The sequence below is a fragment of the Chelon labrosus genome, assembly GCF_963514085.1.
Source record: "Chelon labrosus genome assembly, chromosome: 23".
NCBI lineage: Eukaryota > Metazoa > Chordata > Actinopteri > Mugiliformes > Mugilidae > Chelon > Chelon labrosus.
In genome coordinates this window covers 17,274,260-17,413,913 of record NC_140356.1, presented here as the reverse complement: position 1 = coordinate 17,413,913, position 139,654 = coordinate 17,274,260, and the positions used below count along the sequence as shown (strand labels likewise).

The following is a 139,654-nucleotide window of genomic DNA, read 5'->3' as shown; positions in this document are numbered from 1 at the left end:
AAGCGCACGAGAAATAGGTTTACGTGCAGTTTAAACGGGTTTAAATATGAGATGATTTGACAGAGCTACTACCGCGGTGTGAAAAGACAAAAAGCTATAAAATTTGGAGTGTGGGGCCGGGAGATAAGGAGGCGAGAGGTCTGAGCACAGGGGCAGACTTTTAAAACCAGGCCAAGCGTGTCATTTCACAATAGTATAGAATGAGGCATTGTTGCGCGTCCCGAACAGGCTCTACATGAAAGGTGCGGATCAAGATCTTATCTGGAGAAAGGGTTACGGGAAAAACACTGGACGGTAGTGGAAGGGAGATATAGTTTTGTGTCTGTTAGTGTGATAAAGACTCATTTGAAGGCTCCACCTGTGTCACAGGAAGATGGTCTCTGTCATGACTCCTTGCAATAACTTAGCCAGAAAGATGACATTGGCCGCCAAGCAATCGCAGCTTGCACATCTTTCCGATCAGGAAAGGGGTGCCAAGGATGTCAGCAATCACTTGACACCAAAGTATGATATGTTAAAGCTTGGTCCCCACCAAAACAAGTTATTTTCGGATTGATATTATGCATGTTAGTTTGGATATCGCTGAAACCTTCAATGCTACCCAGGAAATGAACAAATGGACGTCATGCCACATAACATAGAAGCATCTGTGTGTGAATTTACACTATCTGTGAGCAAAGAGAGTTTAAATTCTGTCCAGTTGAATGCCGCCTCCCACATCTTGCAGACAGGTGAGCAGCGAACTGTCCACAAGTATTGTCTTCTTCAGGGCAGAGTTTGGCAACACGTGCTGGTTCCTCCTGAGTGGGTACGACAATGTAAAACAGGGTGACAGTATTTGGCAGCATTCTCCTGCAGGCAGTTGTTGTCGCTGCACGAACAACACAACTCCTCCCCCTCACTTTCTCCAAAAAAGAAAAAAAAAAGCAAGGAGTGTGGGTTTGTGCGTGTGCTGTTGGGTTGGGTGGGGTGGTGGGGGGGGGTTTAAAGCTCTGGTAGGAAAACAAACAAAGACACACGTAGCGGCCACACGTAGCGGCCACACTCTTTGGCTGCACGCCATCGGCCTCACCACAAACCACAACATACACACGCCTACGACCAATCGACTCCTGCCGCAGATCGTCCCTGATACGTCCCCTAGAGTCCAAATCATCTGCTTTGCTGCATACACACCAGATCCCTATAGAGATAACCCCACAAAGCAAAATCATCTGCTATTATTGCCCTGCCGCTCCTTGACATTGTGCCATTAATAAGGCCATTGTGGAGGGCGACTCTCTGTTTGGACATCGTATAATAGACTCTTTGACAGATTTACTTGCTCTCTCTCCCGCTACCTCTCTCCCCCCCTCTTTTTTTTCCCTTCTCTCTTGTGAATACAGCGGGCATATTTTGCGCTGCTGCTCATCAATAGGCGAGCTGTTTGTTTGCCCAGTCATTCTGGACTGGGTGGTAAATACATAGAGGTATTCCAGACTAAAAAGGCTGTGCAAACAGGGGTAACATAAAGGCACTGTACCTGAACACACACACACTAGGAACATCCCCCTGCACACACACTATTGCCATGACATGGACTGATCTTTCTTGTTCATTTCGTCAGCTCTATTTTCCTCTTTTAGATCATCCACTCTTTGGAGACAACAGTCCGACCTCCACCCATGATTAGTGGACAGTGTTATGAGTTGATGGTGGTGTTACTGGGTGGGGTCAAAAGGGAGGGCTGGCTCCGAGGCCCGGCAGGTGTTCCATGCCAACATTGATATTCATCAGAGACCACAGCCCACAGAGTCACTCGCAACACGCCAGTCAATGGCTGGTTAACAAGCACTCTTTGGCAACACAAAGGAAATCACAACTACCTGACAACCTGAACCTACAGCCTGGTTTACCCACTGCACTTAGAAATGAAAAGAAAGTTCATTTAGTGCAAACCGATTATGATATATATCATTATGGGACTTAAATATCTTTCAAGCTACTGCTAAATTCCCCCTAACCCTAACCACTAGAGGCTCCAAAAGCAAGTCAATCCTCGTAGACCTCCAGCTTTACATCTGAAATAAAAGTGTTTACAGCCCAGTACTAAGACACTACGGTCCTTTTCTCCATTCTTGACAACTGTACGGGGGTAGATTTTATATAACTTATAACGTTAAAGTGACGCCAATGCTTAAAGTCATGCAGAATTTAGGGTGTGGCTGCTTTGGCTAGGTGTCACCCGTTCGCCTTTTTTTTGACTACTTTCTAATTTAGCCTGGAGTTAGGCCGAGTCATGCAGTGCTAAGATGGCGATGGTCGGAAACGCCACGCTGAGCTTCAAAAACACATATTATCTACAGTTGGCTAAAAACCATAATTCCTTGGCTCTGCTAACCACTCTGTGAGGGTCAGTGGTGCTTTGGGCTAAACGCTAATGCACAATAAGAATATGAACATGTGAATGTTTAGCAGGTAGAATGTTAGCATGCTAACTAGCAGTGGACATCAGGCAAATTCATGTAATTATGTAGTAATATGATGAAATGAAAACATACCTGACATCTAATAATGACTTGTGACGTAATTTAGCTGGGAGTTAGGCCAAGTCCTGCAGTGCTAAGATGGCGACGGTCGAAAACGCTACACTGAGCTTCAAAAACACATATTATCTTTTGTCCATCTTTATTTACAGTCAGTGAAGGAATCATCTGTTGGCTAAGTGAGTAACCATAACTCCCCGGCCCTGCTAATCACTCTGTGAGGGACAGTGGTGCTTTGGGCTAAACGCTAATGCGCAATAAGGATGTGAACAAGCTAATGTTTAGCAGGTAGAATGTTTCGCTTGTTAGCATGCTAACTAGCAGTGGACTTCAGGTAAATTCATGTAATTATGTTGTAATATGATGGGATTAAAACAAAGCTGACATCTAATAATGACTTATGACATGATTTAGCTGGGAGTTAAGCTGAGTCATGCACTGCTAAGACGGTGACGGTCGGAAACGCCACACTGAGCTTCAAAAACACATATTATCTTTTGTCCATCTTTAGTTACAGTCAGTGAAGTAATCATCTGTTGGCTAAGTGAGTGAAACCATAACTCCCCAGCCCTGCTAACTACTCTGTGAGGGCTAAATGCTGATGTGCAATAAGAATGCGAACATGCTAATATTCAGCAGGTAGAATGTTGAGCTTGTTAGCATGCTAACTGACACCGGACATGAGGTAACGTTATCCAATTAAGTGGAAATATGATGGAATAAAAACATACCTGCCGCCTAATAATGACTTGTGACATCTACTGCAGCTTAATTGATTGGGAATGATATTATATATTTGATTAAAAACCAACAACGCTGCAGCTTGAGGCACTGCATGTCACCAGTAGTAGGAGAAAGTTCAGATTGTACACGACCCTCTGTAGCTATGATTAATTTAAAACACTGGAAGGGAATCTACCTATATGAGGATATAAAAATTAAAGAAGTAAGATTTAGTGTTAAATTGCCAACATGCAACATATCGTTTCAACACATTCAGTTTAATCTTCTCTATAATGCCACAAGGGGCCCAGAAGTTTAAAGACCAGCTCATTGATGCAGTCACCACTTTGTCATACGTCTACAACGGGAGCTGTTTTGACACGACTCATCTAGTCCTGAGCACATAATTACATCGGCTCTTTGTATTCTTTGCTTTTACTCGCCTCCGTAGAATGACTGTGGCAGCAGCCGCTGACTGACGACTACCACGAGTTGCGGTTGTATGGGTTGGAACAGAAGACGGGTGGCAGAGTACGGGAAGTTATAGGTGTGTAGCCGTGCAGGGGTGCGGAGCAGGATTTTTGGGAATCCTTTGGCAAGTGGTCAGTGTTGGACCAAACGGGAGCAATTATGCCCCGCTCGTCCTTTTCAGACACTAATGAGGGGCCACGGTTATAAGAGTCCGGACGAGAGGCAGTCGGCAGACAAACAAACACTTTTTGTGCAAACACAGATCAGAAAACAAAAGGATCCTGGCGCACATTCAGGAGCCAAAAAAATAAAAATTACACACTGTACCAGGACGATCTCTGCAAACACACCACACCTAACAGTATAAACACAATCACTGAGGGTCTTTGTCTTAGTAAATAACACACCAACAAATAACTGTACGTTCAGTACTATGAGGAATTTCATTGCTAAATCTTTCAACTCTGGCGAAAAAGTTTTATTTTATTAAATCTGAGTTTAAAAATATATTTTTTTAACAATAAATACATTAATTAGCTGTTTGAAATGGAAAAACGAACCAGATTTTGCAGATTTTAAGGAAATAAACCTTGTTTTTTTGAATATTTTGCCTCCAGTGGTCAATAGTAAGCTGTGAGAGCAGTAAACTTGTAAGCTGAAATCCACTATAAAGCTCTATAAAGCTGAGGGGGAGCTCCAGGTAGAACTTCCACGACCAAGACCGAGATTACATCACTTTGCAAAATCGTCCTCCCACAGTCGATGTAAAAGCTCACAAAACTAAAAGGAGACGCTCACATAAACCTCACTCCTGTAACAGCACAAAAGCCGCCTAATAACCTCGCTGCAGAATAGCGAGGCCAGCTGCAGGCTTTCTCCATCCTGCTTGATTACCGTCTGAAGTAACCTGTCCAATCAGTGCCATTCACTGGTGCCAGCACTCACGGGATAACTCTGACCCGACTGACCTGCGCAGAGGGCCGGCCTCTCAGCCTTGACCTTAGGTGTGGACGCCTATTGTCGGACCCGCCAGCCCCAGCGCTCTCACAAAGGCTCGGATGCCAGAAATTAGGCACTTGAGGGAAACTGGAGAACTCCTGGCTAGAACTCCTGTTTTCAGAAAAAGGCAATTCAACAAAAAAAAATAAAAAATCAAGTGCTGTAATTGAGGGTAAAATTTTTAGAGTCGAGAGGAGTGTTTGTAAATGTGTTTTTCCTGAATCACCTATTGTGTGAAAAGGAGGCAAAGAGAATTGGCAGGCGGACGCAGACGCAGCGTTTAAACATCTAACCGCTAAGAGTCAACACTTAACATTTTTAAACCAGGATGTGTTTGGTTTTTTAAGACTCTGCACAGTTCACATCTAGATGGACTGGCTTGGCCTGATGCAGTCTTAAAAAGGAGATGAAACAAACACGTTTTCATGCTGGTGCTGCAGAAACACCTTGGATAACAAGTGATATTAAAACGTTTCTTTTTAAACCAGAGATTTAAGAAGCTTGTTTTGAGTCATTTCCACCTGGCGAGCTATCCAGTTTGGAATGATGTCAAGGAAATTAACTCTAGCTTCAACATCGTTGGACCGCCCTTAGCTTTGATTACAGAATCCATTTGCAGTGGCATTGTTTCGATAGGCTTCTGCAATGTCACCAGATTTATTTCCATCCAGTGTTGCATTCATTTTTCACCAAGATCTTGTATTGATGATGGGAGAGTCTGACCACTGCACAAAGCCTTCTCCAGCACATCCCAAAGATTCTCAGTGGGGTTAAGGTCTGGACTCTGTGGTGGACAATCCATGATGTCTAATGCTCCCTGAACCACTCTTTCACAATCTGAGCCCCATGAATGGCATGGCATTGTCATCTTGGAATATGCCCGTGAACATCAGCGAAGAAAAAAAAATCCATTGATGGAATAACCTGGTCATTCAGTATATTCAGGTAGTCAGCTGACCTCATTCTTTGGACACATAATGTTGCTGAACCTAGACCTGAGCAACTGCAGCAACCCCAGATCATAGCACTGCCCCCACAGGCTTGTACAGTAGGCACTAGGCATGATGGGTGCATCACTTCATCTGCCTCTCTTCTTACCCTGATGGTTCTCCACTATCCTTCCAGTTTTTAATAACGTGTTGGACAGTTCTTAACCCAATTTTAGTAGTTTCCGCAATCTCCTTAGATGTTTTCTCTGCTTGATGCATGCCAATGATTTGACCCTTCTCAAACAGACTAACATCTTTTCCACGACCACAGGATGTGTCTTTAGACATGGTTGTTTAAGAAATGAGAAGCTACTCATTGCATCAGTTGGGGTTAAATAACTTGTTGCCAGCTGAAAGATAATCACCCATGCAGTAATTATCCAATAGGAGGCTCCTACCTATTAGATCAGTTAAATCCAGGTGGTGTCTTTATTTTTTGGCCAGGCAGTGTATATTGTTGTGCTGTTCATTTCTTTGAGTTTTCAGTGGTTGATGGTTACTCTTAACGTTTGGTTACTTGGTGTTGATGCTCAATGTATGATGCAAATTTGGGCGTTTTAACACGGAGGTCTGTGGGCATTTGAGGAACTGCACTTCGGCATTGCCATCATTTCCCAGCTCTGCAGGCTGCCGCCTCGTTCATGCTTGCTGCAGACGGTTAAATCAGCTGTTTGGTGAAAGTGTAATGCCTCAACTCACAGTCCTCGAAGTTGGAGCGGCCTTTGCTGCTTTTGCTCTGGCGAGGCGTGTCGTCCTGCAGTTTGGAGAGCACCTTCAGCACCTTCGTTTTCCTCTCCTCCATCCGTCTTTCCTCGTCTCCAGTTCTGCGTTCCACGCTCTCGTCGTTTCCCCCTCCGTCTCGGTCACTCCGTTCCGAATAAGTGTCTTCCTCCTCACCTGTGTGAGAACCTGGAGCAAAAGCATGAACATGACATAAAGAAATTAGGGTTGTTTTTTACATTTTAATTCCCCAACCATTATAATCCTGAAGAAGAGTAAACACATTTGTATTCATGATCATCTACGTGGAAGTAGCCACTTAGTAAAAAGCACTAAAATCCATTTCTAGTCCTTTTCTAAACACTAGTTCTCATCACATTGTTCTCTTAAATGCCACAGTCACATCTCCCTTCAGTCCTTTCAAAGCCTTACCAAAGAGCCGGACGCTGTTCCTCAAACTTAAACAGCCATCCATTTTACCACTGACCAGCCAATTAAGAGTCCCATTATCTCTGAATACAAAGCCCAAAGAATACACTTCTTGGCGTGGAAGCGCAGAGACAAAGAGGACCATCAATGCAGACTTGAGCTTAAAGAAGCCTCGGATTGTCTTTTGTAACAGTTTCTATTTGAGTCTTTCCTTCGCGCTACCTTTGCAAACACTTGTGTTTCTTGTGTTAGCGCATGAGCGATAATTCAAAGTGTGATACATCTGGAGATGGTTCCTATTCGTTAGGAGGCTTGACCGTCAGCCGCGGTGGCGCTCATTCATCTGTCTCGCCGGCGAACGCGCAGAGGTCAGCGTCCCAGATTGATGGAGCCACGTCTCATTTGACAGGGCCGTCTTCCGCCACGCTGCACACAATCACGCCGCCGCCTCCGCGTCCCGCCTGAATCGCCAATGTCACCGGAAAGGACGACAGGCTGAAAAATGGATCCGGCGGCAGAGCGCAAAATTCATCCGTTCTCAAAAAACTTCTACAGTGACACTGTGATGAATGAAATGCCTGTATAAGGGCTGTAGCCAAATAAAATTTCACAAATATTCAAAGAACGTAGAAAATTTCAAGTCTAATTTAAGTTTATTTAAAATAGAAGACAGTGAACTATTTGCTGATGTCTTTAGGCGTGGATGTGTTCAACTTTTCAACTTTTTAAAGTGTTTAAACGTTTCTTGATGACCCTGATGAAGCACTTAATATCTCTTACCCTAGAAGTAAAGCAAATTTTACCAGAAGTATATCTCCACGTATACAAGATATGTTCAACTCTGGGTTTATACCTGGTTTAGACCTGTTAAAGCTGTGTTCAGACTCTCTTTGCACTTCAAACGTCGGCAGCCGGGGCTGAACAGATCACATCGGAGCTAATAAACGTTGAACAGTCGTCACTTTTAATGAAGACGTCTGAGCCGATGGTTTGTAGGAGGCAGAAGGAGGGAGAATTTGCTGCGACTGTCCCGGCGCTGAGAGATGAAGGACCAATCGGACTGAACCCGGTTATTGTGGGCTGTTGCTTTCCTGGGGTTGGTGGGTTAGGGTAAGGGTTAGGGTAAGGTTTGGGGACAAAGAAGTAACCTTACTCCTAAAGAGAAAGTTACTTATGCACAGGCACAGGTTATATCTTCTATAAGTTAATAGGGTTAGGGTGTCAGGGTTAGGGTTAGGGTTCCAACGTCTAACTTAAAGCTAGATGTTGGAAGCTAGAAGAGAAAGTTACTTATGCACAGGCACAGTTTGTACCTTCTATAAGTTAATAGGGTTAGGGTTAGGGTGTCAAGGTTAGGTTTAGGGTTAGGATTATCGACTAACTTCAAGCTAGACGTTGGAAGCAAGACGCAGATATCCGGCTTTAGCTCTGATTTAGACCTTAAAGGAGAATATGGACAAAACTTTCTGCACAAAAGCAAAAGATGGACATGCAAGATGGACTCTTGAGGTGATGCAGACTCTCTCTTTGGGCCTCCTACTACTCAATGAGCATGGATATCAATGCAACTTCATCCCACACAAACTGTATTTACATACTGAGAAAAGCTGGAACTTTTTTCCTTGATATGCATCTTTTTTTATTTGCATAGATTAACTGAGAACGTCTAATGATTTCTGCGCAGGCTGGAATCTTCTGTCTCCTTTTACAACCTTTCAAATGTGCGCAAAGCTTGAAATTATTCAGGATTATTGGGTTTCCTTCCTTTTTCGCTCCTATCCTAACGTCCAGCGCGGCCTAATCCATGAATGCGCCGCGGTGATTACTGGTCAGTTCAGGCTGGAAACAAGAGCCCGTCTAAAACACACAGATAGGTTACCATACCAACCCCAGCATCTGAACGCAGCAGATAGCTGGATTTGGCAGCGAGCGGCCGAGTCAAATCCCCTCGCTGATCTCAAAAAAAGGCCACCGGAGACAAAAAAAAAAACACACAAACACACCGCCCACAACACACACTGCCTGCCCCTTAACATCCAGCGCACCAGGCAGTGGCAAGAAGGTTGGACTTGTATGTCTTTCTCTGCGTGTTTGAGAAAGGGATGAGCATCAGCGAGACAATCGGTGTGCCGAGGCTATTCAATGATGCCACCCAGAGCCTTCACTCCTCTATCTCCTGGAAGAATGGCAGAATGGGAGCGGGCCGGAGTAAAAAGGGAAAATCCTCGCCAAATTATTATTCATGGAGAGGGGATTTTCCTTTCAGGCCTCCTTTATCGAAGCCTTTCCCAACACGTCACCCTCTCTATCAGCCCTGACAAGTGCCAATCAAAGGGCTTGAGTCCAGGTTTTTTTCTTGGAAGGGGGAAACCCTGGAGGATTTCGGAAACAATAGCCGATGAGTCCACAGTGGTTGGTGGCTCGGAGACAATAGTGACATGGCTACACTGTCAGTGTGTGGTCCTCGGGGGGGGGGGGAACGATCCTTGCTTAGTACACAACTAATCTCTGCTTGCATCATCTGTGTCTTTCTGCAGCCTAATCTGTCCTGTAGCTTCCTCAGCTTCCCCTGAACAATCCACCGGGGTCAGTTCAGATTAGTGCTCTTTGTGGCCCCGCTACATCGCCACATTCACCCGGACACTAACATCTTTAGTTTGCAGCTGAATGCTAAACTCTGGAGTGACCAGGCGTAAGGGGAAACAGCCATGAAATAATTATGAGCGGAGGGATTATTCTACCTATGAATTCCCGATGAGCAAACGTGAACAAAGGTCTTATCGCGAGCCGCGCTGGCGATTTCTGGGTCTTTAAATCAAATGTTTTGAATCGATCCAAAGACGAGAATGATTCAACGATGATCAGAATGAAATAGCTGGTTTTGAAGAACTTTCTAAAGATTAAAACAAAGGTTGATTTGATTAAGAAATGTGGGATACAGTGGATTATAGAATCTTAGAGACCTGAAATACTGAATTTAAAGATTTGCAAATGAGGTTTTGGTCAATAAAGTTGTCAATTTCTGCAAATATAAGGACATTTATTCAGCATGTTACTGATTTTAAGTCACATTATATCTGCAGGTGAAGATTTGATCCAGTCAAGGCTCCTAGAAGAAGTCTAAACCCAAAATATCTCATCTGTAAACTTGACTTTTACGACTTTGCAAATGAAAAATGTGCTGATAAGAACGTTAAGACGACTGAACCAGCCAAGTTTCAGGCCAGAAAACTAAAACAATGCTAAAGGACGCTAAAGCCGCTGCAGGTGATCCCCTTCCCTTTCAATTTAGACATGTTATGCACTGTTAATATAAAATACTGTTTAAATCTGACTGGTTATTTCAACACTAACATCCCTCCCTTCATCTAAATGTAAATCAGCACGTCTGGTAATTTTAACTGAGCAGCAGAATCCTCTCATTTTCTCTACAGCCTCGTATCCACGGAGTCAGAGTGAGGTCATCCCCTCCATTACTTAGGAGCATTACTGAAAGGGTAACCAAATCTCACCTATCCACACAAAGACATGCCACACACTGGGCATCATTTAGAGACTGCGTGACCCCAGGAGCGACCTCTCCACGCCCTGCTGATGACCCCCCCCCCCCCCCCCCCACGGGGTGACCATGCCTTTGGCCTCTAAAAGGTCAAAGCACGGGATCCTCTGTGTGACATCTTCTTTTTCCACGTTTATCGGATTCTTGCAGGGCCGTCAAACGTGGAGAGCCTTGCTTTAAGATGCGTCGGGGGCTAAAAAAGCTGCACTTTACAGCTGAAGGGAATTTCACTCATTGTCTGGCCAGACAATACATGTACACTGGACACTTTTAACAAGCTAATAAATCCGAAATGGCCTTAAACTGTGTTAAAACGCCTCCCTGTCAGAAACACACAGAAGATATAGAAACGTGTTGCTCACTTTAGCAAAGATCCACGTAAAACTCATGTCTAGCAACCTGTGAACCCGTGCACCCGCCTGTCACTCAAAACTGGCCACTCCCTTAATTATGCATAACTTTAAGCCTTCAAATAATTTAACCAAGTGATATCAGTTCATTAATTTTCTGTAGCTGCTTGTCCTCTGGAGGGTCATAGGGGGCCTGGAGCCTAACCTAGCTATCATCATGGACAGTTTGCCAGTCTATTGCAGGGCTTACACATAGAATCACTAGTTAATCTAACCAGAATGTCTTTGGACGATGGAAGGAAGCCGGAGTACCCGGAGAGAACTCATGCAGACACAGGGAGAACATGCAAACTCCACACAGAAAGAAAGGCCCCAGTCGGTTAAAGGATTCAAACCCAGAACTTTGCTGCGATGCATTAGTGCTAACCACCACACCACTGTGCCGGCCCTCTCCTGTACATTTGTCATGAATTGAGAAATTAGCCACGGAGACCCAATCTGCTTTTGAACCAGGCTGTAAACATGGACGTCTATGGGGATTGACTCGCGTTTGGAGTCAGCATCTAGTGGACATTAACGGAACTGCAGTTTTGGGAGCTTTTCATTTTCTAAATTTGTTGCTTCTTTGTTGAAATGTTGTTCAAACTTGTTCTCTCAGTTCCCCGTTCTTTTAAATGATCAAAAGCAGAAACAGAAAAAAGTGATTTATGTGATTTAATCATTTATGCCGAGCAGCCGTGTCACACCGAGATCAGAAAGACATATCACTGCTTCCCTTGAGTTTATCGGTCAGCTGGAGACGCATCAATCTCAGGTGTGATGGACGCACTTCTAACATCCTCCGGGGAATACAGCACGCCACGGACCATTAGCGTTACAGCACAATGACTGATACCGGACAAGGGAGAAGAAACAGAACATGAAGGTGGGGGGAATAAAGAGCGAGCCATTAGCTTAAGGCCGGCCCTCCGTTTCCACTGCGTTGACTGCACAGCTTCCTTTTTTTTTTGTGCTGCGAGGGTTCCTTGTGCTTGCGGTCTGTACAGTAAGCGCCGCTGCTCCCTGAACCATCACTCATGAATGTACACAGCCGGCCCTACAGGTGAAGGTGATACTGCAAGCCAGCTGGCCCTAGCAAGGATTAACGGGCTTAAGTGTACCGGAGGCAAGAGAACGCCAAACACAGCGTTGACAGTGAGGAGACAATGGCTCCTAATAAACCAGAGCTGACAGGGACTGAGAGGGCTTTTACCGGATCAGACGCTAATGGTGAAGACGGGCTCTTGTATTGATTAAGTATTGTTGTTAAAGGCCCTTAGAAGAGAGCGCCAGTTTTAACACAGAGGTGGCATGTCATAGCAGCGCAGATAGGCCTTAACAGAAAACATTCAGTGGGTAGGTTTAAGGGACAACGTACCGCGGCTGGACGGGCAGGGAGACGGTCTGAACATGTCGAACGACGGACTCAAGTCTATGATCCACGAAGACGGCGACCCGGAACCTTCCTCAGACTGATCCTGCAAGAAAACAGATAAAGAGAAACACATTTAGCGGCCCCGCAAGGAAAGTTATCCCAAGTTTATTTTCAGTTGGAGCGTTTCCAAGGCTCAGGTGAGCGGTAGAGTGCCCTGGTTGAGTCATGAGCAGCTGTGTAAGATAATATCTGCCGGTCTGATTGCAAGTTTAAGATGGCCGTGTGAGATTTCCACCGTGTTTGGATACCTGCGGCGCGGCACAACCGTGGCAACAAACCTGTCACCTGCGCGCGTTAGCGTTTGGTCACTTCCTGCAGGTTTCCAGTAGTTTACAACTCAATCTCTTTGAATATGAAGCAGAGCGGAAAGCGTTCAGTTTGCATTGAACCAAGCAGCGACAATGCAAAAGGAAAATCCCTCTTTCTACTTTTGGTGTGTTGGATAGTATAGTATTAAAAGCAACAACAAAAAACAGCTGTGATTTATTTGCACATCTTGGTCCCAATCAAGTTTTTTCTTAATTTGGAGGATACGTAAAAGACATTTAAAGCTTTAAATTCAGTAAATTAAATTTAAATTCCAAGAATGCATGCAAAATGACATGCAAAGCAATAAATATCTACTTAAATATTTCAGAATGAACCTGTGCAGGATTGCCACTGTGCATACTGATAAAGTGCAAAGACATTTCCCTTAAGAACCTGATTTAAAGTTGAAATAATAATGGCCATGATGTAAACCTATACTATGTGCTTCTATGTTGAGGATAATTGAGGATCCTCCCACTTTACTGCTCAAAACACTGCTTTATATCTCCATTACAAATAATCCAGTGTGTGGATACTTGGTTCGATGAGGTGAATTATGCAAATGTCGGTATGAATCCTGCTCCGAGCTCTCTCCAGCTCCTCATTGTGGTTTGGAATAATTGCGGGGGGCTTATGAGTCTCATTCATGCCTTTCAGGGGCTCTCTCTCTCGTCCGCCATAAAGGGGAGATTAATCGAAGATCACGTGGAGCACCTGCATCCATTCCACTGCAGCCCAGCATGCACAAGCCCCGTTTACCCCCCTGACCCCTCAACCCCTCAACCCCTGGCTGATCCTAGCGGTGGTGCATCCTCCAAAAGAATCCTGCCGCGTCCGGCGTTTAACTGAGCGCCCCCCCCACTCCTCCCGCCTTGCGACAGAGCAATGAGCTGGTGTAAAAGCCTGCCATACAGTCTGGCCTCCCCCCTCCTGCAGCCCGTGACTGATTAACCACACACCTGCTGCACGCCGCGTGCCCTCTGTTATATTGTGTCTCAATTATCAACAACAATTTGGCTCGACTTACTGGAATGACAGTTATAAATGCATGCCAGTTCAAGTTTGTAAAAGGGGTCTTTGTGCGGGGGTGGGGGGGGACTATGTGTGCATGGTTTGGGTTTATTGTGCGATAGGAGTTGATTCCTGAAGGTTCTTGTGTTTGCTCACAACAAGGCGCAGCCCTGCTTTTGGTGGAAATCTGATAGATGAACGGAGGAGGGAGGAGGAGGAGGGGGAGTGAAAGGCGGTTCCACGAGGGGCAGCGGCACTCACCGATTTGTTTTCCTCGACTTTCCCTGCAGAGTCACACCTTTCAGAGATGCTGCCAGCTGTGAGGGGCCTCAAAACACCTGACAAAAAAAAAAAACCCACAGAAAACACGGCGTCAAGCTCAAAGGAGAGGAAGCAATTGTGTGTTCGCAGTTGCGCTGCAAGGCAGGCATGTGCGTCTGAGCATGTGTGTACATAAGTGTTGGCCTCTGGCACACACTTACATGCATTTGTCTTTTGTACTTGAGAGCGTGTGCACAGATATGAGCAATGCCGCGTAGTAGTTCCAATTATGGCTCTTAATCTCTGAGCAAATAATGACAGAAAATGGAGCAACAAACCCCCAGAGGAGCACCTGTCTGCAGAAGCGTGCCAGGTGCAAACATTGTTCTGGAGACACACAGAGAGGAAAGACAAGCTTCCAGCAAACTCGGGCAGATTTTGTCTTATTGTGGCAAAGACGCGTGAATAGCGAAAAATAAAACCACTGCGGTTAATGTGTTTCTCTTTTGGCCGGCCCAGGATTTGAGATTTCTGCAGCCGTGCCAGGTCAATGGAGGTGGAATTTGCAAAGTTATATTAAATGAATTGAGAATAAACTTGTTCACATAAAGGCCAGATGATATTTACCACCTTTTCAGAACAACTAAACTTTCAAAGGCTGAGCAGAAAGAGCTACGAGACGCGATGAATCATGCACAAGGTTCGCACTTTTGGATAATCATGACTGAAAAGCTGTGATGGAATAATCACGGTGCTTGTGTGCGAATGCAAAAGGTGACATGAGCAGCCGTGTGAGGACAATAAAAGAGAGCTTGATTGCAAAATGAACAAAATCCCCTTCATTGTTCTGGGGTAAGGTGAAATCTCAAATCCAAACTAAGAGACGAACTGAACCTTCAACCACCACAATGTTTATCTCCCGCTCTGCGTTATCAGCCTATAAACAACGGCCGCTAGACTAATTGAGTTTTCTGCACACTCTCCTCTCAGCTCCTTATCCGCCGTTGTGCTCGGATCCAAGTGTTTCCAGCTATCTTAGTCGGACTTTCCCAGTTAATGATCCACTCCAGCGGTTTGATCTTTATTAATATGGCACATCCTGATATCCCTATAAACCTTTCTTCTGAGTCGCCACACCTTCGGGTAGAGGTGGGGGGGTGAAGCAGTTAAGAGCCCGCGGCGGCATGCCTGGGAGCAGATGAGAGCCGGTATCGCAGCTCGTTAAAAGAAAAAGCCGCTTGGCGCCATAAAGGCATCGCTTGCGTCTCAAGGACCCGACGTGGACCGAGAGAACACGCCTTCGAGGGTCGTGTTTTTCCCCCCCTCATGTCTGGTCCACAAACACACACACATGCACGGACACACCTGCCTGACTGCTCCCTGTTATTAAAGTGACGGTTTTTTTCTGCTTATCAAACAATCTCATTCAAACGGTCGGAAAGGTTTGTCAGAGCAGGGGGTTCACACTCCGTTAACTGAGATTGTTTGACACACACAACGGAGATTTCACATTATCATAGATAAATCTCAGAGAGCTAAGATAAATGGTGAATGAATATATTTGTTTTTTGAGTCTGAACATCCTCCTTTTGCTCGGTTTCCACCAGTCCACCAAATTCCATCAGTTTTATTATAATATATCTACTACCACTGACTATTGGATATTGGTTTTGTTTGTTTTTAGCTTCATTTATTGAAAGATTTTATCCACAATCACAATCTATCTCCTAAAGACCTACATACCTGCTGATTCTGGATCGTACTGTGTAGTCAGATCAGGCCAGTCCCCCACCGGGGAGAACCCTTCCTCCGGATCGAACGGGCTCAGCAAAGACTCGGGCTCCTGCCGGTCCAGGAGGAGCAGCTGGACCCGGGACAGAGAGCCCAGATTTCCAGAGTCACAGCCCACGGTCAGCGCCGCGAGGCCAGGAGACAGCTCTGTAGGGGTGGGGGAAGACAACACAAGAAAAAAATATATATATATCCTGCAGCACATAGTAACGGGTTTGGTTTTGCACATGTGAAGTATTTCTCTGATGGCTCTGCTAATGATAAGCAAACAAGGAATTAACCTGGGGGGGGGGGGGCAGGGAATGATGTATATGTTTTATTCCCTTAGTCACGGTTCTACCTTTCTGCAGATTTGGAGCTACTGTATGCTGCTTGTAAATTCTTTGCAGGCATATATTTTACAAGTTTCCTTGTCCTAGATCATCTGTAGCTTGATCACCTGGTGGTTAAAACATAAATGATTTATTTTAACGTGAAGACGGTCTAAGACCAGGCCGCTGTTGTGGCACCATAAACTCACACTATCAAATAAAGGCCATAAATAGGCCATAAATAATTGCAGTTTATTTCAAACCCGGTAAAAGACTGAGGCAAAAACTGGTCCACCTTAACGACAAAACACCCAGGCAGAAACAGAGCAATGTGGTGTACGGTGTTCAGTGCAATGAGGAGAGTACAGATTTGTACATTGGGGAAACCAAACAACCCATCCACAAACGCATGTACCAACACAGGAGAGTCAGCTCATCAGGAAACGACTCAGCGGTCCACCTACACCTGAGGGACAAAGGAGACTCTTTTGAAGACAACAACATCCAGATCTTAGCCAGAGAAGACCGATGGTTTGAAAGAGGAGTAAAGGAAGACATCTATGTTAGACTGGAAAAACTGTGGACTGAGATTTAATCTGCCATCTATTTACAATACAGTTCCCCAAAAAGTTTCAACCCCATTCACACTTTGAGACTGGAGACTCTGACTGACAAAGGGTCGTTAGAGCACCATTTATAGGGAAGAGAACAGGGACAAAACAGTCCCCCCTCAACGACAGGCAAGTATCTAACTGTTAACGGAAATTAGCTGCACCAGTTTCTGTTTGTTTACACAAACAAGCAACTTTCCGATGGGTTAGACCCACAGAGTTTCCTATTTCTACCTCATACTTCCCACCAGTGCCCTAGAACTGAGGAAGCTCCTCAAATGAAATGTCTTCTCAAAAAAACTCTACAAGTCCAGTTGCCTTTTTAAACGCTTTTTGGATATAACATGACCTGGATGACTGAGAACCTTCACAGACATAAATAACTCAAAAACCAAATGGTTGCTTTCTCTGGAAACTTAATCATGTACGAAGAAGTTTTCTTTCTGATTTGCTTAAGAAAAAAGTAAAAATAACTCAATATGCACACGAGTCTATAGCCATGCTAGCTAAATGACAGACATTGTTAATTAGAACGTATGATGTGTTCAGGCATGCAAACATTTGTTAATCAAATGCTGGACAAACTCAAATTTTGTCTTGATTATGACGCTAGATAGAAAAGACCGGGAATCGCCAACGTTTCAAGGTTCGTTCCTGTAAGGTTACGTGAATATCTTCAAAATTCACAGAAGTCCATGCAAATGTCGTCCAATTATCCAATTATCTAGATAAGTCAGTCTGGATCAAATGTGGACAAACCAACTGACATTGACGTCGCTAGCATCCAATTTTAAATACGTCTAATCGCCAATGACGTGCTAAATTAACGACCCCAAATTAGAGTTGTTGAACTGGATTATGAAATTACAGTAAATTTCATGTCACACCACCCCCGTCACCCCTTCTCACACATGCACACCGACACCTACACCCTCAGGCTCCAAAGTTCTCATCGTCACACCCAATTAAAAGTGGATCAGTGTCGGATTGGCTCGGTGCCCATGCAAATCCCCGGCCCACGCTGGAAGGGCGTGGAGCCACCTTCCCCGTCCTAGGGGATTTCACACGACACGCTCTGCTCTCAGCGCCCCTGCCACGCACACCCAAACACACTCTCCCAGCAACATCCCAGAGCCGTAAGAAAAGCCTCCAAAGGTTTTCCTGGGCTGGGTTGTGCAACGTGTCCAGTCTGCTCACACATGCGCAAACATTCCTCGGGTTTTCGCTTGGGGAAGTCAAACTGGTAAAGTAATCCGTCCAGGCTGAGAAAAAGGAACTGTTGATAAATTAAGGAGTCGTTGAGAGGAAATCCCTGGGATAACCATGAGTGTAACATAACGTGGCGGGACACACTTTCAGTTAGGGCAGGTATTAGTCCATCATTAGCCAGAGGTAGCCACAAGATTGAGGGACACTTAGCAAACAGAGTGGCAGATAACAAATGACTAATCCTGTGATTAAGGTGCTGGACATGCTAGTTACCACCCACTCAGGGCCACGAAGACACACTACTGCTTCAAATACTTCTGAGTGACCAGAATTTATACCTTCCAACACCCGTGGCTGTCCTACTCTGTGTCCCAGAACTGTGTTTAAAAAGGAAATCTTCTTTTTGTTAGTTAGGACTCCATCTAAAAACATTTTTATCGTTAATTTAACTGCCAATTCATCAATTAATTGGGTGAAAGCTGAAATTTTACTTGTTTTGTCAAACTAACAGTTCAAAATCAATCATCTTAAACTAAAAAACCTTCCAGTCTTTGGACATTTTACTTGGAAACATGTCCGAATAATGTGCAGCGGAGTCTCTCAGTCGGACACAAAGTGGGGATGTACTGGCTTGTCCTTAGCAACCCTAGGACACTGCAAGGGTATCTGGTATCTTGGTATCTTGAGATCTTGAGATCTTGAGATCGGTCTCTTTTTTTATATTACGCCTGGGTATGACTTTAGTCCAAGAATATATATTGACCTCTCTGTGTTAGTCCTGCGACAAACTGGTGACCTGTCCAGGGTGTACCCCGCCTCTCGCCCAATGACAGCTGGGATAGGCCAATACGGTTTCATATCAAACACAGAAGACAGTCTTAATTGTGTAATGGCAGCTTCATCCTATACAGAGTGCCCTATTCTATGCTGAGTGGGTTGTGTCTTGTGGGATGCAACCCTAGGATGCAGCTATTGTATATAATTGTGGGTTTTTCATGAGTGGATATCTACTGTAAGTGTAACTCGAGTCTTAATTTTACAGGTCCTAGAGGTCATTGGCGTCACATCTGCAACAAAGCAGGTTTTAAAGTCTTGATGAATGTCCTCCTCATCCTCTGTGCGGAAGGTTTGATGTTTTAATATGGATGCACCTGTAAATCAATCAGGTAGCATCATGCTAGGTGGATGTGTTGCAGTGTTTCTCCTTGAGGCCCTTGAGGTCACTTTGGTTCATTTTGGAAGTTCGTCACACGTCGTGTTTGGGTTAATTTCCGTGTCTCAGACTGGCCTCGACAGTATGTGTGTGAAAATTGTCGCCATTTTGAGATTTAGCCTGATATGACGTCTGTATTTTTCAACCGATCCTGCTCGGTGATGCGTTAAATCAGCTCCGTCCTATACAAATGCAAATTGCGCTTCGTGTCAGCCTGATAAAAATCAGTCTGGAGCATTAGCTCACATTTGACAGAGCTTCTGGCTTGAGCCCTGCGTTGATTTTATCACGCTGGTTGCTGTGGCAGCGGCTGCCCTGATCCTTCCACATCCTCGGGGCAAAGGTCGCCGGGGTCAGACAGAGGTTCGGGTCAAGCAAGCAGGTTAAACACCTTGTCAGGGATTAGCGGGCTACGAGGGAGGTGGAGGAAGTCTTCATTGGCCAACGTCTCTCTCCGCAGAGTCACTGAACCACCTCCAGGACACCCACACACACATGCTGACTGCCACAGGCATGCACACACACATTTACTCTGCCTTTGTTGGCCAACATGGGCTGATACAAAGACCTGACACACAGCGAGTGCTCAGATAAGACCATCTCTGTCTGTAACAGGGCAGACGCCACGGAGGAAGGAGAGCATGTCTAATTGAGACATTATTCAAAGATGGAAACAACAACAAGCAGACATGACTTTTTGGGGGATTTTTAATCGTGCATGGAGCCAGAGTAAAGATATGGGAACACCAAAAGCTCTATGTGTATTTAAAGAAGTAAAATAGATAGCAGGATAACATGACTATAAATTCATTTTAAATTACAGATTAATAGCAAAGGAATTTGAGAGTTAATCAGTTAATTTATGGAGAGAAAATGCATGGCCCAGACCATTTGACTTGGAAGGTATGGCATGAGTCATTCCTGTTCCCAGAATAATCATTGCTAAAGCCCCGTCCACATATAAATATAGAGAAATTTGCTCATCGCCCATCACTTTGTTGGTCTCTGACTGTTGGTCTCAAGTGAACGTTCCAGGCTCTGGTTGCCTAGGTAACCTTATATATAACCTAAGCCTCAAATATAAAAATATTGCTGGTGTATGGATGCGGCTAGGTCTTTTGTCTCCACCGGTCTCAGGAACCAAAGTCAAAAATGGGGCTTTGTCTGCAGTAAATGTCAGCTCTGTTTTTCTTACTATGAAACTATCATACATTTTACAGGTTTCCAGTTGCAAACCCCAAATAATAGAGCATAAGAACCCAACAAGGGTAACATGATTCTCTTCATTCGGGAAAAAGATCAGATAAATTTTGAGACATTTAACCCAAAATCAAAAAATCCTCAAACTTCCCTCTCATGGCGGGGCCAGCTGAAGCTTCAGAGGATTATCAAAGTCAGTTAAGTTTATCATCTGGGTGTCACGAATGTCTGCACCAAAAAATCATGACAACACATCCTGTAAGTGCTTAGATATTTTATCCTGGTTCACATGTGCACAAAGTGGTAGACCAGCCAAGTGGTCTTTGCGCCATTAGCATGGCTAAAATGAGAATTACTACCTTTTAGTTGCAGCTCTTGGTGCATGTGAGCGTTACCTTTATCAGGTGAATTGCAGCCCGACGAATCCGATGCCTGGTCCAGAGACAAGCAGGAAGTCGACGGAGGGGCGACGGCCTCCAGTTCATCAAACGCCCAAGACTGACTGCAGCTGATCTCAGAGCAGTGTGAAGCTGCAGAGAATCCTGCAACAGCACAGAGTGGGAGTTTCGTGTTATGATGATAGTATTGATAATGATGATGAGGAGGATGAAATGTATTTTTAATGACACACGTGGGCAGAGTGCATGGTTGTTGCATTAGAAAATAATGGGAAACAGCAAAGACGTGTTTGGACGGCAGTAGACGAAATGTCATAACTGAATTAGCAACGAGGAAGTCATATTATCTGAAAATTAAATCTGATGCAATCTAACTCAAAACAAATATAACAAGTTTTTTTTTGAAGTAAGAGGTCTTGTTTTTTTTTCTTTAGTAACATATCTGACTTGAGCTGCTAGCAAACTGCAGCTAGCATGTATCAACTAGCTAGCATGGTAAAGAACTAGCCTTTAATCTGTGATGTTTTTACATTTCTTATTTTGGATTAAATAAGCTTAACATGTAAATTATTAACCTTTAGGGAAGCTAGTAGCCAAACTGTAAAGAGTCAAGCTAGCTGCTTCACCCAGTTCCCAGACTTTACGCTATGCTAACTAAGCTAGCATCTCCTAGCCCTAACGTCATACAGATTCCATACTTAACATTACAATATGGCAGATTTTTGTGCTTCTTTTGAATGTTTTCACAAAAGAAATTCCAATAACCAAGTATTATCTTATGTTAAGCTAACAAGCTAATCATGCTATGCTAAATTAAGCAAACTACGCTTGAAAACAACTCCAAAACAATGTGTATATAGCGAAGAGAGGCTTTAAGTCATATTTTCACATTTAAAAACAAAAATATATATATCATGGATGCAAAAGTAAAAAAAGAAAACAACATAAGTGCATAGGTACATCTTAAATATTATCTGCAGAAGCTAACGTAGTTTTGCAATTAATGGCAGTGGCCAATGAAGTATCTACATGTATATACATGTATAGGCAATATGCAGATATTGTAAAAACAAAATAGATGCTGTGTTATGGCCTTGTGAGTGTTTTTGCAGCAATTTATGTCTAAACAACTTGATGTAGTTATAGTCTGCCTAGTAAAAGCCTGTCCCCTCCAGGCGTTGCACTCAAGTGACAAGTGGACAGCTCCCGACAAGAACCCAGGATGTCCACCCACGAGTTAAGCCCCTCAGGTGAGGTATGACGGTGTGAGGACAGCATTACAGTCAGGCCTCGGGGCAAAATTAGCCTCATCTCACTGTCAATAAACACAGGGCAAGAAAATCTGCCCTTAAGCCTTCATCACCGCAAACCTCACATTTAGAGGAAGGGTAAAAAAAACTGTCAGGCTAATTACTTATCTACTCTCAGACCACCAAAACAAAACTGTTTCACTCTGCCTGGTTTGAAAATCAGAGGATTAGCGAGTGAAACAGTTTCACTGGGTGGTGTGTTTTGTTGTCGCCCTGAAAGAGGCTTGTCGAGGCTTTTCTCACATTAGTAATGCAGAACAGCTTGGCCCCGACAAAAGGATAATATATACAGAGGCTCCAAAAGGAAAAGGCAAACTCAGCTCCTTCGTGTCTGCCCACATGGACGAGTATAAATGTACACATGAAGCCACCCTCACACAGTCAAGTATCTGAACAACGACGCGCACACACCACCGCACTATTGTGCACTTGAGCGGCTCGGCGCTCTACTCACGGAGACAATGGAAGGACTTGACTTGACACTTCAAAGCATATTGCTGCTGTCAACTCAGCTGTCATTCTCAGCCGAAAAGGGCTGCACTGAGTCAGGGCGAGTTTTTTCGGGGAGGTTAAGGGTGGCGGTGGTTGGGGGGGGGTCGGTCAGCGGGTTTGATTTGACAGAGCGAGAGGAAGACAACGCCTCCTCTGTTTCGCCTGTGGACGTCTTTTCCTGGCCGCGGTGCCAGCCCTGAGCGAGAGAGGCCAGGCCAGGCCAGGACAGTGTCCCGCTTCTTTGTGAGGGACAGTTAAACTCTGGAGATGTTGCTCAACACAGGTCAGCTCGGGGTCGCTCCGTGGACCGTTGGGGATCTGAGAAAGCTACGCTGGGGGTCAGGGAGGGCTGAGTGAGGTGAGGAGGGTCTGCAGCCGTATGCAGAAGCATGCAGGGGAGAAAATCCCTGATACAAACCGCTTCATCGACTAACGGCAGTTTTCGTGAACTCAGATTCACAGCTTTAATTTTAGCATTCTTGGCACCAATACCACATGATCACCAAGGTTTTGCAGGTGCAGACACAACAAAATGTCACACTTGGCTCTTGAGATAACTTGTTGGTTCACACAAGGTTGTTGGGTTTTTTTTCTGCAGAGCTCCTAGCCAACTCAGAGTTAGGGCCGTGACACACCAGGCCAACAGTAAGGCTGCACCATTGGCACTAGTCGAAGGCTCCTCAGACAACTGAGCATTTTGAATTCCTTTTTTCTTCTTGTGCACCGGGAAGAGTTCAGAAAGTAAGCAATCAGACAGTCCAAAAGGCTTTTCTAAGCTTACATCTCATCTGAACTTTCATATGCACAACTATGCAGGTTTATCAGCTTCTTTTGGAGGAGAAATTGGGGGAACCCAAGGTGTCTGTTAGGTTGCACATTTGACATGCTGGGTTTAGCTCCAAACAAGGCTAAACTGCTAGCTTGTTCACAACCTGTCCAATACTAGCCATGTATCCCTGCAATTACTCTGAGAGCTGTGTGCATCTTAGGTGAAGGCAAGGACGTCTAAACCTGCACAAATGAGACCAGAGCTGTAAAAAGAAAACCCTGGAATTATCTTTTGGGCTTTACACGCCGCCACACTGAGGCCACATTGAACTTGAATTGCCTCCATCTGCGGTGAAATAAATGAACCAGTGACACTCGCTCTGTGTCTGCCGTGAAGAGAACAGCGTGCTGCGATACAGCAAAGCCCCCCCCCCCCCCCCCAACCCTCCTGCAGCACAGCGCCACACAGAGAACAGTAGATGTCTCTGATGGAAAGGAGAAAATCCCTACACAATTTCCACATTGTTTGCTTTCTTTCATAAAGTTCCTGGAGAAGTCAGATGTCAGTGGCCCCGTCCTTTATCCCCATTGGGAACGGTAAATTAGCGGCCGCAGGAAAGCCACGGAGGTATTCTATTGTGGCGGTCCTCCTCAGTGTTCTGCCGTCAGCGAGCGGTGGTCAGTGTGGATTTATGACCGTCAGCAACACGTCTCCCTCTCAGAGCCCAGAGAATAGCGAAGGCATGGGGTGAGCCGAGGCTGAGAGGCACGGCACACGAGGTAGGGACCCCGACTTCTATTGTTGGGGCCTCATGCCTTTGAACAAGGAATCAAACGGTACCAGCTTTTCATCAAAAGCCCTCCTTTCTATTCCTGATTTAGAGGAAAAAGAAAAGCTTTCTGCGTTATTTATTAGGTGGTGGGAGGAGGTGGGAGAAGAAAAAAAAAAACACACTGACAGCGATGCTTTCACAGTGTGTTGATGGGGGCAGGAGCATCTGAACGCCTCGCCGTGGTGGCAGGCTTTGATTTCTCTGTCTCCCTTAACCTCTTTGTCTCCGGGTGGATGTCCAGCCATGTTCAGGACAATCAGGCCCCCGAGAGAGTGGGCAGGAGCATAGCACGGGGCAGGGAGGAGGCTGTGAACGGCCCATATGTGGTCAGCAGGGCTCATTCCTCACCTCTGACTGGGGAGATGGGAGGCAGGACAGGCCAGCGGTGAGACTCCAGCCGAGACACCGGAGGAGAAGGGGTCAGCTTCGCTCCTGACCCGGAGCGAGGAGTGCTCGTCTGGGGACTCGGGCAGGAGGACCAAGTGGCGGAGGGAAACGCCAGCGTAGCGCGGCCTCGATCGGAGTCCAGGGAAGGGTTGAGAACAGGATCTATAGATGCATTTAGGTGGAGCTCTTCTTCTGTTTTTGTGCTTCTGCCGCTGCTCAGAGGTTTATCTGAATTAAGATGGACGCCCGACGTTGAGAGGGGTTTGGCTTGACCAAAGACCTGCTCATAGACGGGCGGTGTGGTGGCGGAGACGGTGGCTGTGGCGTTCTTGAAGGACTGATGATGGTTTGATCCTGCAGGAGGGTAAGAAGCCGGAGGCATCGACGGGGAAGGCTGTGACGGGGAGAAACAAACGCCGACCTCTGGATCTGAGTCCATGAAATCGGCTGCAGAAAGAGAGAGAAGATAGCTTCATTTGAATTGGGGCTAAATTGTAAAAGAGTTCAGGTTTTTTAAGACATTGTTTACAGAACTGCGTTGTTCCCGAATGTTTCTACGAAGAAGTTGCTTTCCCCTCTTCTCTCTTTTTACAAGTGTTTCTGTGTCATCAGTTCAGAAATTCACCAAATTAAACTATGAATTTGAGTCTGGCTGCTTATGTGCTTATGTTGCCATGGAGACACCATCCTGTCAATCAAATCTGATGGACCCACACCCTCCTGACGAAGCTGACGAGCTGAGCTGCTGAAAATAAATAATAAATATGAATATTTTACTTATACTGTTCAGTCTGTCTTTGTATCTACACTAATATAATAATAATAATGGGATTTTGCTGCAGTAGTGTGCGTGTTTGAGACGATTAAGAGGTATTTTTGACCTTTATGTGAATATATTTTGCATGAAATTCAACTCATTTTAACCCAGAATGCATTAAGGCTGAAAACAATGTGTTGATAATGTCAAACGAGAACAAGATTAATTAGTTTAAGTCATTAGTTGAGCAACAGGTGAAAGTTTTGCCTCTAAAATGATGCGTATTTGCAGCTTTACTCACTTTTATAACCATTTAAGAGTCAAACTATGAATTAGTCAATTGCAAACATCTTAAATCATTTTACCATAGGATCTACCAGACAGGACGGTGCTCCTGCCACTGGCCAGGTCAGTGCTCCTACTGAACAAACTGGAAGGTGGGCGACTTAAATCTGACAGAGACCCCCGCGAGAGGGAGGTGGGTGATGCCGATGGAGTTGATCCAGCAGCCCAGAGGTTCGTGTCCCGGTCCGGCTTTACCGCAACAGGTTGTGACACCTGTTCCCTCTCCGGATGTTTGTCCTGTGGAGGAGAGGAAGGAGGAGGAGGAGGAGGAGGATGGAGGCAGGGGGGAGGTGCTGGAACAGGGCTTTGCTTTTCTTCAGAGTCAGGGTGAAGTGCGCTGTGGTCAGGAGGCGTTGGATTAAAGGTGGATGCAGGTGGTGGAGTAGCTGGAAGCCGGGGACAGGGGACGACGACAGCCGGGCGCATTCCTGCAGTCAGTCCGATATTCTGCACGGCGCATGATCTTCTGATGGGGTTAAGATGGAAGTGTCCTTAAATAAAGACAAAGAATAAAACACTTTAAACTTTAAACACTGGTCTAATCAGAGATGAATTTTTCTATTTGTGCAGGTCATCTTTAAATCCCTCAGTCCTGGAGCACACACTCGTTTCCCTGCTGAGTGGGCCGGCCCACTAACAAAGGCAGCGAGAAATCTCCCCACTGGAGCAGCTGCCTGTTTCCCAACTCAACATTCACAATAGCAGTCGGACCTAAGGCCAGGCCTTTAGTGTTCACAGGAGCTGTTGGCTGCAGGCGTCCTAAAAACTACAACAAGTGTTTGGAGAATACCAGAAAACAAACCGGAGGTTGGTTGGGTTACTTTTGCACCACCACAGGAGAACTGCTTGATATGTCTATGTTTGCAGTTGTGGTTATGTTACTCAAAAACTATGAATCTTAAGACTATAATATTTCTTTCCCCCGTTAGATAGATCTATTAATGCCAGACCCCGTGCACTGACCACAATTCTCCACCAAATTGCAAAAATGTTCTAAATATCTACAAACTGAAGCCTCACATCAAGAAGGTTCTGGGTCCTCCAGCTTCCTCCCACCGTCCAAAGACATCCTCGTTAGACCATTCACAGGACAAGTGGTTGCAGAAGATGAATGAATGAATCCTTTTTACCCCCGTAACTGCCCTCTTTGCTGTTATGACTATGTCAGGTAGAGTGAAGGATTGGTACAAAGCCTTGCAACAATTTTGGAAATCTGTCCCCAACACTTTAAATGTGGCTTAAGGAATTAGGAAACGTCCCGCGTTGGGAGAAAATACAATACGGCGTTTCAGGAAAATCTGGCAAACACCCGCGGGCTTTGTTAATTTGACTTTTCTTGCGCTTTAATGTGAGTGAATTATTCTCTTAAAACGGTGCAAGAAGACAGAGAAGAGGAAATGAAAGACCTTCCAGCTTATGCAACAGCAGAGAGGGGGGGGGTTTTGGAGATGATCATAAAATGCATCGACTGTGATAAGTGTTAGAGATAGGAAGAAGCTGACCTAAAGATAACAAGCCCAGAGTTTCTGAACCGGTTTAAAGTCTGAATGACACTTTTTTCCAGAAGAAACCAAAACTAAATGCTCCTGCAAATGCTTTAACCGACCAAACATTTTCAATCCGGGCTCATTTTTGCTTAATAAAACACTTATTATCAAGCAAATGCTTCCACATCTTTCCACAATTTCCTTTTCATTCGTCTGCGGTTTGTTTCCACAAACTTCAAATCCATCCAGCGACGCCCATTTCCTCTCTCTCCTCCTTTTTTTTGTTTTGTTGTCCACTGTGAGGATGGGTGTGTGTGGTGGTGGTGGTGGTGGTGGTTGTGTAGCGGTGGAGGGTGTTGGACAATCTGCTCTTGTTTCCTGGGGGTCTGCCGCCAAGAGGAGTCAGCGCAGGGGGATAAAGAGAGCGCGCTGGAGAGCACATTTCAGCACTGCCTCCTCTCACAATGAATGCCCCGCCATTCCCATCTGTTGTACACACACACACACACACACACACACACACACACAAGTGTACGTGATCTGGTGCATATGAATGACATGAGTCAAAGTGCAAAGCAATGGCGTTGGGCGCAGCACGTTTCCTCAGGGAGGAGGGTAAAGGATGATTGTGAGGGGAGCGACCACCATATGGTAGAATAATTAGTATTAGACCCCGGTGCTGAGAATTGCCCCCCTCCCCTGCAACACACACACACACACACAAATAGCATGCTGAAAGCAGTGCCCTGCTGTGGAGCTGAGGTGTGTGCAGGGGAAAAATGCCTTCACATCAGAGGCCCGGGGTCTGAAAGGAGCGGCAGGTCTCCCGGCTGCAGGCCTTTCACTCCCACTGTAGGACCACCAGGAGGGCGGCGCTGTGGGCACTTCCTCACCAGAGAGGAGAGGCGAGATTTGGCCTTAACCAAACACAACCGCAGAGGGAGATTAAGAGCTAACGACGAGCTTGGTGGCCTCTACCTCCGCTGCCCGGGAGAGGAAGAAAGGACGAGAAAAAAATACTGATAATGAGCAGAGCTGTGGAGTTAAAGGAGTCAGCGCCCTCCCCCTGTTGGAGCAGAGATGGCGTTAAAGCAACAGGTGTTCCACCGACAGGCCTCACCCTCTAGCGTTTGGGTCTTTGGGGCGACGAGAGCGGGCGTGCTCTGCATCTTCCGCTGAGACGAAGGCAGCAGTCTGGATCTGGAGCTGAGGAAACAAGGGGGGCTGAAGTCTTCGGGATGAGCGTTCATGTGGGACAGGAAGCGGGGACACACGGGGGGACGGTGGATGGGACGATCACGGACCTGCAGGAGAAAACAAATACTTTCAATATGGTACCGGAGAATGACTATTTAATATTACTTCAAATGCTGAAATTATTTTTAAATATATAAAAAGTAATCGAGTAAAAGAAAAAAAAACATGAAAATATAATAAATAAATAAATAAATGTGCAAAAAATAATTAAAAACTAAGAACTTAAAAATAAAAAACGTAAAAAAAAAAATAAAAAAAAATGAGGCAGTAAAGCAAAATTAAGCAAAATTAAGAACGTAAAATACATTCAATAAATATTAAAATAAAAAAATAAAAAAATGGTATAGGTAAGAACATGAACAGGAATGTAAAAATTAAAAATAAAAAATAAAAATAAAAAATAATAGAAAAAAAAACAGAAAAGCACAAAATATTAATATGCTAATAAATAAAAAATAAATTAAAAAGCAAAATAAAACAAATAGCTCAGCCACATTTTAGCAAATAAAATATACAAATATTAAATAAGTGAAAAAACATTAAGCAAAAATATTAATTTTATGATTTTTTTTTTCAGTAAAATTAATGCAAACAGGAAACATTGCTCAGATAAACTGCTATTAGCTGCAGCACTAACAGAACGTAATCACAGTTACACAGTGAAACATCTGTGATGCATGCTACTACAAAATAAAAGCCTGAAGGACAACCTGCTCCTCTGTTTGTGCAGAATTCAAATGATGCATGAGACCACCACTGCCCCCTTGTGTTGACAAACCACATCACCACAAAAAGACGCTCCGGCTTTTTCCTCTTACACCAACAACCTCATCTTAGAGGTTGATTTAAATAAAAAATAACCTTTAGAGGACAGTGGCGGGACACGGCAGATAAAAGCTGGTCAATATTGAAAATGCAGAGGGACGGATGGCTGCCAAACCTGTCCAGCATACAGCCCTGAGTGACTCATTCGGTCCCTCTGCGGCCTCCAGAGAGCAAACATTAGTAATAAATGGCCCCACAGACGCAGGGCTTTTATTTGACTTGGATTTAGGCTTCATCTAAAGCAAAGTTCAGCTCCTCACGCTTTTACCACACAATAAAAACAAACAGAAAATGCACAGATACAACATCTGTCTGAACACAATACTTCAGACGGAGAGGGAGGGGGAGGAGGAGGAGGGAGTGAAAGGGGGAGGGGGGGGGGGGGGGGGTTGACTGTCTGTGACTCACACAGGGAGGATCAGCTTTTAAATCCCTGCACCATCTCCACTGATTCCCCTCTCTCAGATGTGGAGGCTTTAAAGATTTGCATTCTTGCGATGTAAAGAGGGAGAAGTGAGGTAGAAGCGGCAGAAGAAGAGGCGGCGGCGCCGACGACGGGGGCCCGCTCTTCTCCACGCCGCTTTCCCCTACGGCCTCAGTCGGGCCTCGGCCTAAAAGGCAGAGTCTGTGAGCCTGGGCTCGACTGGTGTCATCAAACTCCTGCAGAACAGGTCCGGGCATGAATGTTGATGTAGGTTTGCAGCCATTACAAGCCACACAAAAGCTCATTTGATACATTCAGGCATGGAAACACAGTCACAGACACACGGGCTGCATGTCCTTTAAAAACCCTGACCTTTGCACGTAACATTATTCATAAAAATATTATATTTTATTCTGCTTTTGAAAACTATATTTGCACAAAAATGAGCTTTGTTAGGTTTGCCTTCCTCTGCACAGCTGGATCAGTAAGTCACTCTGCATGAGCCATAATTCAGTTTTATCAGCGTAACAGCATCCTGATGACGCAGTGCGATGATGATCATAAGCTTCTCCAACGTCACCAGATTTATTTCCATCCAGTGTTGCATTCATTGTTCACCAAGATCTTGTATTGATGATGGGAGAGTCTGACCACTGCACAAAGCCTTCTCCAGCACATCCCAAAGATTCTCAATGGGGTTAAGGTCTGGACTCTGTGGTGGCCAATCCATGTGTGAAAATGATGTCTCATGCTCCCTGAACCACTCTTTCACAATCTGAGCCCCATGAATCCTGGCATTGTCATCTTGGAATATGATCCATTGATGGAATAACCTGGTCATTCAGTATATTCAGGTAGTCAGCTGACCTCATTCTTTGGACACATAATGTTGCTGAACCTAGACCTGAGCAACTGCAGCAACCCCAGATCATAGCACTGCCCCCACAGGCTTGTACAGTAGACACTAGGCATGATGGGTGCATCACTACATCTGCCTCGCTTCTTACCCTGATGCCCCCATCACTCTGGAACAGGGTAAATCTGGACTCATCAGACCACATGACCTTCTTCCATTGCTCCAGAGTCCAAATTGAGGCCTTTTTTTCCAGTTAGTCTCACTGATTAGTGGTTTTCTTAAGGCTACACAGCTGTTCAGTCCCAATCCCTTGAGTTCCCTTCACATTGTACGTGTGGAAATGCTCTTACTTTCACTATTAAACATAGCCCTGAGTTCTACTGTTGTTTTTCTTTGATTTGATTTCACCAAACGTTTTTCCGACCACATTTCTTCCTGGAAGACAATGGTTCTCCACTATCCTTCCAGTTTTTAATAATGCGTTGGACAGTTCTTAACCCAGTTTTAGTAGTTTCTTCAATCTCCTTAGATGTTTTCTCTGCTTGATGCATGCCAATGATTTGACCCTTCTCAAACAGACTAACATCTTTTCCACGACCACAGGATGTGTCTTTAGACATGGTTGTTTAAGAAATGAGAAACTACTCATTGCATCAGTTGGGGTTAAATAACTTGTTGCCAGCTAAATGATAATCACCCATGCAGTAATTATCCTACAGGAGGCTCCTACCTAAATTGGTGATCTCAGCAAATTAAAGGGTCCCACGTTATTAGCTGATTATATGGTTCTGTCCTCTGGATGGAAGCCATGACGACGTCTATTCCAATTCCTCATATTCCTAATTAATGGCGAGTTTAATCAAATTATCGCAAACTGAAACATGAAGTACTGGTTTAGCCCAGGAGATCTGGTGGAAAGACGTAAGGGAAACTTATTATTGGGCTGTTAGATTAATATAAAGGGAAACAGTTCATCCAACAATCAATCAGAAGTTGACATGGGTGGTTAAATCTCATATTTAAGTCAAAAGTTTTACAATACAAATGGAAATGGTTATTTACTGCCCTCAAACTGGCTGTAAAATTAAAGTTTACTGCAACATGTCACAGAGGAAGGCACTCCCAGCAGTGACAGTAGGTAGGGCTGTAGCTGCAGACACCCATAACACTCATGTGGGCTCCTCCGGGGCCCTGCAGGCCCCCAGGAAACTGGCTGACCTCCTGGCGTCAGGCAACCCACACGCTGTCCTCACACAGCCAGAGCTGGCTAATGTCATTACGGGCCTGTTTGTGGTCAACAGCTCCCTGATTGAGACGCACAAGTAGCGCTGCTCGATGAATGTAGGAAGTCTATTAGTTAGTCAGAGTCCCAGATGGCCTGCAGAGGACAGCCTTGCGTGCGCTCCTTCAAGCCCTCCCCCTCCTCCCCTAACCCTCACCTCTAACACACACACATGCACACAAGAATACATAGGCAGCGATACAGATACACACTTAATTACGCTGCCACCGAGTGAACCCTCTGACAGGCGGACGACTACGAGCAAAGACAGAAGTGTGTCTATGTCCCAGCGTCTGCAGGAACAGAGAATTCTTCACAGAGCTGATGCACAAGAAAGCCAGGCTTAGGCCCTAACAAGGTTAAACCCCTGAAAAAGAGTGACTTTCTAAATCATGGAGATTTGTGTTTCTGCGGGGTGTAATTAGCTTTGCTGTGGGGGAAGGAGGGGGGTCGGGGGTGCTGGCGAGAGGCGAAGTGGGGGACGACGACAGTGGGGCGCATTGTGGAGTCCGGCGGATTCAGGGGAGTAAATCTGATTATCAGCTCGTGTCAGAAGCCAGGCTCAGATGCAGCTTAGCATTCAGAGCAACTTTCTACTTTCGATGGTTAGACAATGACCCCGCTTTACAGGCCCACGCAGCCCCAGAGGGCCCGGCAGCTCTTCCCCCTGACGCCTCCACGTCCCGAAGCAACTCAACGCCACCACAACACAGCTTTGACATCCTTCGACGGTCTTTCAACGGGACACAGATCACTAGGAAGGTTTCTACGTTTGTTCTGGATGATTTTGGGGCTCCCGTACGTTCATGAACCAGGGTTAATGAAAGGCAGAAGCTTCTTCAATTCCGAAGGTGTGCTGTGAAGTCCGGCACCAAGACATTGGGGAGGGAGTACATGGTCTGCAACAAAGCTTAGGTAGGCGGTTCGTGTCGAAGAACATCCACATGAACAGCAGGACCCAAGTTCTTCCAGCAGAAAATTAAACAAAGCATCACACTGCCTACGTTGACTTGTCTTCTTCCCAGGTATTTAGCTAATACCTGCCAGTGTGCAAGCTTGGCGATTAAACATTTCTGACCGAAATGCACACGTTTTCACGGAGTACCACATATTTCCTGTTGTCTTAACTGGTAGAAACTTGTGGAACCTCTTGTGAAAAGGATTGGGACCTTTTCCAAAACTGTCTCAAGCTACTCATGCAAAAAAAGTCTCATATATTAAGGTTTAAATTAGTCTTGTTTGGGCACCTGTGCATTCTGACCTGCGTCCTCACATTGCAGCTCGTGTCCCGGGCGACAGCGCAGGAGCCTCAACGCCTGTATAAATCAGGACGCTGGGTCAACAGGCTCTTGTCGGGCCGCCCGTCTGTTTAGACGGCAACACCCCGATTGTAAAAAAAAGTTGTGTCACTGTATGACGGGAGCAGGTTTACCATCACAAAGCACCGAACGATTTATTAGATACGGCGGGAGCGGAGTGGAGAGGTGGCAGAGGCCGGTGCCAGGCCCGATGGACTCGCTGAATGCAGAAGTGCTGAAGGCAGTTGAGGATGTAAATGAGGCTGTAAGGACCAGCGGGCCTCTTTGTCCGCCGACTTTACTTGTTTGTTTAACCAGAGGCCAAGACAGGAAGCCGGGCCCACACAACTCTGCTGTCCCCATGGCAACGCTGCTGTTAATTGCGGCGCATCCACTTGCAGACTCCTTTCAGCGGGAGGGGAGAGGTGGGGACCCGTGAGTGTCGGAGGAGAGAAAGAAGAAGTGTGCGTTTGTGTCTTTTGTGACGGTTGTTAGAAGCAAGGCAAGACTATAGGAAGTTAAAATTTGAATTTGATAACGAAATAAGTTATTTATTCGCAGGTTTCATCTTCTTAAATGCTTTTTGCAATTGCTTGTCATTTTAAATATGAAACATGTTTCTCACATCACCCTTGGCTCTTAGAAACTTTGATGGACATCTCTGAAAAGTGACAGAAAGTTCTGACTATAATGTAGTAAACAGTTTTTTAAAATGTTAACATACTGTATATTGGATGATAAATCCAAAATGAACAGACCTCGTGCAAGAATCACTTTACACAAATGGAAAGAATGAGAGATTAGTTACCAAGGTTTAAAATTTACGACCCATTGCACGAGTCAAACAGAAACACTTACGGGGCGAGGAACCATGTTTGGTAACTTCATCACACATTTTAAATTGCGTCCCGGTGCATGTGGTTTTCACTCAGCCAATCAGAGAAGATCAAGGAAACGTTCTCAGGTCAAATGTGGTCTGGAAAGTCCACCTCTGCATGAACGCTGAGCGTAACTGTTTTATTAGGAACCACGAAGAAGAAGTGTCCTAATGTTGTCTAATGTGATAATATGTATGTTGATAAGTGCCTGAATCAGCACTTATGTTCTAATGGTCTAAATTACATGTTTACATTTGTATACCACTTAAGGGAAAGGAACTATATATGATAAATTCTCCATGAAAATTAAAAATTGTAGACAAAGGTCTTCTTATACCCTACAATAACACTTACGAATTTCCATGTATTTCAATGAGGGCCTATAAAGGGTTAACTAGCAACTGACATAAAATAAAATAAATGAATGACATCAAAGGAAACAAAACCTGGAGTAAAATTGATAATTTCAAAAGAAAACCACTTAAAACACACAATGACTTCCCAGTTTAGTGATATTATCTCCCTTCTGAGCTTCGATTTCCAAAAATAAAGCTTTCTATTTCCTAGGGAACATTTCTGTGAATGAAACTTGACCCCAAAAGGGCAGAACATTGTTTATGTTAGTCTAATTTATGCACGCCTACCGATGAACAAGTGGCATATATAAGGTTGAAATCAGCACTTTGGAAAGAGTCAGCCTGAATCTCTTAAAGTGAAAAAACATTGATATGTCTTAATAATTATACTTAATAGTTATGATTTAATTGCACAACTAAATGAACACCGGTCTGACATACTGTATGAATCCGTACTAATAAACAGGTGACTTTCATTGAAACTGAGGGCTTGTGCAGACACAAGGCTTGAAACACTTGCCTCACAGTGGAAAGTAAAACAGATTTAGGATAGGAATACAAAAATAAATAAATAAATAAATCTTGTAAAGAGCCCATTGTCTGTTAATATCTGGGCACTCACAGTGTCATGGCAGACTCCTCTATCCCACAAGATGGCCTTGCTGACGAAAGACACGTAAACGGGTCTCTGCAAGAAACAACAAAGAGAGGGCAAATATAAAAATACTGATCACAGAAAGATTGAGCATTTAAAAACAGATCTATCAGACTGCTTTCTCCTTCTCCATGGATGAGAACAATGACTGAAACCCAGTAAAACAAATATAAAGACACACAGTGAGAGGGCTCTGTGGAGACATTTAAACCCCCATCAGTGCATTAATAACCCTTCTGTCTTGATTATTGAGCTGCTGAGTAACACCTCCAGAGGTTTGAGCTCCTACACTAGCAGCTGAGGGCTCAATGATAAAGTCAGCTCGCCCACACAGCCACTTTCCAACATCTGCTCACTTTACAAGATGCCTGTTCCTCGTGTCTTTTAACACCAGGCTTCCTCGGGACAGTATGGCGGTCTGGTGGTCAGTTTGACCCGTGGAGCAAGAAGCGCTGTGCTAACTCATCAATCATCGGAGACGCGTCACCAGCCAATGCCCAGCAGCTCATCCATCTCTCTTTGCAGCTCCTGGCAGCTCCCAGAAGCACTGAGTCAGCCCCAGAGTCGATCCACTCCAGGGAGTAAGAGAGAAGATCCTCCCCGGATTCACCCCTCATTCATGGGCCGTAACCCCAGACCAGAGTGGGTGACAGGGGGCAAGAGGTGGCCCACAGGATGGGAAGACAATGGAGCCTGATGTGTGTACATGTGTGTGCTTCCCTTCCCTCTGGAGTGCACTGGTGTGGAGCGTTCTGCCAACTTTTGCCAGACTCTCAAACCTCTTCAGTGCCACTATGAGAGGCTAGAGGGCAGCGTCAGGTCTGGGCATCTCACCGCCTTTGTCTGCTGGCTTCATTTAAGCCGTACCTGTTGTACTTAACAAAGGACATCATGTATGATTATACACATTATGCCAGAAATACCTCACGAGCTCTCCATACTTAATAGAAGCCTTAATTGCAGCCAAATAATGAACCGACGGGGAACAACAACCAATTTCCCGGTGAATCGCGGGTGCTTGTGGCCCGGTGACCTTGTTGTCTCTAATTATGCTGAATGTGAAATCAAGTACATGTTCAGACGGCAGAGGATGAAGTGGCAGGGGGATGGGTTGGCCTGTGACTGAAATGTAGAGAAATTAAATTAACTGAAGCAGAAATGAATGAGAAAAACTTTTTCAAAAATTATACTATGTGCCAGCACCTCTAGAGCTCATGATAAGGATTTGTATAAAAAAGAAAAAACACTTAAAATTTAAATTGCCTGCATTTATCTCCACCATTAAATATTCACCATTAGGAAATGGAAAACTTAACTGTTCGCTAAACCAGTTTTAAAATGTTAACTGAAGATTTTTAGCATGCCTAGCTTAACAGAGTTTAAGCTAATGTTAACTGGGAGTGGAAACGCACCTCAAACTCTGTTAAACACATTTGGAGATCTTTACGCACTGAAGTGGTGCTAAAAGAAACTCAAAAACTTCAACATGCCCTGCTAACTAGCTAACACATAGCCTAAACAATAGACAACATTTATTAGCTAACTTCTGAAGATGCTGTGGGCCTACAAGTTAGATTTTTAAAAAATACCAATCGTGACAGCTCATCCAAATATTATGCCACTTCCAGCTAGCATTAGCTCTGTTAAATGCGTTTGGATGAAGCTGAAAAAATGTGAGCATGCCCTGCTAAATAGCTAACTAGCGACATGTAGCCTAGCATAAACCTAAAGACACATTATTATATTATTATATTAGTTAACTACTGTAGATGTTGTGGGTTTACAGCTTACATAAAAAATAAAAAAAGATAACCAATCATCATGGTGTATCCGTCGTTAAATAATTTTTTTTTTTCTCACTCCCATCTAATGTTAAATGTAAACTCCAGCAAGCCCAGCTAATGGTAGCTGGGAGAGGAAATGTTAGCTTAAACTCTTTTAAACCTGTTGGGATTTCTCTGATGCTAACAGAAGCTAAACAACGTTAACATGCCATGCTAACTAGTTAATTAGCGACATGTAGCCCAGCATGGAGCTAAACAACACATTGTTGATTAACTTCTGTAGATGTTGTGGGACTGATGAGTGATGAGTTCAACTCTGCTAAGCTAACATTAGATGGGAGTGGAAACATTAGCTCAAACTTCAAAATAACGACATGTAGCCTAGCATAAAGCTAAACAACCATAGACTGCATAACTGTAAATCTTTTCTTCGCTTGCTAAATGTTAGCATTGGTAGCTTTTAGATGCTGACAGTTGCCTAGCAGCCAAATTTAAACAGGAAATTGAAGATATAAAATGTTTAAAGGCAGCAATCGGTCTCTGTTTCTCAGTCCACATGAACAACATGAACGTCCTTAAAGTGCTTATAAGCTTTTTCCAACTAATTAACGTTCCCAGGAATTAACTCTCAATCTCAACAGCTACTACATTGTTGACCTACCCATAATTTATGACATAAAGAATGAATAAAGCATCAAAATGAAATGTAAACCCAGTCCCATAGGCTAGTATTCTATTAGCTCAGACAAAACGACATTAGCCGTGTCCTCGCTTTGCCTTTGATGTCATCGTTTGACCCATCATCACAAGTACAACACATAATCCCACTGAGGGTTTGTCTAAAGTGATTGCTGCTCCTCTTTTCCTTGTTCAATTCAGATGATGAGATTAGGGAGACTCCTGGCAGATGGGACTTCCACTGTGCTTGTGTCGACTGCGCTGTCCCCCCTTTTCCATGCATACTCCACCTCAAGGTACTTCCTGTCAGATCCATTGAGTGCAGAGTGGCGTGGGATGGAGGGACTCAAGTGGACAGGAAGTGCTGTGCTGTCGGTCGGCGGCAGCAGGGGGGAATATGGTCAAATATGGTCAGTCTTATCAATAATGAGTAGGTGGTACGGGCTAGATCAAATTACCAATTTGGAACTAATCACCAAAGTGGTGGCTGGTCTTTGCTGTATCCCCTCTCCCACTCTGCTTTGTCCTCTCTGGTGATTCCTGACGCCATCTGTCTGTCTTTCTCATGGGAGCCCTTCCTTCTCTCCCGAGCACCGCACTGGATGTTTTATTAATTCTGTTTCACCTGATTACACCCTGTCTGTGAGTCAGCGTACATTAATAGGCATTTAATCAACGGGTAATTGAGGGAGCAGGCATCGAACGGGGAACTGGAGTACGGAACTGCATCCTGGTGAGGTCAGCACCAAGGACAAACATTATGCAGACTAATCCAGGTAGTACACGGAAGTATTCAAGCTGCTATTACGGTGGTGGCTGTGGTCCAACTCTTCAAGGAACTATCTTTGGATGCTAAATGCTCCAATTTCGTCATCAGCTAATTGAACACAGGGTGGGTTTAACAGATCAGAGACTGAGCCTAAACTGATTTTTGGGTAGTTTTTAGATTGGATAGCTAAACCAGCTTTTAAAGAAATCACTATAAAACTCAACAACAACAAACCCCTTTCCACATTGCCCATGTACTGAACCACTTGCAGCCTCATATTTTTATTGTACCTTCGTATTGCGGTGCAAGAAATCATGATGTTTGGTGCACAAATGACTGTTTCTTGAAGAAACTCTACAAATCCTTCACAGACATGGTGTTTGATGATTTAAATAATGAGTCATAAGAAATATAAGACATAATTCCTGTGGTTGATCCAATCCAGGACCTAGAGTTTTGACAAAAATGTTGCTTTGGTCAAGTGTTTTGACACCAAATTACATCTTCACCCAAACTATCTTTGGAGACTGACAGCAAGGATTATCTCAAACATCTGTGCTTCCAATGTAAGCGCACCATATGCGTTCCACTCTCCCACCATAGTAATGCTGGGGGCAAAACAAATAAATCGGGCACCGGATTCGTCCATAAACCAACTACCATTGGGACAAAAGAGCTACAAAGTCTCCAAAGCTCGGGACAAAACTTTAAAAGCACACCACAGGAACTCGACAATGCAGCACAACACAACGGAAGAGAAGATCCAGTTCAGAAAAACAATCAAGTTAACGGCTGAGCTATCAATGGAAACAAAAGGCGCGGGTGACCACCTCAGCATGGCTTTGGCCAGGTTAGAGCCAGAGATAGAATAGGAGACAACCTGATTGAGAGAGAGAAAGCCCGGGGTCAGCTATAATGAGCCATGAATGTGAGCATCGGACCAATCCTGTTTAATGGAGTTCATCCCTGGAAAGGTTTCGGTCCTGCCTCGCACCGGTGTTTCTGTGTGTTCACGTTGGGGTCCGGGTCAGGGGGCTGCAAGGACTCTGTGACCCTGAAATGAGCTCAGGGAGTCAGTAGGGACCCCTGCCGGCAGGACAGAGCTTCTTTTATGCTTTAATCTGCAAGCAAGGAGGATCAATATGGCAACTATTGGTGCTGGGATTGTGTGCAGGAGAAAGCGGTCCAGCCATTTTAGACGTCTCACAGGGGGCTGGCGCACCCTGACAAAAGCACAGCCCCGCTGCCACCACTGGTCACAATGACCTGTGGGACACTGGCACACCAGCAGCTAACCTACTTAACATTCATTAGTGTCAGAGAGGTGGACAGATGCTCCTGGTCTTACGGATCCTCTCTCTCATGTTCTCTCTATGGGGCTCATTCAGCAGCGTTTGACGTGTCTTTCATTTGGGATATTGGGAATTGTGGGCGGTGGCGGCAGCAGGCCACTCAGCTGTGGATTTAGGAAGAGCTGGGTGGGCATGGATGGACTCACCCTGTGCGCGCGGTGTGACGAGTCGGAGCTGTCAGCCGGCCAGGTGCTCGTGCTGACTGGATGCCTGGGCCGAGCCAGAAGCCTCAGAGGTCGCTTGAAATCCCGATTTCTGGAAGGTCTGTTTTCCCAGCGAGGCTCTGGAGCTCCCCTTCTCTCGATGGCAGACATGTCCAAGAAGCCCTAATCTTTCAGTTTACCCATTTTCTCTCTCGAACTGAAGTAGTTTGCAAGCGTCGCCATTTGCCTAGGAAATGTTTTAGATACACCTTTACCCTTTGGAGTAGTAGTGGGAGCTGACAAGTTCCTCTCTGTGGGAGTCTACAAAAATGCAGCCTATTCAAATAGCTTATGGTTGTTAATAATTACCATCCAGCTCAACCAGTGCAACTCTCTCAAGCATGTTTCCTTGGCACAGACACAAAAGCAAAGAGCACAAAACATTTTTCGCTTTTGCTAAAATTGTGACACAAAACAAGAGATGCAAGAAAACAAAGCTTCCAATTAGGAAGTAAACAGCACTGCAGCCCCACAACACATAGTGACAGAGGCCAGAGCAGAAATCAGGACCAGCTGGACACGGAGAGCTTTTCGGCCCGACTCCAGACACAACATGGATCAGGTTCAGGGCCTCTATACAGCAGCACAAATCTCCTGGCCTTAATTACATTACAGGGCATATAGTGGTGAGCTCTGTGGAAACAATGGACCCTATCAATTCCACAAATCAGAGTTCATCCGAGTGTGTATGTGTGTGTGTGTGTGTGCACGATCTGAACAGCCCTCTATCTGTATCTGCAATCAAAGCTCATTATCTAGAGTGCGTCTTAGGCCTGAAGCTCTCCATCTTCAGACTTGTAGTGCAGGAAAATCCTCGCAAATATGTTCTTGGTGAAATATTAACAAGGGGGTGAGGGCAAGCAGGGAGCGGTGACTGATTTCCATGGTGACCAGACCAAACACAAGCAGCCAATTCCTAATTCTGAGACACTTGTCCTCTGCAGGGGACAAAAAAAAATGGTTTATTTAAATGCTTCAAAACTGATAAAGAAGAAGGGTTGGCGGTAACATAGGAGGGGTGAGGAGTTTCCCTCTGAGCACAACTTGTGACATGTACTAAAGCTTCTTGGGACCATCTGAGATCAAGACCTCTCCTTTACATTTCCTTTCAAAAAGCACACTCTGCCTGAGCTCTCTCTGTGTGTTGAACCCTGCAGGGGCTCTGCAGTGCACTTTGGGTAATCCAGATGCCACAATGCCAGTTGCTAAGACACTGTCGGAAAATGTATTGTGTGAGGAGAAGTTTGGATATTGCAGTATTTTTGCAGCGCCGCTGACTTGAGAGATTGCTACTCCCTAATTTCCCACTTTCCATTTTCCCACCTTCCTTTTCAGCTGTTTGGTTTGACATAATCTAACACAATACAAGGCTACCACTGGCTTTACATTTAAATGCGCAACATTGATAAGATTTTAAACAAATTTTCCCTTTCAGAAAATGCAAATGTGCCATAGCTGATTTTGTGGCCACTAGGGGGCAGCATAAACAAGAACTAAATGCAGCTCTTGCTAGCAAACAGTGACCTGAGCTCGTGAACTCATGGTTCCGCCACGGGAAGTCGTGTAAACAAAATGTTTACCGTTCAAATGGTGAGTTGTGACAATACCACTGCTAAGGAACAGTTTAGATAGCTAACGATCAGCCAGGTAATGTAGGAAATGAAAAATGCGCAATGAAATTAAAAATATCAACATTTTTTTCGTATTATCAAGAAAAAGCTACAGCCTAATGGCCAACTTTCCGTCCACACAAAATGTTTTTGTTTGATTGTTGAGAAAGAAAACCAAAAAAATAAAAGAAATGCAGGACAGAAAAAGTAAAAACAACTTGCTGAAAGATGCTAAAACTGCAGAGTTGGGCGCTAATGTGGTTCGTCACTTAGAAGTGTGCATGTCTTTCATGTAATAATATTGTTTTTTGCTGCATTAATGCTTATTATTTTCACCCGATTAGATTAAAGAAATAAATAAATGTTCATCATTAACCATTTAGCTAATTTAACTGCTAGCGTTAGACGTACAGTGATTTCATTGAACAACATAAATTAAACAAAACACTACTTAGATGACGAATTAATTTTCTCTCATATCTCTTCCAAAAACAATACCACTATTTTCATAACTGAACAGCTAATAGTAGGATCAAAGTGATGGAAAGTCAATGAGAAATCACAAATTTTGGCAAATTTACAATTTACAGTTTTCATTAAAAACCAAATTAAATTAAATTTCGCTCAAGAAGAACATAAAAGCAATTCAGTGACTTAAAGTTGAATCTTTTCCCTCTGTTAGATCAAAAAAAAAAGTTCAAATAAAACCTTGGATGGTGCACATATGCAAATGCACTCACACAAATAAACACATACATCAGCATACAAAAGCTGACAAAGCCTCTCACAAAACACATAAAAATACCATTACAAGGGCTTTCATGCTGTTCTAAGGAAAGCAGCCCTGCCCACAGCGTGCTGCCCTTTGTCGGCCGCGGGACCCAGAATCAAAGAGCGGTGACCTGCACCGGCTGTGGCCAAGAGGCCTGCGGGGAGTCCTGCACTGACTCCAAGCCCTGGCTGCCGTGCCATGCTGGGACCCTCCGCTCCCCTCCCTCCCTCTCTCCTCCCGGGCCCCCCCGGTTAGCGCCGTTATTTCCTCATCTCATCAATCTGTCAGATAAGCCCTTTGACACGCAGCACAATATGGTCCCAGTATTTTTCAGTTCATGCCCTCTCTTTCAATATGGTCTCAGCATTTCCAGATTAGTCAGCTCACCCACGAGGTCGGCTCCCCTGGTGCATCGGGACCCGGGGTGGGAGGTGGTGGCAGTGGGTGAGGCAGCAGTGATTATATTGAATCTACTCACCCGAATAACAGCCAGTAATGAAATTACAACCCTTGTAGGCGTGAGGGACACTTGCTCTCTCTTTTCACTAATCTCTAATAATTCCTGTCAGCAGTTTTAACATTGACTGTAAAGAAAAGACAGCAACATAAAGCAACCATTTATCTTAGTATCATAGTCGTACAAGTTTTTTGACCCCTTTTGTTGCTTGTCAATCCCCACAAGGAAAAATAATTGATCCGATCTCCTTAATGACATCCTGACGTCCAAAGTCTGAATGAGAATGTGACATTTACATTTTCTTTTAGTCCTGACATGCTAAATTGCCACCACATTACACAATAAAGTGCATGCAGCACGTTAGATATCAGAATAAACGTAGAAAATTAAATAGAGACATAATATGTTTTTTTTTGTAATCATTAGCATTGGTTCCAGGCAACAAGTCTACGCAGCTTTAAGAGCAGCAATCAGCTAAATTTGAGGGGATTATATAGAAATTAATCTTGGTTTTGATTATTTTGGCATCAATCAAAAGGTTAAAATGTTAAAATTAATTAAGATCCCCTCCAGATTTCATTTAGGCCAAATATGTGTCTTACACTAGTGTGTATGGTACTTTTAGGACCAGGATTGACTTCTAGATGAGTTGTCACGTTCACTGTCTGTGGATTAAACTGGAAACAACAGTTTTCTGTCTGCACAGGGACAGAAACGTGGAGGTAGAAAAACAACCACTTGAAAGCAAGCAAGTGTTTGAAAAGATGAACCAAGCTGGATTCACTGTGGGCAGCAACGTTGAAAAACTTGTTCATCTTCTTCTATTGAATGAATTAAATGTTGTTAGTAAAGTTAACAAAAACGTCTTCTTCTGTTATATTTCTGGCAGATTTGACGCTTCACAGCAGCAGAACCATTTTGTCAGTGAAGTTCTAGTGTGACTGATGTTTTGGGGGCATGTAACCACGTATATCTGATCGGATCATTTATGTAAACAGTTGAGTTGGAATATTTATTCATTCATTTTCTGTAACTGCTTGTCGTGTGGAGGGCTGCGGGGGTGCTGGAGCGTATCCTGGCAGATACAATAGGGTATGATACGATAAAGTACGAAAAGGATATGATACGGTAAGATATAGTATAGTATGGTAAGGTAAGGTAAGGTAAGATACGATACGATACGGTACGGTACGGTAAGGTACGATACGATACGATACGATACGATACGAAACAAAAAGGATGAGATACGATACGATAAGGTACAATAGCTTACGCAAATGATACGATACGGTACAGTAAGGTAAGGTAAGGTATGATACGATACGATACGATATGATAGAGTACAAAAAGGATATGATACGGTACGATACAGTATGGTAAGAAAAAGTAAGGTTAGGTACAAAACGATACGATACGATACGATATGATACGATACGAGAATATGATACGGTACGGTACACTAAGGAAGGTAAGTTACGATGCGGTGCGATGCGATGCGATACGATACAATACGATACGATACGATACGAAAAGGATGAGATACGACACGATACAATAGTTACTATTTATCCCACTGTGGGGAGATTTGCAGTGTTGCAGCAGCATACAGTTTGAACCACAGTGCACACAAGTGATGGAAAAGTAAACATTAAAATATAAAACATTTTGTGCGTGTAAACTTAGCCAGTGACTTAAAGCATGTAAAGTAAAAAGTGCCTTTCCATAACTGAAACATTTTAGTTAATGTCATAGACAAAGTGCAAATGAGTGTTAAAGTGTTTGCATTTTAAAACATGTCAACTCCAACATCACACATCTGCTTCCTTCATAATATAAATGGAATCAAACATTCAGCGTGTATTTTGCTAAAAGAATAATCTGATGTGGAAAACGTCCAAAAGATAATGATCACCTGTGGCTGTGGCTAACACTTTTAATGAAGTATCCCTGTTTTTTTTAAATCCCTGCCGCTGGACCGGACTCACTCGAGAACAGACCATTCAGTTTATTTTCAAGTAAGGATGAAAGGAAGACTCCAAACTATGCATGTCGTCTATTCACCGGTGACGCTCTTTAAAAGAAAGACAGCAAAAAAAAAAAGAGTTAGAAAAAGGGTGGAGGGGTAGAGAGCTGCATAAATTTTACATACACAAGGCAGCAGACAAAGTGATTGTTGCTTCCCTGAAACTTTTTTTTTTCCTCCTCCAGAAAACACTTTCCTTGCTGAATAGGCACCTATTAGTGACTCCATTATGGGCACAGGGCTCTTCAATGGCTCCTCACTGTGCGTCTTTATCATAGTCAGGCCGTGAATACAGCCAGCCCCCCCTCCTCCTCCTCCCGCAGCCCAGCCAAGCTCCTTACAGCCTGTATTGATAGGTGCTGCGGTGCCGGTGATGATGGGTGAGGCAGAGGGGAGGGGGGAGAGTGAGAGACGTGCCTCTCTCACCCCCTGTTGTGTGCTCCAGGTGTGGCGGGTTAAGCGTAGCGCTCCGCGGCCCTCTATCTATTGTGCCGCACACTTCTTTTTTTTTTTTTACTTCACCACTTGTTCAGATACAAATAAAAAAATGGATGCAGTGTTTTACATGTATTAGCTGATCTCCATAATGCCACCCCCCCTGCCCCCGTCCCAGCCCTCGCCGCTGCACCCCAAAACAAGTCAGGCCTCCCGGCGAATCGCTGCACACCGCCTCAGAGCCCTGCATTGTTGCTGGATTATTCAGGAGTTAGCTGAAAGAAAGAAGCAGGGCGAGTAGGGGTGTTTGTACTTTATCTCCAGGGGAGACAGGGGCTAAAAGAAGGAGCTTCTTTAGAGGAGTGAGTTACTGTCACGAAAAGCCCCGAAAACACCTGCAAGAAGACGAGCGCAGGGGCGATAACTTGTTTGTCTTTACTCTTTTCTTGCCTTCCATCCCAGATACTGTAAACTCCTCTGAATGGCTTCTTATTTATCCTGTCGCAACTTTTCTCACCTCGCTCAGTCTGCTCGAACTTTACCGACAGGACAGGATCTCCCCATCCCAAAAAATAAAAACAACGAGCGATGGAAAAAATGTGTGTCATTCAACTTATTGAAGTTATGCGCACAGTGGAGGGAGAGAGTTAGCAAGACTTTATGATGAATATGGAAGCATTGTTCAGCCATGCTTACCTCCACAGGGAACCATCTGCTCCCTGTCAATGCATCACCTGCTCGTCTGAGCCGTCTCCAGGGCAACGAGGGGCGGTGGATGGGTGGGTGGGGTGGGCGGTGGAGGGGGGGATTAGGAGAGGTTATGGCTTTGATGGGAGGGGCCGTCACTGGGGACAGAGAAGAGGAGGATGAGGAGGAGGAGGAGGAAGAGGAAGAGAAAGGAGAGGAAGCCGGATAAATGTCGCCCTCTACTGGAGGAGAGTGTTACAGCAAGGTTAGGATACTGTACATGTAGTGGAGACATCTGCAACTTGTTGGACACCGTTTTAAAGGCAAGGAAGTCACTTTTAAGAAGAAATTACAGCAAAAAAGCTCAGGAAGTGACTTAAAAGTTCAGTTCTCATCTAGTTTTGGTGCACTTTAATCACATAGCTGCTTAAAAATATTGTAAATATATTTATATTTGAGCTACTTCCTTTAAGTTTACATTTCAGGTTTACTGTCTATATTTTATAGACAGTAAACCTGCCTAAAAGACACTTTTCATTCAAAAAGTGCAGAATTATTATCGGCTAATATATTACTGTCAAAGGTACTCATGATGCAGAGACAACAACTTTTTACTAATGTATGTTTTGCATGTTAAACCTGAACATAAATGTAGTGGAGTAGAAGCATGAAGTCATATAATCGTGAAAATACATCACGCATGTCATTCATATCATTTATCAGATGGTAAATAAACACGGTGCATGAGGTGGAGAAATGTCTTGTCATACACGAGCGTGATGAGCAGCTGCAGAGTTACCTTCCCCTCCGTGCGTGCCTCCGTGCAGGTATCGTGTGACGAGCGCAGCATCAATGAGGATCAGTCACAGGCTCCTCATTAAGTCTCCTTGTTCCTCCACCTACAGCTCAGTGCAGTGACGGCTGGGTAAACACAGGCCTGAGGACGGCCTGAAAGGCAAACACGTAGGAGTTGAGATACAGCTGATGGGCACGCAAGCAAGCGGCACTGTTGGGGAAACATTTTGGGTCAGTGAGTTGAGCATTTGATCTGATAGATTAGCACCTTTTAAACTGTTTTTACAGCAGGAAAGGACGTTAATTAAATGTCATTTAAAGTCCAAAGTCTCAAGTCTCTGAGAGATCATTTATTTATTTAATCTCTATTGATTTAGGGACATTGGTGCTCCAGTCCACTGTGTCTTCTCATCGTTTTCATTTCAATTACAGCAAATTATAAATTCCACATACAGTATAAGGCAAATATAAAAGATCTTGTGTGACCTAAAGGGTGTAGGGTTGCTGTTTTCCACTACATTTTAACTTCTAGCTCGTAATATTTTACCAGATATCTGAAAAAGTTCTAAAATACAACAAATAATTAAGATTAAAGGACCAGTGTGCATGGTGTAGTGCCATCTAGTGGTGAGATTGCAGATTTCAAAAAACTGCATACACCTCCCCCAACTCTTTTCCTTTCCAAGCATTTAGAAAGATGAGATAGATAGGGGCTAAGACAAGTTAGACAAAAAATAGAATAAGGTAAGAGGGCAAAAACCATATAAAAGCAAATATATTAAAGCTAGAAAATATATTTATAGACTGTATCAAGTTCTAAGTCAGTAACTAGCTAACTACTACTATTACTAACTAACAGTTTGGTGTGAAACCAACCAAAGTTAAATAAAAGGCTGTAGAGGTGGAGGTTGAATATGCATAACTGACATTCATGAATATCATGAACAATGACAAACTCCAGTTACTGTGGTGATTCCTGCTTTAACATAAAGAAGGGGAAGATCCATCTCTCCTGGTGAATATACACAAATAAAAACATAAACTTGAATACTGTATTCTATTTCTGCAATTAGATCCCTAGTTTTGCACCGTATGTATGCAATTTTAATATAATTACACCTTTTCCTATTGTTTCTGTTTGTACCAAAACAGACTCATCAACCCTGGAACGCCACTATTTCGATATTTAGAAGTTTTACACGCGTCATTCATTGGTCCTCTTTGCCAGAGACACAGTGACGTTAGCTGGGTTTGTGCCCATGGTGATTCCTGGACAGTGGATGAGCCATTAGCCACGCTTGAACGCTCACCCGGAGACACCCGCCACCCGCTCAGAGAAAGTCTGAGTGACGGGTGAAAGTGACCACAGCTGAGGGAAGGAAACACCTTTTATGTTTGGTCAGAGAGAGACGAGGGAGGGCACTCCCCCCCCCCCCCCCCCCAGCTTCTGACAAGCTCATCAGCCTGAAGCCTGAAGCCAAGGAGGAAGAACTCCCTCTTCACATTATCAGTCAAGACACCTCAGACCTACTCCTATATCAACCTCAGTCTAATCTGGATCTATGTTTATAGGAAGCACCTGTAGGAAACACTACACCTCTCTGTTATCTGCTGCACGTTCAAACAATAACATCCTATCAACAATTCTACTGTTTGGTTTTCTACGTCTATTCTATTATTGATTTACGTCACTCACAAAGCAGAAATGTCAGTAATGAGAAGCAGATGAGTCGCAAATCTGATGCAAAAGAGTCATTTGTGCAGCAATACTCTTTAGATTGCAGGTAAAACCGGTCCGTGAGGAACGTCAGAACGCTAACCTGCTAATCATGACGAAGCAGGGGTGATGCTAACCACTGTAGCTAGGTGCGTTAGCACGTCAAACAAGACTAAAATAATACAAACTAAACTAAAAACAGTTATTTCACCTAAAGCACTAATCAAAATGTCACCAGAATTCATATTTTGCAGCGGTTGTTGAGTTTTTTACGTCTGGATAAAATACTTGTGAGCCAAAGAGCTCTCATGCTAGCATAGCTAAAGACGGGTGCCACCTGAGGTCCTTTAAATATTTTACCTCGGACTCTTTTGCTGGATGAGATGAAGATCCTGAGAGGATTTCTTTCAAGTAGAATTGGACCTGGTCAGGGTACGGGGTGACTTCTGTGGCTGTGAAATTAAATTCTTTGCACAATTCATCCTGAGGGGCGCATGAACATAGCTAAACCTGTTGATGTATATCATGTAAAGCCAACAATTACCAATCAAATGGCATAACAATCCATCTAATACAGTGGCTGATGGGTTTGGGCTTTTTAGGTCTGGACCAAAATGGTGGACTTGACAGAGCTACACGGCTAGCATAGCTAGAAACAATGTGAGGCACTGGATGCCTTTAAATACTTCCCTTCCCAACACTAATTCCCAAAATTAAATTATCAGAGAGCATGAATGTGTGAACAAAAGGCCTTAAAATTCACCTGAAACCATCAATCACCAATCAAAAACGTCATCTACTACTGCAATTAAGCTTTTATTTTCCAAGCCTGGACCAAAATGCTACACAGCTAGCATAGCACTGATTGACTGTCAGTATTTTCCTGCACCGAGTTGAGACTCGTTCCCTGGGTGAGATGTTGATCCTGGGAGAGTTCCTGTCAGGGCCACGTGTAGCAGGGGACCCGGCCAGGGTACGGGGTGACTTTCCTGGGTGTAAAATTCAATTATCCAGCGGGTGAGCGTGTCTGAGCGTGTCTGTTGTGAGCGGCTGCCCGTTCCCAGCGTGCGACAAGGGGGTTAAGAACCACAGAAAGGCTTCCATTATCCCGAGTGAGAACGGCCCATGTGGCTGGCTGCACGGCCCCCCGCTCTCATTCACTCCCCTTTTACAACAAGCACTGCCCGAAAGCCTCCAAGTTTCATTCTCCTTTCTCTGCTCCCACTTCTATTCTTCCTCCCCCTCCCTCCCTCCCTCCTTCTCCCTCTTTTTACTTGCTCGCCTGCTCTCAGAAAAGGAGCTCCACAATGCTGCTGGAAGGCTGAAGTGGATTCTTCAGCACCCCTGTGGACAGTGCACATGTGGACAACATTCACAGGATGTCCGTCAACTAGTCCATTAATCAACAGCGTCTCATGAAAGCACAATTAGGAACTTCACAACTCTATAACCGATTATCATCTCTAAGCACCCCTGCTACTTCTCCTCCTGCTCTGCAATGCTTGATTTTTTCCCCAACAGTTATGAAAAAATTAGTTGCATAATCGTGACTAAAAGCAAAAAAAGTGAGGACAGCTGCAGCGCATTAAAGAGCCCGTTCGTTTGGGAGTCTATCATTGAGTAAAACTGACTCGCATCTGGCTAATTATTAGTCTGAGAATGGATCTTCAGTGTGTGAATGAGACTGAGGGCCTCTGGAGAAGGCCTTTGTGGACGCAACACTGCACCACTTCTTGTGATAAATGAGCAATTGTGTCCGTCACCATTAATGACAGTAAATGACGCAGTGGGGAGCTCTCCGTCCACTGTACAATGTGAGTTTTACTTGACATCGGACGGGTTCATCGGCGAACCGCTGACCGGGCGGAGGCGCGCACACAGAGGTCCATTGTGAGTCGCTATTGGCAGAAATACGACGTGTTTGTGTGCAAAATTGGAAATTTGATACAGATACATACAAGAAATGAATAATTGACTGTAATAAAGAAAAATGTATGTGTGTGCAAGTCAGTGTTCAGCAGCTTCATCTCAGAAAACATATTTAACTGTTAAATAGCTAGCTAACCGCGGGACTTTCGTGCACACGACGAGTGGCTAACCTCATAAAAAAGTGTTCAGTAACCAAAGTGCAAAAGTGTTCGGTCAAAACAAACGCGTAATTCTTCAAATGTGAAATTAAATTTGATTTCTTATGACTTTCACAGAGCTTATAGTCGTCTTTACATCCCTGCACTGAAGAAAATTAAGAATTGTTTGCTTTGGCTTTTCATTTATAAAGTCATGAAGCATCACTAGTGACTACAGAGTAATATATGATTTATTATATTATTAGTAGTTATGACTTTAATATACAATATATAAATATTTTAATATCTATATTACAGTACCATACAGTAAACTAGTGTTTCAAATGATTTAAAAGCAGCTCATCCCACAGACGGCTCATTTCAAACCCTAAACCTCACGATGGCGCCAAAGGAAAAGTTTCAGTGGATGCAAAAATAAATAAATAAATAAACTATTTTAACATAACATCAAATTATAAACACACAAACTACAATTCCACAGATGCTTATTCTTATTATTATTATAACTAGAGGTGAAGGTGAGATACTGGGTTTTAAATGGTGTCACTGATGGTGTTCTCTGCACATTACCAAACCTACACTGCCCTCATGTGGCACCTGTGGGTCTCAACAGCTTCAGGTGTGGTGGTGAGATCAGTCACAGTTTACAATGTCTATTACTGCATTTGCTTTCAAATTTACTTACTACTGAAGTATTTCGCTTGTTTGTAAGACACAGAGAGTCTGCTGTCATATGCAATCAGAAAATTGTATCCAAAAAAGGTTCAAAAACGGCAACCAGACTTGTAGAGTTTTTTTTTTGAGAAGACGTTTCACCACTCATCCGAGTAGCATCTTCAGTTCTAGGGGACTAGTGGGAAGTCTGAGGTTTAAATAGGAACTCCTCCTGAAAAAACTTGCTTGTTATGAGGTGGTTCCTGTAGTCTGCAAGTTTCCTGCAGTGGTGAAACGTCTTCTCAAAAAACTCTACAAGTCCAGTTGCCTTTTGTGAACCTTTTTTGGATATACCATGACCTGGATGACTGAGAACCTTCACAGACATATTGCAGCGCACTTTGGGAACAGCACCCTTTGACTAGTACGGGAGTATGAGAGGACCTTGAGGAAACTTGCAGACTACAGGAACCACCTCATAACAAGCAAGTTTTTTCAGGAGGAGTTCCTATTTAAACCTCAGACTTCCCACTAGTCCCCTAGAACTGAAGAAGCTACTCGGATGAGTGGTGAAACGTCTTCTCAAAAAACTCTACAAGTCCAGTTGCCTTTTTTGAACCTTTTTTGGATATACCATGACCTGGATGACTGAGAACCTTCACAGACAATCAGATAATTGAATAGTTATATAGGAACCTTTTAAACTTTTTGTTTCCCATCATCTGGGGTCTTTTTAAATGTACCTGTTAGGCTACTAATCCCCTACTTCCTGAATTTTACTGTGTCATGTGCTACTTCGTCAGATTAAATCTGGTTAAAACTTAAAATCCTCGACAAGATTTAGACCCTTGTGTTATAGTCTCCGTTTTAAACATTTATCTCCGGCCAGCACGCACAGGGTGCATGTCTTAATTCAGCGATCAGCCATAACATTATGTCAGTTTAAGTGATTATCTGGTCATCCTGGCACCTGTCACTGGGTGGCATGTATCAGGCAACAAGAAAACATTTTGTCCTTAAAGCTGATGTTAGAAGCAGGAAAGAAAAATGGGCAAGTGGAAGGATTTGAGAGACTTTGACAAGACGACTGGGTTAGTGCATCTCCAGAACTGCAGCTCTTGTGGGGTGTTCCCAGTCTGAAATGGTGGGTACCTGTTAAAAAGTGGTTCAAGGAAGGAAAAGCTGTGAACCAGTGACAGGATCGTGGGCAACAAAGGCTCACTGATGCACATAGGGAGCGATCCAACAGACGCTGAAGTCAGGGCGTCCATGCTGACCCCTGTCTAGTGCCAAAGACTGATGCACATGAGCATCAGAACTAGACCACGAAGCTTTGGAAGAAGGCGCTCTGACGGGTTACACATGCTCAGCTGTGGAACACACGGCACCAGGATGCATTATGGGTAGAAGGCAAGCTAGTGGAGACAGTGTGATGTTTGGGTCAACGTCCTGCTGGGAGACCATTCATCTGGATGATACTTTGACAAGAAAGCGCCAACCCAAGCACTGCAGCAGGCAGAGCACCCTTTCACGGGAACAGCATTTCCGCAGTGGTTTGACATTGTCCTCAAAATTCTGCAGATTTAAATCCAAACGTGCAGGACTTGAAGGATCTGCTGCCAACGTCTTTGTGCCAGATACCACAGCACACCTTCAGAGGTCTAGTGGAGTCCATACCTTGACGTGTCCTGGCTGTGCAGGTGGTAAAAACGGTTCTCTCAAATGTCTTACTGGTGACAATTACTCCACACAGCTGGACGTCTCTCACTGGTTTCTACTGGTTTAAAAAGCCCTAAATGTGCAACACACGTAATTTTCCTTATTAAATCAGTCCCCTAGTTTTTATTAGACCTATTTAAGTGATTGGCAAATGTTTAAAATCCTATCTGAGAACACAAACCCAGTAAATATGAGATGCTTTCCCGTGCTGTCGTGATCTTTATCTCTTCAAGCAAGAATGAAACTGTCACTAATGTCTCCTTTGTGTGTCTGCATTCATTTAAGTAAGCGTGATGAGCTTTTATGAGTACCATGGTCAGTGTGTTGGCGTTTTTGCAATTAACAGATTACACGCAAATATGCACGGCACATTTTTGAAAACAAAAAAAAGGATCGTGTCATTTCACCGCCAGCATGCCTTTGCATTCAGACGATCATAGAGAACACTGGTGAAAGGCTACAAGCGTTTTCATTTCAAAGCTTCTGCATTCGTGTGCAAATGGAAAATAAATTTTTTTTAGATTTCCAAACTTCAAGGGAGATGTTTCCGACCACTTTGATAATATAAAGCTTATCAGCGCATGTTTAAATGACTGTACCAGAGAGATTTTGAAGAATGAAATGGGTGAAACTGAAACAGAAAAAGCTGCACGGGAGATTTGTATCTTTGATGAGTTTTGATGAGATTCTTAGATCTTGGTGACCTCCCTCAGGCCACCAAAGTAAACCGTGCATGTAATTTGGTGAAACATGCCACAGCTAGAGGTGACACCAGACCAAATCATGTGTTAACCAGTGCAGCCAATCAGTCTCTTGTCTGTCTGTTCCTCCGTCTGCCATCATTTAGCTAAAGACATTAATTGATTTGCTCAGGGACATCCACGTAGCAGGCCAACAATACCTCAACTACCACTACTGGGGCGTTCTCGTGTGTCCTCGTGAAAGGTCGCCAATCGATGCCCAAGTTCTGCTCCAATCTAAACCAAATGTTGATTTTCTGATGGCCTTTCTTGGATGTTCACGTCCTCACTCATTCTGAAGAGGGTGTGAATGTCCGCACCAAGTTGCAAGGGCTTCTGAGACACTTGAAGCAAAACCACAAATGTCAAACTCAAGGTGGCATTAGAGGAAAATGATCCAGGTTTTTGGGCCCTACTTGGGCCCTAGTCCAAACTACGAACTAAGTATGCAAGTCTGCCCTTAATTTTCCTCTAATGCCACCTTGAGTTTGACAGTTCTGCAGACATTCACACCTTCTTCAGGATGAGAGAGGATGTGAATGTCCAAGAAAGACCATCAGAAGATCAATGTTTTCTTCTTCTGGTCAAATATCTCAACATACTTGGGCGCTCTGTTCCAATCTGAATGTCTGCACCAAGTTGCAAGGGCTTCTGAGACACTTGAAGCAAAACCACAAATGTCAAACTCAAGGTGGCATTAAGAAAATGATCCGGGTTTCTGGGCCCTACTTAGGCCCTAGTCCGAACTACCAAGTATGCAAGTCTTCCCTTAATTTTCTTCTAATGCCACCTTGAGTTTGACACTCGTGGTTTTGTCTCACGTGTCTCAGAAGTCGCTGCAACTTGGCGTTGACATTCACATGCTGTTCATGCGCAGGACGAGGGAGGACATGAGTGTCAGCACAGAATTCCAAAACAATTAGAGAAAGACATGCTAAATTAGCACAAAGAAATGCAAATGTAGTTTTCAGTTCTTCTTCATTACCGTTTAACCTCTGGAGGGACGCAGGTCACCAGTCTGTGACGGGGCTAACACAGAGAGACAAACAACACACAGCAGTGTGGGTCGAACATGCTAACTCACTGTACCTGCGGGGAGGGGGGTGGGGGGTTCTCCGGGTGATTCACCTTCCTCCCACAGTCCAATGACATGCTTGTTAGGGTGAGGGTCAACTGGGGATTCTAAAGTGGGCCAAGGTGAGGATGTGAGTGGGAAAAGCACTGTGAGACAAAAAAAAGTTAAATCAAAATGACCAGAAAGAGATAAAAGTGATATTTTACCTGCATATAGAAATGGTGAGACGGAAAAAAGACTATTTGATTCAAAACAAGACATAAAAGAAATGCAAAACTACCAAAAAGTGACACAAAATGACCAGAAAGAGGTGCAAAATGACTCTTATGATGTATTTTACCATTAAATTATATTCCACTGTAACAGAAGGCGTCTTTGAAGGCCGGGGCCCATAATGGTAACAAGCAGTTCTTTGAAAAGACCAATTGTCTGAAAGTGTTTGCAAAATTTGTCTTGGTTTTATTCCCCAAACCAAAAATAATTTTATCATTCTGCTAAGAGATGACATTTTCTTTCATCCAGATGGTTATAAGGAGTCCTTCGTGATTCAGGTCATACATCCAGGTGTTTTTAAAAGTTTACTTATCATTTATCTTTAGCGACCTTTGTATGAGAATATGTTGAGAGAGAAATAAAAAGCTGTATATGCAAATGACTGCTTCAAAATTGTACCACAGAGACAAAAAATTACTTTTTGAGTCAAAACAAGGAACACAAAGATATAAAATAAACACAAAAGTACCTTAACGAGGTACAAAATGACTCATATTATGTATTTTTTCCATTAAAGTATTGTAACAGAAGGGGTGTGGGCCCATAACAGTATGTATGTTAATAATTAATTATTAATTACTTTAAAAAGTATTATTTTTATCATTATAGGAAGCCTTTAGAATACAGTAAATACCTCCAGGTGTTTTTTTGTTTGTTTGTTTTTAATTTAGAGTTCAAAATAGGCCCCATAAATGTCCCCGGACCAGAGTTTGGGAAACATGTTTTTAAACGTATGGATAAATCGGCTTATTAAAAAAATAACAGCGCATTTTGGCGCATATTCCTACCTGTTGTCAGGTCAGACTGACGCGCAAACAAACAAGAGTTTCAGTTCAAAGCCCGCAGAGCGCAGAGAGGGGGTCAGCCTCCGCCCAGCGGTGCGCCCACAACACAAACCAGATGCGCCATTGTAATTCGCTTTCACAACAACACGTCCCGTGACATACCGATGCAGAGGGGGTGTGGTGTCACGTGTCCCGGCGTTAAACCGGAGCGCTCTTATAGACGGGGGCCGCGCACGCAAAACCCCACTGAAGCCCACCAGCTCAGCATCTGCACACAAGCACACAACCGCTCACCTGAAGATCCGCAGGGATGGACGCTGCGTACAAGAAGGTCAATGGAACCTACCCAGCAGAGGAAGAGGAACCCAGGGTAAATCTGATTTATGATCTGCTTAAAAGTGCATCAACTTATTTATTTTCTTATGTCATAATTAAAGCAGACAAGCTGTCAAATAATTGATCTGCTAATTAAAAACAAATCTGTTTTGAATGCTGCACCAGTGACAGCTGGAATATTCCAGGTACATCTGCAGACAAAGAGTCTCTCAGTGAATAGAGGGCACCAAAAACAGCTGATGTAGGTGAAACATGGTTTTAACAATACACCTCGAAAGTTTGAAAAAATACAAATCACAAATGCATTTATATATGAAATGTGGCAGAAAGAAACTCAGCAACCATTCAGGTGATCAGTTTTTTTAAGCAAACATCTAAAATGTGAACAGATTCCAGTTAAATTAAAGACTTTTTTTGTCAAATGTGACAATAAATTGAAAAGTTTTGTGTCGACTTTAAATAAAAATGCAACCTTTGATGCTTTACCGGCATTTTACAGACAACCCAAATTGATCTGTAGTGAAAATAAACATTAGTTTGACCCTTTAAAAGATAAAGTAAATTCTCAGAATTTGAGTTAAATTTAATCAATAACAGCTTGAACTGTTCAGCCGGTACTTCTTGACTTTTAAGGTATTTGACTCATATTAGCATGACCGTCTCACTTTAACGCGGGGGTCAGCATGAAGGTTAAAGGTGTGAAGGCTTCCAGCGTTAAGATCAGATGTCTTGGATGTAGACCATCGAGGCTTTTAACCAGATTTCATGGTGTTTCTTGTTCATATGGCTGCGTTTAAAGGCAAACAGCAGTTTAACAATTAAAGAATCTGAAGTCAGCACATGATCTTGACCGTTTGTAAGCTTCACATGTGTTTTTTTTCCATTTGTCTGTCCGTGCAGAAGAGAAGGGGCTCCATGTACCTGGAGGAGGAGACCAGCAAGAAGTCCGAGGTCATATCCTGCATCTTCTCCCTGAAGGAGGAGGTCGGAGCGTTGGCCAAGGCCCTGCGACTCTTTGAGGTAAACCTTTTATCCCCTAATGACCGGGAGAATCAAAGTTAGTTAGCTTAGCTTAGCATTAGCAGGTAACATCACGTCTTGATCGTTTAATTGAAACAAAATCTACCGACCAAGAACTCATAAGTTCACTAATTAACATCTGATTTGTTTAGTCTTTATCCTCCAAATACAGTTGTCGTGCTAAGCTAAGCTAACTGACTCTGGAAATTAGCTCTGATTTGTTGCGGCATATATGTTCACGGCTCGACAACTATAACTGTATGTCACCTATTTCAGACAAACAAGTGAAGAGTCTCTGGCATTAAACTTGACGGCTAATTGCTGTTAGCTCAGGAATAGTTCAATATTATAGCTAGCATAGCTTAGCATCAGCAGGAAATAGCAAATCTGGGTTGTCTAACTCCAGCTGAACCATGAACTGTTATGCTCACCAGTTAATGTTATATGTTATTTGTTTAGCCCTTATCCCTAAATCCAGTCTTTGTGCTAAGCTAAGCTAACTCTGGAATTTAGCTTCATATATTCTCTGCTCAGCAAGAAATCAAAAATTTCTTTCGTCAGGAAGTATAAACAAACAAGTGAAGGGTGTAGGAAATTTTAGTCATTAAACATTATGGCTAGTTGTTGTTAGCTCAGGAATAGTTCAGTGTTTTAGTTAGTGTAGCTTAGCATTAGCAGGAACAAGCAAGTCTGACTCGTCTAACTGCAACTAAATCCACCTACCAAGAACTCATAAGCTCACTTATTTAATCTTTTTTTCCCCCAAATCCAGTCTTTGTGCTAAGATTAGCTAAAAGACTCTTGGATTTAGCTCTATTTCAGTGGAATATGTACTTTTAACTCAGCAGGAAAGCAAAGAATTTAAACTATTTTTCACCTGTTTCTTGGACTTGAAGTCTAAAAATACAAACCTCAGACTCCAGGAAGTTTCCAGTCCTAAACCTGATGGCTGATGGTTGTTTTTGGTTCTAGTTGTACACTAAACGCACAAACTGGGGAGATTTCTTCTGCAAAAACAGAAAGCAAGTCAAACAGTCGGACATGATTCATTCTCAGGACTTTTAATAAAGTCACTGATCAATAATAAACAAAAACAAGCGACATGAATAGAAACTATCCTGTAAACTCTGTAGAGTTTTAGTTCAGTTCTTTGGCTCCTGGACTTTTTTTTTTTTTTTGACCCTTTATAGAAGGAAACTAAACAAACTGAGCTTATCTCACATGTTTGTGCATCTGTCCTGCACAAAAGTGACTCTTTGATCCACCGACCCACCTCCTCTGGGGTTTTTATAGTCAAATACCTTTCCAACAATTACACCCACCGAAGAGTTAGTAATTACTGGAGCAAGTAAAGCATGTTCATTTTTTTACTCCATCACATTAGTTGGAAGTTCTTTAAAGCACAACAATTAATAGTATATTTAAAAGTTTGGATTTCATCATTCATATGAGTCCAGTATAATAAGAAGACACAATAATAAATTTAGTAACAGAAGTTAAAAGTTTGTTGACTCACAAGAGACTGATAGAAAAATAAATAAATAAATAAATGGATGTCAAGATGGACAAACCGTTCATGACGTCACCCACAGTTATCTTGAAGAGTGGTCTGACTCCACCTCATTGAGCTAATCCAAAAATGGCTAAACAGGTGATGGTAAAGCGACACCCACCTGTTACTTAAAGTGGCCACGCCCTTAATTATGTATAAATTAAAGCCTTGATGTTATATCAGGGTGTAAACATGTTCATTTCTGCTGTAAAGTGTAACATTTTAACATGGAGGTCTGTGGGGATTGAGTCATTTTTGGAGCTAGCCTCAAGTGGCCGTTTGAGGAACTGCAGTTTTTGGCACTTAAATTTGGCACTTAAATTTTTTTTTAATTGTTTGAGAAAAACCGTGCAACTGCAGGAAAAGTGGACACCATGACAACTCCACAATTGCAGTTTTTGGCACATGTCCGGTTTGGGTCATGTTTTCAAGCTTTAAGCAGGTCACGAAAAGAGGTTATACAACAGTTTTTATTGATTTCTGATGAGTACATGTCCACAATCAGTTGGGTAAATTTGTTTTTGATTGCACCAAATTTCTTCTCCAGTGGTTTTCATCCACACTATCTTTAATGCAGATGCACACATTTGAAATTTAGATTTTTGTGGAGTCTTTTGGAGTTCTTCTTGGGATTCCTGAACAACTGTCATACTATTTACTCAAAAACACATGATTTTTTTTTATTCTAATGGAGTGTTTTGACAGCAGTTCGGGTCAGTGCATCAATGTTCTGTTTTTTTTTTTTTTTTTACAGTCTTATCGATTCAAACTCTGTGTACGTGACTGCTCAAAGCAAACATGGACAGGCAGCACCTCTTCCGTTGTTAATCTTCAACGCTGATGTTCTATCAAGGTTCAAGCTTGCTCTTCTTTCAGTCAAAACACATGCCTTTCAGTTTTTTGGGGGAACACACATGCAAAGTTTTAGATTAAAGATATTTTTTTTGGTGTAGAAATTTTTTACCCCGGCCTTCTAATTTTTCCACATCTCCCGGGGGAGATGATCAATACCAAGCATGTGCCAAATGCTGCCCTCCAGATGCGGCTGTAGACATCAGGATCGAACCTATGAGCTCCCGCTTTGTGAATCCTCCCCCTGCTCCACCCCCATCCAGCCTCCCACTCCTCTCCCACTTGGAGTTCTTCAATAAAACAGGCCAAACCGCCAGCACGCCCCCCTCCTCTCCGACTGTCACATGGACAGATTCCCCTCACAATACATAACTGCCGGCCGGCCGGTCGTCTCCAAAGCCTCGAAGAGAACATACTTCCTCAAATGCCTCGCCGTGCCACGTGCTAACGTTTATCTGTGAAGCTGTGGCATCCACCGCATGCTCCTTCTCATGCCTAAGCTCCATATTTCATTATGGAAGTTGCATCGACGCCGACACTCTCCTAAACCCCGTAGGTCTTAGCACACATGTGACACGGCAGCGTGGTTTTCTTGTGACGAGTCATACCACGTCCAACTTTGATCTTGCACCTCGGTCAGGGCTGCGGCAGGGTTACGGTCACAGGTTTCACAGCGGAGGGGTGGCTCGGAGGGGTACGAACATCTGACAAACTGACCCCTGCGTCCTGCTGGGTTTAGGATTTAAGGCTGACTATGTTAAGCTGGAGCAGGCCGTCAGTAGCACACACGGTGCAGCATTTCTCTTTGTGCACATTAATGAACTTTTCAAGCTTAAGGACAGGGATGCACAGATCTTAAAGTGCACAAATTTAGATGCAGCTTCATTTAATCATCTCGACTAGACTAGATCTCTTCTGTTGCAGGGAATTAAATTGATGAGATTGGGTCCTGTACGCATGATATATATTTGTGCAAGCCATGCAAATGTTTATATTTATCATATTCTTTCATTTAAAGCAGGAAAAGGCAGTAATTAATGTGAATAATTTGGATTTTCTATTAGAAAATGTCGCTCTTAATCTGCTGAGAGTGAATAGATAAGTCATCAAGTTTTCTTTCAAATGCCAAGACTCATCCGTGGTCACGTTTCCAGTCACTCTTGAGGGATGCAGAACCACACGGGCCTTAAAAAGCTCCCATTAAAGGTGGAATAGGATCCAGATGGGAGAAAACGGGAGGCCCTGACGCTCACGCCTCCTCTTTACTTAGCCTATGGTAGCCAGAGAACAACATACTCCCTCTCCCTCCCTAAAAGTTACATAAACAAAAACACATTTTGGTGATTTTTTTTGAGAACTACCACATAAAGATAGTCACGCTCCAACACATGAGCCAGATCGTCTTTGCATGTTGGACATTGAGAAACACTTGCAGCCAGAGAAGTCAGGAAACTTGCCAAGGGTATTGAGTTTGTGCCGCAGAATAAGAAATGCCTCCAGGCCGGCATGCCAGCGCGATTTATTTACAATTTTGCACTAAACTACAACAACATGACCTGAAGGCCCTCACTGTGCCATGTCTAGTCCGTCTGGCTCAGAGTCAGTTTGCAGACAGAGAGTTCAAGGCAGCTGACCTGAGATTGTGACTCCACAAATTTAGTGACTATACATCGCCCTCTGGTGGTGGAAGAAAGGCGGTGCTGCAGCTCGCAACAGAACATTGTTTTATTTACCCTGTGCCTGTTTAAAATATCGATATACATACGAGTTTCCGTGTTTGTGCAGGAGAAGGGCATCAACCTGACGCACATCGAGTCCCGTCCGTCGCGGATGAACAAGGACAAGTACGAGTTCTTCATCAGCGTGGACTCCACCTGCTCTCAGGCCCTGGATGAGGTCATTGACGGCCTGCGCACACAAATCAGCGGCCACGTGCACGAGCTGACACGCAACAAACTGAAGGACACAGGTTAGTGAGTGTGCAATCGTTGGAAGAGGATGTCCACTGAAACAAGACAGGCGTGAATTCACAACAACGATTAAACATGCTGAAATGTCACCGCTCTGCAGTGTGGTGTGGTGAGGATTCAACTAGTGTTTACCTGTGGTTTCAAACGCATGTATGTATGAGTGTAAAGAAAAGCAGAGATCTGGATCAGAAAAATAATCAGTGAATGGAGCATTTCAATTTAAACATGTAATATTTTGAATTATTGTCTTGACAAGTCAATCTCGCAGCTCTGTGAGGTTGTATTTCAAACTATTTAAACTAGACGTACAGCTGAGACTGATTCACGTAATTCAAGTTTTGGCTCTTAAACAAGATCATTGGACAACTTAAAATCCTGGCAGCAATATATTTCAGTTCAAAACTGTCAACACCATCACCAAAGAATCAATAGGGATTATCCTCTGGGAATCATGAATAAATATCTTTATCAAAGTCTGTATTAATCTGTCCAGTGGATGCAGATATTTTTGCTTCGTTAATGAAACTTTTGACATGTTGATGGTGTGAGAGGGAAAGTTAGGGTGTATCCTCTGAGGACCAAATATCATGGTAACTCACCAAAGAATCACCAAGTCTACAGGGGTCATTCTCTGGGGATCATGAACAAATATCTTTGTATTCGACCATCCAGTGAATGTAGATATTTTATATTTTTAGATTCATAAAACATTTGTCATGTTAGGGTGTATCCTCTGGGGGAACATGTACACGTGCGGAAGCATTGAAAGTCAAAAATGTCAACCTCACCACCACAGAATCAGCAAAGTCTATAGGGATCATCCTCTGGGGATCATGAACGTCTTCCAAGGGTGTATCCTCTGGGGGAACATGGACATATGGACAACATTTCATGGCAATCCATTCAATAGTTGTTGAGGCACTGCAAATCAAAAATGTCAACCTCATTAGCATGTAATCAACAAAGTCTACATCAGAGGATCATCCTCTGGGGATCAACGATTGTCTTCCAATTAGTCCATCTGGCTGATGTAGATATAATAGTCTATATTACCTTTGACATGATTATGTTCTTAGAGGAAAAGTTAGGGAATTTCATGGCAATTCTTTCAGACTAAAAGTCTATAGGGATCATCATCTGGGGATTACGAATTGTATCCAGTAGGAGTTTTTTTGCTACATTGTTCAAAGTCTGGACATGATACAGAGGTGTATCTTCTGGGGAATATGGACACATGGGTAGCATTTCATGGCGGTGAATCCGGTAGTTTCTAAAAGTCTACAGGGATCTTACTCTGGGGATTATGAATTGTCCAGTGTCCAGTAGATCTAGAGTTTTTTTTTTTTTTTGTTTGCTACATAACATTTGACTCATAGCAATGCATCTGTTAGTTGTTGGGCCACTGAGAAGTCAACCTCGTGGTGACACTAGATGAAAGACGAAGGGAGTTTTCATCCTCTTGAAACCATCAACGTTTGGATTAAATTTATCTCCAGTATTCATTCAGTCAGTAGTCTAGTCTAGTATAAATACAGCTAGCATGGCTAAAAGGAATCATAAAGCTATAAAACGGCCCATTTATCAAGTGAACACAGTTGCTCGGTGTCGGCTTCATGAATCCCAGCCAGACTTGGTAATGGACAGCCAGCGTCGCCACTATGACTGATGGCCCATCGCCCACATCTAGTTCCTTTATTAGTTGTTTCCAGAATGACATTAGTTTAGCTACTGAGGACCAACAGGCCTGGGTGGAACAGACGAGCTCTGTGTCCTGGCCTCAGACTAACACAGGCGAGGAGAACATACCAAGGTCACGGCAGGCTGAGACAGACAGGGCCACCAAGGATCCCCCCCTTTTGACCTCGGCATAGACGCTGTGGCGTACCGGTCAGGGTCAAGTGGACGATGGGATATTTATGCCGTGTTTTGGAGACAGACTGTTTATAGAGGAGACTGGCAAGGGGTCTTACTGTCTGTCCTGGGGCCTCAGGCTGGACCACACGGCGCAAATGTAGATTAATGAGCGGGGCCTCAGTGTTTTTTGAGCGCCATAAATCCATATGAACAAGCAGATGCCCGTCGTGTACTGCTCTGCAGAGTGTCAACATGCCAGAGCACTGACAAGAGAAAAAAAAGAGAGAAGACACATCTACGAAATGATAATCAATTTATACCAGGCAAGAATTACACAATATTCATGGGTGATTATTTATTTGGATGAGATGATATTTGGTATTATTGCTTGAAAAGATTATAGATTAGTTGTCGTAGTGCAGAAAAATATGGTATAAAAAGCATAGAGATACCACTTTAAAGACTATATCTCTAAACTGCATGCTTAATTGATTTGACCTGAATAAATATGAGTTCAATCAATGTTTAATAGTCGTTGTTCTCTTCCAGTGCCATGGTTCCCCAACGACATCCAGGACTTGGACCGCTTCGCCAACCAGATCCTCAGTTACGGCTCCGAGCTGGACGCCGATCACCCGGTAAGGGCTGACTCACCCATCGCCGCCACATCCTGCCTCCGCATGTGTGTTTGTGTGAATACACTTCCACTCACGCCCACGCGCCTTATGAAAAGATGACAGGCCGCTCTCGGCCTCCGTCTATTCTAATGGAAACTATCTAGACACACAAATTGATGTCATTGCTTTAATTGAGCCCCTATAATTATAGATAATTGCTCCCTTTTGCCACCGCCATTAAAGCAGAATGGATTCATCATAAGCTGGAAAACACTCTACAAAGGCTTCATTTGAATTTGTATTTGCGTACTCTTATTAGAGACGGAGTGCATAATGCTGTCAAAGGCCACGGGGTTTAGTCTTAGCGGAGGATTTCCACTCTTTGATTTAGATGCGAGTGGCCAGGGCTGCGATCGTGAGATCTAACATGGCTTTCTTTTGTGTGTGTGTTCAGGGCTTCACAGATCCAGTGTACAGAGCACGCAGGAAGGAGTTTGCTGACATCGCCTACAACTACAGACAGTAAAAACTTACTTAAAAATATTTATGCTTAAAGTCTGAGAAGAAGTTATGGAGGGGAAAACATGCTCAGTTTTGCCTTGAAAATGATCATAAACGAATCGGGGGCAAATTGCAGGGAGGCACTGTTGGATTTAAAGGGTCTTTGTGTGGATAATTGAAGTATTATTCACAGGCACTACAAAGAGAAATCCCCACTGTGGGGCTGGCAAATAATCAACGTGCAGTCCTTCATGATATTTGGGAAAACAGAAGAGGAAACAGGAAATTAAAATTCTGTAGCATTTGCAGCATTTGCAGCCAAGTAAACAATGACCCAGTACACTTTATTTATGGGAATAGTTTCCTAATAATTCTGAAAAACATAAATTCTTAGGACACTATCCATCATATGGTTCCAGTCATTCGTGCACAACTGGTCACTAATACAAGAGCTAGCTTAATTGAAGAGTTAGCTAACTAGCAAAATAGCCACAGCTAGCGTTCTTTGTGGCTAACAGTAGTTCAAATATCTTTGCAGTGCAGATATCCAACATTTTAAGGTCTTAAAGGGTTTTTATGCAATTATAGGATAAATTATTACTGTTATTTGTAGATTTTTTTTTAATGCTTTATATGCTACCTGAAGTAAATTGTACACACTGACGTTTAAAAAGCTTAATTAATTTACAGCAGCTTTAAAGATACGACTGTTTGCTAGTTATGTACAGTTTCTGACTACTGTTGTCCCTTTACCCTTGTGCCAGTGGCCAGATGATACCCAAGGTGGAGTACACAGAGGAGGAAAGGACCACATGGGGCGTCGTGTTCAAGGAGCTGAAGACTCTGTACCCGACTCATGCCTGCCGCGAACACAACCGCGTTTTCCCGCTGCTGGAGAAATACTGTGGCTACAGACAGGACAACATCCCACAGCTGGAGGACGTGTCCCGCTTCCTGCAGTGTAGGTCCAGCCCAGACGATGGCACTCTGAGGCCCCACGGATGAAATCTTTATCTGTTAGGTTTATTGCAGGCTTTAAATGCAGAAATTTAACCCAGAATGGTTATTTATTTATGTATTAGAAATCTATTTATTAGATAATGTACATGATTCTCTTCTGATAGTCAAAGGAAAAAAAAAACATACTTATGCATATGTTTAAAACTGAAATTAGACTATTTATTTATTATATAACAAATAATAATCTGTAAATAATTTTGTGAAAACACCATGCAAAATTTTACACTAAAAACCATACAAAACTGCATTCTAGACTGTTAGCTTAAATCAAATATTAGCTAACTAGCAAGATAGCCACAGCTAGCCTTAGCAAAAGCTAAAAATAGCTACTACACCTTATCTTTAATTGAAAAAGAGCATTTTTTTCACAAACTGTCATCGTAATAAACAGTTTTTTTGTTCCCTGCTACTAACTATCGCAGTATCTAAATTTATACATGTTAAAATAAAATTTTAAAAGAATCAGATAGCATTCGCTAACGGTAGCTAGTTTAGCAGTGGCGCTAACGGCCATTTACTTCAGCAACGCCTGTAGAGCTGACACCTTGGCAATTAGTTTATTTTTATTCCTTGTAAATAACTTTTACTAACACAATAAATTATTTATGAGTTTAAAAAAATACTGAAAAAATGGATAATGTTGGCTAACAGTAGCTAGCTTAACCGGCTTTAGCAGAATTCGATTTTTGTTTGGTTAATCTTCTTTTAAAGCACATAAATATTTAACGTAACATAACTATTTGAATTCTAAATGTTTAAAATACGGTTTAGTTTTCTAAAACTAGTCAAATTAAGTGAAAAATAACATTTTATTTCCTATTTGCATGGTAATTTATTGATTATTTTAAAAGTTGAAATGTACTGTATGATATTAAGATTTTCTTCTAAAGATTAACAAAACATTAAATATATTTCAGTTTTAACGTCACTCAGTACACGAAACATTATTTGGATCATTTTGGAAACTCTGGTGTTTAAATGTGGGAGGCGAGGCAGGGATCTGTTCAAACGCCCCACTTCCTATTCCTCCCTCTCTCCCTCCTCGGCTGCTCTTATCCAACACTCACCCTCTCTCCTCTTCCTTCTGCTCCCCGCAGCGTGCACGGGTTTCCGGCTTCGTCCGGTGGCCGGCCTGCTGTCGTCCCGGGACTTCCTGGCCGGGCTCGCCTTCCGTGTCTTCCATTCCACGCAGTACATCCGTCACAGCTCCAAGCCCACGTACACACCTGAGCCGTGAGTGTCCCCAGTTGATCTATGTCAGAGGGGAAAACCAAATTATTTATTTATTTATTATTAAACACTCATTTCTGTCCATAACTCAGGGATATCTGCCATGAGCTTCTGGGACACGTTCCCCTGTTTGCTGATCCTAGTTTTGCCCAGTTCTCACAGGTAATATTTCTCTAAAGATAATAATGTACTGCACAATTTCTATATGTTGTGCACAAATGAGATTTAATTATAAGAAAGCACATTTATTTAATATATAATCCCTTATGTTTTTACAGGAAATTGGTCTTGCATCCCTTGGTGCCCCTGATGAGTACATTGAGAAACTTGCTACTGTGAGTACAAGAGAACAGTTGACTCCTTTTGAAATGTTATTGCATATATGAAAGCCTTAAAGATATGGCTTTCTCAAAGATGAAATGAAACAAAACAAAATAAAGAATTACAGTCACGATAGTGCTAAATGCTAAAGCTAAAATGCAAAGCTGCAAAAGTGTGGCAAAGTCAGCAACCTAACCCCGCAACTTTCCATGTGCACATGTCGCTCCATTATTGAACTGTAATTTAAACTGTTCATTTCCCTGTCCCATTTAGATTAATCTTTTTTGATTGTATGTAAGAGTTTTGCATTTCCTTTATAAAATAGTCCCTTGACCGTAGGCCTTGATTCTTTAAATCTTCAGGATCTCTGGCTTTTTGTTGACAAACCCTAGATCAGCCTTCCTGCTTTTATTTGTGAATTCTTTCCTCCTTTTGTAATATAAGTCACATTTTTATGAATCTTTCCCATGTCCTCAGGTGTACTGGTTCACCGTGGAGTTTGGTCTGTGTAAGCAGGGCTCCGAGATCAAAGCTTACGGAGCTGGCTTGCTTTCATCGTTCGGAGAGCTGCAGGTAAGACAGCGCTTTGAGAAAACAACCTGAACGCCACATTTTACTTGTTACTGCGCATTCACCTTGTTGCACAACTATAGCGTCGCAGGCAGTGGGTTAGTGGTCCACTCGGGCTCGGGTTTAATGTGTCACTGGGGGAGTCGGCCTGTCTGCACAGCGGGTTGACGGCAAAGTGGTTCAGTGGGTAAGAGTGGGCAGAGGGAGACGATAGATTGAACCGATCGTTATAGAGGTCACAACGGTTACATCAGCTGTCTGCGGAGGATGTGCACTCTGACAAGTCAACAGCAAGACCTGAATCATGCTGCACTTCCTGTTTACTGATGGGAACGGAGGAGATGCTCATTGAGAAATTATAATGTTGTTTTTCTTTCAGTACTGCTTGACGGACGAACCCAGGCTGGAGCCCTTTAACCCCGACAAGACCAGCCTCCAGAAATACCCAATCACAGAGTTCCAGCCTGTTTACTTTGTTGCTGAGAGCTTTGAGGATGCCAAAGAGAAAGTCAGGTAAGAATTATAAAAAAAAAAAAAACCTTTGCAAGGTCTATGTACAATGTGCTAAATTTACATAATGTGTCCCCTGTGTACAGGAAATTTGCCGCCACTATCCCCAAGCCTTTCTCAGTGCGCTACAACCCCTACACCCAGAGTATTGAAGTGCTGGACAACACCCAGCAGCTCAGGAACCTAGCAGACAGCATCAACAGTAAGCTGTGTTATCCTTCTGCAGAAAACAGCCTTGTGTATTTTGGTTAAATTAATTTTATCTTAACCACCTTTTTCAAACTTAAACTCTAAAAATCGTACTAAGATGAATTCTGGAGTGCTAGCTTAAATAAAGAGTTAGCTAACTAGCTAAATAGCCTCAGTTAGCCTTAGCAAAGGCTTAAATTAGCCACTACACCTTAGGTTAAGGTTTTCCTCGTTAGCTGTAATTGAAAAATAGCAGAAAAAATAAAAATAGATTTTGGCTAGCACTGCCAAACAGTAGTAGCTTAGCAGTTGTGCTAACTGCTGTTTATTCTAGCAAAGTCTGTAAAGCTGACATCTTTAAAAAAAAAAAAAAAAAAAGAATAGTAGTAGCTAACAGTAGCTAGCCGCTGCTGCTATTCGGCTTTAACAGTTTGGCTAATCTTCATTTCAAATGCATATCTGAATTGTTGAATAAAAGAAAAATAACAAAGCTGGAAGCTAGCTATAGCTTTGTTATTTATCTGCACAAAACAGTCCCATAGACTTTGGTTAAATATTTAAAGCGGTAGTTCCAAACGACAAAACTGAGGCTGAGGCTATCTAGCCAGGTAGCTAACTTAAAGTGTTAGCTACCTGGCTAGATAGCCTCAGTTAGCCTTAGCAAAGGCTAAAATTAGCAACTACACCTTATTAAATTTTCCTAGTTGTCTCAAATTGAAAAGTAGCAGTTTATTAATGACTGTAAGTAACTGCTGATCAGAAAAATCCAACTTAATTGAATGCTAAATAAAGTTATTTTATAAGATAAGAGTTTACCCTAAAAGATCCATCGTAAAAGTTCTGTGGAACGTTGAATCTACTAGTATTAAGTAGCAGAAGAATAGAAGAAGATGACCAAGATGGAGACACTTGGGGGCAAACATGCTCAGAAAGAGTGGATTTATTCCAACCAGAGAGAAATTAGTTTTGATCAGGTGTTTACATGGTTATTAGAAGCTGATATTATCCTGTTGAACAGAGTATTAAAGATGCTCTTTTATGTACTGTCCCCAAATTCATCTTGCAAATTAAATATAATAAAAACACTACAATACCTCGAATGACCTCTGAAGATAACATGGATCAGTTCATCAGTCAGTAGGGAGCACAGTGGGTTATTAGCCTGCCCGCTGTGCAGGTCGTAACAGGGCTATTTCTGTCTAATCGCTTGCTTATGAAATTCTATTGACGAGTTTATCTTTTTTTGATAGAAGTGGAGCAAAAATAATTAAGAAGGGAGGCTTTAGGGGTTGCATGTTTGTAAAGATTGAGGTTATCTTTGGTTTTAAATTTGCTTTTTCTTTTGTTTCAGGTGAAATGGGGAAGCTGTGCGAAGCCCTGAGGAAACTGGAGTAACTCGCATAAACGGAGCTGAGAATTGAAATGTTGGTTCATTCATTAAGCTGCTGGCCTCTTGTTATGCTTACGGTGCATGCGAATGAGCTCTCTGTGTATTAAAACGAATATACAACCCAGCTAGAACAAAAATAAAAACAAGCAGTCTTTGTATTTTAGTTGAGTAAATGAAATGTAGCCTCTTAATAAAACATATATATACACGTCTGTAAGCGCTGAAAATGTTACCGAAAGAATTGCTTTTCAAAATAAGAGCATTGATGAACTCAAAATCAAATGTGAACTTTAAATATGATGCAACCTGTAATCTTTACTTTTTTTTTCTATGCATTATATAATGGCAGATTTTTTCTTTCATTTACTTTTATTTCATTTGGATAAATTAAATGTTTTGTATATGCATGAAACAAATAAATATTTCTCCTCTTGGACTATTTTTCCTGCATTCTTCCCCTCTATCCGTGAATAATGTTCCTAAACAACATCCTAGAAATGGAAATGGCACAAAAAATAAAACAACAAACTCCCTTTTAATAGGAAGAAACCTTGAGCAGAACCTCAAGCTCTTATGGGGGAGGACCCACCTGCTTGAGGCCGACCAGGTAGAGACAGAAAAATAGGAGAGAGGAGGAACAAGATGATCTTTTACACATACCTCTGATTAAAGCAGCGATTGGTAATGAATAAAAAAAAATGAATGGATAGAGTTTATTAAAAATGGATTTAATTAATTTGAGGCTATGATCTTGTACACCGATCAGGCATAACATTATAACCACCTTCCTAATACTGTGTAGTTCTCCCTTGTAACAGAGAATGGACATGGGCCTTCTGAGGGTGTCCTGTGGTGTCTGGCAACAGAATATTGTTGTTAGTGGGGGGGCCTTTGAGGGGAGGGGCCTCTGTGGATCATCCCACAGATACTTGATCAGTTTGGGATCTAGTGAATTTGGAGGCCAGGTCAACACCTTGTGCTGTTCTTCATGTTTGGTTTTTTTGTTTTTTTTAGTTGTTCCTAAAGTGTTTTTGTGTGTGTGTCTGTGTCAGGCTGCATCCTGCTGGGGATTGCTGCTGCCATCAAGGAGTGTCATTGCTATGGGGTGGGGGTGCCTGGTCTGGTCTAGGTGGGTGCTACATGTCTAAGTAACATCCACACCAATGAATGCCAGGTCTAAAAGTTTCCCAGCAGAACATTAAACTGTCACAAGATGGTCAATGCTATTTACTTCTCCTGTCACTGTTTTTAATGTTGTGGCTGATCGGTGTATATGTATAGAGGGTATGCCATTATTTGGATGACTGAGAATCTTCCAGACATATTGCCTTAAGTTGTTTACCAAAATTGGATTATTTAGTTTAAAAAACCTCCATTTTCTTTTTTTATATCTGAGACTATGTAATATTTATGAAACCCATAAAGTCGTGTCTTTGGCTGAATGGGTCAGTCCTCCTTCCTGATGGCACCATTTCTGCCCCATAAATAGATCTGACACCATGACGCACAACAGGTGCCAAAAAAGCCCAAAAAAAAAAAAAAAAAACGCACGAGCTGTACTTGCGCAACTCATCTCCATACATCCTTCTGATGTGGGGGGCTATTTAAACCTGAGCCACGGAGGCGACGGACACAGCACAACCTGTCTGCGTCCGGTGAGTCGGTGTGCAGCAGCCTCCCCCTCTATACCATACCCCACCGGCAGTAGACAGATGAAGACGGACGGCGTGGTGCAGACGTTCAGCGGGAGGAAGCAGAGCCTGATCGAGGATGCGCGCAGGGAGCGCAGCAGCGGCTCCGCGGGCTCCCCGGGGCCCTCCAGGTACGGAGACGGCTTCGTGTTCGAGGAGAAGGACGGGAGGGTGACTCTCAACGTCCTGTTCGCCCTGAGCAACGGGAAGAACGCGGGTTTTTTCAAAACGGGGAAGATATTTGAGGTAAATTATTGTTTAAAAAGTATCCTACGTGTCTGATAAATGATTTTACATTTATTTAACAGTATAAAGTCATGTTTTTGTTGCTGTAGTTGAATATTTTATCACATAATTTAATTTTTTTATTATATAATCACATTTTGTTTGTTTTAAATCTGAAAAATATCTAAATTAATCCAATTTTGGTCATTTAATCTAATTTAAACTGCTCCTATATGTTCATAAAATCCTATTGTTGGCTAAAGCTGTCTGATAAAAGCTTTATTTTCACCACTACACAAAGATCTATTTATAATATTCACATTTAATACAAGACTAGATTAGAATCAGAGCTAAACTGTTGAATTATTCACATTATTAAATATTCTTTAGCCACATATTTGAATATTTTGTCATATAAATAAATAATTACTTGTAATATAATGATTAAATTATAAATCTGCTTCATTAAACACTGATTTAATTGATGTTCTAGTCAATTTGAGGCTCCAGTCTTGTGTCTTGGGTTTTAGATTTGCAGCCCTTGCATTAAAAGACCCGTCAATGGCCCCTTTGAGGTCTACCCGGTGCCCCTTTAACTCATCCTCCTCTTCAAACCTTTGCAGACCTTCGAAGCCAAACTCCTCCACGTCGAGAGCCGACCGCGGAGGAAGTCGAAGAACGGCGCGGCCGACCTGGAGTTCTTCATGAAGTGTGAGGTGCACAGCTCGGACCTGGACGTGTTCATCAACTCCCTGAAGAGAGTGGCCGACGACGTCCGCACCATCCCGGAGGAAAAAGGCAAGCACCTGATTCATTCTTAATGAGTTTGACCTTTAACCCCTGAACGCTCCTTTTAAATTAAAACCTCTGTGTCCTCCACAGTCCCCTGGTTCCCCCGACAAATAAAAGACCTCGACAGATGCAACTTGCTAATAACGAAATTTGACCCAGACATGGATCAGGACCATCCAGTGAGTTTTATGCTTTAAAAGAAATGAAATAAAATAAAATAAAATAAAATAAAGCCTGCTTATGACTTAACATGTCGTCTTCCTGCAGGGATACAGCGACTCAGAATACAGAAAAAGACGAGCCGCCATCTCAGAGCTCGCCTTCAGATACAAACAGTGAGTCTCATCTAAAATGAACGTCCCCTCGTCTTTTTAAATATTCCTTTCATTAACTCGTTCTCTCCGCTGCAGGGGGGACCAGCTGCCCACGGTGGAGTACACGGCCGAGGAGATATCGACATGGTGAGAGCAGCCGGTGCACTCGTTCATGCAGATGTGTGTTTGTGGAAGGGGGGGGGGGGGGGGGGGGCGACCTGCCCCGAGAACAGTGTGCTGACGATGCGGTGTGTGTGACTGTTGCTTTGAAGGAGGGAGGTTTACCGGCAGCTGAGGAGCATTTACCCCGGCCTGGCCTGCAGGCAGTTCCTGGATGGCCTGCAGCAGCTGGAGAAGGAGTGCGGCTACGGGGAGGACAGCATCCCTCAGCTCAGGGAGATATCGGCCTTCCTGAAAGGTGACAAAACACAAAGTGGAATAAATGCACGTTCTGGCTGTTCTATAAACTCAGAATGAGATAGAAACTGAAGAATTGTGACATTTAAAAAGGAATTAATAAAGATTTTAGTCGATAAAATGTCCAACATGGCAAAAAGCCTCACTTGGAGCTCTTTACATTGACTTGTAGCTGCTCTGATAAAGGGAGTAAAAGGGAATTAATTATAGATATTGATGGAAAGAACTCAGAAATGACTAAAAAGCATATATTTTTTAATTTAATTGTCCAACGTTTGTGTCACTTTAGAGAAAACCGGTTTCCAGCTGCGTCCAGTCGCCGGCCTCCTGTCAGCCAGAGACTTCCTGGCCAGCCTGGCCTTCAGGGTGTTTCAGTGCACGCAGTACATCCGGCACGCGTCTGCGCCCATGCACTCGCCCGAGCCGTGAGTTCTCGTTTATCCTATTCATTTACACATTTTCGCTAATTCTTTTCCTTTTAACCGATTTGGTCCTATCTGCTCCAACAGAGACTGCTGCCACGAACTTCTCGGCCACATTCCCATGCTGGCTGATAAAGAGTTCGCCCAGTTTTCTCAGGTAATTTATTCACCATTTGCTCATCTGATTTGTGATGATACACGTGTGATGTATTAGCTTTAATTATTGCTCTATATGTCTGCAGGAGATTGGACTGGCCTCTCTTGGAGCTTCAGATGAGGACATTGAGAAGCTGTCAACGGTAGGATGTGTTTGCCTTCACTGCCATCTAGTGGCTAAAGCAGATAACTGCATCTGATGGTTAACCTTATTTGAGATTATTAAAAATATGTTAATCTGGATTATTTTTTACCCTGTGCTCTGCATCTACAGCTATACTGGTTTACTGTGGAGTTTGGCCTCTGCAAGCAGAACGGGACGGTGAAAGCGTACGGCGCCGGACTCCTCTCCTCTTACGGGGAGCTTGTTGTGAGTGTGTTCTTCAAGTTTCTCACATTGACGTGCATGTATCCGGTGAGTTAACAGTCAGCGTTTGACCCGTGTTTTCAGTACGCTCTGTCGAACGAGCCAGAGTACAAGCCGTTCAACCCGGAGGAGACGGCAGTGCAGCCGTACCAGGACCAAACATACCAGCCCGTTTACTTTGTGTCCGAGAGCTTCGAGGATGCAAAGATGAAGATGAGGTATTTAAAAGAAAGCTTTTTAAAATGCACCAAATGCACCAACAAAGGCAAGGAAGAAGAAGACTTCTAGCAAGGCTGTAAATGATGCAAGTTTCCAAAGATTTGCAAAAGTATGTGAGAAAAAAATTCATGCAACACATTTTATAGGCCTTAAAGTAGTAGTGTGAGTAAAACTGAATTAAACTAGCAACTATTTTTTGTAATAAAACTTGTACTTTTAAAATGTTTAGTTTGGTTCCTTTAAGTACTTATCCATAGGTAGTATATTACTGATAGTGGATGGGTGTCAAGCCACCAGACTCCATTGACAAAATCAGTCATTTTACCTTTTTAGTTGCTGGTCTACTGTGTGGCTTCGGTTTATATCAGATATGACACGTTAACTCTATAAACTCACAAAACAACACAAACTAACTAAACCGATTGCACCAGAGTTCTGCAAGCTCAGTTTTTTGTCAATTACATACCGAGTTGTTAAGTTACAGCTCAACAATGACCAGTTCCTACGTAAGTGTAGTTTGATTTTAAAAATTTCATGTTAAATGTCACAGCAGCAGTGTGTATTTTTAGCCACCTGGACTGAGTTTAACTGTGCACCAGAGTCCATTGACAAAAATGGCAATTTTACTTTGCAGAACACAGGAGTTGCTGGTCTATCTCTGCCTCGTTTAGTTTCGTTGTTCGTGTCAGTGTGTGGCTTTGGTTGGTGTTAACGTGTTCGTTCAGATCTTATTTAACATGTTAAAACACCAAAGTGAGACAGTGGTGGACCAGGTACTCCTGTGTTGTGAGGGGTTAAATTGCTGCTTTTGTCAATGGACTCTGGTAACTTTGAAAAGAGCAATGTAACAGCTTCAGTTTCCCAACACAAAAAATGATTTAAATCTTTTTTTGCCATTGACCTCATCCACAACAGGTCATTGCTTGGCTTCCGTATGTCTGTTTGCTTGTCCAAACAAACCCAACTATCCCTTTGAAGGTATAATGTGGGGTTTTATAACAAAAAAAGTTATATTTATATTTAGTTTTAGTCACAGTTACTTTAAGGGCTAACAAATGTGTACGTTAAATTTAAAGAATTCATCTAAAAACATTTTTTACACCCTTGTTAGAAGCAAAGTTCTTCTTCACTGTTGTTGGTACAATTCCGCCACCTTGTGGAAATATGGAACCATTGCTAGGACTACTGGTGACTCCACAGGTTGCATTTTTTTATTTATTTTTTTTTTAAAGTGCATTCATTTATTTCCACAGGGAATACTCCGCCAACATCAAGCGCCCCTTTGCAGTCCGCTACGACCCCTTTACCTGCAGCGTGGAGGTCCTGGATCAGCCCGCTAAGATCCAGACCGCTCTGAGCCAGATGAGAGAAGACCTGAAGACCCTTCACAGCGTCTTGGACAAGCTCAGCTTATCGTAAGCGACCGACTTCCTGTGGAGATAAGAACGTCATGCAAGCAAAAGACTCGACCGGACATTTGAGCAAAAGAGTACCGTCCGCGAACAGCTCGGATAATCATAACGTAGTCAGGTCTGTCAAGTTCCCACGGGGTCATTTATTTGTGTGTATAATGCAATATTTAAAGTGAGGATCGTGTAAAAAGAAATAAAAGTTTATTTTCATGAAGAAATGTCAGCGTTTTACATCCAAGAGTTGTTCTGTGTTTGTCAGAAAGAAGGAACCACTACAATACGGGGCTTGAAGACTGTTTTCTAGCTCTTAATTCCAAACCAACTATTTCCATTTGGAAAATTCTTGGAACCCATTTATCTTCATGTGTTATTAAGCAAAGGGGAAGGAGCTAATTATGAATGATTTAAGTATCATGTTGCCTCTGCTGGTCAAGGCCAGAGCCAGCGCTGAGGCCCAACGCGTCGGTGGGGCCAGGTCACCGGGACCTCGCAGCCGACCACAGAGCGGTCCGCAAGGCTGCACTGCTGACAGATGCTCTTCTTTATTTCTCTTTCTGCGTGCGACCGGGGAATTTGGCCTTCGTGGGATTTTGACGGGCGCCCAGCGTTTTGATCTCCGAGCGGGCGACAGTGCGTATCAGGGCCGCGCACGTCAATGCTTTCCCTTCAGGAGACAAATCATCGCCATCTGCGCGATTCATAAAGCATCAGCACCATCAGGACGGTGGCTGGCAGAGGCCTCGCGCCGGCCACCTTGTGTTGGGAAGCTTTCCCTTCCCATAATTCCACTGTACAGTAAATCAAGGCTCCCTGGGAAAGCTTGTGTTTGCAGAGGAGAAAAAATTGTGTGTGAAGAAAGAGAGAGAGCGAGAGAGAGACGGGATAAAGTAAGTGGAGGGAAAGAGTGATCTACTGCTTGACAAGTGTGCAGTGACACACACACACACAACACACACAGCAACTAAAAGTCACACTTTATAACTTCTTGTATCTCGTTCCGCGCTCCAGCACGCTCAAATCCACAAATCCCCACAAAACCGCCGCCAGGATCCGAATCTGCTGAGCGCTTAGCAAAGAAAAAAAAGAAAAAAAACAGGTTGCTGCGGCAACTGGGCGACCAGTAAACGGCAGATTCTCGTGCCTCGCGCTCTCGCCACAAATCCCAAATGCCGTATCATCCGGACTCCAACCATAAGTGCTTCCTTTTATTGATGTCAGGGGACCGTCCCATCCCCGCGTTGGCTCGGTTGGAAGCAGGGTCACTGGGTTCACTTTGTCCTCAACATACCCCGAGAGGTGAATCTGAACATCTGAGGCCTGATAACCAGTCATTTACCAACGCGTAGTAAGAGCGGCAAGAAACCACGAAAGAAGAGTTTATGCACGTGCGTGAAGTCGGGAGAAGAAAACGGCTGACCTGGCTCTGCTCAGAGTTTAAGAAAGATTGGCTGCCAACGCCTCTAAAGCTGAATGATTGTTCCTTTTTGTCCAAGTTTAAGAAAGAGAAAGGTTAAACTGACAAGTCCTGGCTCCGGTGTAGGTGTTGAAGCGATTTCTTGACAAACGACTTCACGCCAAGATTGGTTAAAGCCCTGGATGTAACCACAACATCTGGAAGATTAAAACAAAATGACTATCGAGTGGTTCTGTATGCGGACGATGATAAAGGGTGAGGTGCTTCACAATGGACCCCTGACGGGGTTATGTGGCATCTTCACAACACTGGAAAACCATCACGGGTCAAGGGTTTGGAGCTCAATGTGGTGTCTCCGGTCGCCGCCATCTTGACTCCCCAGTTAATTCAACAATGGGCAAAAAGGTGGAGCATGAGTGGAGCTATGGCTGCTTAGGTATCTGTGAAGACATCGCTAGGCTACGTCTTTAATTATACATAACTTTAAACTCTGACATAATTTAAACTGGTGGGTTATATAAAAAAAATCACCCTTGTACAGTTTATATTAAATTCCATAAAGTCCACAACTGTTTATTTTTCTACCAGGCTGTTGGACATTTTAACATGAAGGTCTATGAGGATTGACTCGCTTTTGGAGCCAGCCTCAAGTGGTCATTAGAGGAACTGCAGTTTTTGGCACTTTGGTGTTAGCTTAAATTATTCACCCCAAGAATTTGAAGAAGTTGCAAAAACCCAGACAACTGTAAAAGAAGTGGACTCCATGACAGCTCCTCAAAAATGAAGCTAAAATGTGTGGCGCTCCCCCTGGTGGCTGGCTGAAGTATAGGCCATAAGCCAGGTATGTTCCAGTGTCCATTTTGTTTTAGTAAGATATTTGATGCTACAAAAACAGGATGTGACATCATGATGATTGACAGTTGCCATTGACGACCTCTCTGCAAAGCTGTCCCATAGTAGCGCTAGAGTGTTCCGACATTTCTTTGTAACTGGTGGAGGTGGAGCCATACGTCACAATACGCAAATGCAAGTGACCCTAGCGGAAGAGTGGTGGGTCATCGGCAGCGAGACTCTGGATCCAAGATGGCACCACCCATATCCCCGGAATTAGCGTGGCCAGTCGGAGGAAGCAGAAACGCGGCATCTATGGAGTCGACTCACGTTTGGAGTCAGCCTCAAGTGGTCATTAGAGGAACTGCAGTTTTTGGCAATTGCACGTTAGCTTCATTTTAAGCCCTGAAAGTTGCCATTTGAGAAAAACCTTCAGGGAAATAAGGGGAAAATAACCTTCATCATTGAGATAAAGCAAGGTGGTGGCTTCTCAAAGCACACAAGCTGAGCTAACTGGACGTGTCCAGGCTAAAGAGGACCCAAAGCAGACGAGGTATCAGGGCTAAATCCATCTTGATTCCACCTCAAGGCTTCTTCTCATCTCTCAAAACTCTCAGAAAGAAATATAATTGTATAAAGGGTGCTTGTTTACAACTTAGGCAGTAGGAAGAACTTTATAGTCAGTGGAAAGATGCCATATTGGCTGCAAAGACAGTTTACGATCACCAAACTCCACCAAAAAAACAGTGATGGAGCCTTTCTCTCTCTCTTTTTTTTTTTTTTAAACCAACTCTCTTGTACGTCTCAAGATCAACATAATTGCTTCATTCTGGGAAAGCATCGCAAACAAACCAGCCGTGAGATTAAATCAAACACAGGCCTCAAAGAGCTCTAATCTCTCTCTTTGTTTCCCCTCATATCATGCGCCTCATTATTTTTATTTGCTCCCTCTTCGTTAAACCCGGGCTTAAAGTTGGCAGGGCCGCGGAAGAATTATCTGAGGGGGAGATTAGGAGAAAGTTGGTGGAGGATTTCGAGGCGGTCTGATCTCGCTTTCATCCATTTCACAGTTTGTTATTAGTCCGCACACACTAACGCTAACGGAGATCAAACTTGTTTGCGAGGCACAATAGCTTCATTCAGGTTACATCAAAAGGTGAGATGGAGGGCCCCCGGGCCGTGACATTTGAGGACGTGCTTCCAGGAACGGGGAGTGATTGTACGATCTCCAAGATGGATCACATGTTGGAGAAACCAGTTCACAAACAAGATGGAATTGATGCTGTTCTGCTAGTCAGCCATGAGATGGTGTCCTTGAGTCGCCGGATTCATAAAAAGCCAGAGAGTCATGACTCATGTTTCTGAGGAAAAGTGGCTCAGCTAGTGATTCCAGTCCCTTCTATAGCTGTTTTCATGCCCTTTGGAAAACATTCGCAGATGAAAAAAATGGCAGCCTCTCGCTCTGACATTGACGTCTCCGTGTTCGACACAGCTGCTCCGACACCACTTGCACCTAAAGCACAGCAAACTTGGAGAGCAGCGACCACATTGGACTTGTTCAAACAAAAGTTGTGGACCAGGAGAGCAGTAGCATGTTATGCTTTGTGGATGGCGGTCAACTTGTCCAGTCCAAGAAACATACAAGGCTGATGAACTGGTTTGAAAGAGTGGCGCTCTCCACGGCCTTCTCCTCACTCGGCTCTGTCGTACGGAGACGTGGGGCACACAATACGGCCTAGTGTTTCAGCTGACATATACATTAATAAAGTCTCCTGCACGCTGGTCCAACGCTGCACCCCCGAAGATTAAGTAAGTACATCTGTGGAAACAAGTGATCAGCTGTCACCTCAAATGATTCATGATCAAGTTAATTAAACGAATACCCGCTTGCAGCTTAGCGGGCATGTGACTGCTTTGAAAAGTGAGATGGTGGTTTCTCACACATGGTATTCCTGGGACACTACAATGAGTCCTTGTTTTACCGGAGGGCACTTCGAGTAGCTGCCAAATAATCCCTCGTCTTCGCCGTTTGGTCTGTGCAGCGCCGATAATCATTCACCAAGGTAAGGTGATGCGCATCTCTTCCTTTTTCACCCCCTCCCTGCATCCTCGCTAGCCGCTCAGTTTGCATGCCACGGAGCTGGGGATGACCTGAAATGGCCTCGTGCTTCCATAGCTTCCCAAAGCTGTTCGTATGATTACACTTCTTAAAAGCCCCCGCTCCCTCCCCCCGGGGTTTGTCCAACAGCTGGAGCGCGGCCAGACCTCCTAGTTTTTCCTCATCCTAACCCTCCTGTGGATTTTCTCCACACCACAGCAGATGGAACGGCCCATCCAAAGATATTCTCTTGATATTATTCAGAGCCTGTCATGCATAGTAAGAAAACTGAGAACCAGAGAGGGAGAGAAAACACCTGTAGTGCGATGATCACGTTGACTGGTGAAGTGGAGAGTTGGCACCGATGCCTCGACGCATTCCTTTGAACTACAGCTCCCCTTGGCAGGACATAACAGACAACTGATGTAACTCAGAAGAAAAACAAGCTCTTCGCAGAGACCAGACCAGCCTGCTGTTTATCTGCAGATGACCTGAAGGGGTAGTCAGAAATAAGAAGAACAAAGCTCAAGCACGCAGCCAATTTCCATCAAATTCCATACAAATACTCGGAAAAGAAAAAAAAATATTTTATTGAACATTCACTAAGACAGAAAGAGGATCTAGTTAGCCGCCAGGGGAAAGTGCTGCACACATGGGTTACATTTCAGTCACCCAAAAGCAAAGTTTCCTGTCACCGCCAACCACACAGAGCGGGAGAGTCCGGTGCCAGCTGAGCCCCGACCCGACTGTGGCCGATCCGATCAACACGGGCTGTAACGACATGAGGCATGCGTGACATGAGCCTGGAGCTGTACAGGAACGATAAAAAGATAATAATCTGGACCGCGAAAGGCACACACTGACCTGCGGGTGGCCAAGATGGTGGATGAGTAACTGACTACTGATCTTTCCGGGACATCCAGTTGTGGCGAAGAGGTTTTCGTTGGCTCGGGACCACCTGAGGAAAAGAACAGTGCCCCTCTGAGTGTCATTACATGATAACAGTCTGAAAATTGTTAACTTTAATGTCTTTGTTCTGTATTTCTGCCATTTTTAAACAAATTAATCGTCTGAAAAATAAAATAAAAGTTAACTGAAATGGACCGGCGTTTATTTTGAACATTAAAAACTTTCATCTTGTACTTTGCGGTGTTTTTTCTGTGCAAACGCCAAAAGCCTTACTTGAACAGTCGTGCTTTATCTATGTGTGCTGGTCTTTTCTCTTGTGGGTAGCTGCAAGACAAAAAAAAAAAAAACATGATTTAGAAACATCACAAACTAAAAAGTAGAATCCGTGGCAAACACTCCCTCACCTGGAGCGAGTTATATCCCAGATGAGCCAGTCGTTGCCCGCCACGGCGCCGACTTTAATCGTGTTGGTGAGGCACCAGTCGGCCGACATGAGCGGCCCGCAGTCCAGCGACAGGATGGCCTGCTGGGTGACCAGGTCGTAAAAGCGAATTGTACCCTTCTTCTCTGCAACCATTAACTGGAGACGACACAACAAAAGGATATCATGTTTATTCAGCCTTGAACATGGCGACTGTACGTGACGACAAAGGTCCACCGAGACTTGTGTGTAAGGATATTTGGCGCCTGAGTTCCCAAAGGTTAATGTTAGCTTGTTTAGGCTAATGTACCAGTATCTTGTATATAAATCTGGTATTGAGCATCATGAAATTTCACTTTTAATGATCTTAGGCTCAATGTAAAGATGTGAAAACCCTGCTTCACCGTTAGTTTTGCTCAAGAGCGGTTTTGATGCTCAAGAGCGGTTTTGATGCTCAACACAGTGAATCCGGACGCCGCCATCTTGGCAGCGCCTGACGCCACGTAACTCTCAGCTAATTCAAAAATGGTAAAGAAAGTGAGTGGAGCTGACCCAAGGTAGACGACTAGCCACCTGTGAGGGCACCCACCTGTCACTCAAAGAAGCCACGCCCACCAAATAACTTAAAGGGGAATTACAGTTTTTTTACAACATGGACCTTATTTCTGGCATAAAATCCGATTGTTTACTCACCCATATAACCAACGCAGCCTCTAAATAATGCCGCGAAACTCCTTCATTTCACCAATATTTTGTTATGATACGCTAGCATACGTTTCGGTGCCCCAGTCACTCCCACTATATGGATATACGTGGATCTAAATATCGTCCGAACGACTCCAGATGACACCAAAGTTATATGGGTGAGTAAACAAACGTATTTTATGCCAGAAATAAGGTCCAGGCTTTAAAAAACGGTAATTCCCCTTTAAAGCCCTAATCTAATTTAGTTTATATTAAAGATTTACCCTTAGCTATGATGACCGACCCTCATTTAGTACCTGCCTCAAGTGGTCATTTGAGGAACTGCTGTTTTTGCAACTAAAAATGAGGCAGTGACACGTTAACCAAGCATATGTATTTCGCCGGTTAATTTTTAAACAGATAACGAAACCCAACAACGTCAATGACTACTTGAGCAAACACAACTGCGACTCAACAAAACTGTATCTGCCTATGCTTGGTATCCTTTGTCGCTCGCAGCGTGAACACATTGTAAGGACTAGAATCTATCGCATCGTGTAATTGTACTGATCGTCCTCTCTCAAGCTCTTCGCAAACCTTTCTATAATAGTAGGCTTTATACTCTACTTTTGGAAGAGCTTTGAACACTTTTTCCATGCTTGGACCACTCATGAGAATATTGCATGTTTGACAACAATCAAGATATCTCCGATAAGGGAGGAGAATCCAAAAGTCGGCCGTGACCTTTAGCATGCATGGTTATTTCTGATTTTACAGTTCAACTTATCTCACACCTGACCCGGAATACAGCAGTTACGCTTCACCAGTCGGACCCCAGAATAAGAGCCTATATCTAAAACATCCCACCCTTACCTTAAAGACTTCCTCTGGGTGCCAGCAAACGCTGATGCCAGGAGAGCGAAGTCTGAGAGTAGTGCTTTCATTTCCATCCAGGTCCCACACCCTGCAGACATGAATTCAAAACAACAATGAGGATTAACATGAACACCAATAAAATATACCACCCTTGTCTGGGATACTTTGGTTTTAGTGTATTGGAACAAACGCTGTTTTTTCAAGTGCTGTGAGAATTAATTGCACAAACCCATGTAGTTGCCTCATTATTGTGAAGGAGGTAAAAAAAAAAAAAAAAAAAAAGAAAGAAAACCACCAGACTTTAATCAGTTCCAATTAGTAATGTTACAGCTTGATTCAGCTTGATATGTGAACCACTCTTGGCCTATAATCCCAAAACAAAATCCACAACCTCTTAATTAACAACAAAGATGGGGTTTTAGAGTGCACTGCTAAAAATAGCAAAGGATTTTGAACTACTCTTGGATAGCTTACATAACATCTGACAGAACTCAACTCCCAAGGGATTTTTTCCAGGTGTAGTTCAAGCGCAAACATGACACACAAAAGCCTCGAACCCAGCAGGTTGAATGCCACAAGGCCCCTCACTCACATATTTCAACATATTCCTTGAAGAAGGTTTTGAGTTGTGGTATTTTTCCTACAAATCTTCAAGCTAGTTTTCACTACATTTGCAGCTCAGTACAAAACTGGCCTTTGAGGCACACACTGATTGATGACATGTTTTCATCCAAGTTCATGTTTGCTCCCAAGTTATCCAACTCCCGCAAATTCGTGAGCAAGTCAGATACAGGGTCCTCACGATTTTTCAGGGAAAATGAGTTCTTTTCTCAGATTTCGGCCCTCAGCTGTGAAGGCAGACCAACTTTTGCTGGACTCCTCTTACATTGAAAACGCCAGCCTCGCATTACATGGAGCTAATGATAGCAGGGGAACACTGGGGGGAGGACAGGACCCTCGCCCGAGTCTACGTCACGCTCCACTCGCATTACAGCAAATGTTTCGCTGTGGGCGGCCCGCTGCCATTCATTTTCTGCGGACTGAGAAAGATCGGCGGAGAGAAGTTGAACGGCATCATTCTTTACGCAAGTGAAACAGATGGGTCTTAAAGCCAAGCACGTAGGGGATTATGACCAATCTTGATCAAAATGATGGTAGCTCCAACAGCTAAATAGGACGTATGATAGCAAAAGCAGCTGAGAAACACCACGGATGTAATGAATCACTTGGACGGAGGGAGCTGCGGTTCGTGAGACGTGGATCTCTGGTTTACCACATCTGAACGATCCCTGAACTAGAAGAAAAGGTGGAGATGGGGGCTGCAAGTGTTTCTGGGAATATAAAACAAACGCTTGTGAAGCATGGGAAGGCGCTGATTGATGAGGTCATGCAGAAGACATCATGTAATAAAGCCCAAAAAGTACCTCCAAAGACCATCTAAATGTCAAGTGTGTTGTTGGAGAGATTGATGTCCTCAGTGGTGTGGTGTAGGGGTGGATATGCCCCGTCTCAGATGAAGACCTCAGTAAACACTCAACTTTCCCTGCCTCGTATCCCCTGCAGCAGGACAGAGTCCTGTCAAAACTCTAGCTTCTTTTCCTTGCCCATGTGCAGAATAAGCCAGAGCCTTCATTGCGGAGCATGAGTGAGGCTGAGAAGGGGGAAAAAAGGAGAAAACCCCCAGACCACATCAGGAAAACAACAACTAAACCCTATTCTTTCCGTCCCCTAGCCAAGCAGAGCTCACTTGCATGCTACACCACCAACAGCCAAACTGTGGTCAACCACTTTGCCCTTCAAACAGAGAGCACCGGCTCCACGAAAAAACATAACCTTTGTCGAATGAGGTGAAAGACATGAGATGTGAAAACATGCATGACCACCTCTAATAAAACACAGAGTAATTGCTTGACACTACATCAAGCAATAACACTCTGCTTCCATGTACAACAGAGTTGAAAAGGACATCTGAAGTCCAGTATTGTGTTATCTAAGTGAGGCCAAAGTGTTACGGTTTCTCAGTGTTTTCAATAAGTGGAGGAAACGGGAAATGCCGCGAGCACTGTGTGATCTGATTTATTGTAGAGAGCAGAGTAAATAATCGAAGGTGACTCTCTGGAAGGAGAGAACTGGAAGAGTCGAACAATATAATCCAATCCCAGTGCCTCGCGGGGTCATCCTGTCTGCATCAGCATCTACCCTAACTGGACCTACTCAAGATTTCATTTAGATTCGAAACACTAACATTATCTTTAAAAATCACATACTGTTGAGAGAGTTACTGAAACCATTTGAGCTCTGAGTCAGCTATAAAACATCATCTCCACATTATGATTCAGAGCATGTAAAAACTAAGCCTCGTTTCCACCGCAGGAACTTTCCCCAGGCGCAAGGAACCTTTGGAGTGCATTTGCGCCTTTCCACCGCAGGAACTAGGGTCTAAATTAAGTTCCGGGAATTTATCTTAATCCCTAAAGGCCCCTGGTCAAGGGGGGGTAGTACTTATCAAAAGTACAGAAACTTGAGTTTGCTGCAATGAATGTTTCGGATAGGTCAAGCCTAACATTCACGATTCTTTAGGCTGCAGTGGAAACGTAGACAACCAGCGGTTCATAGGAACCATTTAGTTCCCTTGAAAAAAGTTCCTGGTTAGCATGCAGAGAGGCTGAAGCTAATGGACACAAAGTCAAATTAAAAGTAAATAGACAACTAGTAGCGTTTGTGAAGATTCTCAGCTGTCCAGGTTGTGATTTGTCTAAAAAGACAAGGTAAGACAGACAACTGCACTTGTTTGAATATTTTTTACCATTAATCCAAGTGCTTTCTTTAGTTCTAAATGACTGAGGGAGTTTGGGTGTTCATTAGGCATATCTGTAGATGAGTAGGGTCTGCTAACAACCCAATACTCACCTCCAATTCGAGGATTCAGATTAACCTATGTGGTATGTTCATTTTTCACGATTAATGGTTCTCTTATAACCCATAAATGGCCAAAAACTCTACAGACTCAAGTCATAAATAAAGTTTTAACCTGGACAGACGGACAGCCTCCTACAACAAGGCCTTAACCTCTGTCCCCAAAATGTTTTACCCCCAATTCTTGCCTTTAGTCTGGTCGGTGCCAAAAACTAATGGACACAAAGTCAAATTAAAAGTAAATAGACAACCAGTAGCGTTCGTGAAGATTCTCGTTTATCCAGGTTGGATTTGTCTAAAAAGACAAGACAACTGCACTTGTTTGAATATGTTTTACCATTAATCCAAGTGGTTTCTTTAGTTCTAAATGACTAGTAAGAGAGTTTAGGTATTCATTAGGAATATCTGTAGGTGGTGCCCACTTGAAACTCACATGAGTAGGGTCTGCTAACAACCCAATACTCACCTGCAATTCGAGGGTTCAGATTAACCTATGTGGTATGTTCATTTTTCACGATTAATGGTTCTCTAACAACCCATTAATGGCCAAAAACTCTACAGACTAAAGTCGTAAATGAAGTTTTAACCTGGACAGACGGACAGCCTCCTACAACACAGTCTTAACCTCTGTCCCCAAAATGTTTTACCCCCAATTCTTGCCTTTAGTCTGGTCGGTGGAGAACTACTAATGGTGGAAAGAGAGGATAATGGTTTTAGAACTCGAGACGCCACTTGGATGAGTGGTGAAACGTCTTTAACAAAACCCAAACAAGTCCAGTTGCTGTTGCATCAGCTTTCTTTTCAGATCAAACTAAAAGTATGGCACCAAAAAAGTATGGGTTAACGTAAACAGACGAGCACAAGCAATGGATGAAGCCAAAATTCATGGATAATAATAATGGATATGGATTCATATTTCGAAGGACAAAAGGTTGAAAACTGCAGTTTGAAGTGCCAATTTAGCTAAATGGTACATTTAATTGGTTGGCCCTGATTGCGCACTGATTATTACTAAACATGCACAAATGAAACTGTCCGTATCGTAGAAAGTGTTTATTAAGGTGCAGTTTATAATCCATTCAGAACATGGAGGACCCTTGAGTTAATCTGACAGGGCTGTCGAGGTACATCAGCCCAGAACCACTCAAACAGACGACGGGCTGAAAGCATGGACGATGATATCATGCTGCTGTACTTTGTTTCGCTCACACAACGTAAGCAACTGAGAAGAACAAATGGATTATCACTAAGAACAGGACAACATGGTTTAAACCATATACATAATGCATAAGCAGCAGGTGTGCGTTATCCCGAGTTCAGAAGCGAACTCAGTCAACCCCAAATCCCTCTCAAGACGCTGCAGTGCGCCCCTCTGATCTCTAGGTGGCACATTTCCCCACAAACTCCACCCTACTCCATCTACACTGCGAGCTGTTTAGAGTACATGAAACGAACTCCCCCGAGGAAGTGGTTCCCCGCCTAGATACTGCAGCGTCAGGTTGCAATGCTGGCAACAGACGGGGGTCCCACAACTGCAGGGGACAGCGATGACCAAACTAAGCAAACTTATAGTAGAAGGGCTCCTGCCAAACCTAACAAGAGCGGCGGAGAGGTCATGAGCCTGTACATGCAGACATAAACCTCCCTCCCTTTCTGCAGGACCACTTTCCTCCTCTTATGTCAAGGCCCAGTTTGTGTGGGCTGACTGGAAGGTCCACTCCTGTTAACTTGATCTATCCCCTGTTCCGCCTCTGTCTTCCTCCCGCGTCCCATATTTTCTCAACATGACAGAATTTAAATCTTTCAGCAGATGGAGCGCACTCCTGTTTTCTCTGGCTGGTCAGCGGAGGGAGGGGAGGAGGGGAGGAGGGGGGGAGGAGGAGAGGGGATGGGAGCAGAGGAGACTTGTTCTACTCGGATCTCAGTTGTGGTTGAACAGGACGATCATCACGACTGTCAAAGTGTTTTGTAATGACAAATGCAAAAGACCTGAAGATGCTTATAGCGTTTATGATTAGGCTACAGGTTTAATGTCGTTAGTTTGAACTATTTGAAAAAAAAAAAGTTCGGGAAATTGTGAGAAATCCTCAAAAAAATAAATATTGCAAATACTAGGGTTCATATTTTAATTAAATGTGATTTTTAGGTTTGCAATGTGATTCAGAATCTCATTAAAGAAATTTTAACAAGCCAAGATGAGAAAGAAATCTGTGAAAAGTTGTCTTATTTAAATGATCGTGATTTAAATCAGTCGTCCTGTGTGGTGTCTTCACTACGGCTGCAAAATTTGCGAATTATAGGTTTAGTTAAGAAGCCGAAGTAACTGCAATTATTCTATGAAACTGTTTAATTTCATTTTAAACAGCATCTCGACCTTTGGTTAGATGGTTTAGGGTTAGACTGGTTAGACATTTGAAGAAATTAAGACAATTACAGGAGTACTTTTTGAATTCAATTTGTTTGCATAGCTAAAGCCACAGTGAGCTGTTGGATGAGGAGCTGCAGGCAGCCCATCTCCAACTTGTCAGCCAGGTAAACTGCTCCTCATTTTTCTATTAACTATGCAGGTAGAACTTTTTTCCTGAATGTTTTGGTTTCTACTTGTATAGTTAAAAAGGGCAGTCTTGAATTTAGAAAGAAGGAGCAGCCACAGTGAGCTGTTGGATGAGGAGCTGCAGGCCATGGTTGCACACAGAATTATGGATAAATCATTATCTAGCCTCTTAATTAAAACAACAATAGATCATTTTAAGTAAGACGTCAGGGAATGAGTTTGCTGCCCTGACAGATTTAGGAAGTTTCCCAAATCAAATTAATTATTATCATTAACTTTGCAGGTAGAACTGTTCTTTCTCAGTGTTTTGTTGAAGATGTTCCGTCAATGTCCTTTCTTCTTCTTCTTTGGTCTTGCTCGTTTCCAGAGGGAACGAGTCCAGACGGAAAAGCAGGTCTTGTGCTTTGGAGCCCTCTCCTCTGAAACTTGGATCTCATCCATGACTTCAGGTGTCTGTGAAATGGATTCCTACACCACCTCCACCTCTTCTTCCTCTTCTTCTTCTTCTACTACTACTACTACAACCTCCTCCTCCTTCTCCTCTTCTCTAGAGTTTCCTGAGCTCTGTCCTGGGAGTTGTAGGGTCAAGTCCTGTGAGTGTTCACAGGAGGACATCTGTCCCTCTGAGAAGCTCCTTGAAGGAGGTCAGTCTCCTGCTCCAAGTCCTCCTGGATGACGTTCTGCTCAGCATTCAGCATCTGGTGCTCTGTTTCACTTTCAAAATGAGACCGAGCTTGCTGCTGAATGACGGCAATTCTTCTGCTTCACTTCCCACAGTTCAGTTTCATACCTGTGGTGGATCTCTTGGTATGAAACTTTTATTCTCTCGAGCTCAGCCCTCGTTTCATCGTCCTGACTCGTGAGCAGCTGATCTTGACTTTTCTCATGAGTCAACTCCTGTTTTCTCTGTTCCAGCTGTTTGATCCTCAGTGTTTGCACCTGTAAACACTTGGCTCTCTCTATGCGTAACAAACTGTCCTGCTCTTTTGCGCAGGTTACGCCTCTTTGGACCTCAATGGTTAAATGTTCTACTTGCTTCCAGGGAGTCTTGTTTTCCTTCTCCTCTGACTCCAGGTTTGTAGAGAGCTTTGCTTCTGGAAGAAACTGTCCTCCTGTGCACTTTGGAGCTGGAAATTAAGCTCCTCCATCAGACTAGGGCTTCTTGTTGTTTTTTCACATCCAGTCGTTGTTGCAGTTGGATTCTCAGTGTTTGCTCCTCTAAACACTTGGGTCAAATATTCAACATGGCTCCAGAGAGTCTTGTTGTCTTCTTTCTCTGACTCCAGTTCTGCAGAGAGCTGTGTGAGATGTTTAAGACATCACAACCGTATGACATCACAACCATGTGACACCATAACCTTATGATATCACACCAGTTGTAAAGAAATATCAAGTAGACAAATAATATAAACACTAAAAATTAATTTTATCGTTATTATCATTGATTTAATTTTGCACCCGCTGCTGTCTGCACATTTGGTTCGATGTCAACTGTCAAAAACCATGCATTTTGTTGTGTATGTACCTGAACTATGATGGACAGTAAAGCTGAATCCAATGTAAAAGGTCACAACAACAGTAACATATAAACAGTTAAAGCATTAATGGGAGCTAGCTGAATGCATGTGACTAAACGAGTGAAAGAACTAAACAGTTAAATGGCTGAAATAGAAAGTAAAGCAGAGAGTTGCGTGTTGCAGGAGAACCAGGGGCTGCCCCCGCTTTGACCCCCGCTACTGACACACTTTTTCCCTCTTCTAGCCTTAATTGAAAAGGAAAATTTGGGGACCTTGTCACATGCCCCCCTTAGAGAGGAAAATCTTTCTGGAGCTAATTGGATTTCCATATTTAACCAATTAACTAGAAAAGCTACAAAGCAGCTCTGTGCTTACGCACAGTCACACTGGAGCATGTTGTGCTTAGCGTCATGTTTCACTGTGGAAACACTGTCAGGACTTTCTGCACCATTAACAGAGAACAGAACTGAAAATCAGAAGCTGGGAACACACACACATGCACACACACACATATGGAAATAAAATGACTTGGACCTGCAAGTGTGGTCATCACTGACGGAAGCAATTTGTTTCCCCTCTGTGGGCTCAAACACCAAATGGTTAATGTAGCTGGTGTGGCCCTCCATCACCTAGGAAACAGGGTGGAAAAACAATATGTAAAAATAACACAAACAATAAAGTGTTAAAGGAATGTTTCGCTGCAAACGTTGCTTTACTACTGTACACCGGCTGCAGCTTTGCTTTCTGTGTGTGCGGCTACATTTCCTGTATCGCTAAGTACCAAAAGTCAGCGCTAAGTAGAGAAAGCTGATGCCAAATGACAAGAGCAGCTCTGGCCAATGTGCTCCAGATGTTGCACTACCTTGACTTCATGCCTATCCTGAAGATCAGAAGTCAGCAAGCGTAGCTTTCTGTCAGCTGCAGCGGTGCACAATCTGCAAAGGGAGAGGAAGAGGAAAAGAACGAGAGAATATGAAAATAAACAAAGGCAGAACATCAAAACAGAGTCAGACTGCGCGGACCCAATGACAGACGACATCTCTTTCTGCGTACATGCCTGCAGCTGCCTAGACTGACACCTCTGGAGGAGGGTGTCAGTGTGTGTGGTAGAAACTTGGACGGGGATCAGTAGAAGCGCTGCCAGGGAGATTCTAATTGCAAGCTAAGATAAACACGGAGAAAAACAAGAATCCTCACGCCATTTACGCAGGTCTCTGTTCGAAAAACCTGCGCAGGGCCAGGCAGAGGACTTTCCCCTCTAATCAGCCCCGGTATACACCAGCGCCTGCAATTATTCACACAATTACACTAACTCACTTATGACAAGAAAAACACACACATATCACTAGAATAAACAGACAGCGGTTCACACATTTTCAGTCGCAGGCACAGACGGATTTGGCATGGTGTCACTACAAACACCCGGAACATGCTTCAGGGTTTTACTGCTACAGCAGATTAGATTATTTTAGGATGGGCCCTATCACCATACAAATTAATGTTTGTTGCAAAGCATGGAACATGTTCTGGTTCCTCTTGCCTTTGTCGTTTGATATGAAAGGGAAACTCCACCGGATTTCAGTGCCAATAAATTGTTTCAAAGAATTCTTTGTGACAGATGAGAGAGACAATAACTCATCCTGTCTTCTGCTCTCATTTCAGCTCCATAGAGACTTGGTTTATTACAAAATAAAGTCAAATTAGCTGTAAAGTTGTCGTGTTCTTGCAGCGTTACGTGAGAACGTGGAGCCAGTTAGCTTAGCTTAGCATTACAGATGGAAAAGGGTTAAAAATGAGCCTTTAAACACCAATTATATGTTTTTTGGTGAAGCGTGAGCGTAAAGAATGCTAGTACTACCAAACATAGTCGTGTAAATGGTTGGAAAACCAGAAAGGGACTTAACTAAGCTAGCATTTGCATCCTCCTGGTGCAGCTGAGTACATGAAAAAAAGCTTCGAACATCAAGTTCATCAAACATTTCACTGAAGTTATCAGCTGCAACAGGAAAACATTGAGCATCTTGTGACAGTTCAGTGTAGGGCTGTGCAATTAATCGAATTTTGATCACGATTTCGATTCTTGACTCAAACGATCTCCAAATTAATAAAATCGAGTTGGAACGATTCTTTTGCCATTTTCCGTTGTCTGTGAGGTTTTAATGAAAGAGACGCGCATGCGCAATTCAGTCGCTCCCCCAGAGCATTCAACGCGGCACCACGAGCTCTGTGTGTGTGTGTGCGCGTGGTGACCTGCAACACTCAACACTTATTCAGAAAGCAGCGCGAGCGAGATGGCAGAGGGAGGATGGTCCCGTTTGGTCGATAAAAAGGGTAAAACAAGTTCTTGTATGGCAACACTTCGGATTCGAAGAATCCGACGAAGCACAGGGCCACATAATGTGCAAAATGTGCAACAGTGTGATATCTGCGCCCAGTTGTGGTTTTAGGCACGGGCGAACCGGGCGGCATTTTTTCATGACAGGGGGGCGGCACGAGCACTTGGAAAAAAAAAAAATAAACAAATACATCTGCGCCGCTACATGGTTTTCTATTATCTGTCATATCTGTGTGGGGAACTGGCAAATTGTCGCCCCCTGTAGCTGCAGGCGCCCCTGCTGCTGAGAAGGTGCCATGCACAGAAGGTGTGCGTGAGAAAGGGGAGGGGAGCGCGGGGGACAGTTCACCTCTGGGTCTCTCCCAAATTGAACGGGGGGGTTATAGTGAGTTTTTTTTGCCGAAATGCCGAATAAATGCATTTTATTTTCAAACTCAAAAAGAATCGTTTGAAGAATCGTGATTTCAATCTTGACCAAAAAAATCGTGATTCTCATTTTCTCCAAAATCGAGCAGCCCTAGTTCAGTGTTCTGCTGGGAAACTTTTGGACCTGGAATTCATTGGTGTGGATGTTACTTAGACATGTAGCACCCACTTAGACCAGACCAGGCACCCCCACCCCACAGCAATGACACTCCTTGATGGCAGCAGCCATCCCCAGCAGGATGCAGCCTGACACAGACACACACACAAAAACGCTTTAGGAATAACTAAAAAAAAAAATAGGGATGCACCGAAAAATTTCAGCCGAAAACCGAAAACACACTTTTGGGCCATTTTTGGCTGAAAATTGCTGCCGTTGTTGCTTGCACGTGTTGTTTCGGTGATAAAAGTCCGAAAATTTTTTCGGACGAAAAACGGGAAATGCACTTTCGGCCCGTTTTCGGCCTAAAATGTATCGCCGAAACAACACGGCCGAAACAACACGGCCGAAACAGGATGTTGTGATGATGCAAGCAACAACCGCAGCAATTTTCGGCCGATAATTTTTGGTGCATTCCTAAAAAAAAAACATGAAGAACAGCACAAGGTGTTGACCTGGCCTCCAAATTCACTAGATCCCAAACTGATCAAGTATCTGTGGGATGATCCACAGAGGCCCCTCCCCTCAAAGGCCCCCCACTAACACCGCATGACACCCTCAGAAGGCCCATGTTTATTCTCTGATGAGCCACAACTATTTTGGAGGCACAAAGGAGACCTGCACAATATTTGGAAGACGGTCATAATGTTATGCCTGATCGGTATAGTTCTGTTGTTCATGCTATTGTTCAGCATGCCACCCAAGGCTGAAAAGTGTGCGTGCTCCGTGTTAGTCTGAGGTCTCAATAGTCTTCAGGCTCGTTCTCATTACGTGCTGCTGCAGTGGCAGAGCTGCAGCTCGAGCCCCTTCTCCTCCCCTCATCTCTCCCGCTCTGTCTGGGCCTCTGCTTGAGGTTAGCCCGTGAGAACGTTGCACTTTTCCTGGAAGGCACTGCTACGTGCAGACCGAAGGGAGGGATGGAACCCGAGTGGGTAGTCATCAGCGCAATAACATGTGTGCACGTCACAGAGCTGGCTCGAGGGTCCTGTGGAGTAAACCGCAGAAGGCCAGGAATTATCGCTGCCTTTCCTTTTCAATTACAGAAAGCCTAAACACTGCCGGAGGGACCGCGGAACCTTCCAATCCGCCGCTTCAATTAGGCGGAAACCCTTGCTTTCTAACAATCTACAGTTAGGCTACTTCCCGCCTGTCCAGAGCCACCTGAAACAACTTGGCTCACATCCTGGCAGCTGCAGTGTGACAGTACGAGGCGGTGATGACTACTTTCGCACAGCGTGGCTGCTGTGCTTTCTATACAACTGCCTCTTGTTCTGGTCACGAGGAGAGTGTTTTGAATAATTATCCTGTTCTGTTGACAGACGTGGACGTCGGGCATGTGGAAGTGAAGCCTTGACACCTTCTAATCCTATTCAAGAGTCTCATGACTTCACGTATAATAAGAGGCACATGAGCTGCAGACGCCCCACCACACACACCATGGACTTCTATCAAATGTGGCCAGTTTTATTAATTAAATTATTCATTAAGTCAATTAACAAATCGTATTTAGAAACGCAGTGAACACCGCCGATGTCAGTGAGCTTCTGTTGCCATAGTTTTGGCGGCGTGTCCCGCATCGTTGGCACTAGTCGGACCCCAGGTCAGAAGCTGTTTAGAAGATTTGTCGTGTTTGTCGTTGAATCTGAACGATTCAAATCCACAAATATTTCCGTCTACAACGAATAAACCGTAGCCTAAGAGTAGCACTTCCTGTTTCCCCTTTTGATTGACAAATACAGACTACTGCCACCTGCTGGTATAAAGAGATATTTCCTTCCATTGCTGGCTGTGGTATGTGCAATGTGTCCAAGTGCCACTTTTCTGTCTAGACACAGGCAACGTCACAGTCAGCCTACGTTGCCAGTAGTTCCTTGATGTACTTCCTTGATGTGTCTGGGCTTTAAGGCTCTAGTTGCACACGTAGTAACTCATGTGACAGTTTTAAAGCTCAGCAGAATTAGACTGCACACGCTTTATGATCTGCCAAAGCAAACACACATTTTGACAATTTATTGTCGTGATTCCCAGGGAGCCAACGAGACATAAAACCCCCGCTCGAGCCTGATAATGAATCACAGCGATAATCCCGTAACCTTTACTTTCTCATTAATGAATGAATCGTCTGAATGAAAAACATGGAAAGCATTGATTAATTAGATTTTTCTTAGTGGGAGCCCGCAATGGCTGGACGTTAGCTGCCAAGTGAAAAGCAGGGCATCCAGGACCAGAGACAAATAAAAATATACAGAGGTTATAAATGAAATGGCTCCCTACTTTAAACAGCCAACTTTCAGCCCTAATAAGACACTTCCAAGCAAAATGTTTGGCCTTGTGCAACAACAGAGGAGCACATGAGCAGCTCAAGTGCTCTTGCAGTTAATCTTAGAGCAAAAACAAACCAAATGGACTCTTACACATGGATGTTATTTTCTCCCTGCCTGACACCGCGGTATATGTACCCTGTGTGGCCTATTTTATGATTTCTATTGGGGCTTTTTCTCTTGTGTTTTAAAGTTACAGCAAAACGGTAGCGTCTCGCTACCAGGCATCACACATAATATAACCAGGGGAAAGGTGAGAAAAGTACCTGATTGTTGGTATCCTGTCCAGCCGAGACTCAGGGCTCCAGGCGAGAGCATCGACGCGCAGCCCGTGTTGAAAAGCTCGAAGAACGTTGAATTCGACTCCCTCGACGTCCACGTCCTCCTCCTGTGGGAGCAGGTTAGTCGTCAGGAAAAGAAGGAACACACTGAACAAAAACAGGCTGCGTGGAGCTGCATGTCTAACCTGGAAGAGGCACGTGCCCACTACGACATACTGGTTTCCACCGTAGGCCAGGAGAGAGGAAGGAGTACCAGAGCTGAAGGGACTGAACTCCACCACATGGACGTAGTCCTCACACGAGACTGTGTATGAGGGACTGCGGCTAGCGTCCTCCTGCATGTTGTGTGAGCTGGTAAAGCTGGAAGCTTTGGATCAGGGCTTCTGCAAGAAGAAGAACATAAGGATAGACAACAACTTAGTCAAATGTTTTAGGAAGAAACATAGTTTATTTGATCATCAGCTGACAATGCTCACAAAATTAGTAATGAACTTGACCTGAGGAAGGCTGCTTATTTTATCACACTTTTACTATATTGCAATATGTCACACAATGTAAAACTCTACTAAACTAAATCTCTACCTTTGTGTATGGTCTACAAAATGCATAACAGCTAAATCAGACACTCAAACAAACTCAAACACTTTTCTTTTTTTAGTCAGGATGCTTGAAGAGAGCCTTTAAACCAAACCTCATTCAGATATTTGCATGTTTTGCATATCCTTGCAGGTACAAACACACGCACATTTAGTAAGGCACATTGAGGAAGTTTTTACTTAACTAAATTTGTCAGTGCTCAATTCGGCAAACGTCAAATACACAAAAAAGTGTTGTACTTGAATTTTGTTGGACGAAAACAAAGAGAAATTGAGATTCTAGTAAAATACAGATGCCGAATTGAATAATAGCTACAATAGACTCGCTAGTATCCGAGGTTATTTTATACAAGAGCAGCTACCTATAATGTTTATGTTATGTTATGTGAGCTAACGTTACATCCACAGCTCCAAACTACACATAACTGTCAAATGCCACCTGGGACAGAGCTACAACGTGGGTTCTGCCTGACTCAAACATGAGAGCACCGCTAGATAGCAATTAGCCAAACAAGTTTATCTCGCCCGTTTTAACATTTAACGTTGAACTAGGCTCTCCCTTTGTGGTGGGAGTCCATTTCGATTCAAAATACCGTAATTACTGATATACTTTAGCACCTTACTGTCAATGAATTCGCTGAATCAAATGCTGCGCGCCTTAGAAGTGTTTTTAATGTTCTTCCGGGTACGACACGGAATGTACCATTGAGTGGAAAACGTCAAGGGGGAGATTTAAAGTAACGTAAATGAAAAAAACGTCTAAACAGATTCAGAACGAACCAGCACCTAATTAAAAACTAATGTTAAGAATGTATATAACTACAACTGTCGATGTGCTGTGGGGTTTTGATGTTAAATGTACCGGAAAATAATTTGTTTATCGGATAGGCCCGCTGCATCTTGCTGCGAGGTGATTGGCTATAAGGCAGCGAACGTCATCGCCATTTAAAAATTCAAAACAGAGCGTTTGTTGTTGTGGACGTGTGTCCTCGGGAGACTGGAGCAATATTAGAGGTTTGAACTGTTCAATCTACACATTTTGTAATTATTTTTTAGTTTGAACTTTGCAGAGTATTATTTATGTGAATACACTGGTGCGATTTTGGATTAAAAAAAACTAATTTATTCAGTAGGTTTGCCACTGAGGCTTACATACAGGCCTGCTGGTCCTGTAAAGTAATTTCTGACTTCCTGCAGTGACCTTAATTATGCAAATCAACAAATCCTGAAGTGTAATTTCACACATGTACTTCTTTGTTTTCAGTCTGCCACGTTTTAAACAGGTTTTACTTGAGTCTGTACATTTTTGGGGCATAATGGAGCCGTTTGGAGACCGTCTCAAGTTGCTTGTGAAGACCTTCAGGAGAGAGTGCCACAGGGTTTTACAGTCTGAGAGGACCACCGTTCAGGGAGCGGACGGCATGCTGATGGCGCTGCAGCTGGCCGTGGCAGAAGTGAACAAACAGGTAAACTGTTTTTTTACAATCTCTTCAGTTCAGTTTACAATGCTTGTACTTTGTCCCTCGAGGAGCAGCAGTTTCCTCACAGCAAACATAAAACATAAATATCATATATGGCGAATGCAAAGCTGTGACAGGGATCGGCACCGTGCAATCAGTCGATCCGTTTCAAAATAATGAAATGAAAGAGGAATAAGAGATTGAAAAATATTCTCTGATCTGCTGCAGCAGTTATCAGAGGCCCAGAAGCGAGCCCAGTTCACATCATCATCATCATCATCATGACATAGTTCAATTGAACCATCAGACCGACCGTCATCACGTCTATAACTGATGACATTACCACAGGTTTCCGGCTGAGACCGCTCATGGCTTATTTTTGGATGGCTCTCTGCCTTTGAGCTGATTGGTTCCAGGCCGTTAGTAATTGCTTTCACTGTTTTCTCTCTTCCTGTGACAGCGCGGCGGAGACTTCAAAGTGGCCCTGAGTGATGCCCTGATGGCCTGGAAGCACTTATTGTTAGACAAACTTCACCTGCCACCCGCCAACTCTGCACGCTTGGAGAACTATGACCTCATCCGGGAGGCGTACGAGTGCTTCCTGAAACGCTCCAACACCGTGGACCTGGTTGATATCCTCGCCATGTACAAACAGCTGAGACTAGACTCTGATCCAGAGGAGCCTTTGAGCCCGGTGAGCAGCAGCTAATGATGTTGATTACGGATGATCACACTGGCTACTGAGTTAGAGATAAGCCCAATAAGAGCCCAATAAGTTTGTCCCTCTAATATTTATTTTTTTCTTTTGCCAAGATCCAGCTGTTTGACTTCTTATCTGGGAACATGGAGTTCCCAGAGTTGCCAGACACGTCAGTCCCGTCAACACCGTCTGTGAAAGGCAGACCCTGCAGCTCACAGGTAGTCCTGACCCTGTGTTTGTGCACTAATAAAAGGTGCAACCTGTTCCCCACAAGAGATCCTTCATGTCTTTTCTGCCCTTTGGCCTTGTATGAAGTAGTTTTAGTAATATGAAATGTGATTTCCTCCTGCAGGAAGCAATGCCTGCTTTTACTTTTCCAGTCTTCATCGTACTTAACTTCTGTCTAGAATCCATCCTGCTCTTATTGACAGGAAGTCTATATCACATCACTCCGGTTTAAGAGTGGAGTGTGAATTCACTTACCAGGCAGATGTTTAAAATGTGACACGATGTGCGGCTGGACAGGAGCTTCTGTAACAGTCTCTTTCCAACTCTCTTATGTCACTTGCAAGTTTACAAGTTCTAGAGAAGGCTTGCTGCTGCATTACCAGTAATGGAGAATTTAACAGTGGCTGCCAGCTGCTGTTTTTAGTGGTTTGACTCAGGCAGTAGAGCAACTGTCCGTTGTGGTAGTTATTGCACATGACCTGCACACATCCTGGACCAAAATGCCCTCATTAGTTATTGGTTAAATTTAACAAAATACTCATGCCTTGACTGTCCAGATCTTGTCCATGTCTTGTTTTTAATCCATATAGAAATACAAAATCAACAATTTGCCATTTCTTCCTGGAGAATTAATCCATCACACATCCCTTCATGATACAGTTCATTGTTTGTACACTGTGCTTTTTGTGCAGAAAACAAGAAAATAAAACCTAAATGTTGTTACTGCCACAGGAGACCCGGCTACCCCACGTTTTCTAGCCTGTTCTAAGCTAACAAGTGTTATTGTGGCACCGATTTCATTCATCTTCTGTAACCGCTTGTCCTCTGGAGGGTCGCGGAGGGGGGGGGACTGGAACCTATCCCAGCTGTCATCGGCAGGTCCACCCTGGACAGGTCTCCAGTCTATCACAGGGCTAACAGAGAGAGACAGACAACCATTCACACTCACACCTACGACCAATTTAGAATCACCAATTAACCTAACCAGCATGTCTTTGGACGGTGGGAGGAAGCTGGAGTACCCGTGAGGCGTCGGTGCTAACCACCACGCCACTGTGCCGCCCCAAGCCCAAAACAGAATTTGTCAAATGACAATAACATAATTTAATAATGTGTTTTCTGTTTTTTTGTAAATAGGTTAAAGTGGCGGTGAGAAGGGTTTTCTGCTCTTATCTGAGTTTGCTGGTAAACTCCAAGAACGACATGGCCATGGCGCTGACCCTCGACGTTCCGAGCCGCGCTCTGGGGCGACAGGCGTTCACGGACATCAAGCACGCCGCACATGACAGCAGCACTTCGCTCTTTTTGGTAAAACAAAAACTCATTATGTGCTCAGGACAAATGCATTGACTCAAAAATTGCAGTAAACCTTTAAGGGTGCAACATTTAGAGCTTTTCGTGCCGTTTGCAGGCCGTGATGTCCTTCGTCAGGGCCATCCAGCTCGGAGGGAAGGGCTACGCTCCGCCTGAGTCTGACCCACTGAGGAAACACGTCAAAGGCCTGTCGGACTTTGTCCAGTTTGTAGACAACCTGGAAGAAATACTGGGGGAGATTCCCGACCCAAGGTACGCATTCCAGCCTGATCCGGGCTTCCACTTGGTCCTTGTCTTACTGTTGGGTTGGAGGTTCCGCCTCAGTTGTTGGGACTGAACTAAGAATAAATGTTGGGCAGATTTGCAAGAAAAGGAAGAACTGAAATTATATTGTGTAATACACCGTTTATATGATGGATATTATAATACATACACATTGCAAGAGTAGTTTATGGTAAATAGAGAAGTAGTGTAAATAGAAAAGAAGTGTACCTCTAGGTCTACAAGTCCAGTGTCCTGTTTTATTTTAAAAAATCAGGGATTTGTCTCAGTCTGACCTTCACAACACGTTTGTGCACGGACAAAGGAGCTTTCTGAGGACACGGGAAACAAAATCCGCTGATGATTTGAGTCGTCTTTATGCAGAAATGTTGAAAATTATGATTCCTAGAGAAGTCATACCGAGCTGATTTATGATTTATGATCTGTTCTCTTCGCGCTGCTTAGTTTCTTCCCGCTGTATCAGCCCAGCGCCTAAATTACACCTGTGATCATAAAATCCACCTGTCCCACTGCAGCTGATCTCCCTCAAATCCCTGTAATGACTCCCATCTAAGCTCCTAATGATAACATTTGGATTGCTAAAGCATGTTCATCTTTGCTACATCAAAGCCCGCCTTTGTTAAATAACTTGTTCCCTCGTTGGGTTCCCTTTGATGAACTATCATCAAACCCTCCCCAGATCATTCTCCATACCATTACAGATTATTTTGAAAAGCCTTTGGCACCACAACAGAAAAAAAAGCGGTAATCAGAAATGATTTGGCCGTTCAATCATGGCAGCTTTGAGGTGGAAGCTGCTGAAGGCGCCCTTTGTGGCGTTAGCGTTAGCTTCGCCCGGCTCGAGCCGTAACAACACATTGTGATGTTTGTGCAGCGTTCAACTCTCGCTGCTCTTCTGAGGGTTTTCGGTTCTTGCAGGCTGATGAGAGAGCTCCCGTCTGATGAGACACTGATGAACTCGGCCAGCATGTGTCTTTCAACAGGCAGTGCCTTTGCGCTCTCAGCGGAGTACTGTATTTCCTCATACAAACACCTTCTGTGGCGAGTTCAGGGCCCCTTGTTCAGCGAACATCTGTTTTCCCAAATGATTCTGTTACTGAGCCCCGCTCGCTCACATCGGAGCCGGGTCAGGGTTGGACCGCCGTCCCTCCACCTTACCGCGATCTTTTCTGCTTTAGTGCACTTGACTGTTTTTTGGACAAACTTATTTAGCGTTTAACGTCGACGAAAGCCCCCGTAAACTGTAAAGAAAGCGCTCTCGGTGCACCGGCGAGTGCAGCGACAGTGCCCGGGGTGACTTTAACGTGGATTTTGGAGCATATTTTCCGATTCATAACTGTTAAGATTGGCAGAGCTGCGTTACAGTGAAATAAAGCTCGACTGGACGTTAACACTGAAACAATTACCGCGAGCCCTTAAAGTCGGCCTCGGACTAATTGAAAGTGAAGCTGCAGTATATCTCTTGAAGAACTTCAGGCTTTTCTGGGTTTTCACTTTTAGGAGAGAGTTATTCATGTTGGCAAATATTGGCTGAACCCCTGAACGCTATTAATTCCATCCAGATGAAAACCTGTATGTGTGCTTCAGGAGAGTCTGCTCCTTTCCAAAACAAATGCAGATCCCCTTTTTTTATTTTTTTGTCTAAACTTATACTACAATACAGCTCTTCCAGCCTCTGTTAGTTACCGCCATTATGTTGAATTCTTAGCGTATGTGGAGCCAGACTGGTGACGGCCATCAGAGCAGTGCTGGTGAAGGGACGCGGCAGTGGAGACCCGGTGTACGCTGCAGCTGAAGAGACGACAAAGGAGCTGACAGAGAGGATCTGCCAGCTCCACCAGATCCAGAAGCAGACGGCTAATGGAAGCGGGACGGGGATAAGCCCCGCCAGGGTAACCTACACTCCTGCCAGTCGGCCACAGTTTTGGGCCCCTCTGGAAGCGTTCAAGCTCTGATCGAGGTTGTCTTCCTCTCCAGCCAAAGGTTTACACGGTCAATCACGCCACGGCGTACGGGGGCCGGGACACGGTGAAGGTGCTGATGGCGCTGCTGGATGAAGAGGCCCTGACTCCTCCGTGTCCCAACAAGGCGGACCTGCTGTCTGAGGACCAGCCCGTCCTCAGTGGAGACGAGGGGACCAGCGTCCTCATGCTGTTCAGGTTGGTTGCTGGTGGTGCAACAGATTTTATAATCCACATTGTATCCATCCATTAATTATCTAATACGTTGAGCTCATAGGACTTGATGTTACAATCCATAAGAATGAACACTTGGGTGATGATTCCATACGCATAGCTTATCACAGGGGTATGAAACACAGGGGCTCTGGGTGGCTTGGTGTCTTGTATCTTGAACGAGGAGCAATTGCTTCATTGGGGTCATCAGGTGGGTACCCTCCTTCATTGCCATTTCATTGATGAAGGAGGTCCAAGACACCTCAGGATTGGCTCAGCTAGGATGGGGTGTTTCTCCTCTGCTTCTCCTCATGTTTGACACCTTATCAAACCCAAATGGGGTCTTTTCTCTTCATCCAAAGCCAGTTGCTGCCTCGCTCCGTAGCCTCTGATAGCACTTATCCTATAGGAGGCCCTATAGCATGCTAATATTTGCTAATTAGCAATAATGCAAAGGGCAGCTGATCATGGGTGGATGGAGGAAAAGCTAATATTCCAATGTACAGGCACTCAGCATTGCCAAATATAATCTATAATGAGATCTATATACAAAATACAATATTTACAAGGAAAAATAACACGATGAATAAAAAATAAAAAATAAAAAATACCACATGCATTCCTGGTGGGAATATGTGGAGATATTTGGACACAAACCAAAAGTATTGTACTGGGACCATCACCAAACTCATTACGACTCATTCTGAGTCATAAATGAATGTTTTTACCAATGTTTTACCAACACTTTGCTGCTTTTCCCTGCTTCATGTCATTAGATACATTTTGGATTAGTGTTGGGATAAAACTAAATGTATTAAGACTTCACATTGGGTTTTGGGAACCAATAGCATCTGTCAATATTACCTAAAAGGCTAAACCATTCATTGGAGACAAATCTATTGGTAAAGACTCCGTGCATGGCAATTTTATTATGTTTTTCTGCGATGCACTGCAGCAGAAGTCTTACGGGTCTTAATTTAAACTCTTTGTTTTCGGAGTCACAAGTGGCAAAAGAGCGAAAATCTAAGCTGTGAATCACACCGAGAGTTTGAATTCAATTTCAGTGAGAGTGGGAAAACCCCTGAAGCAGCGATTAGACCAACATGGGACTCCGGTGAAACCGTATAGAGGAAAATCCTCCCACATCACAATGGAACAATTTCCCTGGTCCAACATCTGAAATAAAAATAATATATAAAATAATAGCCACTGGTTGTAGTTGAGGGGGCTACGGCATGTTGAAGGTGGATGACGCTGGACGGCTGATTCTAGTGAAAACATCTTTTACGAGTTTGGCAAGAAAGGAAGAACGGCGTTTAACGAAACAGCTGATTTAGTTTGACCACGTAACCTTCTAGCTTTCCTAATTTATAAACCTCTTCGCCTCTCATTGCGGTTCTCTCTCCCCAGATCCCCCGAAGTGTCCGCTGGATGTTCTCCAGAACCCCTCAAGAACCGAGTCCAGAGCCGACTAGACCTGCTCAAGCCCAAGGTAACGCGGGCCCCCTTCGTCCAAGAGCCCCCCAAATCCAAACCATCAGTTACTTCAAATTGAATCAGATGTGCAAACACTGAAAATAATGTCTTTACATCCTGTAATTTCTCCCTGGTATTATGTTATTTATTTGCCTAGCTGAAGCCCACATCTTAACTGACTTCCACCGTTGCCGTTTGCACAGCTGTGTTTTAGCTCTTAGTGTTGAGTTGAGTGTGGCGTTTGAATCTGCGGCGTAAAATGAATTATTTGTGGGGGATTCAAACCTTTAACCAGTCCGGATGATAACTTATCTTGTTGGCTTACAGTGCGCAGTGTAACGTCATACATACAGATGGTACAGATGTCTCTTCCTTACTTCCTGGCTGTGAGCTCAACTCTAGTTTGGGATGTTTTCTGGGGTCAGTTTGACATTATAGAGATTCAGCTAATTAATGAGGAACTACTGTTTTTTACAACCTGGACCTTATTTCTGGCATAAAATACAATCATTTACTCACCCATGTAACTTTTGTGTAATTTGTAGTCCTTCGGGAGATATTTAGATCAGCATATATCCATATAGTGGGAGTGACTGGGGCACCAAAACGCAGCCTCTAAATAACGCATTATCTGCCACGAAACTCGTTCATTTCACCAATATTTTGTTATGATACGCTAGTGCTATTCCCCGTTAAGTCCAGAGTTACCTGTTATCATCATCTGGGGTCTGCAGATTGACCTACAGACCCCAGATGATGTCTTCTGACATGGATGATGTCTTCTCTGAGCGCTGCGCGCACCCGCGACGGTCGGTTTGGTTACCTGTAATTTGCTACTGCTATGGTTCGTCCACAACCTCAGAATCGGAAAAATATTCAGCCATGTTGCAAAAAACTAGCAGTAGCAAATTACAGGTAAACAAGCCGACCGTCGCGGTGCGCACGGCACTCAGAGTTGACATCATCCAGGTCAGAGGTTAGTAGGTCAATCTACAGACCCCGGATGATGATAACAGGTAACTCCGGACTCAACGGGGAATAGCACTAGCGTACGATAACAAAATATTTGTGAAATGAACGAGTTTCGCGGCAGATAATGCGTTATTTAGAGGCTGCGTTTCGGTGCCCCTTTCACTCCCACTATATGGATATACGCAGATCTAAATATCTCCCGAAGGACTACAAATTACACAAAAGTTATATGGGTGAGTAAACGATTGTATTTTATGCCAGAAATAAGGTCCAGGTTATAAAAAAAAAAAAACAATAGTTCCCCTTTAAGACCAACGTGTCTGGGATTAAGTTGCGTAAATTAAAGATTAAAGATTAATTAAAGTGCCAGGTTTTGATGAGGAAGAACAATGCATGGAATTAAAAAAATAAAATGACGGTCATAATTAGTTCAACAGTGCAAAAGATAGATCAAATATGAATCTTCATGCTGACATTAAATATCCAGTGTTACCATGCTGTGCTGTTTATTCAAGTTAATTTTGCGGGATTAGCTACCACTGTTTTGCAGTGTAATATCGCACACAACTGCTGAGTCACCCCAAAAAACAAAAAGGCCAGGTTTAGGCGTTAAGCTCGGTCTAACATGAAGCTGATCAGCTGTGTGAACCCCTTTTGAGAACATGTATGCTAAACACATTTTGTGAAATGGCTCCTTTATTTGATTGCGCTAGCAGATGTCATTTCAGCTCCCCACAATCTGGCCGCCTTCCTGTGTGAGTGCGCTGTAATGGTCCCTGGGCAGCTCACCGCTTCCTGAACTCGGCGGGCGGAAGCTTTCTGCATCAATTTCACTTTGAAGATGCCATATCAGTCGCGTAACTCGACTAGCAAGGGAAACTTGAAAGGTTATTGTTTCCTGTTGTCTGCTAAACGACTTTATCCGCCGGCTTCTCCGGCAGTTTCATCATGCGCTGACGTCAACGGGGCGCGCACAGAGATGGACAGATTTAGTCTCCGCTTTTGGGCCGTTTCCAGATCTTTCTCTCAGAGCCACGCCATGATCAAAACATAGGGGGGAAAACTCCTGCTGTTGCTTTTCTCTGATATGAGTAATGGTGTTTAAGAAGAGCTGCGTTTGATTACACGTTAACACAACTGCACATGCGTGATGTTTCAGGGTGATTGTATCGTCGTAGTAATGGTGCACCTGTTTGTCGTTCTCTCTTCTATCACCTGCAAAACACAAAGCTGCAGAAATGGCTTGCATCTGCTTCTGGTAGTCCTATCGGCGGTGTCTCGGTCAGGTGTCTCCAGCGTGGGGTCAGTAAGTGTACGCAGGTTATACGAGGACATTCGCCGTCACAGGATCGAGGGCAGTCTGACCGCACGGTGCCACCTGTTGTAATTGGATTAGATGTTCTACGTCAGTCATAGTTTGGCCGTGTTCACTCTTCCGCTGCCTCCCATTGTTTCACGGGCGTCTCTGATATGTTTTATTAGCATGCAAACCGGGGCGGCATTCATCTTTTTTAGCTCCATTATTGAAGTGTGCCTCGGTCTCGGGGTTACTGTTGTTTTAGGTGCTCTTTTAAGAAGTTCTTTTGAAGGCTTTGATCCCTTTGTGCTTCACGGACCCACCCAGCTTTGCTCGCTGTATTCCACCCCCCCCCCTCATTTCTCCTCCCTACTGTGGCCCACTGGCCTGAAGGGTGAAATCCTTGGATTGTGATAATCCCAAGCAGGCGTGGATCAAACGGTGGATGAAAAGCTGTGGATCTGTGTGCCCCAGGGCCGGGATTGTAGTCTTCAATATCATTCACTTTGTTATAACGCCGAAAGGATTTTTAATGAGTTGCTGCGCTGGCGTCATGTAATGGTGATACGGCTGAGGAAAATGGTTTCTCCTGTTTTGATTTGGCATGAAGTCGGACCTGTATTAATGACAGCAATGCCGTCACTAGCTGGTCTGTAATTGGTGTAAATAGCCACGTAGTTAAAAAACACTGCAACTTCCACCGATCTAGTGAAGTTGGAGGCCAAAGACATGCTGGTTAGGTTCACTGGTGATTCTAAATTGGCCGTAGGTGTGAGTGTGAATGGTCGTCTGTCTCAGGACAGGATTGCCGACCTGTCCAGGGCGTACCCCGGCTCTCGCCCAATGACGGCTGGGATAGACTCCAGCCCCCCGCCGCCCTTCACAGGACAAGTGGTTGCAGAAGGTGAATGAATGAATGAATGTTGAGCCGTCAAAGATTTTGTCCCAGTTCTGGCGTTAGACCAAATTTTAATTTGTCCGATACATATATTTATGAAAACGAGTACCTACAAAACAAATTGCATTACCAAGAACCTCAACTGTACCTTGAGTTTGGTGCTGATTAGCAAATATAACCTCACACATCAGCTAGCAAAGCTACTGGCACTTTCTTCAAAGTGCCAAGTAAGGGTTAAGTTTTGAAAGTCTTCTGCCACCTGCCCTGAGGCATTGAGAGTGGACATCATTGGACATGTCACCATGGATTTAAGATGTTTTTCTGTTTCTTGCAGCCCAGAGACAGAGTCATCCGATCCCAGTTTGCCTGCACGTACAAAGAGGAAGAGCTGCCACTCAACCGCGTGCTGGACTTCCCCAGCGCCAGCCAGGTCCCTACTTGCGTGCACCCAGGACCCAAACCCAAACCCACCTCAGCCCTGGACGAGGAGTGCAGCTCCGATTTGAAGGAAGCAACCACAGGTACCGATTCTCACTCTCAACACTACAGGTACATTTTGTACTCTGCTGCATGTGGAGAAAAGCTCAAAATGTCAACACAAGCCGTGCTGCGTTCTTTGTGCTGGAGTAGACTTCTATTTCCTCTGACGCCACCCAGCTGGACCGAGGCCCAGGCACACCTTCTCAGCTCCGGCCTTGAACCTTTCCCAGTCCCAGCCTTGGGACTCGGTGCTTACCATCAGCCATTAAATGAATCCCCATTCTATAAAAGCTGCTCACCCCCACATCTGTAGTAAAACCCAAAAAGCACACACAGATTTTTTGCCCATTTCCCCTTCTGTATTTTGTTCCGTGGGAATTCAGGCCGTGCTCCATCAGGTTTACATGACAAATGTTGAATTTCAGCTCCGTAGGATAAACACACAGCCCGCGTCGACTCGCAGCTAACGTCAGCAATTTCGTCACAACATTTTCCTCTTTTTTTTTTTTTTTTTCCCCCCCCTCTCCTACGAACTTGTCACACTTGCTTTTGCTTTGTTTCAATCTTTGCAGCCAAGTCTGCCGCTGGATGTCCGAACAAGGAGCGGAGTGAGGTAGAGCAGGGGCCTGCTCTCAAGCAAACGAGTGGAAATGCCCAAAACAGAGGTGCTGGCCCGGGTAATAGGAAGAAAACTGGCAGACCTCAGACGCAGAGCAAAGGTAACAAGAGGAAGCAGCTGGAGTCTGACCAACATGGCGGATCAGAGAATGAGCCTCCGGAGAAGAAACAGGCCACTAGTGCGTCCGTCAAAGTGTCTGGCAAGAATGTCGCCAAGGCCTCGAGTAAGAAGAAGCTGATTGCTGGACAGGGAAAGCTAACCAACTTCTTCAGAGTTTAATCTTTTCTTCTTTTTTTTCACACTAATTATGAACTTTGAATAATTGTGGTTCGTGCAAGGCAGCTGAAAGTTGTTCAAATGATTTCCCCCCACTGACACATCATGTAAAGCATGTGAATGTCTCAATCAGGGCTGCTGCTAATGATGGTTTCTGGCCTCAGTTAACCTCTTTACTGTTTTCATTAAAGGTTTTACAGGAATTTATTGTGTTTTATCTTGTAAATGAGTTTTAATACAAATAAAAACCAAGATATATTGTTTTAATATGTGCTCTGCAGATATATTGGAAATGTTAATTAACTGCCCTTTTGTAAAAACTCTCTGTCTGCATGCTATCGTGCAACTAGAGCTAGCGAGTGGTTAGCTTAGATCTGAAAAAAAGACCAGAATAAGATGGAAACGGCTAACCAGCTTCTAGCAATAGCTTTAGCATAGAAAACAAAATATAGTATATTAATTGGTGAAGTCCAGATGTTTAAATATATGCATCTTTTTGTCAAGAGTTTGTATGTATGTGGCAAGTGCTAGCAGACACTTGGCTTAAATTAGCTTAAAGACCAAATGCAGAAACGGCTAACCAGCTTCTAGCAATAGCATCATATTTAGCTTGCAGATCAGTTCTTGTACAAATGAAACAACCAAGATAAAATATTTTAATTAGAGAACTGCAAACGTTTTTGAGATTTATTTATTTTAGTCAGTGCTAGCAAATATTTTGGTTAGCTTAATGGAAATGCCAGAAGCTAACCAGCTGTTAGCTATAGCTGCATATTTTGCTTTCAGGTTAGTTTTATCCAAATGAAACAACCACGATAAAACATTTTAGTTCAGTGACTTTGAGATGTTTTTGACAAACACTTAAAGCGTTTGTCTGGATGTACGCTAATATGCAACTAGTGCGAGCGCATAATTAGCTTAAATTGGCCTGAAAACCGAAAGTAGAGAGAAATGGCTAACTAGCTGATAGCAATAGCTTTTATTTAACTCACAGATCATTTTCAGTGACCGTCAGTTATTTTGCACAAATAGTCAAGAGTGTCCGTATATGTATGCTCATAGATGCTAATGCTAGGAACGAATTAGCCTTGATTAGTGTAAAGGCCAGATGTAGAGAGAAATGGCTAACCAGCTGCTAGCAACAACCAAGATATGTGGTAATTTGAGTTTTAGAAATACTTTTTAAAGTTGACTTAGCCAATAGTGGATTCCTCCTGATTTATCTTTATGCTATGCTAAGCTAATCCCCTTGTAGATGTTGGTTGGTGTCATCAAAATCTCTAGCAAGGAATAAATGTCTTCTTAAACTATTATCTATTTATTTTCAATCACTAACCTAGCGTAGTTGTTGATTGCTTCCACTCTAGGTGACATTTAGCAGCATGAAATTGTGGGTGGCTGTCTGGCGTTGATCATTGCACTTTATCAGTAATAATCTTCAAGGCATGTGGCCAGCTGTATTCAATCACCATGGAGTCAACTCTGTAAATACGATGCAGATTTTTGTTTTTATTAAACTTTTATTTTGTTTTACAGCTTTGTCTGCTCTTATTTTCTACGAGGAAATGCATTTTGGTTGAACACACAAGGAAGAAATTTTTTTACAGCACATTCATGGTCAGGTGGCAACACCGGGGAGACACTTATACTTCCCAGCAGGGTCGGTACACTCTTCCTATCATGCATCGTAGCACTAGGAGGAGAAAGGAAACGGTACAGAGCATTAGTTCACATAAACACAAAAGAAATCAAGATATCAATTTTCCAGATACATACTGTCGAGGTCGGTGTTTCTGCGATCTATTTTCAAACTGTTCTCGGCGGGAGTGTGGCTCAAGCTTCGGTCCGTGAGCAGAGGAAGGCTCCGGGTGAAGGCCGGGTTCAGTCCGCGAACGCTGTGCCCTTTCAGCCTCATGTCCTGGAACGTCAAATCGATCGGCGACACGTTAAAGTCCGCACAGATAATGCGTGATGTGAACTCTGGATGGTCAATCTCTTTTAAAGGTTCTCTTGTAGCACAGGTGTTGGATCTGCTTTTACAAGCCGATCCAGGCCCCAGAAACCCCAAATGGAAGAAATGCGTTCCCCATATTTTTATTATATCGCAGTGGCACATTTTGTTCTACCGCTCCGCTCCATCATGGCTGCCTGTTCCCCATTACCACAGAGATAACCACCACGTTCACGACACACAGGGGATGCAGTCGTCAGATAAACTCTTTACTTGTCGCCGCCAAACGTTTGAGGGTGATCCCATATATCATCATTCTTCCCACTGTGATTTCAATAAATCTTTATGGGCTCGTGATCATTTGACCTTTTCGGATAATAGTATTTCCCGGTTTTCCAACACCGCCATAAAATATTTTTATAGATGTGTATGAAATATTGACTTAGCAGTAGACACGAGGACGGTGGCCAAATTGAGAGGGGTCAAGTGTTCAGTCACAGGATGGAGATAATGTGCTCTTTGTTGTTGAACTATGGTTAGCTGCGGTTGTTTATAGACATAAATCTCATTCACTGAGTGGATATGATGCGTGACCGCCATTGGCAGGATAGTATTAAGTTGAACGACTGCACACAGTTTATTTTATTCAGCTCAAATCTTCATAATTGCTGGAAAATTTGGATTTAATAGTTTTCTTTTTAATTAACAATGCAAAAAGGGTGGTTCACCCAAATGACAAAGCCATGTTGTCCTACCTTTCGTGGTATATTTTCTTCTTATTGACTGTATGTTTGAATTTCTCATTATGTTCAGTGATATTTACCCTTTTGATGATATTTAGATGATTATTATTATCAACATTATCAATCAACAAAATCTTCTGCAGGATGCTCAGGTAGGATTCAGTGCAGCAGTTGCATGATGGGAAATGTAGGCTGTAGATACTTCTTTATTAAATTATTATGCTCTTTAAGGCAGTGACTTGCCCAAGTATCGACTGTATGTTTGAATTCAGGGATATTTAACCTTTTGGTGATTATTTAGTAGATCACAGGCAACATTTCTGCCCTTCGGTGATCGTGACACTGCAACTTTTTCCTTTAAATCTACATTGTTAAAACATTGGATCAATACAGTTTTTGGCATTCTATCTTTGAGGCATTCTCCAGAATTTGTGGGAAAACAGTGCACCCATCTCCTTTGATTTCACTATTTGGTGTGGCTCCGGTGGGTGCTGCTTTTTCTGGGAACCACTTAAGTATGATGGCCTTCTGCTCTTTGTTGGCCAGGAGACTTATCCTGTTTAAATGGAAAGATGCTTCCCCCCCAACATATGGCCAATGGATAAGGGAAGTTATGAGTTATGTTCATTTAGAAAAAATTAGATATACTGTAAGAGGGACCACTAGAAAATTCTATGTCATATGGCAGCCATTTATCTCCTTTGTGGAAGGCACGGCAGCTATTAACATATCTATGTAACCCAAATGTATGTTTTTTTTTTTTTTTTTTTTCTTTCTTCAGTTTCACTTCGTTATAGTCTTCCTTTTTATTCACCTAGTCTGTGTATGTGTCAATCTGGATGTATTGAAATTTTCTTGGGTTCCAGTACAAGTGGGTGGGGGGCACGGGAAGTTTGTTTGTTTGGACAGGAACTAATCTTGTTTGTTCCATGTGTGAATTGTATTTCTTGTATTTGTTATATTTGAAAAATAAAAAAGACCTTGATCAAAAAAAAAAAAAAAAACATTGGATCACCCAAATGTCAAAGAAATGTCGTTTTTCCGATAACGAAATTGCAACCACAGCTTTTAAAGCAAAGAATCTTCTGTAGGATGCTCAGGTAGGATCTAGCGTAGCAATTGCATGATGGGAAATGTAGGTTGCAGCATTGTTGGGAGTCGCATGACCGTATCTTTTAAATTATTCCCTTTAGTGCCTTCTCATTGACTGTATGCTTGAATTTCTCATTATGTTCAACAATATTTAACCTTTTGATGCTTATTTACAAGAAACATTTAATTAAAGTGCCTATATATTTAAAAAAAAAGGTTTTCTCTCAAGGTTTCAACAACCTTCTACGCATAACAGGGTTCGGACTGATTTATTTTCAAGTTTAAACGAGATGAAAATTTAATTATAATTAAGTATAATGTGTAATGGTCGTAGTAAAACTGTTCACAATAAAATCATTGGGTCATCCAAGAAACAGTGGTACAAATATTTTATCAGCTATAACTGTTTTCTTACTATAAATAAATGGTTTATTATTTCCCAATAAAGCTAATTGCAAACAATTGCAGTTGAATCTTGCAACACTTACTGAGATGACGATGATTTTAGGGCTTCCATCTTCGTCCCTGGTGTCGCCGTCCAGCATGATGCTGCGTCGGTACGCCACAGGACCCACGGCGGGCTCCATCATGGCGGGCTCGTCGCCCAGTATCGAAGCCAGGCCTTCTTGTTCTGTCGCCCCATCGTATACTTTGGTTGCAGGCATGGCTACGGCGACCGAGCGGCTGCTCAGCTCGGAGAACAGCACCAGAGCGAACAGGACGGAGCAGGCAGACATCATGGTTGCTGCAGTATTTCGTTCTCAGGTCTTTCACTGATCTTGCCTGAGCTGACGACTGTCGTGACTGCACGCTCGGCTGCTTTATATATACTGGTGAGGGTTTGTTCCCAACTTAAAAATGTCGTACGTAAGAAGTTCATCACGTCTCCTGCAGGGATGCCTTTATCTTAAAGGCCAGGAAGGTGACAGGAAGTTTAAAGGTCGCAGCAAATGTGGTATGATTCCTTTAATAAGAAGGAAGGGGATGAATAGCTTTATTTAGTCTATTTAGAGAGGAGATGAATTCAAATGATAGAGAGGGGTCAAGAGGGCTCACATGAGGTCAGAGGGCAGGAAGTTATTGTGGATCTCTTCCTTCAAAAATCCACATGCTGAAATTAACCCAGCAGGTGATAAGACACAGAATGTAGCCCAGAAAGAAGCTCACTGAGTGGTCACGGAGTCATCTAATCTCTGACAAAGATCTATGAGGAACTATCTCTGGGTACTAATGATGACACACGGCTGCACACAATGGTAATAACTGAGAAAAGCTGGATTAATAAGTAATAAAATGAGCCCTAGTTCAGAGGTTTTGATGCTGTATTTGTCACTAATGGTAGCAAACATAACAATATGCAGATATAAGGCTCTTTAGCTTAGCTTCACTTGGCTTAGCTTAGCATATAAACTGAAAACAGGGAAGAATAGCTAGCATGGCGTCTTTTCTTCACCTATTCTTATGACTGGGCTCGAGGGCCAAAACATAAAGTGGAATCACATGAAGGTGTAACAAAAAATAAGGATTTAATTCGTTAAAAACAAAACAGAAAAGCAACACATACTTCAACCACTCCTTTTATTCACACCTTCTCAGGTTCTTGCAAGCGCAGATGCCACAAAATATCTCTGTAGCACTTCATATCCCCATATTGTGTTTTTGTTAGTCGTGTTTGCAGCTGATCTGGAAGATCTTTCCTGGAGCATAATTAGTTTCCAATGAAGATACTCCACACCAACTTTCCACTGCACAACATTTGTGGGCGAGGACGTTGGTCTGGCCTTATGTTCTGTTCACACTAGCAGTAAAAGAGCAACAACCCACAAGTCATTTTCAATGGAAGTCATCAATACGAATTGAAATGCATCAACATTTGCAGTGTCATGGACAGTCAGGGCGGCATGGATGCAGACGTCAAAGCCAGAATTGGCAAGGCAACTCAAGAACATCCAACTCAAGAACATCTGGAGCTCTAAGGTAATCAGCCAGCGGACCAAGCTCAGACTCTTCAGCTCTAACATCAAGCCGGTACTATTGTACAGAGCAGAGACTTGGAGGACAACCAAGACCACAACGATGAAGGTACAAACGTTCATCAACAGCTGCCTGAGGAGGATCACGAGCATCCGCTGGCCAGTCGCCATAAGCTATGAAGATCTCTGGTGGAAAGCTGGTCTACCACCAGTGGAAGAGGAGATCAAGAGAAGAAGGTGGGAATCACGCAATAAGCCCTCAGATGGAACCTCCAAGGTAAAAGAAAGAGAGGCAGGCCCAAGAACACCTGGCGCAGGGACCTTGAGGCTGACACCAAGCAGTGTGGTATGACATGGAACCAGCTGGAAAAGAAGGCCCAGGATAGAGGACTCTGGTGGACTGTGATCAACGGCCTATGCCCCATGAATTAGCGCTAGGCAAAAGAAGAAGAAGGAGAACCAATCAAAGGCATCTTGATTGGCTGATGCAAGTGCTTTTGTCGCTTCTAGCGTGAATGCAGTTTTACAGAGCTGCTAGCACGCTAATAGACTCAATCTGGCTGTATTTGTAGTATCATCTGGATAACGCAAACAAAAGATAGAATTAATTACGGCATTTGGATACGCTTGGTACGCGGAGTTTGTTATTGTACGGAGAAACCAGATGTTGTTTCTACTGTTAGCGCTAAGCTAAGCTAACCGGCTGCTGTCGGTAGCTTCGAATCCACTAATCAGACATGTGGTGTTGATCTTCTCATCTAACTCAGCAAATAAGCAACATGGCAAAGGAGAATTTAATATGCCACAGCTTCGGACCGTTTGATCGGCTAGCGCTCCCCAAGGTGCCTACCAACAGCTGATGATTAAAGGCGGAGGCAAGCAAAAATGTTGACATAGCTCCTCGTAGGCTTCTCCTTGGCTCAAAGGCTTACCTTATTAACATCACAGGAGCTGTAGCGCAGGGGATGGAGAACCGGGACATGAATAATAGCTATTGAACTCAGCTGAAGTGATTTTACTTGGAGCGGTCAGCCTTTATTTTGTAAGTATTATTGTTGGAGGGCGAGGACTTCTACTGAAGGACTGAACTTGTCCACAGGGGAACGGCCGTTCCAGCAGAAGCACAACTGAACTTGTGAGCTCTGTGCTCTGTTGTTGTAACCTTTCTCGCTCTTTCCCTCTTTCTGATAATGTCTCCCACCCTTTTCAACCCCAAAATTCTCCTAATAGACGCTGCGTTTATGAACTGATATGGACAGAGGATGAGTTTAAGGTCCACCTGAGACACAGCCTCAAGGATCTGTCCGCTTTTCCCGGCACCTGAAGAGACTTGAAGGTCTTTATCTGGTGATTCTTTTCCTCCCTGCTATACATTTCTAAGAAATCATTACCACAATTCTCTAACAAAGAACATTTGCAAAAAAAAAAAAAAGAAAAAAAAGAAAAAGCCAAAAGTCAAATAATCTTATGAAGACCAGATGTGATTCGGTGGGTATCTATAAACATTATTTACAAGTCTTCATGTTTCCACAACACAGCTTGTCAAGACTTCCAACTGATGCCAGTGGAAGTTTATTCGACTACCGAATGCACCGCCGCTGATTTACAGTCGGCCTTGTTTGTAAGCAGCCTTGTGATAATTGCATCCAGATTTCGGCCTCTTGCATGTTTTAAATTTCGAACTCTGTGAAGCTGCAGAGTTTTTTCTCTTTATTTTTTTATTTTTTTTATTGGCTCTGTCAGCCGCTTGCATCACCTGTCAGTCGCGGGTGCTGTATTTCAATCACACCGCCTACAGCTTTTGTGCGTAAAGAGACCTCAGAAGTCTGGGCTCTATGACATCAGTAGCCGCGTCGTTTGATAATCCTCCGGAGGGGGTCCACCAGGTTATATCCTGCATTCACACGCTGCCTTTCATCACCAACACTCGTCTTCTAATGAAAAACAAAAAAAGAAAAGAGAAGGAAGACAAACACCGTCGCAGCGGAGGGGAAGCTTCGGTTCCAAGGAAATGTGATGCTCCGTGCAGGACGCTTCACGTCTATGTGTGCGCGCCTTGAGCCGAGCCAGAGGCCGGCGTGCTGCATTCAGCAGAGATGCGAATGTAAAAAGAGTGTGAAGAGAGGGGTGGTGGTGGTGGGGGGGTGGTGGAGGGGTGAGGGGGGGTTGTTGCCCAGAGAACAGACCATGGTTTCCTGGAACAATGCAGCTGATGAGAGTCTCTCCAAGGAAAATAAGACTCTGACATCATGGGTTCTTAAAGCACACAGCTGAGCCAACACTGCTATAATCAAGCCTCAGTGAATTTCCACTGTCGACTGAAATTGAGAAAGAGGGAGAATCTCCAAATCCTAAGGTTTAGACGCTTTTTTTTTTTTGTTTCACACATGCTTTAATGTAGCTGCTAATATTCTCGCGGTGGCACGATGCACTTGCGGGACCTTTACGTCTAGCCTTGGCTCGCGGCGGCTTGCAAATTTGTCAACTCATCTCCCGACTGGATCCTCGACTCACGGCACATTCGCGCATTAGAGAGAAACGGCGAAAGCAGCGGCAACGCAACAGCAACAAGCAAAAAGCTAAAACACCGTGTGTGTCCTTTTGGAAAAGAAATGAATGGCTGAAGACTGATGAGGCCTCGCAACCACTTTCTCTCTCTCCAGCAGAATAAGTAGTAAAATTGTTGAGTGTAGTAAAACAGACCACAAGGTCATTCAAAAGACAATTGTGTGCTTAAGATGAGGAGTTGAAGAGTGTGGAGAGATTGTGTTTCAGAGCTCAGTCCAAAATCTGTGTCCTTAGATGCACTGGGTCCTGCGTGCATGCAGATCAATGGGAAGGGGTTGTGTTCTTTCCAGAACCATCCTGGTTCTGGAGGTTGTTCAAACATCTTTGCGTTTCACTTTCTCGGCTCCAAAATTAGCACATAAAAGAGAATAAACAGATTGTGTTTAGGACGTATTCATGATTTTATAATGATTACAGCTGGATGATAGTGCACATCCATATTCAGTGGTAACAGGCTCCCAGTATTTGTTATGGCTTGGATTTTCGCCACTGCCCAGGCCTCTCTGCACTCATTCATTTGAAATCTAAATCTTGCAAGCTTGCAACCTGCAATTGGACCATTAGGGTGAGATAATTGATTTTGTATTAGTCATAGCGAGGGATGAAATAACATCCAGGATGGCCGCGATGACCCGGACCTCACCGGCCTCCCTGCTGCTCCACATTCTGATCGCCGCCGCCGTCGGCCAGGGAGCCGGTTTATCGGGGTTTTTATTGCTGCCCCACATACATCTGTTTAAAAAGTGCTGACAGCGAGCGAGTCGGAGATCGGCGCTGTCACTGCGAGCATCCTCCAAAGAGCTGAACACGCAGCTCTGGCCTCGGAGAGCACCACGCCCCGCTCTGTTTGCCTTGGCAGACCCCTGCACCTCTTAGGAAGTATCACTTTGTCATTCAGCACACCCAGCACGCTCGGCTCTGCTCTGCACAAAGCCTCAGCTTGAGCTACGGCTTTATCTGTAGCCGAAAGATTTAAGAGGGACAAACTTGTGCTTTATAATTATCTGCTGTTTATGTGTCTGAATCCACAGGGTTCCTAATAAAAACCGGCATAGAGGTTAGCAGTGTGACGTTGTGTAACAGGGAGAGTAATGTCTTTACAGGATTATGCTTCCCCGGAGGTTTTATAACTATATGAGCATGCTGTGTGAAAGAACTCTCCAGACATTTCTGTGACGTTGACAAGTGGTTTATTCAGCAGGAATGGTGAACAATTTGTCAGTAATTTTATTTTCTACAGAAGGCAATCGAGCACCATAAATAACAGCGCTGTAATCAAACAGTTTCTTGGACAGTGAGCTTCAGTTAATGATGCTTTCTCGTTAAACAGCTCGTAGAGTCGTGAGCGACTCCCACGCTCTCCTTCAGGCTTTATCGATCATTCCTAACGACTGACAAACCGAAAAGGTTCAGATGATGATTCACGGACAGATGATTTGAAAGTTGGGTTCTGCATCGCTGCTCCCGAACATACCAGAAACACTGACGGACATCTGTCTGGTTCGTTTGACTTTCTATTACACAAGCTGCGTTTCAGGTACAGATTGTGAAGGGCTTATTGCAGCTGGTGTACAGCTGAGATGAGGATGGCATCAATTGATATTTAACAATCCGTCTCATTACGTAATAATAATAATGCTGAGTGAGGCTTTGTCCTCAGAAAGTCTTTGGTTTGTTCTCAGAAGACCCGGGAGGACCAGAGTTGTCCTCCAACCAGCTTCTTTTTTTTTTTCTTGCTTCAGTCGCCAGGCCGACTGATGGGAGAATATTTACGGAAGAGACACCAAAGCATATAGCAAGCTTCAATTTTAAAAACCTTGATTGTTACAGAGGAAAACATATATATATTTTTTTTTTTAAATGAATCCGTTTTAACTGAAAGAGCTATTAACAAATGATTTTGGACAGAATAAAATGAAAACTCCTGGTTTTGTCTTAAAGCGAGACCATGTAACCTTTTGAAAGAAGAAAACGACTTCGGTTGAAAATCAAAAAGTTGGATTTACAGGAAATAAAATGCACCCACATATACTTCAATACACGCGGGGTGTTTTGTCATTGCAGTCGAACTGGGTGACGAGCAAGCTTAGCTAAAACTAAAGAATGGAAAAAGGAAACTAGTTAAAAAGTTCACATGTTAACACATACGTACATCTTTTTAAAAACTGAGGGTTTAATAATTAAAATACAGTTTAACAGGCGCAAAAAAAAAAAGTGAATGCGTGCTTTAAGCTAGATGCTGGGTGACTTCAAGAGTAAATTTGACTATGATGCGTCTCTACGCAGACGACATTGTATTGTACGTAGTGTGTATTACTTTGCAGTGAACAAGCTTTCAAATTCCTTTAAGCTAGATGACGTGTGAGACATAAATGAGTACATTTGGAGACTGAGGCGTCTCTCTACGCAGACGATGTTGTAGTAGTGTGTCGGAGGTAAACCCAAGGATGACTTTAAAGCGTAAGTTTGAAGAGATTCTAGCAAACCCTATGTGTAAATAAATGAGTTTAAGAAGGCTCCTCTCTATCTCACGTGGTAGCACGTACTCTACGTCCGTCTCGTTCATCTAATCTATAAAAACAGAAGCTAACATCCAGCCTTGTTATGTTGCTTGGTTGCATTTTTCTCTTTTTCAAAGTCTTTATGCTAGGCTAAGCTAAACGGCTAACTGATAAATATGAGAGTGGCACTTATCTTTTCGTTTTACTCTGCAAAAAAAAAAAAAACACTTTAAAAGTACTTTAATCTAGATGCTGTGTGACATCGATGAGTACATTTGCAGACTACGGCGCCTCTCTACGCAGACGACGCTGTAGTGTGTTACAGGTAAACAAAAGAATGAATTTAAAGCGTTTGTTGTTTGTCTGAAATTTCGGAAATTCCAATATTCAACCAATAATCCAGCATTTACCACTTGTGGCAATTAAAAGTTACGTAGTCTCGCTTCAAGTTGTTTTAATGGTCGGTACCTTGACACCTCCGGACAGACAAAAGCACCCCCATGACTTTTAACAATCTCAATACATTTGGAAGAATCACAGTTCACAGTACTTTTTGTAAAGTTATTTGGCATAAGGGATCTATATTGAGAAAATAATTTAAAAACAGTAGAAAAAATAGCTTTTTGCCTTCTTGGGACCACAACACGGTATATTCTTTTTTTTTTTCTCCTTCTTCTTCTTTTATTTATTTATTTATTTTAATTCTCCATGCATTCACAGATTTCACACAGATACATTTACTCGCGTACACTACTACCTTATTGAAACAGCTTACAAATAAAAACACTATTAAAATGGTGGCCACAAGGCTGTGCAAAAGGGAAGACCTCCAATGTAAGCCCTGCCATCTGTCTGTCTTTAGCCATCTCTTGCAAGTAACAAACTACAAAATAGCACCATTATACAGTGGATAGGATTCTTAATACAGTTTTGTTATATGAAACCATCATGTACAATGAATGATAGTAATGCATAGGTTAACATAATGGGAGTACTGTTTGATTATACACAGGCAGAGGAGGCAGAGCCAGAGATGAGTTGCTTTGGGTGATTTTTACGGAGGCCGTTGCTGTCTGTCCTCATGCAAGGACTTCCCAGAACTGGCTTTTCATGAGAATTGTGTACGTGCGCTCCCTTTCTCATAGTTGCACAACTCTCATTTACACTGTGTTTGTGTACTGGTATGCGCATGCCGTATCTCCTGGAGGACTTGCCATTTTGGTTGGCAATATTTACCAAATCGTTTGACCTGTGTGTTCCTCCGGCGGACTTTGCAACGGATGCCGTGGAGTCTCCTACTTTTTCCAGATAATGCAGTCCGAGCGACAGCTAAAGTAGCAAAGTTCTGAGCCTCCCTAATCTACCAACATATCACAGGCCAAGATCAATCAATCATTAAACTTCCCCATTAATGTGGCTATTGTTACGGCCTTGCTGACGTCTCATTTAAACTTTGGTTTTAGCAGATTTGGGAACGTTATCTTAGTTATTCATGAGAGGAAGAATAACATTTTTATTCTGGGAGCTTTTCTTTTTTGTGTGTGTGAGTAAAGCACCACCAAATTGCTGCCACTAAACTTTCATGACTGGCGCTCGACCTTGAAAACAGGCCGCCACGCAAACTGAAACGCTGATCGCTGGGTAACTGGACTGTTGACAAAAATCTGATTTGGCCAGGGTGGTGACATGTGAAAAGGATGCAGACGACAAACATTTTGCCTGATTGTCGATATTTCCACTCGCATTTGCCAAATGGACTTTGGAGCCACTGTTATGACCCATTTCTGACAACCAAACGAGCATCGAGCACTGACCGGGCCAAGAGTTCAATGTGGCATCTGGTTAACATGTTTTTCTGCTTTTTGAAAATGGGCAAAACCAAATCTCCTACTAGTATCTACTCAACTTTCCACTTTTCTCAAAATCCCCTCTAATAGTGCTCGATCTGTTGATATAGAAGTGTTTGGATTGTGGACTCGCTCCTCAGGTTCTCAACACTTCCTGGGGCTTAGGAGGGATTTGGATTGGTCTCAAAGCTTCTAGCAACTCCACTTAGTAGGGCTGACGTGGGCTCAAGGTAAAATAACCACAACAATGTTTAAAGTCTGATGATGAACCACTTGGTCCTTGTCTTTAAAGCAATTTTTTTTCTTTTTTTCTATTTTTTTTTTACATATTAAAAATATCCACAGTAATGCATGGTGCATAAAAACAAACTCCAAAGGTAAAATATCAGCTTTGAACTGGGGTACTAACTGTTAAATGTGACCGGTGACAAAGTATCCCGTCTTACTCAAAGGAGTGAATGAATCCACTCTCTCACAGTAAAAGGATTTACCGCCGCAAAAAGTTCAGGGGACAGGACGGACCACTCATTCTCAATCGCAAACCAGCCACTCTCTCTTTCAATGGCTGAAGCCCAGATACGTTCAGACCTTTTCCTGGAGCCAGAGGATGCTGCAGCTCACACATGGAGGTATAATAAGCTCTTGTTCGTGTCTCAGCAGCTAAACTAGTCTGTTACATTGCATTAACAAAGAATATCCTTCCCGATATGGAATGGTGCAGTGTATAAAATAATCACAAGATCCCTCATCTAAGCCTTAAACGGCACTTTGCTCAATCGTTTTGAAGAGCTTTTTTCGGGCCATCCTCTTTGTTTTGTTTTACAGTGAACCATTCCACAGGGGTACCAGGTAAGGCCACTCCCTTCTCTCTTCCCAAGTCGCTGGGCATTTGTCCATTTGCTCCTTCCCTACATTCTGTAATTTCTGCCCCCTGTGCTGCCTCGACTTGAGTTTTTCTGATGCACTTCCTGCAACAAAAGAGAAACACGTAGTTGAATGTACAGCAGAAATACAGGTAAAATACTGCCAAGAATACCACGTAACAGAAGCTGGTATGGGCAAGACAATAAAAATAATAAAATGTAAAATAATTTAACCCTTAATTGTCCCGCAGTGGGGAAATTGCAGTTCCTACTAGTGTGTGCAGTTGGAGAAGTGGGAACAGCCTCTAAGGATTGTGCCCAGGGATGCTTGCTCAGGACACCTCAGCCATGGACACGGCAGCGAACTGGGGACCTCTCGTCCTAAGCTGCACCTCTAACGTCTACTCCACAGCACCCCCTAACTGGATATCTGGATGTGTCATGGTGAAATGTTCCTTGGGCTTTAGTCAACCTTAAATTTAATACGTCGGTGTATTGCTAACTTTTTCTTCAAAAAAAAAACAAAACAAGCCACAATTAGTCCTCTCTTTGATGTAGAGATGTCCCGATCAGTACCAGGTTTGATCCAGGCATTTTTAAAATGATCGGATCAGAATGTCAGATCTTTTGTAGTTATTTGTTTTAGGTGGTGCCATAAATCAAAACCGCACGTCCCTGTAGCGTTTAAATGTTGACTATCAAACCAAAATCTTGCAACTAAACATGTCTGCTGTGTGGTAGCACATTACTCTGGAAAATCAAGCCAGCCAGGCGGATGTTACGCAAGGTGGTAGTAGTTGTCACATACTATAATAGAAAGGGTAGATAGGACCCACATGCAAGACTCTCAGGGGAGGCAGGAGCAGGCAACAAAATGACTTTAATAAAAATTTAAAAACCAGAACTTATGGCGCTGCAGGGGTGGTAGGATAATCTAAAATCCAAAAGAAACTGGTGAAGACCAGAAACCAAAGAGGAACCATGAGGAAAATATCTAAAGAGTTAACAGCACAGGGGAAATATAACAGAAGTGGCTGAAGAGGGTTAACAGAACAGAAGACTTGACGGCAAGCAAAGGCAAAGGCAGAGCCGTATATATATGCGCACATGGGTAGAGGGGTTAATGGGTCACAGGTGAAACTAATGAGGGCGGAGCGGACAAGGAGAAACCAATCCAACAATCAAAGAGAGGAAAATACAGGAAGTAACAAGAAACAACAAGGAAAAAAATTCAAAAAAAAAATTCAAAAATTCAAAACCATGTTATTTAATACTTCTACTACAATACTAAAGTAGCAAAAAAACATGATTGGGACATCCCTAGCATAATGTTGGGCATCCAAAAGTTGTTCCATGTCCTAATTTTAATAGAAGGCCTGGGATAGGCGCAATAAGCTTTAGCTTCTGCCTATTCCATTTCAGACTTGATGTTTATTTATGTCTTTATCTGTTAAATGTTTAAATGTCTGAATAAAAACGACTGAACTGAACTGGGTTATATGAGGAGGGCTTTCATTACATATCTATCTCCTTCCCATCCGTAATGTAGGACTGACACAAAACACTGTGGGCGCTCCAGATAACAAGTGTTGAAACTGCATAAGTAAGGCCTGAGGCTTCATAACTCTGATCAGACACACCCTGGATCTTAGACATAGTTTCCACAAGTACATGTGATATCAATGTAGTTTTATTTCCCACAATGTAGAAACCGCGGCAGATACTACATGATACGTGGGCTTCGCCTCCATGTGTTAGTCTGCTACGGTGAAAATTTTTGAATTTCAGGACATAATGTACAGTAGCAGAGTGGAGCCTGGGGAGCGGGAGTGCCACTGGGTCTACCACAAAAACCACTTAGTTCCTTCTCTTGCTAATGGTTTTCTTTTTTTAAGGAAAAAGGGTAAAAAGCGCACGGTTGCATCTTTAAAGGGATCACACTCTCCGGCGAGTTCTCGAGAATGAGTCTGCATTACGACATCGCAGTTTCTTTATTTGGAAATTTCAGGACTATTTATATAACTGTGTCCCATTTCAGAATACAGCCCGACCCGCCTTTGAAATACTTATGTCATGAGAAAGAGTGTGTGTTTGATAAAAGTTTAAATAGCATAAAAATGAAGTCAGACTTATTTGCACGCTTACCTTGAACGATGAATGACTATGTCCAGATATAGGTCTCTGTGGGAGAAAAAGGAAACCACTTGAGTTGGATGGATTCATTTCTCTGGCTATACAATGAGGTCCTGATAAACTTAAACCTACTGACCCCTTAAAATAATAGTTTGATCATTTGGGAAACGTGGTTGACGAGACGAGAAGTTTGATACCACTAATGCCTTTGTTTTATCAACACGTTAGCTTAGCTTAGCTTAGCATAAAGACTGGAAACGGGGAAATTGCTAACCTTTATCTGTTCCAAAAGAACACAACACATTTAAATAAGTTTTATTTAGTAAGATTTATTTGGCTTGCCTCTGCTCAAGGTAACATTAATCACATAGTCCACTCAAATCTTTATGCTAAGCTAAGCTAAGCAGAAGTTAGCCATAATATCACACTGAATTGGCGTGTGGCAACATAGGTGTATTCCCTAAAGTGCTTGGTGCTGTGCTCACCTTCTTGTTTTTTGTCTTGTCCGGCTGCTGCGCCGTCCTACGCTCCGCGCCCTTGTCCGCTTTGTGCCCCGCGGTGCTAACCTTGGGCGCCCTCGGCACGTCCGTGTGGCGCTGTGAACGCACGGAGCGAACTGACTTGCTAGTCTTGGCAGGTGCGCAGTACATTTCCAGACGCCGCAGCTCACAGCTTTGGAAGCAGCACTCGTCCACAATGCCGCGTGACCGCCGTGCGTTGGGGCCATAGCCCGTTGGTTTACCTGTAAGAGGAGAAGGATTTGGACAGGTGAGGAGACGAATGAAGGTTTGGCAACACCGTAATCTGGTCAGTGACCTTTAGCTACAGCCCTCCTACAACATATAAGGAGGTCCAAACAATAAAATACTTTAGGGGTTGTTCGTGGTGTTACTGTTCCTTGGCTAGTGAGTGATCTCAGTTTGTAGTGACTCTTTCAAAGTCTGTTGGCAACAGAGGGGTTTAATGTTTCTGGAAACCTATGTGGCGTGTTTTGCTGTCACAGAGGAAATCACTTCCCTTCAGAAACCTAGAAACAACCCTGCTCTATATGGAAAAGGTTTGTGTTTTGGTTGCTTCTTCTGTTTTAACTTATCCGGAAGCATTAGGAAAGGATTAAAAAGGCACTTTTTGACCTAACGTTACTTCTAAGACCAACAGGCGTTGTTGTTATGCTAGTTTTGGCATCTTATAGAAGCTGTTAATGAAGCTACTCTGAGAGAATGTGTGTTAACATTAGCGGCTATGTACTTGGAGATCCGAAACGCGACAGAAGCTTTTACTCTGAAAGCACCGTCTTGACTGAAAGCTGAGAGAATTTAAAAAGTATGACGACAAAGAAGAGCTGGACAAATGCAAAGCCATATATCTAAAATACTGTGGAAATACCACAAATCTCTGGCACCAACGTCAACAGTAGTTTTTAGTTTAAGTAAAATTGTTTAGAAACTGAAATATCTGAATCGAATCGATTCAGGAAAGTCAATAGCGATGCCCAGACCTACACTTTCGTAGTGTAGGTCTGGGTTACGAAAGCGGTCAAACGTCAAACATGGCCACAGTATGACAGCATTATTCGGGAAAACTTTGATTTGTTGGACGTGAAGCAGCAACAGGGGTCAGGTATCAGTTTGTAGCTTCATGTCACCGGTTTCCATTGGAAGGGAGCTGCTTTTTCACCAGTAGACTGAAAATAAAACTAAAACCAGAACATTCGGGGTCTCTTCCAGAAAACATTAGCCAAAGATTATCAAAAATGTATGTTTCTTTTAGCCTGCTTTACCAATTAGCATTGACCTAGACTGGCCAAATGTCGTCACAGCTAGATTAGACATGTCTGAATAGGTGCAAAAAAGAGCCAAGAGCTTTTTAAACTGAACCAGAAAATTGTCTTTTCATGGGAGATGTAGTTTTTTGGTGATTTTGTTAAGACTGTGACTGCAACTGCGCTTTTATTTTGTGCAGAACAAAAAGTCCTGGAACATGGTTTATTTATTATGTTAGAAAGACTGATGAAAGAAATCACTATGTTACGCAACCGAGTGGAAACAAAAAGTCCAGACACACCGACTGTGGATCTTTGCTGGATACGAATAACGTGACATGCAGCAACTAAGCCCAACTTGTTATAACAGATATTAATGTAAGCTAAGTAGAAAAATAGGAACAATCTTGTTATATCACAAATAGCTCGGGTCCAGCTCACGAATGTACCATTAGCTTAATTAGCTAGCTGGCTACAGCTGATACAATCTGCTGAATCAGCCAACAAAATCAATGGCTGCTGGGTAAAAAACAAAGCCTGTTTTCGTCTACCTCCGCCTGAAATGAAAGATTTGCACTCATCATTGTACACTGCATATAGGCTTTTTTTTTATTTTTTTTGCAGATTTAGCAAATATTATATATGTAAAAGTCAGATTAACTTCTCAGGTGCTTTTTATTTCTTGGCTGAAGGATGACAGTGTCGTAGTAAAGAAATGATAATGGCCAGGTCATGAGTCGGATTTTTCTAATATATGAACAGGCTTAATGACATTGATTTCTTCGGTGTAAAATTTACAGTGTATCACATTGCACACCGCGGACCCATTTTGGCAGCAGCTTCGCCGTAAAATAAGGTGGGGGGGGGTCACAGTCACCCGAACGTTAGGAATATCCCATTCAGCCATTTTGGCCCATGTGTCTTTAACACTGAGGCCCAACCAGCGAGGCCAAGCCACAAGTCCTCTGGGCCCGATCCACCTGCAGAAACATCCAGACAGGCTTTGAGGCTGCGCCCCCGTTGGCTATGCCCCACTGTTCATTCATGTTTTAATTTGGCTCCCTGACGGCTCATTCATGTCGAAGACGGAGGCGTGATGCGTCAGAGAAAGCTAAGGTGTTGTTGTGCTGGTCAAAATTGAAAGTATTTAAAGGTGTGACGCGCAGCATTTATTTTTTTTTTACTCCATGACCATATAAAGTTCCAGTGACGCCAGTACTCACTTCCTCTTAACTCCCTTACCCCCCCAAAACTGACCCTCTTTGGTGGCTTTTAGAAAAACCCAAACTCTCCATTTACAATTCCCTGCTCACCTTGAACAATATAGCCCTGATGGGCTTTTCCCTGTTACCAAATGAAATAATAATAATTTAATATGGCATTTACAAGGAGGAAATGCCTTTCCCTCTCAGAGTTAATAGCTCTTGGCTCAGAGGCCTGCCAGTGCTGACAAAGTGCATTAACTTCTGCTCTCCGTCTGCCTTGTCCTGACAACGTTGTTTTGGACAGAGAGCAGCTTTCATTCAGAAACAGAAGCATCTTTCTCCTCGGACCCCCAGACACAAAGCAGAGTGCAAGCTAATGGGAGGTGTGAACGGGAGGAAGGAGACGACGGGGGAGGCTTTTATGTTGCACGTCAGGTAGAATGATGCTAAAAATACTCCGTGCACCTGCATTATTTAGGACACAGAGGAACTGGATTTACCCAGATCCCAAACTTCCAAAATATACGAGTTAAATCAAACTTAATACAGACTTTGACATCTGTATTTTTATTTATTGATGGCGCTTATTGGCAGGTATACCACTGTGTCTTTTTCTTGGAAACTGACTTGATCAAATAGACAGTACGATGGCTGTTGGTTGTTTCAACACCTGATGTCGTGACATTTGGAGAGAGAGCGGAAAAAAATATGACGCTCAGCCCTCGCCGGCGATTATATAACGGCTCCTGAAAGCCCAAAGAGGGGCCGTGCCTCATTGCCTGCCGTGTTTTCCCAGTCCCTCCCAATAAAGCCTTACAAATTAACATCCGCTATTATTCTGAAAACAGTTTGCCACCCCGCTGCACAAAACAGCTGGAAGGTAGAGGCAAATCAGCTGGCGCCGGCTCTAACATGTAGGATAATCAGCTCGAGCAGGTTGGGGGGAAAAAACACGCATGTAGTAATAATCAGGTCTAAAAGCTTTGCTTTTAAATGCTTCAGTGCCACGGATAAATGCTGTAATCCCTCATAAACAAAGGGTCATTTTATGTGTCTGTTGTTAAACAAATGAGAGTAAACAGCCTTTTTTATAGTTGTCGTTCCCGCCTCGTGGATTTATACGGCTTGAAATTGAGAATGCTAGGGCTCGCACATGATGATGGAGGAGCGTTTCAAGATGGATTATAAAGGACTGCATCAGCATTTTCTGAGAAATAGAGTACAGTGGTGAGCAGATTATTGTAGTTTTGCAATCAAGTATACACTTTCTACACATTCACGTTGGAATAACTGATCCCGAGCTCGTTTCTTTGCAGACGATATCAGCCTGTACGTGCATCTCCAAGATAAATCAGTTTTTAGTGTAAACAGGTGGTAATTTAGAAGATACTGATACACAGTATATCCAAAAACATTAAAGAAAGGAAAATGGACTGGATTTGTGGAGTCCAGGCGCCTTTCTTGAACGTTTTTTGGATAAACCGTAATCTGGATTATCTTCACAGACATTGAATGCACAGATTAACGGACAAGAAGAGGAATAGCGGGTGAAGTTGCTCCAGAAATACAATTTCTAGTCATATCTCAAGTTTGCCAAAGGTGTTCAGCTTGTTATCATAAATCAAAAGTGACAAATCTTAATATTTGTGACTAAAACCATTAACTGATTGATTAATTTACATCCTCCATCTTAACGTTGAGATAAACAACGGATTTATCCAATCACATTGAAAAGTAATGTACAGTTTTGGGCTTTTAAGGGTGATTTGCTTGTCTATCCAGTGACCACTACTGTCTTATTCCCCTTGTTACTGAGGCTGGTATTCAAAGAATGGCCCCCCATCTGGGTCCTAATCACCCATTGGTCACCAAACAGGAAATATTACAAGGTGAAATCCTCCAATTTTCTTCTGGGATGCAAGATATCTCGAGATAACGGGAGGTTAGACTGGGTTGTCTCGCGTTACTGGATCTATTTTTGTTGAGTTCAATGAGTTCAAGCGATCAAGGGTGCGCAGGACACTTTGGTTACAACCAGAATGTAAAATGAGAGAAAGCTTGTTTAGCTTGTTATCATATATCAAAAGTGACAAATCTTAATATTTGTGACTAAAACCATTAAGTGATTGATTAATCCTCCATCTTAACGTTGAGTTTAACAACAGATTTATCCAATTGCATTGAAAAGTAATGTAACGTAGTTGACTGAATCAACATCTTGACAGACGATACCATATTGTGTTGTGGCAAAATCTGACTCAGGCATATTTCTCTTTCTGGGACTCCCAAAGACATGTCGTTGAAATTAAGGTGTTCAAAAGGTGCTTTAAGGACACTTTGGACAAAGGGGAATTGAAAATCACCACAGCTGCTGCCTTCTACGTATGAGTGGTCTACAAATTTTACCGACTCACTCAAGAATTCCATACCATAAAGACCAATTTATGGTCTCCATATGTTTACAGGGGTGAGTATGACGTACATTTTTTTTACCGTCCGTGTCCACGAGGAGTCCCACGTTGACCTCAGCGCTCAGCTCAATATTTGAAACCACGCGGAAGCTTGGGACTTGATCTCATTTAGCAGCGGTAGACGCTGTTTTTTTTTCTTTTTTGACTTTTTTTCTGTTGTCCGGCCAAGAACAATAAATAAACAAGCTCACCATCATATTTTCTTGAGCACATGTGGGGAACATGTTTGAGGACGCATACCTTTGGTTGTAGGATGTACAGAAGTGTGTTCAAGTCTGCTGTTTTGAGTTTGAGTCTCATACTGTCCTCGTAAAACCATCCAGCGTGTTCCTTTGTGGTAGAATATATTTTTTAAATGATTTACATGGGACGTAACGAAACTATGCCGTAGTATCGACTGTCTTCAGCCTCTGAGATTTTCGTTTTTTTCTGTGAAATCACTGCGTGGTTCCATGAAACATCTTCTGTTTGGTGTTTAACAGGCTCAGCACGCATAGTGTTCATTCCTCTAAGGAGCCGCACTGGAGAGAGATGGCTGGATTCCCCCATTCCAGAGTGGCACAGAAAGCATCTGAGTTTTACAGCCTGGTCATGCTCAATAAAAACCAGTGGATTCTTGGAGCCGATGTGCTGCTCTTCCTGCAAAGTGTCAGGCAGTTTACAGCTGGGCAGGGACTACGAGAGCCGCTTAAAGTACTGGAAACTACCTCTTTATCACCGGTACCACAAAGAGTTTATAGCATGTGCAAAGTGTTCCTGCGCTGTGACACTGGAACCTCATCCAAAAGCACCGCTGCTAGCTTTAAGAGTTGGGAACATACAGAGATAAAATGGGATTTATCGAGAGCACATTGTCTTGGCAACAGCGTCAAGACATCTTTGGGAAACTCTTGAACTGTATGAAACTATTCAGATGAATGGAGTTCTTTAGCGTTGCTTCTCATTTGACAAACTGGGTGAAGATGGGGTGGCCACCGGCACCATATCTATATATTACTGGTGATAAGGACAATGCTCAGGTTTCATTTAAGTCTTATCAACAGTTGTTTAGCAGCGCTAGCTTCCAAAGTAAATGAAAAGAATTACTGCACAACTTGCCATGAAAGACATTCTTGATCTCAGAGGATTAAACTCTTTGAGGTTGGGATCCTTTTAGCACAACCACGTGGTTCTGTCTAAAACGTGAAGTACTGGATTGGGTACACCATAGTAACTTAGTTTTTAGCAAAACTAAATGGAAATGATCTCTGAATAAATTGCCATGGAAATTTATACAGAAATTACAAATATTCTCGGTCTCCAGAGGATGAATCCCAATGTCTTTGGGGTTGGGATCCTTTTAGCGCAACCACGTGGTTCTGTCTAAAACGTGAAGTACCGGATTGGGTAAACCATAGTAACTTAGATGTGGTGTTTTTAGCGAAACTAAATGGAAATGATCTCTGAATAAATTGCCATGGAAATTTATACAGAAATTACAAATATTCTCGGCCCCCAGAGGATGAATCCCAATGTCTTTGGGGTTGGAATCCTTGTAGCGCAACCATGTGGTTCTGTCTAAAACATTTTAACAAATATTTGATTGGCTAAACTGCAATAACTTTGCTGATCCCTACTTGGTGTTTCTGGCTAATTAGCAAATGTTTGCACGCTAACATGCTAAGCTAAGTTGGTGAATGGTAGCATGATACCTGCTGGACACAAGCATGTTAGCATCAGAGAGCTGATAGCATGAGTTCTGCTATCATCATGCTCATAAAATGTACAGTTTTGGGCTTTTAAGGGTGATTTGCTTGTCTATCCAGTGACCACTACTGTCTTATTCCCCTTGTTACTGGTATTCAAAGAATGGCCCCCCACTTGGGTCCTAATCATCCACTGGTCACCAAACAGGACGGTGAAATTATCAAATTATTAGAATATTCCTCCAATTTCCTTCTGGGACGCAAGATATCTCGAGATAACCGGGGGTAAGACTGGGTTGTCTCGCATTACTGGATCTATTTTTGTTGGGTTCAATGAGTCCAAGCGATCAAGGGTGTGCAGGACACTTTGGTTACAACCAGAATGCAAAATGAGAGGACGTCTATGAGTCTGACCTGCGAGGCGAAGAAGAGAGAATACCAGAAAGGATATCAGCTATAAATCTAATCGACCTCTGCACTAATGTTACGAAATAGATCGCTGTTTTTCTTTGTAGAGGTCCAACATTATGTGACTGGATTAAACCGGTGAAGAGTTTCAAAGGTAAAGTGCTGTTTAGTCCCCTGCGTGTCCTCAAATCCCTCGAGTCTCGGCTTCACCTAATGTACAGATCTAAGTCTGGAGGACGCCTGCCTGTCCTTTTCATGAGATGCCTCTTTGTTCCGCCGAGCTGTAATTCACGGGGAGGTCGGAGATTTTATTTTTTTAGCAGCTCAGGTCTTAATGGGAAAACGACACCTTTTCGCAGTGATGGAGAAGACACAGGAGGTCTTTCTTCAGGCCTCAGCGCCTTCCGCTGAGTGTTCGGGTCCAGTGTAAGACTAGGGAGGGGAGGGGAAGGGTGTCCTGATCATCCTGTAATCCACATAATCCCCTGCTGCTGAGGGCCAAGGCCTGGCTCTGCGTGTGTTTGAGCGCGTGCACGTGGGCGTGCACGTGGGCGTGTGACGTCCCGCCTCTCTCTCTCCAGCTCTGAGTAAAATTGAAAGGGACAAACAGCGACTAGGCAGTATCATCACTAAGTGCTGAGAGCAATTTCCTTCCCTCTCCTTTCCACCTTCAAGTGACGTGCCAAGCACTGCAAGCCAGCATAACACCTAAAAAATTACCATGCTTCATATTTGGCAGCTTTTTATTTTATTTTATTAGAACTGGGTGTACCAACAATAAACCTCCAGCCAAAACTAAGGGGTTATTTCATCTTGTCATATTTCATGAAAGGCTGTGCATAATTCATTTTAAAGACATGCACAGTAAGATTAGATACGCTCACTCAGGGGTAACTGAATATTTCAGCGTGAACTAGGAGTGACTTAGGACACGGAGCTACTTAGTACGCACACTTTAGCCAAAAAAATCCCATAACAGATCTGATTCATGGAATGAACATCCCAGTGAAATCACCCCACAGTCCTGCCTGCTAAAGCATTACAAAGACAACTGAGGATTTCTAGGTCAGGCTAATAATTGGAAAAACTGACTACGGTTGTGGCTTTTTCTTTTCTTTTTTTTTCACTCTCGATGTTTCATAGACCGCAGTTTGTTTCATTACCTTTTAGAAAAAAAAAGAATTTCCACCAACTGGTGTTTAGCATTTCTGTCAGGGTAGAAAATCTGCAAATCTGCAAGTCTAGAAAAGCAAGTGTGCTACTTTACTGGTGACATACTCAAGGTGGATTGGCAAAAGCAACGCGAGCACACACATTAAAAAAAAAAAAGCCCTGTCGTTGCAACAGTCTCTGGACACATTATCAATCAGAGGGCTGCCAAGTTCAACACGGCCAGACCGGAGGGGAAGAGTTCAGGGAAAGGAGCAAGCCTCCTTTTGGCCCGAGCCCTTTGCGTCGCCTTATAGACAACAGAACCCAAATGGATTCTCCAGATACTTTACGGAACCGAAAGAGAAGGAAAAGGCATGACGGCGAGAATATGAGAGAGCGAGAGAAACCGAGGAAGACAGTGAGCGGCATATTTTCCAAGGCTCGGCACCCTGCTGCTCAAACCTCATCATCTTTTCAGAAAAGGGATGAAGTGTTCGTGAAATACACCTCTTTTTCAACGGGAAAATGTAGCATTGATAGATGGACGCTGTGTCGCTCAGTGACAGCTCGGTGTAAGTTAATGCGGGAAAGACAAATACATTCCCCCCACCACAAAAAGGTCTGTTCCTCCTGCATGAGGATTCATGAGTTACATTGGCCTCCATTCAACACCTTCTCATGAGATGGATACGGACAATACTACAAGTCAGCCTTTGGAAAAACATTTATAAAACTGTAGTAACACTCTGCTATCAGTAGCCAACACTTTGTCACGTTCTCACATCATCCAATCTCTGGACGCCACTCATGACTTGTCAAAATCTTAAATATTTCAACACCTTGATGCTACAGCTGGAGACACTTTTTGAGACCATTTAATGTAACGCCAAACCGAGATATGAAAAGTTACTAGAAGCTCTACCGGGGAAAATTTGCTGCCCCAAATAAAAAAAAAAAGTAACAAAGTCCAAGTCCAAGCAGCTGTTTACTTAAAATCTGATTGTGTAGTTCACGATTTTCCAGCGTAAACGGTCTTCTACACAAGATAAGTGCTGCAGCAGAAGGAATCCAAAGACCAAAAGAGTGGTAACTGGCAGAAAATTGGCAATCGGCGAGGCTGTCATGACCACTTCACAGCGCGCAGGTGTTGCCAGCAGCATCTGGACGAACAAGACTCGCAGCTTTGCAGTAGCTTGGTGCCTCTCCAACAACTTTCTGGCAAACGCCGCGCCGAGGCCCTGATGCGGAGAAATAATGTTGACCGGTCATGGAAAAGCTGCATGGAGTAGCAGCAGCAGCAGCAGCAGCAAGGTGCACTGTGACGCTACTGCCAGACACATGATAATGAATGTGTCTGTAAAGAAATCGGTTTGTGTTCCAACACCTTTGAACTGAGGAAGATTTAAAAGGAATATTTTGGGCAATGCCTTAAGTCGATCTCTCCTATCACACCTCTTCACTGCCCCGACTTCTACAATCCCTACCTTTTCTGAGGTTACATACGAGACACACTATCGCCTCGACTGTTACTACAAAACCACAGAACCATCCAGAATTAACCCGACTCTTAGCCACAGTGAGCCGTGCACGAACAAGATGGAAGTGTGCAGGAAACGCACTTGAGAGGTCTTTTGGTCCAGCCCAACATCGGCCAAGTTAGAGCACTGTGCACCACATAGTTGGACGTCCAGGGTCTTCATTCGGCAGTGGATCCATGATCTTCCCCCAACCATGACCAGGGGGGTTCTTGCTGCACGCAACTCTTCCCGAAAGTTGCGTACGCAGATATCGTAGACTTCAAATAGTTTTAAATGTTAGCGTCGGAGGTTAAAAAGCAAATTTGTCACAGCTCACGCTTGTTTCGCATGTTGTTTCCCATCGCCATTAAAGATTAAACAAATATTCTTGGTCCCCAGAGGAAGAATCCCAAGGTCTTTGTTGAGGTGATGGGGTCCTTTAAGCGCAACCACCTAAAACGTCTCAACAAATATTGGATCGGATTAATTGCAATAATTTTGCTAACCCCCTAAATTGGTGCTAATTAGCAAATGTTAGCATACTAACACGCTAAGCTAGGTTGACAGCGTGATATTTGTCATCATCCCGCCAATAAAATGCACTCATCTGTTTTTGGGCATTTTTTGGTGATTTGCACGTCTATCCAGGGGCCACTACCGTCTTATTCCCCTTATTACTGAGGCTGGGATTCCCCGTGTGGCCCCTAATCCTCCATCAGTCACCAAGTTCTCCAAAAAAAAGGGTTCATTTTCAAACCCTTCCAGGGTGAGGTTTAAGGCGAAAGCGAAACAACGACTGGAAAAGAGAACAACTGCAAATACAATATAGAGGGTGCTGATCTCCCACAGAAATCCTATATCTTCTTCTTCTTCTTCTTCTTCATTTCTGTTTGAAACTGGCAGCTGACAAAGTCTACCACATGTGGAAAATCTTTTTCCAACTCTGGGACCGGACCAAACCGTTTTAAAATGGATAGTTATGTCGAGAGCTGCGCAAGAGTTAGACGGACAATCAATTATTAGAGACATGAAAAAATGACTTTTGGTGGAGATACAATGCTCATTGAGGAGATTTAGTGCAAATTGGCTTAATTGAGGGAGGCCAGCCCCAGGAAATGTGAATGATGAGCTTAGAAACTTCAGCTCTGCAGCGTCTGGGCCAGCTATACTGCTAATGTGCAGTCGCACCACTCGTCTCTGACAGAAAGATCAGGATACATGTCCTGAGAAACGCTGGCTGCCGATGGAACATTGCACCTAACCTTGGTAGCTCCATATATCCTGTGCTGTTCTGGGCTTAATGGAAAAATTGGAGATTTAAATCTTGGATTCTTGGTCGAGGGTTTTCTTTGGGTAGCTTCCCCCTTCTCTGGTGGAAAAAAGAAAAAACTTCACTGCAACATTTAGTTTCTACCCCTCCTTTTTCTCAGAGATAGTCAGCCAAATTCCACTTAAAGCCCTTTCCCCGCGGGCAAATCTGCGATTGCCACCAACAATAGTTACTTATCATTATTCCACATTTCATCTGGGTCGTCTTGTTGAAAATCTGGGCTTGGGACCAATAACCAGAGCAGAGCATTAAAACAAATGTGCAGGGATGAATGCGAACTTAAAGATAACAGAGTGGGAGAGGAATGAATGAAGGAGGAAACATTAATGCAGGGAAAGTCAAAACGAGATGTCAAACCGGCTGCTTTTTTATTTATGAGCTCGCTGGAGGTGGAGAGCTCTGGGACATATACAGCCAACCTTTATGAATAAATAAAAAGGTGCACTTACTGAAATAAAAGCCTCTGTCTCCACAGACAAACTGCAGCGTGTCGACCAGCTCCGCCCCGCACAGGGTCTCGGGGCCCGCCCCTGTTGCCGTCGGAGTCAGGGTGAGGACGCACAGCAGTAGTGAGAGGGTGTGGCTAGAGGAGATACAGCACATCGCACTCTGCGCACACACAGAGAGAGAGAGATAGGCAGAGAGTTTTTACTGCTATAGACAGAGCATCATCATCATCAGAAGAGTTTCATCTTATCATTTAAGAAACAAAAGTCAGGTTTTAGTTCACTCCGCTCTGACAGCTGGTCTTGCTCAAGCAGTTTGACACGTTTCCAAACACATACTGAAATAAGTGAGCGTCTCTAAAACGTGCAGGAGGTTCTTTCTGCTAAAAGAAAAAAAGGGGGGAAAGAAGCGATTGGTAAATTTGCAGATGTTGTCATGAGGAGGAAAATGTATTAAAACTTCCACTTGGTGCCAGAGTCAAAGAGGAGGCTGACCAGCACTGATGCTCCGGAGCGCCTGTGCGCAACAGAGCAGAGCGCGTCCAAATTGAAAACACACTCTCCCTCCTTATCATCCCTCTGCTCGGCTACTGGGTATTATAGACTAATCTAATCTAAGCAGGTGAACAACAATCAATATTAATCTGATAAATCAAATGTATTTATCGCATCTATCGATAACAGCAACCAGTTTATCCCTGTGCCAAATCCCGGCGCGTCATTACGCACAAAAGTGCTTCGGAATACAGAAAGGAGAATAAAAGATGCAAAACCGCCGCGGGATCTTTCCGATCCAAGATGTGAAATGGAAAAAGGCTCTCCCGCCAAAGCCAGCGGAGGAAGCTGGCCGGGGCCAAGTGTACATAATAAAGAGAATAAACACAGGACATTATCCATCTCACAACCCCACGACCGCACATAAGTATTTCATGTTAAGCTCTCCTGTCTCTCGGCCCCGCAGCATCAGCTTAGATATTTAGCTCGTAATAATTGCAGACTCAGCAGTAATAATCACTTTGAAAGTTGCACAGCTGCATTGGAGCTCTTTCTGGCGTAAAAGAGCGCAGGGCGCACGGAGGCGCTGAGGATGAAAACTCCCCATCCATCCGTGCAGTGGAACTCATGCACGATATTCAAAGATTCCCAAAAGAAGAGAAAAAAATAAAAAATCAATTAAAGCAAAAGGTGGAAAAATTCTGATAATCTGCTGGAAATAAACACACCAAAACATGCAAGACAGTTCCTCAATAACTGAATCAAAATGATTTAAAAATCTCAATAAATCCACATCAATCATGCATTTAAACACCTTAAAATATAAACAAGCAGCAGAAATCACTTCACATTGGTTCAGATTAAACAAGGTAAGGATGCTCTGTGCAAATAGTGAGCAAGTGAAGAGGTGAGAATGTATAGTGTCAAAGGAAATCAGGTAAGTTACCTTGAAGACATCACATAAATGCCACTGAAAGGAGAGAGCGCTAGACATCCCCACGGGTCTCCGCAAGACTAAACCCGGCGAAAATGAACTTGTTTGAAGTCATTAAAAACGGGGAGAAAGAGGATGAGATGCGGGCAATGTCACATCTCAATATTCCGACTTTGTTCCATTGCGCAGGCTCGTTTTGGAGAAGTGAGATTTAGCGAACAGGAGACGGATTTAGAGAGAAAATCCCTCACATTTATCTACATTACACAGACATTTTCAACAGGAAACAGCTGGGGCAGCATTTGCCTCCTACTCGTCCTAAGTTATTCATTAAGGATTTTGGGCACATTTTCAAATAACGTCATTTCTCTCTCTCCCCCCCCCTCTCTCCCTCTCTCTCTCTCTTTTTTTTTTTTTTTTTTTCTCAGAACGGGATTGAATTTTGATCTCTCTAAGACTTGGTTAGTAGTTCAGATCAAGATAGAAAAAGCGGCGTTGCCCCACCACCAGCAGCAGCAGCAGCAGCAGCTCACACTCACATAACGCACTATTTCAGAGCTGCTGAAGGAGAAGTTAAAGACAAGCTGGAGGTTATTATACGACTCCGGGTTGTTGTGCGTAATTTGGCACCGCGTAATTCGGCGAGTCCATCCAAAGTCTGATCTGGTTAACGCTTAAATAAATCTTTACTTTTCCACTTAGGCACCACATAAAAAGCCGAATTTAAAAAAAAAAGCTAAATGCATGCAAATAAATGTGACATGTCTTGCAACACAGAGCAAATATGAGCCTGAGATCACCAGAAAACCACATCTGAGGTCCTGTTCTCTCTAAAGTGTGTGCCACTGTGCAGGCTTTTGGTGCATTTCTGCACACTGTCACTGTCATTTTTTGTCATTTTCCACCTCCAGTGATCTGGTTTTCTCTCTCCTCTTGCTGATTTTCTGTCACTGCAAGTATGTTAGTGTGCAATTGAATGACTGATGTGGAAAAGATCAGAAAAAAACATGTGAACTCTACAAGTCCAGGTGCCCCTGTTTCAGCTTTTTTGGAATATACCATGACCTGAATGACCGAGAACCTTCACAGAAATGGGAATTTATGGTGAAAAAGACATTTGCTATCTGTTTTGCTGGTGCACTGATGGTAACCATTATGCAGGGCCACCCACTGTCACCATGCTACAGGAAGAGGGGGGAAAAAAAAGAAAAATCAGCAATGACAGACAAGAGCTTCACACGAGGCGAGGGCTTAAAGGGAGATGTGTTCAGCAGGGATGGGATATCAACACTGATCCAGTCACTAAACATGAGATCAGTGCCGCGACCCAATCATAAAACAGGACACCAGCACGTATCCCAGCATGCTCGGTCGGCGCTCCGGAGAGCGTCCCAAGCGGGGTCGGATCCAGAGTGGACTGAGGCTAAAGACACGCAGCGGTTAAGGTTGTTGGGGCTAAAGTGGGTCAAAACGCACAACTGTCCCCATGTGACATGGGCGCCACTGAATCGCACTCATCATACAGAAAGAACTCACATCAAAAGTTAAAAGACTTAAGTGGTGTCCAACATAAGGGTCCCGGCCCCTGAAATGGGTCGCAAGGTAAAGGCGAAGGGTCGCAAACCAAGAACTGTGTTTTATAGCAACATTAAATGATAAACGTTTGCAGACACTGAGTCAGGCTTTACATTACGGCTAAATCTTTAGTTTTTTTTTTAGCTAAAAGGTTTCTTGTTTGTGCTTTGCTAAACTGGTAAACATTTCTCAACTGTTTTGCTTTTTTATTTTTTTGTAAAACAGTTTCTTCAAAAAAAATGATCTAAGAAAGGAGAATTCCTCTTTTCGTGCACAGATAAACGGCCATACAGAGGCATTTGTCAAATTTTACCAATACCAAACTACAAGGAACCACAGAGCAAAAGCCATGGTTAGTTCATTCATTCATTAATAAAATCAACAATCAACAATAAAACATGAAGTTGCAATCCTCACGTTCTGAGTCCTGGTTGATTTGGTGGCAGCAATGACGAAACGGCAATAAAGATGCTGGTGATCTGATTACATTCTACCTTGCTGAGGAGTTGGAGGCACTCAGGCTGCAGCTCTTCATCGAGCAGCTCACTGTTATCGCTCCGTCTTCTTCCGCTGCTCCCTAAAAGAGGATACAGAGAGTGTTTGTTACACAAGGTTTCACTGTGGCTGCTTCACAATAAAAGCCTCTCTCCCGTTTGACGAGTTGAACACTTTTAATATGAAGCAGCAGCAGCTGTTTAGTTAGCATTAGCTTAATTCTGCTCCTGCTAGGAGAGTAAAAACAGGTAGGGAGATGAAGTCTAGATAAAACAGTGGTGCATCATCTGCATAACGTTTTTTTTTACATGTAAGCAGAAAACATCAGCGAACAAAAATAAATAAATAGCATTAAATCGGTTCAGCTGATGCTGGAGGCAAATAATCTGACATTTTTTTGCTTAAACAAATGCATTGGTACATGCTACAAAAGCATAATATAATAATATTATTTTTGCAATGTCACTAACTTATGATGAGCATTTTACATGATTTACAGCAAATATTTAACTGATTAATTCACTGCAGCTCTATTTATCACAACCACATTTCCACAATCTGTGACCTGACTGACTTGTCGTCCTCTAAGAACGGCGGCCCGTTAAACGAGATGTGCACCGAGCAGCGTCTCCGTTTGCCTCCCCTGGCGGATTGCGTCACTGCCAGGAGCT

The 139,654-nt window shown here is 43.4% G+C and overlaps 6 protein-coding genes across 7 annotated transcripts; 3 read left to right on the top strand and 3 right to left on the bottom strand.

Annotated features, from left to right (window-relative positions):
• The first annotated feature begins 55,597 nt into the window (after positions 1-55,597).
• On the top strand, positions 55,598-69,746 carry pah (phenylalanine hydroxylase). The gene is made up of 13 exons (XM_084573003.1): positions 55,598-55,748; positions 56,615-56,734; positions 60,924-61,107; positions 63,512-63,600; positions 64,034-64,101; positions 64,845-65,041; positions 66,198-66,333; positions 66,423-66,492; positions 66,609-66,665; positions 67,129-67,224; positions 67,601-67,734; positions 67,818-67,933; positions 69,272-69,746. Exons 1-13 carry the CDS (start codon positions 55,689-55,691, stop codon positions 69,313-69,315), a joined length of 1,371 nt encoding a protein of 456 aa, XP_084429129.1. The 5' UTR covers positions 55,598-55,688; the 3' UTR covers positions 69,316-69,746.
• A 1,276-nt stretch (positions 69,747-71,022) lies between these two features.
• Positions 71,023-76,566, top strand: th2 (tyrosine hydroxylase 2; the record flags this gene model as incomplete). Its single annotated transcript, XM_084573004.1, has 12 exons — positions 71,023-71,247; positions 71,850-72,024; positions 72,109-72,197; positions 72,286-72,353; positions 72,429-72,479; positions 72,605-72,750; positions 73,039-73,174; positions 73,259-73,328; positions 73,414-73,470; positions 73,602-73,697; positions 73,779-73,912; positions 75,167-76,566. The coding sequence occupies 12 exons, from the start codon at positions 71,023-71,025 to the stop codon at positions 75,330-75,332; spliced, it is 1,413 nt and encodes a 470-aa protein (XP_084429130.1). The 3' UTR covers positions 75,333-76,566.
• A 3,668-nt stretch (positions 76,567-80,234) lies between these two features.
• On the bottom strand, positions 80,235-96,687 carry nup37 (nucleoporin 37). 2 transcript variants are annotated; one of them, XM_084573944.1, is made up of 10 exons: positions 96,285-96,687; positions 95,251-95,448; positions 95,051-95,172; positions 90,408-90,480; positions 90,080-90,174; positions 82,556-82,646; positions 80,982-81,157; positions 80,851-80,901; positions 80,533-80,626; positions 80,235-80,439 (listed from the first exon to the last, which is right to left on the bottom strand). In XM_084573944.1, exons 2-10 carry the CDS (start codon positions 95,404-95,406, stop codon positions 80,326-80,328), a joined length of 972 nt encoding a protein of 323 aa, XP_084430070.1. In that variant the 5' UTR covers positions 95,407-95,448; positions 96,285-96,687; the 3' UTR covers positions 80,235-80,325. The 2 variants fall into 2 exon arrangements, with proteins under 2 accessions (XP_084430070.1, XP_084430071.1); XM_084573945.1 differs by lacking the exon at positions 96,285-96,687 and having other exon boundaries at positions 95,251-95,752.
• A 252-nt stretch (positions 96,688-96,939) lies between these two features.
• parpbp (PARP1 binding protein) lies at positions 96,940-109,478 on the top strand. Its single transcript, XM_084573943.1, has 10 exons — positions 96,940-97,127; positions 97,582-97,815; positions 97,935-98,039; positions 99,187-99,357; positions 99,461-99,615; positions 101,354-101,537; positions 101,623-101,804; positions 103,230-103,311; positions 106,797-106,983; positions 107,515-109,478. Exons 1-10 carry the CDS (start codon positions 96,978-96,980, stop codon positions 107,838-107,840), a joined length of 1,776 nt encoding a protein of 591 aa, XP_084430069.1. The 5' UTR covers positions 96,940-96,977; the 3' UTR covers positions 107,841-109,478.
• On the bottom strand, positions 109,455-112,561 carry pmch (pro-melanin-concentrating hormone). Its single transcript, XM_084573946.1, has 3 exons — positions 112,112-112,561; positions 109,614-109,755; positions 109,455-109,530 (listed from the first exon to the last, which is right to left on the bottom strand). The coding sequence occupies exons 1-3, from the start codon at positions 112,361-112,363 to the stop codon at positions 109,481-109,483; spliced, it is 444 nt and encodes a 147-aa protein (XP_084430072.1). The 5' UTR covers positions 112,364-112,561; the 3' UTR covers positions 109,455-109,480.
• Positions 112,562-116,291: 3,730 nt separating this feature from the next.
• Positions 116,292-137,220, bottom strand: igf1 (insulin-like growth factor 1). Its single transcript, XM_084573320.1, has 5 exons — positions 136,926-137,220; positions 135,488-135,647; positions 123,994-124,250; positions 123,521-123,556; positions 116,292-121,480 (listed from the first exon to the last, which is right to left on the bottom strand). The coding sequence occupies exons 1-5, from the start codon at positions 136,971-136,973 to the stop codon at positions 121,421-121,423; spliced, it is 561 nt and encodes a 186-aa protein (XP_084429446.1). The 5' UTR covers positions 136,974-137,220; the 3' UTR covers positions 116,292-121,420.
• Positions 137,221-139,654: the final 2,434 nt, after the last annotated feature.

What these genes read in the sequence shown, in the direction of transcription:
- pmch (XM_084573946.1), bottom strand. Translation starts at nt 112,363, where the DNA reads ATGATGTCTGCCTGCTCCGTCCTGTTCGCTCTGGTGCTGTTCTCCGAG. An exon ending in CTAAAATCATCGTCATCTCA is followed by an intron (nt 109,756 to 112,111) that starts GTAAGTGTTGCA and finishes TTGACGTTCCAG; the next exon opens with GACATGAGGCTGAAAGGGCA. An exon ending in CAGAAACACCGACCTCGACA is followed by an intron (nt 109,531 to 109,613) that starts GTATGTATCTGG and finishes TTCTCCTCCTAG; the next exon opens with TGCTACGATGCATGATAGGA.
- parpbp (XM_084573943.1), top strand. Translation starts at nt 96,978, where the DNA reads ATGGAGCCGTTTGGAGACCGTCTCAAGTTGCTTGTGAAGACCTTCAGG. An exon ending in GCAGCACTTCGCTCTTTTTG is followed by an intron (nt 99,358 to 99,460) that starts GTAAAACAAAAA and finishes TGCCGTTTGCAG; the next exon opens with GCCGTGATGTCCTTCGTCAG. An exon ending in TAGACCTGCTCAAGCCCAAG is followed by an intron (nt 103,312 to 106,796) that starts GTAACGCGGGCC and finishes TGTTTCTTGCAG; the next exon opens with CCCAGAGACAGAGTCATCCG.
- pah (XM_084573003.1), top strand. Translation starts at nt 55,689, where the DNA reads ATGGACGCTGCGTACAAGAAGGTCAATGGAACCTACCCAGCAGAGGAA. An exon ending in CGTGTCCCGCTTCCTGCAGT is followed by an intron (nt 65,042 to 66,197) that starts GTAGGTCCAGCC and finishes TGCTCCCCGCAG; the next exon opens with CGTGCACGGGTTTCCGGCTT. An exon ending in CATCGTTCGGAGAGCTGCAG is followed by an intron (nt 67,225 to 67,600) that starts GTAAGACAGCGC and finishes TTTTTCTTTCAG; the next exon opens with TACTGCTTGACGGACGAACC.
- igf1 (XM_084573320.1), bottom strand. Translation starts at nt 136,973, where the DNA reads ATGTCTAGCGCTCTCTCCTTTCAGTGGCATTTATGTGATGTCTTCAAG. An exon ending in ATTTATGTGATGTCTTCAAG is followed by an intron (nt 135,648 to 136,925) that starts GTAACTTACCTG and finishes GTGTGTGCGCAG; the next exon opens with AGTGCGATGTGCTGTATCTC. An exon ending in ACAAGACAAAAAACAAGAAG is followed by an intron (nt 123,557 to 123,993) that starts GTGAGCACAGCA and finishes TTTCTCCCACAG; the next exon opens with AGACCTATATCTGGACATAG.
- nup37 (XM_084573944.1), bottom strand. Translation starts at nt 95,406, where the DNA reads ATGCAGGAGGACGCTAGCCGCAGTCCCTCATACACAGTCTCGTGTGAG. An exon ending in TGGGATATAACTCGCTCCAG is followed by an intron (nt 80,902 to 80,981) that starts GTGAGGGAGTGT and finishes TTTGTCTTGCAG; the next exon opens with CTACCCACAAGAGAAAAGAC. An exon ending in GATAAAGCACGACTGTTCAA is followed by an intron (nt 80,627 to 80,850) that starts GTAAGGCTTTTG and finishes TCTTTTCCTCAG; the next exon opens with GTGGTCCCGAGCCAACGAAA.